Source organism: Opisthocomus hoazin, chromosome 8 (genome assembly GCF_030867145.1).
Source record: "Opisthocomus hoazin isolate bOpiHoa1 chromosome 8, bOpiHoa1.hap1, whole genome shotgun sequence".
Classification (NCBI taxonomy): Eukaryota; Metazoa; Chordata; class Aves; order Opisthocomiformes; family Opisthocomidae; genus Opisthocomus; species Opisthocomus hoazin.
The window spans coordinates 37112413-37256591 of NC_134421.1; positions in this window are offsets into that span (position 1 = coordinate 37112413).

Here is a 144179-nt window from a genome sequence, read left to right on the forward strand (position 1 = left end):
CAGCCACTGTTATGTGATGCAGACACAGTTTAATGACTAACATGAGTACCGGTGGCAGCATCAATACGGAACAAGACCACAAAAGCCATCTAAATTGGTCATAACTGGATTACTAGTTGTATGATGCACTGTGCTGTCATGGCTAGACTTCCTGTTAACTGCCTTTAGAGCAAAGCTGATCATGTGTAAACTATTTAGTGGTCACTACTAAAGTAACATACTTCTGTAGAAGAGGAGTGATGGGACGCAGTCATACTATGGACCGGTACAGATTTTTGTGCTAGCCCAGGATGGTGCAAGAACGTAGATGAACAATCCTGGGTGGTATGCTCCCTTTTTTTTCCTTTGTGAGAGACCCCTTTCTGGAAATTATCTCAGTGGCAGCTGTGGTTGTTGTGAATTCACCAGTCAGTGACTTTACTCTGGGTGATGTTGTATGCAGAAATCACCTCTATATTAGTGATGCTGGTGGCTACCTGAATGACAGCAGAGATGAGAACAGAGTAGGTGATGTACAGTTGCATTGCCTATTAAACACTAAGAAAAAACATCTGAGGAAGAGAAACAGGAGAGAGAATACAATGAGGAGGGAAGGTGGAACATGTAAGGGTCTGTATCACAGAAAACAATGTATTTTGGTTGAGTTGCTTGAGTATCTATATGGTAGTTTTACTTTGCAATCCATAAGTAGGTTCTGGTAAAAAAGATAATTCAAGTATGAGACAGCAGTAGAACAGAGGTGGGAACAGAGATCTTTTTGCATAAGAAATCTCGTAAAATCTTGCTCTGGACAAAAGGCCTATTAGCAAGGTTTTCCAGAAATCTTCAGATGTTTGGTGCTGTGTAGGAATCATGTGACATGCAATGGCTATTGCATGTTGACTTGATCACAGACCAATAGGCTCATCTGCAACAGCAGCTGAACATGCCAGTGAAATTGTGTGCTGCATAATGATGTGCCTGAAAGAGTTTGATTTGGGATGAGATGACGTTACTGGAGTGTGGTTGCCAGCATAGAATCATAGAATAGTTTGGGTTGGAAAGGACCGTTGAAGGAAAAAGAAAAGTATAGTTGTGGGTTGGTATTGCTGTAGTGTGCTGATATTACCCAAATAAGGAAAAAAGACAAAATATACAAACATCGGCTATCGTCCTTGTTAGCACATTCTGTGGCACGTATTTTGCCTGTGCCAGCGAGCAGCATCCCAGAAAACACTCAGCCATGGTCTGGGTTACTGCAGACCAGGTCTTCTTTCCAGTGGTTGTGTTCCTGGCTCAGATGTGGCCACTCTGTTTTGCAGAAGAATAAAGTTTCAGTGTGTGGATATGAGTCATGCTGGGCCAACTGGCCTCCAGACCAAATATTAGTCTCCCAAATCCTGCTCTTTATCACAATCCCTAACTGAATTTTTATGTTTTCACAGCCATGGAATGGATGAGAGAGTTGTACTCACACGCAAGACGTAATTTTTTCTGAGAATATACGTATTTATGAGAGTTAAAAATAGTTGCCTGCCACCTGGTGTGTATGCCTTTCTTTAACCTCTGTCAGTCAATGAATGGAGAGTTGACCACTGGGGAATTAATTTCCTTACTTGACATATATTTAATATAGCTCTACCGTGAACACTCAGAACCATCCTTCTACATGAAGTTTGGGCTTCTGAAAGGTGATTGAAAGGCAAAGGAAAAAAATCTTTGTTATACTTAGGGATGACCCTGAATCAAAATCTCAAATGCAAACACCTTTAAACTCTTCAAATTGATAACACGCATTCTTTTCGGAGAACATTTCTACAGAAGAGATCGTTTTATTCTTTGGAATGTTGCTTTAAAAAACACTTATCCTAAACTCACCTCAAATATTATAGCACGCTTGTTTTTGTTGAATAGTTGGCACACTATTTCAGAAAGTTCCTTGTCTGGTAATTAATGATTCTATTTAATAAAATAAATAAGAAAAAATTAAAGAAATCTCTTCTCCAGTAGTCATTTCTCCTGTCTGTGCTCTCATAGCTTATAGTAAGTGTTTACTGTTATAAAAACTGACAGTTAAATCCAGCACAAACCCAAGTGGCACTAACAAGCAAATTGTTTCCATTTCTGAAACCTCTTGTAGTAATTGCTACAGACTCCACAGGCATTCCCTAGGCAAGAGCAGTAATGATAATTTGGTAAGTTTCTTTTAAGTAGACTTCATTTACAATAGCTAGCAGATATTTCTGCCTTCAGGGCTGAGGAGAGGTTTATGGACTGCAGTAATAGCTTCTCACTTCTAATTTTTCAGAAGAGGTTGTTTTAGTAGTGAGCAAATAGCCCTATGTTTTGCAAATGTTATTTCTAAATCATTAACATTAATACGTATTTTTTTCAATCCTGATCCTTTGTGAGGCTCCCAAAATTACGCATGACAAAACCCTTGTAAAAATTTCCAGAGACTATTAATTAAATTTAACTTCTTCACTCTGAGGGTGACGGAGCACTGGAACAGGTTGCCCAGGGAGGTTGTGGAGTCTCCTTCTCTGGAGATATTCAAGACCCGCCTGGACAAGGTCCTGTGCAGCCTGCTGTAGGTGACCCTGCTTCGGCAGGGGGATTGGACTAGATGACCCACAGAGGTCCCTTCCAACCCCTACCATTCTGTGATTCTGTAAATTTCTTATTAGAAAATCAACAGGGACTGCTTTATTTCTCTCAGAGGGAGGGTGCTTGATGAAGTCCCACTTGTTGATGACAATGACCAGTTACTTTATTATTCAATGCCTAGACTGGAGCATCAAAAAGTCATATTTGGGGAGCAAGAGCAAGCTGTAAAAAGCAACATAGAGCAAAAGACAGTCTCTGCATTAAATAGTTTATAAATCAATGCTAGTACCAGTAAGCCATTAACTGACGCTTTTACTCTCCTTTTCTGTTTTGTTTTAAGAAATCAAGCATCTTTAACAGATTGGACTTCTTAAGGACCCTAGTTTAGGCAAGCATTAAAAAAGGATTGGTTGAGTTGACAAAGGATCTGAACATAAGGGGCAAATCTTATATATTAATATATAAGATTTGCCTATATGTGAATAAAGAAAATGTGAATTTGAAATCTGGCTTTTTATTTATATCTAAATCATTTTCAAAGTTAAAAAAAGATACATTGCGTATTACAATAACACAATACATTATATGCTTCTATGTTTTTTGGAAATCTGACTCTGGATCATCTTTCGCTTCTACAGGAGTCTTCATTGACACAGAAGATTAAATGCTTGCGGTAGTCATTTACCCATCCTTGCTGCAGTGTTGAGTGATTACTTAGAACCAGATACAAGCAAATGTGTCAAACCTTTTTTTATGAGGGCTAAGACCTTGAGCTGGATTTTGCTACACCCATGTGCTAATGTAGCAAATGACAAATATTTCTGTAGATAGTGTAATTTAATATGAAGAAGTAAAACTAAAGAAAAATGAGAACAGTAATATAAAACCTAGTACAGAATGTGATTTGTTTGTGTTATCAAAACTGTTACAGCATGAATTTTGACACTGATTTATAAGAACCAAACCATGTGTTGACAGTCTACAGTGAAAGAATTTTTAATAAAAACAGTGCAGAGAGAAATCTAAGTAAACAATTAAAAGACGTGTAGGTGGCTCACAAATGGGTGAAATGTTTAAATTAATAGCTGAATGTCATTTGCTCATTTCTTCTTTTCTCATGATGCATATACAGCAGAGACCACTTTCCAGCCTGTTGTGTTTACTTGTGTTCTATACTTAAATAAATAAACTCCATGGGTTCTCAGTTCAGTAGATATTCTGCAAGAACATTTTGGTCATTCCAGTTTTTTTACCAGCAGAACTGATTATTTCTTGAAATTGGAGCAAGTACAGCAGGGATGCCTACCTCCTGCAGAACTTTATGTAAAGCAAGTACTGGAAAAATAATCCTTTCAAGGAAAGTGCATAAAAACTGGCATTTCATATCTTCATGTTTGAACACCAGTATTTCTTGTTTTTGTTTTGTTACATTCTTGTTAGTTTAGTACATCAAGGGCACAAAGACTGGAATGACAACTGAAGAAATTATTAATGCCAAGAACACTATCAACCCATTTCTCAATAAAGCTTGTTCCTCATGTTCACTTAGGACTTAGAGGTAATTGAAGGCAACCTTTTAGCTTTTCAATTACGTAATACCTAACATTTTCAGAAACAATTCAGGAAGACTTAGACGCTTCTTATTAAATATTCAGATTTTAGAAAGGACCTTTTTTAAAACTACCTCCATCTTCTCTTTTTTAACTGAAGTAAGAAGAATGTAATGCAGAATTTTTGAAACAGATCACAGAGATTTATGCTGCTATAAACGTAGTAGAAGCAAGTATATTGTTTTAATACCTTTACTGCCTATCTATTTTTTTTTCAACCGTACTCTCTCATTCTCCCTTGTCATACTTGAATAAGATATCTAAATTGTAGCCTTTTATTCACAGTGACTCTACAGTGACTCCAGTTACTTCTCGGTAACTGGTGTAATTTCTGTGGGAGAATATCACAGAATAACTTAATTTTCTACTTTCCTTCTTGTACTTCAGTACCTCAGAGAATTACTCAATTGCTCTTCCTCTTGAGTGGAAATCCAGAAATGGACTGTTTGTGTTGCAGTCAAAATTATGCTTGGTAAAAACAGCAGTCTTCAAATTTAGCACAGTAGGATCAGCAGCACCTCATTTTCAGAAAAGTTTAGATATAATAATATAAAAAAGTTGCTGATATATTTAACAACTGAAAGAAAATCTCTGGCTGACTTGAAACTGAATTCTGAGAATAAAATGGCTCTGCTTTGTAAATAAACTGTAGAACTGAAAGTCTGTTGTTGATGATGACAGTATGATGTGAGAATATGTTTTCTACTTATTTCCTCTTAGTTCCCACATGTTTGTACACATGCAGGTCTACTGAAGTGAAAACAGTGTATCTTCTGACTGGCCTTTTTTTATTGGGAGTAGTCAGCAAGGATTTATGAAGGGGAAATCATGCTTGACCAACCTGATAGCCTTCTGCGTTGAGATGACTGGTGTGGTGAATGAGGGGAGAACAGTAGATGTTGTTTATCTTGACATTAGCAAGCCTTTAGACACTGACTCCAATAACATCCACACTGAGAAAATGATGAAGTATAGGCTGGAAATATGGACGGTGAGGTGGACTGAAAACTAGTTGAACTGACGGGCTCAGAAGGTTGTGATCAGTTGCATGAAGTCCAGCTGAAGAGTCATCAGTGATGATGATCGATACTTGGGTCAGTACCGTTTGACAGCTATGTTAATGACCCCAGTGATTTTGTGATCTTTGATGTGTTTGAGGTGTTCCTCCTGAAAAAATTGTTGTCTAAATTAAGAATATATTTTAGTGATCTTCTTTCCATACTGGGAAATTTATGTTTCTTATGTAAGCAGATGTTTTCAATCCAAGACATCACAATAGTTTGAAAATAAATTAAATCACCAATAATATCTATTTAAAATGTCCAAAATATATATCAACCTTTCAGAATTTGGCAGTCACAAGATGGAAAAGTTCAGTTAAGGTTATCAGTGCAATTTTAAATCCTGCAACTTTGTTCACCTCATTGCACATACATATTTTTAGATGATGTTTATGTTCCATCAGTGGGTGTTACATGTATTTGACAATAATAAAAAATGATATATGTACTTGGTCAGTAAGGTGCAATTCCAGCATTAGAAGTAAAATACACTCAAAGAAAGACTACTTTCAGCTTGTAACTTTCTACTGTTTTTACACACTCTTTTTCTCTTTATTTCTTTCATCTGTCCCACCCAGATTATTTTGGTCACCCTATTGTTAAAGAATCATCTTCTGGACTGGCTTCATATATTGATGGACTCTCAAGAAATTAGGGAGGAGAAGTAGGAACTCCAGAAGAAAATTTGGATTAGAATCAGTTTCAGATTTAGGCACATAAATGTAGGTGTTTACATGAGCAGTAGATGTATAAACTCTCATTACAGTCAATACAAAACTTGTTCACAGAACTCACGCATGTTATAATCACTGTAGCTGCTGGCCAATAATTTTTGTCCACTCCCTAGGTTTTACTAAGCATTTACTTGGATGCCCATTGCCTAGAATGTGAGCTTAAACAACAAGCTCAGCTAGACACAAAGGGTTGCCTGTACCTGCCTTGATCTTGAGCTGAATCCCGTCCATGGAGATGATACCTCAGAATATATGACTTTACATTAACAAAAATTAAAATATAATCAGGATTCAACTGTGGTGATCTCTGTTCCCTGAGATGGAATTATTAATAAGCTATTTGTTTTACTATTGATAATCTAACCAAAATAGAATTGTACGTTGAAGTTTGTAGGCAGATCGTGTTAATGTTCATCACTGTGAATATTAGCTGTGTCTCTTTCAATTCCTGACACAGAGAATTGGCATTCCTTGAGGACTGCTTTACTGCTGTTGATTTACTTACACTCTGTGAGGCCTCATTTTGGCGGTGGCACTTCATGCTTTGTTTGCTTGCCCTGCTCTTCATTCCTCTGTGCAGTCCTTTCCTCACTACCGTCAGTGAAATCTGATGTCTCCCTAAGTTACTATTTTTTTTTTAAAGTCTGGCAAATGACTTATTTATTCCTACTTTTTCACCATGGTTTATTATGTCTTTTTCTATATAGGTGTTAGACCATCAATACCTTTACCACATCTAGTCCCTGTATATCATGATGTTGTATTTTTACTTTGTTTCTTTGTTCTGTCTCAGGATGCACCCTTATGGTATTCACTGTTACTTCAAATTTTACCTATGTCAGAATCATCCACATTCCTGAGCACTATTCTGGATTTCCATTTATTCATCTCCAGTGTATTTCATTTCGCATTTTTGTCCAGGATGATTACCATGTGTTATCCCCAGTATTTTTTCTCAATGTATGTTGTATTAGAAGTTGTTTAGCACAGGGTCCTGAAAAAAAAATTTAAAAAAAATGCAAAACTGTTAGTTTAAAACCTTCTGTTGTTCATATGGACTTGCACACTGTGGGTGGCACTTGGGGGCTGGTTTGTTGGCACCTAAAAAAAGATCTGCCTTTCACAAATGAGAACACTGCTACAAGATAACACAGTGAAAGATTCAGTTGAAGATTGAGTACCTGTATTTTTATCACAAAACATCCGTATAATATCAGCAGCAGTCAAACTAGCTGGCTGGACTGACTTTATTCAGTTTCTCTCAGAGTTTAACTGTGATTCCTTGCCCCCATTAGGCTTCTGTGTTGGTAAAAGTAACGTACATTAATAAATCTGCAGTGAAAAATTTTTACCTTTAGTTTTTTAGTAGAGAAGACTATTCCTTGATGTTCAGTTGGGAGAGACTGGAATAATGACAGGGATGTCATCTGACTTTCAGAACCTGCAGCCTCTGACAGTCAAAAACGAGGGAATACCCACAGCCGGGTTTGTTAAACATCCTGAAAGGGGCAAAGCATCCCTGGAGCAAAGGCTGCTTTTCCACTCCATTCCTTATTCCCCAGACATACTGGTTTACTGGTGAAAGTATTCAGTCAGTGCTAGCAAAGGCTGAGTAGCAATTCTTTCAGTAGGAATTTTTTCAAGAGGGTTATGCCTCAAATTTTTTTTTCTCCCCTGTACCTTGGGAAGGTCAGAATGCCTCTGGAGATTACTAGTGGCCTTTTATTTCTAAAACAGCTTTGCAGCTCTACCTTATGAAGTCACTGTAGACACTGAAACATGGCCAAGTTTTCTAAATCTAGGCAAATTTTTTTTTCAAGTTAGTTTGCTTTCACTTCCACTTGCAACAAGTTACTGAAATTTCTTAACATTCATCTCCTCTAGACTGAGAGCTTAGACCATTAGATTATACGTTTTAAGGCTAATTCTAGTAAACAAATGGACCCCTGGGGTCCTTTTGGTGGTAAAGCATCCCTTGACCATACCAGGAACTCTTGCATGGCTAACGTGGGGAACAGCACTGACTGCACTGGGAGCTCCAGTTGCCTGGCCAAGGTGAGGGACAAGAACAAGAATAATCAGTCATCCCCTGACAGCCTTGGAACATATCCTACCTGGATTGTAACTCAGGTGGATTGGTACCAGCGTTACTGGAGTTTTGAGAATTCCAATAATTACCAACCCAAAATGAGTCCAGGATGGAAATTTACTGACCAAAGTCAATCATCTTGAGACCCTACAAACAGAGATACCAAGAAAGGCCCTTTGAGCTCTTTTGGACCACAGCAGGCTGTGCCCAGTATCTCACTCTGAGTTAGACTCCTCTCAGAACGCTTTGAACTCTGGAGTTTGAAGTTATCAACGCTGGTGGGACCTGGGCTGAACTACAGGCTTCCCTCACTCCTTGAGGCTTGACCCTAACCCGTTGAGGAAAATCATTTGAAAAGAGTATTTCACTTGACTCAAGGGGAATTTTAACAGGTACTTTTATCTATGTATATTAGCTGCCTTCATGTGTGTGTGTGTGTGAATCAATTCATATCATAATATCCTATTATTATAATTATTATTAAAAGTATTATTATTTTGACCTCTTCAAGGACCTATTTGGAGGAATCCCCTGGGTCAGGGCTCTACATGGTAGGGGGGTCCAAGAGAAATGGTAGCTATTTAAGTATCACTTCCTCCATGCTCAGGATCGGTGCATTCCCCTGAGTAAGAAATCTAGCAAAGGAGGCAGGAGACCCGCATGGATGAGCAGGGAGCTTCTAGCAGAGCTCAGATGTAAGAGAAAGGTCTATGGAATGTGGAAAGAAGGACAGGCCACTTGAGAGGAATACAGGAAAGTTGTCAGAGCATGCAGAGAAGCAATGAGGAAGGCTAAGGCCCACCTGGAATTAAATCTGGCAAGGGATGTAAAAGACAACAAGAAGAGCTTCTTCAAGTACGTCAGCAGTAAATGAATAACCAGGGAAAATGTGGGGCTGTTGCTGAATAAGGTGGCTGCCCTGGTGACAGATGATACAGAGAAGGTGGAGTTACTGAATGCCTTTTTTGCTTCAGTCTTTACTGCTAAGGGTGACAGAGCACTGGAATAGGCTGCCCAGAGGGGCTGTGGATTCTCCTTCTCTGGAGATATCCAAGACCCGCCTGGACAAGGTCCTGTGCAGCCTGCTGTAGGTGACCCTGCTTCGGCAGGAGGGTTGGACTAGAAGATCTCCAGAGGTCCCTTCCAACCCCTACCATTCTGTGATTCTCTGTGATTCTGTGATTATTGTGATTGTAGTGAGTTCTTTTTAATCACTTAATAAATGTTAAATTAAACAATGATTAATTACTGTTAAATTCCTGTGATTTTCTCTCTATCTCTCTCTAACTGTGAACAAACCTTAAATTGCTGCTAGACATCTCCTTTAGACATAAACCTTTGTGAGCTGAGGCGAAGTCTTGATCAGCCACACCTAGGCTCCTCTCTGAGAAGGAGTTTAGAAAGCAAGAGGGTCTGTTCCAAATCTTGTGACTCAATGGGAGGGTCTCCCTTACCCCTCATATCTTTTCTTTCTATCTCTGTTTAAATAATTTCATCTTATTCCTACCTCGATTTTGTATTTCATTCATTTGATAAGTAATAGAGTGAACCTTGCCAATGAACTTTTTAAAATCACATTTTATAAATTCTTATTAGATCATTTCTTTCAAATACATTTGATGGTGATTCTTTAAGCGACCCAATCACTCATTTGTGACACCAGCACCACCCATGGGGAGCAATCAGCCCTTGGGCCCCGTGGGAAACCCACTGAGGCAAGTCAGCCAAAGAAACTGCCTCCTCTGAATGCCTTGCAGACTAAAGGGGGTTGCTGTCTACAGGGTACAGGAACTGTTATTGGATGCAGGGGGGACAGGCTTTTGGGATTGTGTAAAATTCATTATCAGATGGTTTAAAGGGAATTTTGGGACTGTGTGACACCCATTGTGGGATATTTAGTGAATGAAAAAAAGGGAAAGAAAGGGACTCAGCTGTACTGGTGACGAACAAGTGTGGGGAAATAAAGGGGAAAGGGTAACAGAGGCCAGTTGAGTATAAATAGGGGCTGGCTGGTACACTTGTCTGCCTGAACCCAGTGCTTGATCACTGCAAGCAATCCTATATGACTAAATCCCAACTATCTCTTTTGTGGGTATATGTGGATGCTACAGAAATTCAACCTGGACTGGTTGGTAATAGACTAAGTGATCTGATTATCAGCAACTGGAGTGGAACCACAGTTCTCAGAGGCTTGAGGGTCCAAGCTTACAGCAAGTCAGGAAGACCTAGGTCTTGGAGACAGCTACTGGGTAGAAGGAGTGTCTAAGATAAGCATCTGGAGAGACCCTGTCCTGGTTTCAGCTAGGATAGAGTTAATTTTCCTCCCAGTACTGCTGTGTTTCAGATTAGTGGAGAAGAATGTTGATAACGCTGCTCTTTTTAGCTGTTACTGAGAAATCAAGGACTTTTTCCAGTTTTTCATATTCAGCTAATGAGCAAGTGTGCAGGAGCTGGGAGGGAGCAGGGACAGCTAGCCCAAGCTGGCAACTGAAATATTCCATACCATAAACATCATGCTCAGTTTATGAATGGAGGTTGTCTGGGGGGAAGGAACCTTTCAGCTTTCCTCATTTCCATGAGTTCAAAGCCTCTTTTGTCTGGGAGTTGGAATTTTTTCAGGAATTTAGTGAAATTTGTGTTTTCTGAGTTCTGTGATTATTATTCAGGCACTGACTGTGAATTGGTCACTAAGCAGTGAGAAAATTGTATTATATATAGCTTGTTTTGCATATTCATTATTATCATTATTATTATCATTATTATCAGTAGTATCATTAGCAGTGTCAGTATTTCCTTTGTTGTCTTATTAAACTGTCTCAGCCCACAAGTTTCCCCTTTTGTCTATTTTCTCCTCTCCATCCCACTGGGGGAGGAAGGGGAGGGGTAAGCAATCGGCTGTCTGGTGCACAGTTGCCAGCTGCTGTATTCAACTATGACAGACCCTTTGTGCCTGTACATTCCACCAGCAGATTTTGATCCTTATCAGCCAGAGAGGAGGATTGGGGCTGGGCTGTTCAAGCTGTTGGTGTTTGTGTGGGTGTTCTGTTTGTTTAGGTGGATGTCATAAAGACCCTGTTTTCTGTCTGTGTTGGCCCCACGTGTTTAAAGTGAGTGTGCATACGAACGGATGTTGGGTTTAGCCTTGACACTGCCTGGAGCTGGAGACACAATGCCATCGCAGCCCCACATCTACATGGCTGGGTTAGGTGCACTTTCTGGGTCCTACCGACTTCTGGGTTGGGCGATCTCTAATGCACAGACACTAACAAATTAGAGTGTGTCAGCCAAGTCTGATCTGCTTGCAATCCACTGCCCTGGGAAAGTAAAAAAGACTCACAATTCCCACTGAATGTAGTTTAAGCAAAAATGTTTCACCCACATTTCAATTTTTTAGTCCACAATTTTTTTTAAGATGGTCTCTACAATTACTTGAAATAAAGTATAATTTACTCTTGTTCGGCACAATTCTGGTAACGAGGTCAAATAGGAGTGTTCTCATGGTTTGTAACAAGATGGAAGGAGAAACACAGAAAACATGATTTTTTTTAAAGGTGCAAGTCACTTCTGACTAACCCGAAGTAGATATAAATCCCTTACATGTCTAGAGATTTATTGTTGTCTTTTATAAAATGTAAATAAAGTTTGGAGCATTCCTTCTTAGCTTTTTCTTTTTCTTTCTGTGTTGAGCTCATAGGGTCTGGAGGTCATGTTACCAATGTGTTTTTAAGCTGCACACAATTACCCTCAACCCTGTAAAGCATTGCACAGCAGGAGAGTATTTATGACCTGTCACAATGAAAGCCACTGTCTTATGCAGCCCAACAGGAGTCCAAGTATAATGCAGTGGTTATGAAGAATATGAAGGTACAATGTAGGGGTAACATATTTAAAAATCACATTACTATGCCTTTGAACATAACTTTTTCCAATCCATATTTTCCACTCAGAAGTTAAGCTGCATGTGTCCTCGGCAGGTTGCTGAAGTAGAAATTCTATTTATCTACTACCTATTATTTTCTTAGAAAAATTATCATCCTACATCCCACTATTTGGAGGGATTATTAACCTTAACTGCTGAGATTCAAGGGCACTTCACAGGGTATTGCACACTTAGTCCTCATGGTGTTCGACAATTTGTTTTAATTTTTTTTTCTTTTAAGAAAAACTTATCACATAGTTTTACATTAACTTCAAAATAGGTCTTCATGCAACAAAAGTTGTTCAGGTTATATATAAAATGAAATGGATATGTATTCACACCATGTGAAAATAAGAAAGCCATTAAAGTGATTCAGCAAATCAGAAATAGATCTTTTGCTCTATAGCATAACCCTTTCGCAATATGGCAAACAAATGTTGGTATGATAAATGCAGATTTTAGTGTCATTTAATGACTTTCTGAAAACACTTTTCCACCAGCAATATCACTTTCATTCCTCCAATAAGAAACATGAAAAATTGTAAAAATAAAGTGGAATATATTAAAGTGCGTTCTCAAATTCTTTTCCCTCATTTTGATATTATCTTGCTATGTCTTCCTCCTCCTTTTTGCAATCTTGCAGATTTTAATAAGTGATTCTTTGGTTCTACTTTATGGGTGTTTTATATGAAACTTCTTTCATGAAGCTCCTGTTTCCCTCCCTTTTTTTTCCCAGGAACCTAATGAACATCCATCCTTTGAAAATCTGTGATTTCAAAATTGTAAACTGCAAATTATCACATACGTTTAAAGTGTCAGAATGTGTAATTTTTTTCACATTTGTTCTGATATCATAGAAACTTTCTGTTATGAGTACTTCTTTATGCATCTGTCTGAAATCCATCATGCCCATGATTAGTGTCATGACTTTAGCATCAGAAAACATTGTATAATAACAGCTTATCCGAGCTGTTAATGGTTTACAACCAGTCAAGTAAATATCCTACTATGCTAAACACTCTCTTTAATTTACGAGGAGATAGAATATCTGTTAATGATTTTGTCTCCACAGAGTAACAACTTTGGATCAATGTCGGCTGTCACTTGATAAGTTATGTACATAAGGCAGCTGATCACAGAAATTTTCTACCTTTTCCCCTTAGTACTTGTATTTGTTCTTCACGATTAGTCATAGTCATTCAATGGCTGCATATGATGAAGTCAGCAAAACTAACCTTAGCAGGTTGTTAAACACTGGGCAAAATAAATAGCATTGGTTTAGTGCAGTATATAGAAGAAAGATGGAAAAGGCGTTGCTATTTTTAAATTAATTTTTTTATCACATTGTTAACTTGAGAGAGATACTCTTTCTCTTTTAAATTGCAATTACATATTTTTGTTAATACTTAATTGTGCTGATCTTTTCCTCTGATCACTACCTTGCTAAGAACCTTTTATCATCTTTTTTAGTTATACCTGACTTAATTTACCAATGTAGGATTCAGTGATGAACTTAGGTATTATGCTTAAAACTGCATTGCATGCTCAGTGACGAAACCCAGTATTTGTTCTGTTTCTGCAAAACTGATTGAGTAGCATTTTGCAGATCACTCTGGTCCATAACAAATAGCATTATTCTGCGACTCTTTAGGACACTGTGTGTCTGCTGCTGATCAGAGATGTCAAGAGTAAGAAAAACTATAGAAGAAGATAGCACAGACTTTGGGGCTCAAGTTTTGCAGCACTACAGTACCAAAACTAAGCTGCATCCTATCCTGTGGAGAGGGCTCTGGCACCCTTCCTCTGTCTGCAGAGGTCTGGGATATCATGGTTCTTTGTGCCGTGCTCTCAGTGAATGTTCAGAAGTAGTACTCCTAGCTATTGCTAAAGCTTTAGGTGGAGGGCTGGTTTCCTGCAAGCCTGACCAAGATGTGTCTCACTAGAAAAGCAGGCTGCAACACTGAAAACCCAGAGAAGTTTGAAAGGGGTGAAAAAAGGTGCACCCTGAAAATGGGTGCACTGTGAGAAGGTGTTTTTCTCTAAAACATTTCCCTGGTTGACAACACTTGCTTTCAAACATTTGAGTCAACTAACTGGCTTCTACGGCTCTGTAAAACCATTAGATATATAATAGCCATGCTGACTGAAGTGCTCATTTAATCAGCTCAGCTCTTAGTGGCCACACATGGTGTGCTGGGTGGCAGCTCACTTTTGTAGGAGACCAGGTATAACCATTGGTAGTTCAGTCTCTTCTGACTTTCACTTAATAAGTGAAACATGTGACTCCCTAATTAGGAAGGATCAGCATCCTAGACACCCATTCTGCGTACAGATCCACATGCATCCTTCAAGTTATCCGGCTGGTAATTTTAGGAAAATCTCCTAATGGTTGATCCAAGACAATCATAAGCACCACCCAGGTGCTTTCTTTCCATTCCTAGACATCAATGATCTATCTGCTGCTGAAAGTCTCCTACAGAGCTGTTCCTACTGTCCTGCCTTTTCCTGTGATTGTGACATCCCTTACTATATTCTGCAAAGATGCCAGCGGAGCTCAAAATGTCTCAGAATATCAAGATGTAAATTACTGCAGGTAACGTGACCTTAACAAACAGACACAAAACCTGTCTTATTTTAAGAATGATTTACAAATATAGGGCAGATGCTACACGCATATGTATAAAACAGATCCATTAAACTCAGTCGTGCATTTTCTCTTTGTAGAGAAAATAAAGAATGAGAAAGTGTGAGGTTTCTGTTGTGGTTATTGTTCCTAGAACCAAGGCAGCATTATAACACCACAGTGTGAAAATAATGCAGATAGTTCAGACTAAAATACTGCAAGTTTGGGTTTTGTTTGTTAGCTTGTTTGTTTGTGTATTTGTTTTCTTGAAGGAACAAAACAACAAACCAGCATCATGGACATCAGGATAAGGAGCTGAAGTTTGCACTGAGGCAACAGAGACTGCTGAATGGAAGAACCTTTTTAATGGGCTGTTGAACATTAGGAATTCTGGATTAGAGCATCACCAGTTAATTTTTCAACAAAAAAGCACACTAAATCTTCAACTATGTATAATACAGAAGAAATAAATCTGAGAAAACAAGATGGGAAGACATCTTTCTTCAAATTGGGGTGATAAAGAGCAGTTGATCTTCCACATTTATTCTTTCTCACAGTGCAAGACAGAACTCAGACTAATTGTGCAGGAAGTAAAATTAAAAGACAGGTAAAGAAAGGATTAAAAGCTAATAATTTTACACTTAATATTCAGTCAAGCGACAGAAATCCTTGTTAAGGGCTTACAGAGGGTCAAGAGCTTAGAAGGAGTCAAAAGAAATTAGATATTTTTATGAATACACTAGATTTGATAAAAAAAACATGAAGTAGGTGAACCTCGTGGCTTATACCAGAAGTTGAGCACAGATTTCAGGACATAATATTTTAAAACCTTTGCCATTGTGGGAGTTTTGTGCTCGTGTTGACTGCCTGGCTGAGGTAGGAGCACCTTTGCTCTGACTTGGTATGTCAAGTTTTGCACAAGCTTTACACTGCCACAATGCAGGGAGGATGAGCAGTCTCTGTGACCTGTGAAGGAGATACAAGTTGTGGTGTATTTTTGCACAGTTAAACAGAGCGGCACACACAGAACAGCTCTCTGAATATCAGGCAGCTGTCACCTGCTTCTGTGATTTCAACCAAAAATTAATCATTTGCCATTTGGATTAAAGCAGTATAGAGTTTACTGTTTTTTTTGTTTTGTTTTTTTTTTTTTTTTTTTACCATTCTACAACTACTACAGTTGCTTCAGGGGCTCCTAATAACCAAGCCTATAAAGCAACTTAAAATGAGTAGTGACACATTTCAGTTGTAAGTGAGTGACCCTGCTCTTGTTTGTTGACGGCATATAGTTCCTTATTATTTAGCATTGCTTATTATAGCTTTACTTCTAAAATTTTTCATTAAATTTAGATTCTTTTCTTTTGAATAATTTCATTTCTTGTAAAACTTTCCACTCTATAATTTTAAAGCAAATAGTACTGAAATCATTCAAACCCCTCATATGCTCATATAAGCCTCTTCGTAGCACCATGGAAAAGGTATGTGTTTCTGCAATATATTTGCTTTTGGAAATTACAGTGTTGCTACAAATACTGTGAGAAACCTTTAGAAAGCTTTTTGTAACTCTGATATTCTTTTTTCCTGGTTGAACATGAACAGATAACACTAGTACAAAAAATAAAGCTCTCAAATCAAATTTTTGTAGCACAGATTTGTACATGCTCTTTAAAATTTTATTTCCCACAATGGGCACTGAAGCTTTAAATATTAATGTGATTTTAATATTGCATAGAAAAAGACAGAAGGTTGAGACCTTCTTATATCTTAGTATAATTCCTACAAAGTAAGAAAAGGTTATGTATTATCAAGACTTGATTTAGCTAGTGGCATGTCAATGAAAAATAACAAATCTGAATGCAGTGCCATGAAGAATGTTGAGTTACTTTTTCATTATTCACTCCAATCTTATAACTTCAGTGGCATGCAAGGCATGGAATGCATTGTCAAAAATATATAGTTCAGAATACAGTACCATTAAACATTTTATCCTGTTGGCAATTGTGCTGCAAAAAGACTGAATGTTAAACTGAGCCCTGTACTTAAAAAAAAATGACATTGCACTGTGCTTCCCAGATCTGTTTCTACAGATACAAGTTGTCAACATTTTCTTTTAAACTGAAGCAAGCCTCTTTGTCTTTCTCTCTCTGTTGGTTTTTTTTTTTTTGTAAGTAGAAAGTCTTTACCTCTACAGAGACGGTGCTGAAGTCCCTAAAAAGTGAAAAGGAACTCTTCATTCTGACTGCTGGTGTGTGAATTTGACCTCTAGTTAGCAATTGTTTTCTTACAAGGTAAAGTTAGATGTTTTCTTAGGCTGACAGTAAGGAAAGTCTGAGTTACAAAATGCGATATTTAGATCATGCAAGGGAAATGTTATGTGGCATAATTAGTAGTTTTGGATTTCCTTATTTCCTCAGCTCTTATTAAATCAGAACTACTCTATTCTACACCAGTTTCTTACCATGTACCTCCTCTGCCTGTTTATCTTGTTTTGTGTGTGGCAGTTGGGGCATTTAATAAAGCTCTTGTCCTTCTTTGACTACCATCCCAGTATTTTCTCTGGATGGTCCCTCCTACCCTATTCTATACCACTGACAAATGTGGCATTATGGCCACCAGCACATTTTAGAAGATTGTTCAAAAGCCTTTTAAAGTCTACATTGTATCCAGTACAGGCAGAGAACAAGAGAATACTCACTGTTCACACAAGCAAATAACCAGACTCCTATAAATCTGTAGTCAAGATTTTTTGTAGGTTGAGTGCAAAAGAGAATTTTAAGGAGAGACTTGAAGGATAGTACTGAGATGACTTTACCTAAGTTTAAGGAGAACTTTTCCCAAGTGTGAGGGATAGTGTGGGAGAAAGGATTTTATCTGAAAATCTGGCAAATCAGTCTTGAAGAAGACAATGTAGAATGTCCAACCTTGATTCCTCTGCCCAGCCAAGCTTACATTACTATGAATGCGAAGTTATATAATTTTGCATAACTTTACAATATGAAGACATATGATCTTCCAACTTGTGTACTGAATAGAGTCCCTAACTTGCTTAACTGCTTATATAACCTAAAGTGTAGCCAGTCAGTGACTGTGGACAGGGGAAAATATAGAAATTTTGTTCAGTTGCGTAGTTGGTCACATACAAAATGTATGTATGTTATATGTATACTGGACAGATAAAAGTTGCCAGTGTGCATGGCCTGGGGAGTCTTGCCTGACCAACTGAGGATGCATCCACAAGGAAGCCTGCAGAAAGAATTCCTGTTAACGCCACTGAAATGGTGACTGCCATCTTGCCCAATAGTTTTCTGGCTGAGCTGTACCCGGTTCCAAGGATCCAAACACACTGCTGTAGTTGTTCATGTAATAAAGCTGCAACATGGTGGAACATGAAGTGAGAGGTCTTTTCTTTTAGTAGCTGGATGCTATATTTTGATAACTTTGAAAATAAAGGCTAGCATCTCAAAACCACAATTTCTTTTACTATTCTCATTTACCTAGTTTTGCTTCCCAACAGCTAGCTGTGATGTAACTTTCAATGAGTTTGAATTAGTCCACATTACAGATGAGGAAAAAGGTGATTATAGGTTCTTTTGGGTAGGATGCAGCTGACCAAATTTTCATAAAACTAAGGGTGACTTTATTGACAGCTTGCCTTGGTGGCAGATATACTTTGTGGTGGGCAACGATAGTCTAGGTGGCATATTCTATCTGCATTACTCTGTTAATAAAACATGTGTTGCTATTTCTGGGCTCAGGAGCTCTTGATTAGCACTCAATAAGTGAAAGACCATTTTGAAGGCTTGGGAGAGAACTTTACTTCAAAATTATTGTAAGGCTTTTTGCTTGTACAACCTTTTTGCCAGATCAGAAGTGTGCAAGGGAGATTATAGGAAGCTGACATTTGTATTGTTTATAGAGCGATGAAAACTAGTTATAAACAAATATCACTCCAGCCTCTGTGCATGCATCTATTGCCTGTGCACACATATTAGGTGCATGGGGCAAGGATTTCATTTCACTGCATCAGAAGCAATGAATTCCTACCTTGTCATTGCAATTTTTCACATGTTTTCAAGGTTCTCTGTTTTGAATATCCAAGTAAACTCCTCTATTCAACCTACTGCCACAGGCTGCAAAACACAGCAACAAACCTCAGCTGAGATTCACACCTAATGAAAACATAAAAGGTAAGAGTTAATAGCCACAGTCATTCAAATGGGTCCATTACCCATGGGCTTTGCATGTTTTGGAACAAGCTGAGACAATGATATGATGTTGCTTTTCCATCCTTTGTGGCCTACCTTGTTTGTAGTCACTGGGAAATTTTCCAGCAAAACATATTCTGGAGGAGAGTACAACTTCAGTAGCACTTTTGCACATCTCCAATACCTACTGAGCTTCTCCTAGCTAGTGAGCTGTTAAAAGATTCGTACATTTTCTGATCAGGGTTTAGACAACAGGCTAAATGACTTACTGTACCAGTGCACACAGAACAGCCAAGTACCAATATGTTTGGTATGATTGGAAGTGTGAAATTGAGTGCACTTGTCTATAAGCATGCCAATGATTTGAACAAATTAATTCAGTTTATGTTTGTGCCTATTCTGTATTTGGCATCTGTAGCACCTCTTGAAATTTTCTTTGACCGTCCTGCAGATGTATAAAAATAAATGTTATGGCTTTCTATATACAGATGTTCAAATGGAATTTCTTAAAGTAACATTTTCTGAGTATGTATAGGCTCACATGACTGCACATAGTGTTGCTTTTAACTAATTAGTTGGTATGCTTACCACAGAATGCCAAAGCTGTTCCAAGGATGGTCTAGCTGTTTACTAGCAAATAGTCCGTGCTAGTCTGTTCCTCATACCAGAGGCCGAGCAGGCCTACATTACAGCAGTAATCTCAGTGGATACATGCCCTTAGAAATGTGGAGCCATGTTTAACCAGCCAGGCAACAGAGAGAAGGGGTATCATGTCAAGTAGACAACTGTTAAAATGTGTTCTGAAAAGAAGCATAGCTTGAAAAGATAACTACAGAGCAGGGGATGTGCTTCATAAGCAGCTCAAACATGGCTCCTACCCTAGGATTAAGTAATGTAAAGGTGACAAGGACATGTTGGCTTGGCTATGGTAAGGTACTGGAATGTGTTTGCTAACATGATGAGGTTGTCCTAAGACTAAACTACACGTCTAGCAGGAGAAAGGTGCAGCCTTGTTTTTAGCCTTGAACTACTCCAGATAAGACAGGGCTTTCTGAAGTATATGCCAGTGCGTGCTGAATTTTTTACCCAGGAAATGATTTTAGCATTACAGGAACAGGAAGTATGGCAAAATCGTCCAGAGAATAGTCACTATTAATGAAGAATAGTACTGAATTAGTAGAACTGCTAAATTTAAAAAAAAAAAATTACACTCTCTTTGCAGGAATAAGGCTCTGTTAGTTTTCATCAGCACAGGATTAGGCTGGTGCTGAGAACTTTTTTTGAAAATGTTATCTGCAAGTTTTGTTCCATCTTGTATATTCAAATATTTAGCAGAGCATCTACCCACTGGTAGTATGAACATCTGGTAACAGCCACAAAACCTCTGTTGTTCACAATGCAGTTTGCTGTTGGCGTGGGTTACGGATCCGTTGTAACGATGTGACCCCAATATGAGTATGATCGTTCACCTTTATTAGTCAGCAAAAACAAGGTTTATATAGCAAAACTATTACAGCATCTGAATCCCCAATCCATATATAGGCAAAACTACTGCAACTTGTTGTGATTGGTGCAGAGCTGCATCTCGATGTGAAGACAGTACTGTGGCAGGAAACAACAACGTGGCAGGAAGGAAGTGACAGTGTGGCAGGAAACGGTGATGTTCCCCCTGCTCCAGTGTCCCGAGCTCGTCGCTCTGCCTTCCCAGCAGGGTTCCGTGTCAGCCGCTCCCAAGGCTCACTTCCGGATCGGAAGCTGGGTTGCTCAACGCACCAAGCTATGTCCCCTCTCGTCCAGCCAGGACTCCACAGTTTGCCTTATATTTACAGTGTTTTGTCAGGGGATACTATACTCCAAGCCAAAAAAAAAGAGCTAACTAAATAGTTCTTCAACATGTTGCTGATATCCATAAGGTAAAAAAAAAAAAAAACCAAAACAAACAGATAACAATTGTTTTTACAATATATTTAAATTGCTAATAAAATTACAGCAGTGATTAAACATAATGCCATGCTTAGGGGACTTGGGTATATATGGGTGTTAGCAGAAATGAAGTAGTTACCCTTTTACCCTTACACTGTTCAATTCAATACAGTGAAATTAGAGTTGTAGGAGGATAACAGGATTATTGTAGAGTCATCATTTCCTGCAGCATTTATCCTTTAAATTTGACCTTTGCAAGAGTTCATTACGCCAAATTTGATAGATAATGTTCATAGGAAAAAGTCCTCTGCAATACCTGAGAGCTGTTGAGCTGACTAAACAAACAACTGCGACAGTGCATGTATATGTTTAAAATAGGTTTGTATGTGTGTATATAGATATCTGTATGCATACAAATGCTGTGAGACCTGTCACAGTAACTTTTTTTAATTACCATTTGTGAATATCAATACAGATTTTGTTATGATGGATATTAGAGCAGTGTTTAAAAAAGATAGAAAGAAATTACAAGTATGACACCCCAATGTAAAGACATGTCACTAAATCTCCATAACAGTGGAAAAAAAAATTTTCATTTTTTAATTTCTATTGCTGGTCTCTATAACAGATGGTGTGAAAAGCATCAGAAACTAAGGAAGGCTGATGTGGTACCTTCAGGGAGATGGAAATACTATAGAAAAACAATGCTCTCAGTTTGATCATTCCCACCAAGGGAGCTGCTTCCAGGCCTTCAGTGAGTGCCAAGCTTGATCTCAACTTCAGAATTTGCTTCGGAACAACTGCAGAATATCCGTGATGCAAGTGCATTCCAGCAATTGTAATATACCCATTTTTAGAACCTAGAGGTCTGCATGAGTTACTGCATCAAAGTTGGGTTTAAAGCTCAAGTCAGCTCTGTCACGCCCATCCCAAGGCATCTCAGCTCTCTGCAGGAATAATGAATGTCATACATAGATGCTTATCATCCAGAATCCAGCTTCTGTAAACAAGCATATCACTGTCCACTTTATTCTAATCGAGCTACCCCCTGCTCACTTTAATGCTTAAATGTTTTAATCACCTGTTTTTTTTGTGAGATCTAACAGTCTACCTGGGATATCAACTTTTAGAGAGTTCAGTGACCTCTTCAGCTGAGTTGTTCTCTGCTGAGAACTGTAAAAACGATTTTTTTTAATCTAGTTTCTTATTCCCTGTCTTTCAGTTCTGAGGTTGAAATGACAGTGTCAAGCTGTAGCATAATCCAACAATATATTAAAGGATTGAGAGAAGGTTGTAAACCGAACAAAAAACTTCAAGCCTTAAAGGAGTTTACAAGTTCAGTGATCAAAATTCTTATTACTGTCTCCCTGCTATCCTCCCCTTCAAGTTAAGGACAAACTCCATGATGACTCTGTAAAATGGCAGTGCTGGAAACATCCTTAATGCACTGAAATGTTGGTGGATGCCTTGGAGTAGAGGCAGCAAATAGTCATTGATGTGTCTGAATGTTTTGGAAATAGTTTTGGTTTTGTTCCCTAATGTCACAATTAAAAAGAATATGACCAGTAAATTGAAGTGGCAGCATGCTGACTAGAGCTCCCTAAACAGAGAGAAGAGAGACGGGACATACTGAATGCATATTGAATTGGGGTATACAGCAGATAATCCTATGACTGATTCGGTTTCAACTTTTTTATTGTAATATTTGCTGGTGAGCTATAAAATTGATTAATGCTCATTCATTGTGAAAACTATTATCCTTTAACTTTTTTGCAGACGAGTAACTTTTATAAACCCACAATATACAGATTTATTATGTAATAAGTACAATGTAGCTCATAACTCATTTTAAAGATGTTTTGAAGATATAGAGGATGCCTGACTTTGATTTTTAGAATGTGATACTAATCTGTTTTAATGCTTTATATTTTCTTATCAGTACATATAGATTATATTACAAATGAAGGATCCCATATTAATTCCTGGAGACCAGGTGTTTCAGATTCATATTTGCCTGGATCAGGGTACCTCGTATGAAAATAAGCTTGTGAAACTTAGATCTCTGACAGTTTCATTCTTGTGTTAAAATCAAATGTCTTGCAAATTTCACATATTAAAATTAGTTGGGGTAAGACTAATTCTGATCAACATCTTTGCAGACTTGGTTACAAAATGTAGATTTAATCTCTTTCAGCAAACTTTAAAACTCTTTATGTTGGGACTTCTACTAAGATTCTTTTACTTTCATATTTCTGGTTTTTTTCTTGTTATAGAGTTAAATATGTAATTAAAATTGATTTTTATTAGAATTAAAAATGGCTGTAAAACTAAGATGACTGAAGATTACAGAATGACTGAGGGTGATGAATATTAATTATTATTTAAGATAATGGGGCTGTATCCTAGGCCTATATCTTACTTCAGTATTTAGTAGCTCCTCAGATTACACTAATATTTCTCATGAGGATGCTGTTCTGGGGAGAACACTGGTTGTGGAAAAGCATCCCTGATGGATTCTTAGAGGACTTTCTTACACAGTTCAAGCTTTTTCCTATTTCTTCTGTTACCTGAAAATCTATGTATATTTATTTCAGGTGAACGCAGCATAGTTTAAAAAAATAATAAGAAAATATGAATAAGTGTCCTGGTTTTGACTGGGATAGAATTAATGTTCCTCCCAGTAGCCGCTGTGTTTTGGATTTCGTACGAGAAGAATGTTGATAACACTGCTCTTTTTAGCTGTTACTAAGAAATCAAGGACTTTTTCCAGTTTTTCATATTCAGCTAATGAGCAAGTGTGCAGGAGCTGGGAGGGAGCATAGTCAGGCAGCTAATCCAGGCTGGTGAATGGAAATGTTCCATACCACAGACGTCATGCTCAGTTAATGAACGGGGGTTGGCCGGGGTGCAGAAATATTTTCTTTTCTGTGAGTTTGAATCCTAACATGTCTGGGAGTTTGAACTTTTCTAGGAATTCAGTCTTTTTCATGAATTTTGAATAATTTGCAAAATCCACAAGTTCTGAATTCCACAGTCGCAGCTCAGGGACTGGCTGCAAATTGGTGATGAGAAAAATGTACTGTGTGTAGTTTATTTTGCATATTAATTATTATTGTTAGTACTATTGGTCTTAGCATTTCTTTGTTGTCTTCTTAAACTGTCTTTGTTTCAACCCATGAGTTTTACTTTTTCTCCATTCTCCTCCCCATCCCACTGGAGAGAAAGGGGAGGGTTGAGTGACTGGCTGTCTGTTGCTTAGTTGCCAGCTGCCAGGTTAAATGACAACATTAAGTGTGGTTTAGTCACATTTTCATTTTCTCATATATGCAACATAATGGGAAAACTATTGTGACTTGAAGAATTGTTTCTTCATTACACCAGAATTTCAACAATTGTACTGATTCCTCACACATCATAACATTTTATGTCATAACAAGTACTAGCAGCCAAAAGTAATATTCACAGAGGTCTAGCTACTCTCTTGTGTAAGTGTTCCTAGGTCTTCATTTTCTTGCTGAGAATAATATTGCAGTCTGAACTTCTATGAGTTAACCTACAAATCAGTGACAGTACAAATCACTCAAAAACTGTTAGAGCTATCAAAACCAACAATACATTTATATAAAGTTATCATACATTTGAAAAGTCTATTTTTTTTCTACCTTGACAATAGTTTGGATTGAGTTTCTTCTCCTATACTTACTTGGTAAAACCCTTTTTCATTTGCAGTGTCTAACCATAATGGCAAAGGTGGCTGATCATGTATACTGGGCTGTATTAGCAAGAATGCAGCCAGCAGATTGAGGAATTCATTACTCCAAGTTTATTAGTCCCAAATATCAAAAAACCTGCACTGATAATACAGAATTTACCTGTATTTAACAAATTTTAGTGCAGTGAAAGGGGTCTAGGGAGCATATGTTGTAAGAACTAAAACAGGGCATCACTGTACTTATAATGAAGACAATCCCCAAGTTGATATGGACTAGAAATATTTTGGGTCTTTTTGGGAATACTCATCTACTGAAGCAAAATTGCAGAACGAGGAACTCAGGACTTTAGTTTACTTCTTAATGTCTTTCCTTCCAGATGACAACAATAGGAAACTTCTTTTTTGCTTTGAAATTCTAATTGTACATGTAGCTAAACAGTTATAGCTCTTTTTATGACTGAAGCTTTAAAAGGCCCATCAGATACAAGGAACTGGATTTTTTTGCTTTTTTGCAGTTTTTTCAGCTGTGTGGAGAGCTGCAATTCTATCTTCAATCTGTGATTCATCCACTTTGGTTTATGTAGGAATCACTTATTTCTCTACTGAAGTAGTTTTGAGTTTTGCCCATGTTGGAAAGAGGACTTTTTTTTTGCAGAAAGGGTAGATCAGAAAAGCACCGATATTCCTGTTCATAGAATCACTCTGGCCTCCATGAACTTATCGTTCTTGAATAATTAATTTCCTCAGGGCTGAAGTCTAGATTCTTTATATAGTCAAGGGCTATATAGATAGGCCCCCCGAAAACAATTCGTTCAGTATGTACATTACAGACACGTTGGGTGGGCTTTCAGGAGTTGTCTCTTCCTCCCCCTCTCCCTGACTGTAAGAAGGACCTGGACAGATGGTTTAGGTTAGCCACAGAAAGGCAGGTGAGCAGTAACATCTTCAGGTGCCTCCACTGCTTCTGAAAAGTGAGATGCTCCTGGAAAGTCTGGACCCACCATCAAAGTCAAGGAATGAGAAAATCTGCACCTATATTAAAGCCTTACCTGCACCTAAATTAAAGCCTTGAGCTAATCTTGTTGTATCTCAGCCAGATAACTATGAACTTGTAACAGCCTGGGCATACCAAACTTCCCTCTTTCCCAGCACACTCTGGCACCAAATGTTTATCAACGTGTGTGGCAATTACTATCACAGGAATACTTACGAAAAGTAAGTCTCTTGTTCTGTGGCTTAAAGGAGCAAGTAGATCAGTATCTTCTCCCAGCTCTGCTTTGTTTTCCCCCCTGCATGTTTTGTGTGGTATGTTTCTCAGGACCAAGTGGGTTCTTTTGCTTGAAGGAGTTCATGAGCTGCAATTTGTCCTTGTGGAGCTATAGCAAAGGCTCAGCATCTCCAGTCCTATTTAAGTTTTTACAGACAATATTGCTGTTTTGACATTATTGCTATCTTATTATTTCAGCCAAGCTTTTCCTTCTGACAAGTAGCAAAATAGGCCATTCGAAGCCACTAACTGTTTTAGAAGTAGTCTTAACATAGTACTTCCTTAAACAAGCGATAGTTCTTCACAGCTTCTTTTTTTTCCTTCCACCAAAATTATTTTCAAAACACAACTAGCTCAGATGATTGCCCCACATTCACAGCAATTTTCACTTAATTTGCTCGCAGTCATGGAAATTAGTGTAGCCCTAGGAGGACTTATTCAGCACCATTTATTAGGATTCTTGCCGTAGAATATCCTGCAGTCCTTCCAGTTTTGTAGTGTGAGGAGAGTGAGCATTCTTGGAGTTGCGGATGCTCCTAAGAATACTAATAGCAGAATCTTCTTTCTGCTGCTTTTCTTTTCCAAAATTTTTGAAAGCTATCCCTAATGTCTGTAAGGCACAGACGCTTGCAGTTTCTATTTTAGCTATGCTTGATGTTTTCCTAATGTGAAGTGTATTTATGCAGCAAGATGACTCCCAGACCTTTCCAAGTTCTTGTTGCAATTAAAAGGATATCCCTTTAGGTGAATGATGTGGCTCATGAAGCTAGATTCCTGCAGATAGGTACATTTCTGTTCGTGGACTGTCCTCAGACATGCTAGCATTTTTTATTCTTCAGTTCAGTGATAGAAAAACAACTATTTAGTAAGCCAGAGAAAGTAAGCCAGAAAATATAGACAGTTTTTTGCTGCTGCTTCTTCTTTTTTTTCTCTCTTTTTTTTCTCCTTCTTTTTTTTTTTTTTTCAGATCGCATGCCTTCTTTCTGCCTCTGAATCAGCAAGGAAATTTTTAGTTAGCTGATTTGCAGAGGAAGCTCTAATTTTTGTGGAAGAGGTGAAGCTTGAGTATTTAATCTTAAGACAAACAAGGGAGAAGACTGAAGGTCAAGAGCCTGGGAGAGCAAGCAAAATCATTTGTCTAAATCTCTCTCTTCAGTAAGATATTGAGAAGGAAGTTAAACATCCTTCTCGCTGTTATGCTTTGAGTGAATTTCTGTACTGAAATATCCAAAACATTCCTCAGCCTAAAGATTTTGTTAGTGAGGAAGCGATGGTCTTCGTGTGGGTAGTATCCCCATACGTATTTATCTGATTAGTTATTTTACTGGAACTCTTCATGGTCAGTTCTTAATCCATTCAGTAATCCTAGCAGTTCCATGTGGGACTCTTCAGGGTCCTGTTTCTTTGAAATTGCCTCACTTGAAGTTTGAATGTTTATAATAAAAGAGGGACACTTTTTACAGCACCTGCTGACAGCCAGACTGATTTGCGTTCCTAATGTCCTTAAATGCTTTGTAGAACTTAAGACTGTCTTTTCTTGGGGCTTGGACAGGGCGTGCAAAAATGCACTGCATTGCCAGGCTTTTTTATGGTTCGTGGGGAGAAAGAGATGCTTTTTCAGAGAAATTTGGAGTTGGAGCCTAGTTTTAGAAACTTTCAGTGACTCTGTGTATGTATCTTTCCCTCCACACTGAATAAAGAAGGACTCTGAGATAGTCTTGCCAGCTGAAACGGACTGTGGAGATACCCTCGTGAGGCTTGTAAATAACTTAGATGTTTTTAAATGCTTTAGGGAATGCCTTTTCCCTTTTATCTGTAATCTATCTATCAGATGATTATAATGAACTTATTTTAGGACTGCTGTGAATCAATGTGTGTGTTTTTAAGATGTATTGTTACTGTTTATATGAAATTGAAAGAATATAAAGCTGATTTCAGTGGTCCTTTAGGATTTCTGTATTTGCATGTGATTAAGACTTATAGTGAAAATTGTCTAAACAATTTAACTTTAATCAATATTTTCATTCCCGAGCTACAATGTAGGGCAACAAACTTTGAAATTGGTTTTTTTTACCATCTCAGTATTGTGTGAGGCTGCATAGGGTGCAAGAGATACAATGGATCTGGATTTTTTTTTTTTTATTTTGGTTTTTTTTCTTTTTAGAAAATACAGTTCCATGATTTAAAGCTTCAGAAGAAAATTGTACATAGAGAAACGTTTCTTGTTGCTCTTCTTTTAAGCAAAAGAATTCAGATAATGGTAAAATTCAACAGAGGCAGACTTCCAAAATGAAGGTGATCTGTCTGGAGTGGTATAAGTATGTGGAAATACCTGTCAGGATGAAACATATGTTGCCTCCTGAAATTCTCATGGTTTCACATGCTGCCATGAATTGTTGCTTACCATCCGTCACCTATTGCTGATAGGTCCAAAAATACTGTGCCCTTTTCTCCTGATGCCCCATCTACACGTCTCTCACAGAAAATTGCTTTTCTAATTTGAACACTAAAATAAGAAAATTAAATGCCTGAAATACAACTACTACTCCTCATTAGTGTACAATCAACTGAATTTTTAGCAAAAAGAATTTGATGTTAAGTTTGTTTACTGAAACTGGCAAAATAGTGAGACCAAAATTAAAAATTTAACAGCTGCTGAATTGCTTGCGATTTTGTCGTAAGAGACAACAGCCAGCTCTGAAAAGCTGAAGCAGAAATAACTCACATATAGTCGACTGAAAAGCTCTCACTGACATTTAGGAGCTTTAGAATAGGTTTACACTAATAACAATCAATGCTGATATGCTATGCATATCGAGAATTTAGCATCCAGTAAACTATATTAATTCAGCCTACCCAGCTTATACAGGTTTCCTGTAGTGTTTTTGAGTTATGCAAATGAGTGGTTAGGTCACTTAACGAATCACTGTCAAAGATATTTGCAAGAAATGATTTTAATAAGAATTTATAAAAGGTGATTTTACATAGTTAATTGGCAAGGTTCACTCTATTACTTGTCAAAAGAATGGAATAAAACACTGAAGTAGGATTGAGGTAGGATCACAGAATCACAGAATGGTAGGGGTTGGAAGGGACCTCTGTAGGTCATCTAGTCCAACCCTCCTGCCAAAGCAGGGTCACCTACAGCAGGCTGCACAGGACCGTGTCCAGGCGGGTCTTGAATATCTCCAGAGAAGGAGACTCCATAACCTCCCTGGGCAGCCTGTTCCAGTGCTCCGTCACCCTCAGAGTGAAGAAATTCTTCCTCATGTTCAGACAGAACTTCCTCTGCTTCAGTTTGTGCCCATTGCTCCTTGTCCTGTCGCTGGGCACTACTGAAAAGAGTTTGGCCCCATCCTCCTGACACCCATCCTTCAGATATTTGTAGGCATTTATTAGGTCCCCTCGCAGCCTTCTCCAGGCTGAACAAGCCCAGCTCCCTCAACCTCTCCTCGTAGGGGAGATGTTCCAGTCCCCTCATCATCCTCGTAGCCCTCCGCTGGACTCTCTCCAGTAGCTCTTCATCTTTCTTGAACTGGGGAGCCCAGAACTCGACAAAGTACTCCAGATGAGGCCTCACTAGGGCAGTGTAGAGGGGAAGGAGAACCTCCCTCGTCCTGCTGGCCACACTCCTCCTAATGCACCCCAGAATGCCATTGGCCTTCTTGGCAGCCAGGGCACACTGCTGGCTCATGCTTAATTTGTCGTCCACCAGGACGCCCAGGTCCCTCTCCACAGAGCTGCTCTCCAGCAGGTCCACCCCAAGCCTGTACTGATGCATGGGGTTGTTCCTCCCCAGGTGCAGGACCCTGCATTTGCCTTTGTTGAACCTCATCAGGTTCCTCTCTGCCCAACCTTCCAGTCTATCCAGGTCACGCTGAATGGCAGCACAGCCTTCTGGTGTATCTATCACTTCTCCCAGTTTTGTGTCATCAGCAAACTTGCTGAGGGTACACTCTAACTCTTCATCCAGGTCATTGATGAAGAAGTTAAACAAGGCTGGGCCCAGTACTGATTCCTGGGGGACACCACTAGTTACCAGCCTCCAACTAGACTCAGCGCCGCTGATGACAACCCTCTGAGTTCTGCCATTCAGCCAGTTCTCAATCCACTTCACCGACCACTCATCCAGCCCATACTTTCTGAAGTTCCCTAGGAGGATATAATGGGAGACTGTGTCGAAAGCCTTGCTGAAGTCGAGGTAGACAACATCCACGGCTCTCCTTTCATCTACCCAGCCAGTCATGTCATTGTAGAAAGCTATCAGATTGGTCAGGCATGATTTCCCCTTGGTGAATCCATGCTGACTACTGCTGATAACCTTCTTTTCCTCCACTTGCTTGTTGATGACCTCCAGGATAAGCTGCTCCATCACCTTTCCCGGGATGGAGGTGAAGCTGACCGGCCTGTAGTTCCCTAGGATCATCGCATAGGATGATTTATACAGAGACTGAAGAAAGACGTAAGGGGTAAGGGAGACCCTCCCGTTGAGTCACGAGGTTCGGAATGGACCCCCTTGCTTTCTAAACTCCTCCTCAGAGAAGAGCCTAGGTGTGGCTGGATCCAGAATTAGCCTCAGATCACAAAGGTTTATGTCTAAAGGATATGTCTAGCAGCAATTTAAGGTTTGTTCACAGTTAAAGAGAAAATCACAAGGATTTATTAGTAATTAATCATTGGTTAACTTAACATTTACAAAGTGATTAAAAAGTATTCACTACACAGATATTATGATTTGAATTGATTCACACATGCATGCAGACGATATGCGTAGATAAAGGTACCTGTTAAAATTCCCCTTGAGTTCAGTGAAATACTCAGTTCAAATGATCTTCCTCAATGGGGGAAGGTCGAGCCTGAAGGAGTGAGCTCAGCCCAGGTCCCATCAGCGACAGTAACTTCAAGCTTCAGAGTTCGAGGGCTCTGAGAGGAATCCCACTCAGAGGGAGATACTGGGCGTAGTCTGCTGCAGTCCAGAAGAACTCAAAGCGCTTCACTTGGTACTGCTGTTTATAGGGTCGCAAGATAATTGACTTTGGGCATCAGTAAATTTCCATCCTGGCTACATCTGTTTGAGCCAATCCTGGTGTCTTGACAGCAACCATAAAATTCCAGTACTTCCCAGAATGTACAGTTCTGATGTTTACCAGTCAGGTGTGATCGAGGCAGCAGTTCCTGGTGCAGTCAGGGGGTGCCTGATCAGCCCAGCTCACTGCTCTTGCAGTACAGGCAAGAACACAATGTCAGCTGCTTGTGAGATTGACAGGTGCCCCAATGAGATGGGGTGGGGGGAAGGCCATACCTCCACAGTTTATCAACAAAACCATGGTCAGCATGATGCAAACACTGAAATGCTCATATTAGAGATCGGAGAATATTCATTTGGGAAACAACTCATTTTCCTTTTCCAAAACTGGTTCTTCCATCTGGAAGAAGTATAAACTCCAGGTTCCATGGTTCCTTATGCATTATTTGCCTGTATAATTATTTGCCACGCCACGTTCCTGGCATGGGGCTAGCTATCTGTACTTGCATGTTATTATTTCCTACTTCTTCTGCTTAGACCATAAAAAGATCCTCAGTAAATATGGTTTCTTTCAAAGCATGAAGAATGTAAGCATTCCTTTCATTCAGGTTTTAAGCTTGCTCTTACTTCTCAGTGCCAATTCCATTAGCAATTTTAGTTCCACAGAAACAGCAGGTATATACCCAAGCTCACTCCCACTGTGCATCGGTTACCTTTCACTTTTTAATGGAGTCTGAGTTATTTTAACCTCAGTGAAGAAAAAAAATAATAACCAACTGTCTTTCTTATTTTTATAATAGTGTCTTAATTATGGTTTCTTTCATCATTAAAGTCTCAGTTGCAAACACGTCTGAAATATGTATTCCTACATAGGTTTATCTTGTTTAAGTATTAGAATGTAGTTGATCCACATGTTTACAGCATTTTTAAACTCTATTTATTATGGGTTTTGTAGTACAGGTAAACAAATACTAATAGCTTCAGTATTTTCACATCATAGTGGGCATTTACTTTTGTTTTGCAAGATTAGGCTTTGCAATTCCTTGCAATGCAAACTCTAGTGAGCTGAGTAACAGTAGACCTGCTGGACAACTGAACACTAGCTTAAAAAGGAAGAATAACAGTGATAAGAGGAGCAATAAAAATATTGCACACTTATGACTACTGCTTTTTTTTCTTTTCTGTTGTAAAGCATGTATCAGCTTTGTAGATCAAAAATAAAAAAAATGAAGTCTCAAACCAGCTGCAACTCCCTGTACTGAACTACTCAATCTATTACAAAAGCAAAGCTCACATTTATACTTTCCCTTACCCATCTTTGCAACGCCAGGTAGCAGCTATGATGGCGCATAGCAAGGGCATTCTAATAAAAATTCCTTCATTAAATGGAGGTACTTAACCATGACCTAACTCAGGGAAGCAGATTAGGTGATATCAATGAAAGAAGAGAGGAGAAAAAGGCTACCACACTTCCTTGCTTATGTATGCTCTGGTGCACAACAGGATCCTAGTCCAATGACCATTCAGAATGGCACTTTGTTGGGAAGTTCTGTTTCCCAACTAGATACTCGGCTTAGTGCCAGGGAAAGAAGGAAGTATCATCACTCTAGTGGGTCTAGTGAACTATCCACTGTGTACCACTATCAATAAGGACTGTTAAAGCTGTGAAATGCAGCAACTAATTCCAAGGCTGATGGTAAAAGGGGTGTGGAGCTCAGCCAGGCCTTGCAAGTGAGGCACATAATACAGAAGAATGGAGGAGTTCTTAGGAGCAAGATTGCACAAAGCTTTCTCAGTCTGTTCATTCTTGAACATTGTTCCCTGTTGTGTCACTCCAGAACAGACATGCTCAGAGGGTTATTTGTCATGCCAGAAGAAATCCCCTGCAAGCCTTGAAGAATTCACAAGAACTGCCCGATAATTTCCCTGCCAAGTAAAGAACATACAAAAGATATACTTTTGACAGTTGATTTTACATTTAGTGTTCCTGGCTTCTGTCATGTTAGCAAGCATGGGGTTGCAATACAGACAAAGACCGCAGAAGACTGAGAGCAGAGAGGACTTTCCTTATCAGATGTGACACTGAACTGTGTTTCATATTCACAAAACAGAAGGAATACAGTTGCAAGTTTAAGATATTCTCCACATCCTCTCTCAGTTGCATGGTACAGGTCATGCTGCCCTTCTAAAAGGCTAGGTAAGATTAAGCAGAGGGAAGAAGTTCTTGACTACAGGGAAAGGTTTTCATCCCTTTCTAAATCATATTTTTCTGATTTCTGTTACTTTGAATTGGGCTTAAAAAGATATGGGCATGTGTAAGAACTTGAGAGCACTTATTTTCAGAGATTACACCTCGGGATTTCTAGGTAAGGAAGTGCAGTAACATTAGATCTACTAACAAGCAGAATGCAAGGTCTTGTGGTCCAATTTTCTTGCACTGTGTATAATTTAGAATAATTTTTATGCTCTCTCTACTGTTGTATGGTGTGGTCCTTGATGATATCTGGATACCAACTTGGCTCCAGGCAGTGATGACAATAGAGTAAGATAGTGTTGACACAGTTTAAGAGGAAAAAGGAGAAAATTTGACTTCGTACTTTGTATTATGTATGTAGAATAATAGCATTACTTCAGAGAAAATGATCAGAATAAAGGATGAATTATGTTGACATTCTTATATTTTCTTACTACCTGTCATATGTGGTTTCATTGTCCTCATTTGTACACATTATTCTTATTAGTGGAATTTATTTAGGTTTTAAGAACATACACTACATTTTGTCCTGTGTATTCAAAAGTTAATTTGCGATGTTATGAAAAAAAAGGTAAAATTTCTTGGGTTGTCTTGCTAATACTTAATTTTCATATCCATGATCAAAAATAATCTCTTAATTAGTTGTGATTATAAAGTAAACAGTGACAATTTACTCCATAATAGGCATGAAAATTCATGAGTTTGTTTTTTTTTTATTTTTAAAATAAAGAGATGAAATTAATTGTGAAAAACTCCTAACCAAAGTAAAAATTTATTCTCTAGTGTGTCTTAGAGTGTCATTTTATATATTCTACATTATTCTTTTAAACTATGAAAAATTTCCACTGCCTAGTGGGAGATTTACAATCTGAATTAGATGTGAAACAATTATGATCAATCTCTTTTCGCATTTTTTAAACTCTGTAGTATTAGGAAAAAAGGGAATGTTTTTGTATGTATCTGTATATACTTGGAAGAGATGAAATGGGCAAGAATTACGTGGAGAAAACAATCATTTAAAGAATATGATGGTTTTGAGCTTTGAGTTGAAATCTTGGTGCCACCCTAGGCAAGCTGGCCTCTGAAAAGCATTTTCATTTAAGATTGTCCAGTTTCCCAGAAAGAGGATGAAAATATTGTGAAAACGAAGGCAATCTATTAAAGCGTAGTGCTCAAATATTGCAGTTGTGGGAGATCCCAGATGCACGAGGAGTAGTGTGTGTGTGTGTGTGTGTGTTTGTGTGTGTTCACAGTTGCTCTGATGCATACAAATCAGCGAAACCTGACCTCGCCAACAGTTTACTCTCACCTTTTATGCCCCCGTGGGAGACCCATTGTGTGGTAGCCCTGGGGCACAGAAGAAGGACGTTTTACAACTAGCATACTTTCAAAGCATCAGCAGTAGGGAACTTAGAACATATATTTCCAATTGGTAATTTGGAGTATATCTGTACAGCTGCATTGTTGAAGTAGCTTTGCTACTAACCGCTTAACAGTGTTTCATATTGAAAGTGAGACTGGTGAAAACAGGACTGTCTGTAGGTAAATATAATCTCATTGAAAAAGCTGTATCTGATTGTCACGTTATGCAGAAGGTCAAAGTTATGCAGTAATGAATGAAACACAATGCTGCTGGACTCCTTCCTTAGGGCTGTTTTAACAGATTAAACAATGTCTAGTAGAGTGCTGCTGAGCTGACGGAATGAGTGCTAGCCTGCTTTTGGCTCCTGGTGTCAGGCACTCTCCCAAATGATTTCTGGGCATGGTTTGGGACCTATGACATTCCAGGGACAACTCAGAACAGACAGTTGGTGATTAATCACTCTTTTTTGAAAGTTAAGAGTTTACTAGCAATGACAATGGCTCTTCAACAGCAGTGCTGGGACTGTTCCTGGGTGTGTTTATTTCTTTGATTTACATGCAGACCTTGGCTTTCGGTACTACAAGATGCCATTCAACAGATTTGTTCTTGTCTAGAAATTTATTGTATTTAGTCTAATATACAGAGATGGATTGTCCGTGAAAATTCTGAAGTTGAAATATGTCTCTAGAACTGCAGTTAAATGCCATCAATGATGCTAAAGTATCACACATTCTGAGCAACTATGTATAGCCAAAAGTAGGGAGGGGAAAAAAAAGAAATTATTCTTGCTAATGCCATGGATATAGTTTTAAATTTTTTCAGGAACCAGATGAAAATGCATTTCATATTCATATACACTTAACTTTACCAAGCTCATGCTGTAGTACTAGTCCACCTTATCTTTATAGTTTTAATAATACAGAGGTTGCATATGCAATTTTTGTGTAACTGGACTTTTTTTGTTTCAGTGGATAGCTGGCTAATTTATGTTAGATTTTCGTAGCTTGTTTAGCAAAGAAGAGCAGTTTGCTGTGATTCACCCACTGACACAGAAACAGATAGCTGCTTACTTCTCAAGTCCAATGGTAATCCATTTGGAGACATTTTGCCTTCTTTGTTAATATAACTAACATTGATTTTATTTTCTTTTTAAGCCACTAGCGTCACACAGAGGAATCAAGGCTGAATAGGAGCAGGATTAAGTAAGGGTTGATGTTTGCCTACAGTTTAGATGCACGCAGTAATATTTTTCTGAATCTCATTGTAGTTTTTGTAGAATGTTATTATAGTGAAACTGCTGGAGGTACAGGAAGAAAGTTGTTCAATTCACTCTCCTGCCTTTTGAGATTTATAATAAAATTTATATGAATTAATAACAACACACATGTTTTTCATATTATTTTACAATTACAATTTTACAATTACATCCTACAATTTTCCTATTATTTTAAAATTACAATTTTACAATTAGATCCTGTGAATTATAATGTGAAATATAGCCTGCTAATACCCAGCTCCTTCGAGTTCCTGGTCTCGTTTGTATAGTTCAACACTAATACTACAGCAGTAGGAGAACAAAAATAGCATTTTCCAGTATTTGTCAGGTTCAAAGCTCTGTCAGTTCTAGGAGGTACTAAGATATTGCTTTAAGTCTTGAACAGTAAAATAATACAGTCTGTTGAGTATCATATTTGTATGAATTTTTTAACCTTTTGTTTTCCAAGTAACGTTTAAAAACACCAGGATTAAAAAAATAAAAGGATTTTTTTTTTTTACAACTTTGTCCTTTGTTTTTCTCTTTGATAGACCTCTATTTTAAATGAATTTTTGTCTTTGCCTTGTGCAGCTCAATGGGCAGAAACAGCAAAAACTTGGGGAAAATAGCACAGTGAATGTGAGTTTGTTTTGCAGACTTTAGTGGGACAAAATTTGATTTTGATATATGAGCACCTAATCTGATATTTTAGTAGCAGCAGAAATATTCTCATTCATCACAGGAACAGGCACAGTTCCTGATGATTTCAATGGGACTCCTGGGTGCTTCATACCTCCCAAAATACTATCTCTCAGTATGGATAAGTGTTATCATCATCAGAGAGTCATTATTATTCAGCTTTCAGCAAATTCCAGCTATTCTTGCCATATTTTAATATTTTGTAAGAATTCAGATGTAATTCTTAGGTTTTTAAAAGGTCTGGGCTGTGTTGATTTTTCTTCTGAAGTGGCCCTTTTTATTTGACAGGTATAAGTGGGTCATAGCAGTAAGACAGAGATACAATGATTTGACTTTGACTTCATTTTTCTTAGCTGTCCCAATAATTGTATCTCCATAATGTACTGGGTAAGCCACAGTTACCGTTATCTATTTTGCTGCATCTATCCCACCTACACCAGTGTCAGCTGAACTCGGCAGAACATTTTCCTCATTTTATGTTACAGAGAGAAAACACATTTATCTCTGTTGATGCAGGTAAAATATCAAGAGATGCAGATAAAATATCAAGAGAACAGAATGTTTCCTATTAGATCATAATTTATGAATTAAATAGATGCAGACACTAATATACATTGTTAACCACTGTTTGCCATCTTCAATGGAACCTGTATAATTTTTATAAAAGAAAAACACGTAAACAGCATAATTATCACTCACAGAAATCCAGTACAACCTTAATGGGAAGACTGCACACATGACTTGAGAAGTCTATATATATGTGAAAAATACTACAGTAATCTTTGTTTTTTCAGAAATAGATCTATAAAATGAGAAGATGTAAGAAATGAAAGGAAAAACGAGAATGAGACTAGTGGTGGTCAGGTCTATTCTGTTTTCTCAGTTCTTGTAATGCACATCCTTTCCCTTTGCTAGGAGTAATATCTTCTGTTGTCTCGTTTCCTTTGGGGGTGCATATTTTTTACATTTCTTCAAACTCTTTCTACCAACATTAACTCTTAATCTAGCTTTTCACTGTAATAAATAAATAAATAAATAAATAAATGTACACATAATAAAACACTTTTTCTTTTAAAGATCCACCATTAAAAAAAAAATCCAGAAATAAAATGAATGCTTTAACTACTTACTGGTTACAAAGGTTTTTTTTTCCTCTAATTCTCACCTGGTATTTCCACAGGGAAATAAAACTCACAAGGAAGACAGGACATCTGCAAAATCAATTTATGTATTAATGTTGATGCTTTGGCATATCAATACCTTGCTCATTTAGTTCTGAATTCCATCTTCAAGTCTAAATCACTATCATAAAAACCCATTCCTGTACAATGCTGAATTCGTATCCATTTTCATTATTCATTTTTGTTCTTCAACTGTCTTTTATTACTACTGAATTCAGACATGGCCATTTAAGGCATGATGTTCATGAAGAAGAAAGTCCAAGAAATTACATATCTGATTCCAAAATGTCTGCTGTCTAATTACTTACATTCCAAAACTGTAGCCACTTTTACTTTGATGCAGCCCCTAGATGCCAGGAACTATTCAGCCTTGTCATGGCTAGAAAGGGTCCAAGATCTAACTCCAAATGCTATCACTATTGTGTTTATCTACAGCTTTGATTCTGCCAGGAACAAAATGGTGTATACATTGAGAACTAAATGTTTTAGCAGGGCAGCATACATGTAATCTCAAGATGATACTAATAAATTACTTGGCATATATAATATGCTGCCTCTTATGTGTTTGAATCAGTGATTTGAGGTTGAGTACTCAAAGATGAGGTGCTCCTTAGCTGAAAGTGTATGCCCACCTTGGGCTATTTGCACTTACAGAAGTCTTTTAATGGTCCAATGCATTTGCTAAACAGTTTATGAAATTATGGAAAATTATTACTGGGAAAGCATTGGATCCTCTAAATGCAATGTGGTTGCACTGTGACACAGTGGAGTTTGATTCCTTTTGCATAGATTTGCATCTGAGTGGGTGTGGAGGTTCATAAGCTAGGTCTACAGGGTCTTCTTAGTGCAGTACATCATAGAGACAATAGCTTAGATCTCCAAAGTGATATAACTATGATGCTGTAGTACTCTGCTGAGTTACTAAGTGATGTTAACTTGGCCTAGGTATTTTTGGTGTGAAGCTGGATTTTGATCAGTACTTTGAAGGTTGACTTCTAAGTGGCCATGTGCAGCGTAACCTAGACATTTCCTTGGTTACCCTTTTATATAGTGCATGCCAGACAATAGAAGTGCATTAAGTGCAATACAAGTGCACACAGGAGTGTTTCAGAATGGAAGTGATTCCTTTTTTCTGAATCTAGTCTAATAAATTATGTATATATGTATCATTTTATTCATCATCTTTACATGTGCTTTGTTGACTTCATTTTTATCATGCACATGGCCCAGCTACTGATTTGATGGAATGATGTTTTGTAGATAACAAGAGAATTATCATAGGAAGGAATTTAAGTCATCATTTAGAGTAGGGTGGCAATAAACTGAGTGGTAGCGCTGTCTGTTGAATGCTCCACCCCCCACCCCGGAAAGCTAAAAGGAAAAGAAGGGAGAGAGACTTACAAGTGAAATATTAACACAGCTTTACTAATAATGCTAACAATATTAATAATAAGAAAAATAAGAAAATAAACAAAACCGATACTGAGTTTCCTGGAGTTGCGTGCTGGGGGAACTGGCATCCTGCCAGAGTGAGATGCACGTGAGCATGGCATGGAATACCTACCTGGTCAATATCGGGTCACCTGTTCTGTCCGACCTTCCCTGCAAGTGCAACGCTTCACAACTCCTTATTTGCTCAGCCTAGAAGATCTATCAGTGACCTCGGTTGCTGTAGTAATAATTATAAACAGGGGCCTTTTTCTGCATTCCATTCCTACAGTTAGCTCAGTAAAACTATAAACATTAGATGTTATCAGCTGTGAAGTGGACACTGTCTGTAAAATATGCAGCCAACTTCAGAAAAATGTAGTTACTTAGAAGAACTTAGTTGTAAGGAAGATTAGCTAGAAGACAATTGGTTCTGTTTTAACTAAAACCAGGACAGTTTATTATTTGCGTTTCTGTTCTTCCCTGTTTAGTCCTCTCTTGCAAGCGATACAACTTAGATATTTTCTGGTTTACATTTTACCAGGTCTTTAGGACTAGTAAGTTCCACTGTCATAACACAAAGCTGACCTTACTTTTCTCAAATTGACCCTCTCCCAGCCTGTGTTTTTACTATGACAACTATAACCAGCAATTTGACCTTAAAGAAAATTTTTCTCCATCCTTTCCTCTTCTGTCAGCCTGGTACTTCATAGTTCTGTTGGATTGCCTTGTTTGGGTCATGGACTGACAGATTCAATGCAATCCAATACAACTGAACAGTAAATGTTGATCGTGGAATACCCAGCCAACATCTGAAGACTTCTGTAGTACTGGAAACTGAGTAAAACCAAGATTTTGATTTTGGATTTACATGTAGTCTTTTGATCTGGAACAAATTTCCTGTTTTTTCAAAGAAGACATGGACAAAACTCTTTGGTTTCAGCTGTTTATCTTGGGACGGGTGAGCCATACCCAAACATTTTAAATTCTCTAGAAAAGTGTGTGACAGATAAAATATGGCTAAATTATTAGGTCTTTCTTGTACCACTGTGGTACTTTGCACATTTAATATTCTATTCCTCACCTCCTTTATCAGTGAGTGAAATCAGTAAAGCATTTAAAGCTTCCTTCACCTGCTCCTCATGACTGCCCTGCAGCACTAAAAAGCAGATTCTGGCAAGGGGGCCTGTAGCTTTGGCAGGCTGCCAGCGCCTGGAAAAGCAAATCCTTTTTGAGGCTCAGCCTAGTGGAGTATGAATAAAGGAAGTGCATCATTCTGTCTGCTTACCTGACAGTTCATACAACCTTTAAGTCCAGCTCTTCAGCCCTCCCTATCTTCTTTATAAATAGGACAAGGATTCCAAATAGGCTCTAGCTCTCAAAGAGGCTCTTACTTACGCCTGGGGAATTAGCTTCTTCCTTTGACCAGGCCTTGCTGCCAGGTCACTACGGAAGTAACCCTCCCTTCTCAGCAGGGCTTGCTGCCAGGTCGTCATTTAAGCACTCAGAGGTCCCCAAGTGGTATCTACAATCATTTTCTGAACTCAGTCTTATTCTTTTTCTTCTTCTAAATTGGCACTTCTCAATCCTTGTTGAACAAACCTGGCTACCCTACAGTTTCTCAGAGAGCACATCCTGTCTGCTTGCTAATATTATTCACATTAGTATTTTGACATAGAGTTTGTGTGGCATAAACTGCACAAAATAAAGCCATACTGTACAGTCTGTGCTTTGCCACTGAATGCCTGAAAAGAGAAAGAAACTGACCATTTTTTAGCATTCTTAGCACCTTTTTTGTTCGCGAGTTACAAGTAGTGGGCATCACCCATCCAGGAGATATTCTAATTATGGTTACTACCCGTGGAAAGGTGTTGCTCGAAGGAGTGTGGAGACCCAAACGGAGGCCCCACGCAAGAACGCAGGTGTCCAGGTCTCTGGCTGCAGGGAGTGCCTGAGCCTGGTGCTCGTACCAGAGGACAGCAGAGACAACGGCTGTGTTCGGTGCGAGCAGGTGAATGATCTGCTCAGCCTGGTGGCAGAGCTGAAAGAGGAAGTGGAGAGGTTGAGGAGCATCCGGGAGTGTGAGAGGGAGATCGACTGGTGGAGCAGCACCCTGCCCTCCCTGAGGCAGAGGCAGCAGGAGGCGGCTCCACAGAAAGCAGAGAACCCCCTACCCTGTTGCCACCGAGCAGAAAGAGGGGACCTAAGAGATCGGGGGGAATGGAAACGGGTCCCTGCTCGGGGTGGCAAGCAAATCCCCTCCCGGCCTCCCTCACCTGCCCAGTTGCCCTTCAGCAACAGATAGGGGCTCTGGAATGTGAGGGACCGGCCACAGAGGATGTGGGTGAAGGTGAAGCTCCATCCAGGGGGTTGCCTGGGATGAGTTAGTCAGCCCCACGTATTACAACTGCCTCGGCTAAGAAAAAAAGAAGGGTCATTGTCATAGGTGATTCCCTTCTGAGGGGAAAAGAGGGCCCGATCTGCCGACCGGACCCATCCCACAGGGAAGTCTGCTGCCTCCCTGGGGCCCGGGTTAGGGATGTTGCAAAGAAACTCCCTGGTCTGGTGCAGCCTTCTGATTATTACCCCCTCTTGGTAGTGCAGGTTGGCGGGGACGAGATCGCAGAGAGAAGTCCCAAGGCCATCAAAAGGGACTTCAGGGCACTGGGGCGACTAGTTGAGGGATCAGGGACGCAGGTGGTGTTTTCCTCCATCCCATCGGTGGCAGGGAACAGCACTGAAAGGGGCAGGAAAACTCACCTGGTTAACAGGTGGCTCAGAGACTGGTGCCATCGGTCAAATTACGGCTTCTTTGATCACGGGGAGGTGTACACAGCACCGGGCCTGCTGGCGACAAGTGGAACTCAGCTATCTCAAAGGGGAAAAAGGATTCTTGGCCACAAGCTGGCGGGGCTCATTGAGAGGGCTTTAAACTAGGTTCGAAGGGGGAAGGGGACATTGTCCATATCACTAGGGACGAGCCCAGGCTTGGCGTGCCAGGGTCAGGGGTGAGATTGACAGCCCAGCTCGAGTGTCTATATCAATGCACGTAGCATGGGCAATAAACAGGAGGAGCTGGAAGCCATTATACAGCAGGATGGCTACGACTTGGTCGCCATCACAGAAGCGTGGTGGGACAACTCGCATGACTGGCATGCTGTCATGGATGTCTACAGACTCTTTAGGAAAGACAGGCCAACAAAGAGAGGTGGGGGAGTTTCTGTATATGTGAGGGAGCAACTGGAATGCATTGAGCTTGGCCTGGGGGCAAATGAGGAACGAGTTGAGAGCTTGTGGGTTAGAATTAAGGGACAGGCTCCCATGGGTGACATTACTGTGGGTGTGTACTACAGGCCACCTGACCAGGAGGAGGAGGTTGATGAGGCCTTCTACAGGCAGCTGAAAGCAGCCTCACAGTCACAAGCCCTGGTTCTCAGGGGGGACTTCAAGCACACTGACATCAGCTGGGAAGACATACAGCTAGGCAGGCACAATCCAGGAGGTTCCTACAGAGCATTGATAATAACTTTCTGATGCAAGTGGTTGAGGAACCAACAAGGAAAGGCACTCTGCTGGACTGGTGGAGGATGTGAAGGTTGGAGGCAGACTCGGCTGCAGTGACCATGAAATGATCGAGTTCAGGATCCTGCGTGGAGGAAGCAGGGTGATAAGCAGGATCAAAACCTTGGACCTCAGGAGGGCTGACTTTGCCCTCTTCAAGGAGCTACTGGGAAGAATCCCATGGGCCACGGCTCTCAAAGGCAGGGGGGTCCATGAGTGCTGGTCACTCTTTAAATGTCACTTCCTCCATGATCAGGAGCGGTGCATCCCCCTGAGAAAGAAATCGAGCAAAGGAGGCAGGCAGGAGACTTGCATGGTTAAACAAGGAGCTTCTAGCGGAGATCAGGTGGAAGAGAAAGGTCCATGGAATGTGGAAAGAGGGGCAGGCCACTTGGGAAGAGTACAGGAATGTTGTCAAGGCGTGCAGGGATGCGACAAGGAAGGCCAAGGCCCATCTGGAATTGAAGCTGGCAAGGGATGTCAAAAACAACAAGAAGAGCTTCTTCAACTACATCAGCAGCAAAAGGAAAGCTAGGGACAATGTGGGGTCACAGCTGAATGAGGCGGGTGTCCTGGTGACGGAGGATGCGGAAAAGGCAGAGATGCTGAATGCCTTCTTTGCTGCAGTCTTCAGTGCCAAGGCAGGCCCTCAGGAATCCCAGGCCCCGGAGGTAAGAGAAGAAGCCTACAAAGAGGATGACTTTCCCTTGGTCGAGGAGGACTCTGTGAGGGATCGCTTAAGCAATCTGGACATCCACAAATCCATGGGCCCCGATGGAATGCACCCACGAGTGCTGAGAGAGCTGGCGGATACCATTGCTGAGCCACTCTCCATCATCTCTGAGAGGTCCTGGAGGACATGAGAGGTGCCCGAGGACTGGAGAAAGGCCAATGTCACTCCAATCTTCAAAAAGGACGAGAAGGAGGACCCAGGGAACTACAGGCCGGTCAGCCTCACCTCCATCCCGGGAAAGGTGATGGAGCAGCTTATCCTGGAGGCCATCATCAAGCAAGTGGAAGAAAAGAATATTATCAGCAGTAGTCAGCATGGATTCACCAAGGGGAAATCATGCCTGACCAATCTAATAGCTTTCTACAATGACATGACTGGCTGGGTAGATGAAAGGAGAGCCGTGGATGTTGTCTACCTCGACTTCAGCAAGGCTTTCGACACATTCTCCCATTATATCCTCCTAGGGAAGCTCAGGAAGTGTGGACTGGATGAGTGGTCGGTGAAGTGGATTGAGAACTGGCTGAATGGCAGAACTCAGAGGGTTGTCGTCAGCGGCGCTGAGTCTAGTTGGAGGCTGGTAACTAGTGGTGTCCCCCAGGAATCAGTACTGGGCCCAGTCTGGATTAACTTCTTCATCAACGACCTGGATGAAGAGTTAGAATGTACCCTCAGCAAGTTTGCTGATGACACCAAACCGGGAGAAGTGGTAGATACACCGGAAGGCTGTGCTGCCATTCAGCGTGACCTGGACAGGCTGGAAAGTTTGGCAGAGAGGAACCTGATGAGGTTCAACAAAGGCAAATGCAGGGTCCTGCACCTGGGGAGGAACAACCCCATGCATCAGTACAGGCTTGGGGTGGACCTGCTGGAGAGCAGCTCTGTGGAGAGGGACAGAATCACAGAATCACAGAATAGTAGGGGTTGGAAGGGAGCTCTGTGGGTCATCTAGTCCAACCCTCCTGCTGAAGCAGGGGCACCTACAGCAGGCTGCACAGGACCATGTCCAGGCAGGTCTTGAATATCTCCAGAGAAGGAGACTCCATAACCTCCCTGGGCAGCCTGTTCCAGTGCTCCGTCACCCTCAGAGTGAAGAAGTTCTTCCTCATGTTCAGACGGAACTTCCTGTGCTTCAGTTTGTGCCCATTTCCCTTTGTCCTTTCACTGGACACCACTGAAAAGAGCTTGGCCCCATCCTCCTGACAACCACCCTTGTGATATTTATAAGCATTTATTAGGTCCCCTCGCAGCTTTCTCTTCTTCAGGCTGAACAAGCCCAGTTCCCTCAACCTCTCCTCGTAGGGGAGATGTTCCAGTCCCCTCATCATCCTTGTAGCCCTCCGCTGGACTCTCCCCAGTAGCTCTTCATCTTTCTTGAACTGGGGAGCCCAGAACTGGACACTGTACTCCAGATGAGGCCTCACCAGGGCAGTGTAGAGGGGAAGGAGAACCTCCCTCGTCCTGCTGGCCACACTCTTCTTGATGCACCCCAGCACGCCATTGGCTTTCTTGGCAGCCAGGGCACACTGCTGGCTCATGTTTAGCCTGTCGTCCACCAGCACTCCCAGGTCCCTCTCCGCTTAGCTACTCTCCAGCAGGTCCACCCCAAGCCTGTACTGATGCATGGGGTTGTTCCTTCCCAGGTGCAGGACCCTGCATTTGCCTTTGTTGAACCTCATCAGGTTCCTCTCTGCCCAACTTTCCAGCCTATCCGGGTCACGCTGAATGGCAGCACAGCCTTCCGGTGTATCTACCACTTCTCCCGGTTTGGTGTCATCAGCAAACTTGCTGAGGGTACATTCTAACTCTTCATCCAGGTCGTTGATGAAGAAGTTAATCCAGACTGGGCCCAGTACTGATTCCTGGGGGACACCACTAGTTACCAGCCTCCAACTAGACTCAGCGCCGCTGACGACAACCCTCTGAGTTCTGCCTTTCAGCCAGTTCTCAATCCACTTCACCGACCACTCATCCAGCCCACACTTCCTGAGCTTCCCTAGGAGGATATAATGGGAGAATGTGTCGAAAGCCTTGCTGAAGTCGAGGTAGACAACATCCACGGCTCTCCTTTCATCTACCCAGCCAGTCATGTCATTGTAGAAAGCTATTAGATTGGTCAGGCATGATTTCCCCTTGGTGAATCCATGCTGACTACTGCTGATAATCTTCTTTTCTTCCACTTGCTTGATGATGGCCTCCAGGATAAGCTACTCCATCACCTTTCCCGGGATGGAGGTGAGGCTGACCGGCCTGTAGTTCCCTGGGTCCTCCTTCTCGTCCTTTTTGAAGATTGGAGTGACATTGGCCTTTCTCCAGTCCTCGGGCACCTCTCATGTCCTCCAGGACCTCTCAAAGATGATGGAGAGTGGCTCAGCAATGATATCCGCCAGCTCTCTCAGCACTCGTGGGTGCATTCCATCGGGGCCCATGGATTTGTGGACGTCCAGATTGCTTAAGCGATCCCTCACAGAGTCCTCCTCGACCAAGGGAAAGTCATCCTCTCTGTAGGCTTCTTCTCTTACCTCCGGGGCCTGGGATTCCTGAGGGCCTGCCTTGGCACTGAAGACTGCAGCAAAGAAGGCATTCAGCATCTCTGCCTTCTCCGCATCCTCCGTCACCAGGACACCCGCCTCATTCAGCTGTGACCCCACATTGTCCCTAGCCTTCCTTTTGCTGCTGATGTAGTTGAAGAAGCCCTTCTTGTTGTTTTTGACATCCCTTGCCAGCTTCAATTCCAGATGGGCCTTGGCCTTCCTTGTCGCATCCCTGCACGCCTTGACAACATTCCTGTACTCTTCCCAAGTGGCCTGCCCCTCTTTCCACATTCCATGGACCTTTCTCTTCTGCCTGATCTCCGCTAGAAGCTCCTTGTTTAACCATGCAGGTCTCCTGCCTCCTTTGCTCGATTTCTTTCTCAGGGGGATGCATTGCTCCTGAGCACAGAGGAAGTGATGTTTAAACAGCGACCAGCACTCATGGACCCCCCTGCCTTTGAGAGCCGTGGCCCATGGGATTCTTCCCAGTAGCTCCTTGAAGAGGGCAAAGTCAGCCCTCCTGAGGTCCAAGGCGGGCGACAGGTTAAGCATGAGCCAGCAGTGTGCCCTGGCTGCCAAGAAGGCCAATGGCGTGCTGGGGTGCATTAGGAGGAGTGTGGCCAGCAGGACGAGGGAGGTTCTCCTTCCCCTCTACACTGCCGTAATGAGGCCCCATCTGGAGTACTCTGTCCAGTTCTGGGCTCCCCAGTTCAAGAAAAGTGAGGAGCTACTGGGGAGAGTCCAGTGGAGGGCTACAAGGATGATGAGGGGACTGGAGCATCTCTCCTATGAGGAAAGGCTGAAGGAGCTGGGCTTGTTCAGCCTGGAGAAGGCTGCGAGGAGACCTAATATATACTTACAAATATCTGAAGGGTGGTTGTCAGGAGGATGGCGCCAAGCTCTTTTCAGTAGTGCCCAGCCACAGGACAAGAGCACAAACTGAAGCAGAGGAAGTTCCGTCTGAACATGAGGAAGAACTTCCCTCAGAGGGTTACGAAGCACTGGAACAGGCTGCCCAGGGAGGTTATGGAGTCTTCTTCTCTGGAGATATCAAGACCTGCCTGGACAAAGTCCTGTGCAGCCTGCTGTAGTTGACCCTTCTTCGGCAGGAGTGTTGGACTAGATGACCCACAGAGGTCCCTTCCAACCCCTACCATTCTGTGATTCTGTGATTCTGTGATTCTGTATGTTAAAAAAAGAAGTATAACTGCTTAATCCATGAATATGGGATACTAGAAGTAGAACAAGTCACATTATCATAATTTGAATTACGTAAAAGTGCTGATGTCCCTCTTACATGTATCTCCTGTGCTTCCATCTACCCAGTACAGAAACTGTACCTGATCTGACCAGAGATGCTGCTGCAAGAATCCTTACAATGCAAACTTATAAAATCTCAGTCTGGACAGTGACTGAACATTCTGTTCAGGAGATTTGGTTCCCCATCTTGCTCTACACGAAAATCTCAATTCATTAGGGTATTTTTAGCCAATATTCTGTTCACGATTTCTTTGTAGACCAGCCTATCTATTTACCAGTAAGGGAGGTATTTCATGAGGAATAACAGTGCACACATTCTGTTATCCAAATTTACCCAGATCTGTTTTGCATTCATCTGAAATAAGGCTGGTTAGAGGGCCTTTTCCTTTCAGTGACACATGCCTGCTATGTTTTTCATAGTTTTTGGTCATTCAGTATGGAAGATCGCTTTTTAATTTTTAATTTTTAAAAAAAATCTTAATAGTAAAAAATATTCTTAATAATAAAAAATGTGGTTTCCAATAAAAAGTTACGATTAAGCAATAGAGTGCATTATGAACTTATGATGTATCCAGAGATGCCAGTGTAAATTTTTAATATTGACTCGTAGTCCTCTTGCAATATCCAGACTGTATATATTCATACAAAAGTTCCCCGTTGGACAGTTATTCAAAAGTTCTTCAGCTTTCCTGAAAAGACATTAAGGAGACATGGCAATCCCTGGTAGAAATTATTTTTTTCATTAAGAAGCCACCAACTTCATGTAGAAAAAGAGGTGGAACAGTGAATTAATTAGCAGCCCCATGTTTAATCTGAATAAATGGAAATGCCAGAATGATTGAAGAATGTATGCTGAAGACTGAAGAGTTCAACTGACACATGGAAACCGGATATTTGTGTTAGAAACCTGGGGCAGTTTCTTCTGTTTCTTTTCCCACTATTCCTATTCATAAAAAGCGGAAATGTGTCTGAGCTTTTAACTAGCTGAGTAATCACCAGCAGGTGGCTTGATTAGCCTGGGCTGGGTGGCTGGGTTCTGGGTGGCACATTAATTGGGGAGAAGGTAATTTGGAACAAGAGGTGATGAAGTGTGTCATGTAGAGTTGGGGAGAAGTGCCTCAAATGATCCCATTGTCTCAAGTATTGGGAAGAGCTGAGAAGGGTGATAGATGGAGGTGACATAGAAGATGATGTAGAGGCTGGGGAAAATGGAGAGTGGTCCTGTGGGATTTTGCATGGAGTGCGTGCAAGGGACTTTTGATATGTGACTTGATTCTCTAGAAATATCAACATTTTCTAAGTGAAGTGTACATAAGTCATAAGCACACATTGTACCTGCATATTTAATCTGATTAATTGGGGAAAGACTGTTTTCCATCTTGTGAAAATTTTGCAGATTTTTTTTTAATGTTTTGAATTAACATCTCCCCACAGGCAGGGTTATTCTTTTTGAGAAACAATAAGCTATAGTAAACCCCTACAAAAAATCAGACATCTGTTCATCTTCTTCTTTCATCCCCTCTAACCAATGGCTACTGATTGTTCTGGAACAAGTATTTCTCTCTCTCTATACATCCCTCACCCTCTCCCACTGCCTTTCCTTCATATATATGAATATCTTTTTTAAATAGAAATTTCATGTTGAACCTGAGATAATTTTTCTGATGAAAACTTTTAAAAAATGCAATGCTTCTTTACAAAAAGTTATGTATTTAGAAGACAGCAGTCAGATTTTTCAGCAGAAAAAAGTGTTTTGCAAAGAATGTTTAAAATTTCCTTAAGCAAATTAGAGGGATATCCTGACTGCTTGTTTCACTTGAAAGTTCAGGATTTCACAGTTATTCATATCTGTTGACAAAGTACATTCAGGAGGAAAGATGTTAGAGAGTTTCAGCCTTACAGTTTAAGTCAGAAAAGCATCTGGCAGAGCAAACACTTGTGCGCATTTAGGTTCAGCCTTGCCTATGTGTCCAGGCCCTGTGGGCTCTCAGAGCCCTGACTGTCCCCAACCCTGTGCCCTGGGATCTACCTTCACCCCAGCCATGTCCCAGGACCTGATTTCAGCTCCCTGCCCCAGTGATGCCACAGCTGCGCTGGTCCCACAGCCCTGCCCTGCCCAGCCATGGTCCCTGCTGAGCTGGGCCCACCCATGAGCCCATGCCCTGGCCTGGCATCTGCCCATCCCTGTCCCCACTACTCTGCCCAGCCATCACAGGGATGTGTTAGACCCCATTTCCTCTCATCAGGACTGATCCTGACCCCCACCCTCAGGGTACACCTCTAAATAGATATTCAACTCAATATCAGAGTTCGTAGCAGATCTGCATCTCCTACAAGCATTTGCCATTATAGGAATTGCTGTTTTTCCATCATCTAATTATTTTTTTTCTCTTGAAAGATTGGAACCCATATAACTTGAAGTTTGGTCAGATTGTGTAGAAGTAAATATATTAAAGAGAGCGTACTGTAATGGCTCTTCTAACTAAAATGCAGCATCTACTTGAAATTGGAAGTTATTCTCTTTTATTCAAGCTTGGAATTTGGGATTTTTATTGCTCAGGTTCACTGAGAGAATAGACTTCAACTTGTCTGTCTGAGCTGAATTTTGCAAGGATTTGTAAAATGTGCATGAAGGAACATGAATGTGAGATCTGAAGAACTAGTTGTTATGGTTGTTAGCAAATAGTTACTCTGTGTAATCAGACTTCCCTTGGTCAAATATTGAGAACTTCTTTAGGCAATGCGATTGTGGAGGAGGAGGGATCCTGCTTAAACTGTGTCCTCCCTCCTGACAGAGAGGAAATATAAAAAAATCTAAAACACATATATCTCCTTTACTGACCAGTGAGCTCCTGCACAAGCCTGTGTTCCATGCAACCAGGCTCTTACATCTCAGTCGTCTTCTACTTCTGATCTTTCTCAGCAAAGTTCTTACATTTTTTCTATCACTACCATAGGTAAACTCTACCTCCACCGTGCAGTTGTGTCTACACCTCCAGTAGAAGAAATATAGACATCTGCCTTCTCTTCAGCACGCATGTGAGCGCACGCAGGCGTACACACGCAGACACACATTATCTCTACAAACTCACAACATTTAGAATAGTCCCACAATATACATAATTCTTCTGAACCCTCAACTAATGTGTTTAAATATTTAGCCTTATGGGTGTATTTGTTGATTGGTATTTTTCTTAAAGCTGTTTGTCAGCTGGCAGCAAAGGACAGGGGAAGGAAGAATTCCAGTCAAAAAACACAGTCTCTGTCTTTCATTTGTGTTTTACTCAAAAAGCAGTCAAGACAAATGTTCTTTCCTGGTAAAAGTGAACTTCTAAGTAAACTCTTGAGATTTTATTTCTGTAGGGAGCTATTTACTGCAAAACCTGTTTTGTTAATAACAAGACAGTAGTCCTCTAAAAGTATCTATCATCTCAAATGCTACAGACATTTGTAAGAATACTTCTTTAAAAATGGCAGGAAGGAGTTTGTTAGATTGTGTCGCTTTAACAGCCAGCTAACATCACAAAAGGACTGTTTAAATGCACAGAAAGATACAAATTCCAGTGATGAGTAGCCCTCACAAGAAAAGATTCCATAATCTGGAGAAATACACGTGCTTTTTCGCCTCCTTCAGCTGGAGTGCTTGCCTGCCCAAATAGACTTTTGAAGTGAGGGCTATCAGTATGTTGAAGAGACAAAAGATTAGGTCATTTCATAATTTCCATACTCAGTTAAGCTCAATTTTAATGGGACTAATTCTGATATAATTGTCACTGAAAGGAGACAATCTGGCAAAGAGACGGAGGTGTCCAAACTATTTAAGAGTGAAGCCCAGAAGTTCTTTCACAAGCTTCACAGTGTCTTTCAGAGTATTCATCTGCTAATATTGTGAAAGCACCTCAGAAGATTAAATGTGCAAACTATCATGATTGCTGTTGTTTACTAGTTCCAAAGATGTACCTGCAGAGACTTGTTTTCTACGCACGAACATTAGCTTGAACTTGACTTGAATGTGGGAGTTTTTACAAATTATATGTTCAAATTCTCCCCGGTAGAAATAAAATTTCTTCTAAGAAACATTTTCCTAATTGTTAAGTTAATAAGCTACCATTCTGTATATACTATGTAAGCCCTAGACTTGGAAGACCATTATTAATATTGTGGAGTTCGTTTCCAAAAACTGAGTGCACCACCTGTTTGCTGTGCTGCAGTGCCTCAGTGTTCACCGGTTCAAGTCTGACAGGCACATTTGGTACTGTGAACTCTGTATCTATGGCAGATTTCTTTCAGACTTATAAAACAAGAGGAATGATGGACTTAGTCTTCATTTCATTACCACTTAAGTTCTTCATGTGGATGACAAAGTAAATCACTTGAATGAAATAGAATCAGCAGGAATGTATGATGTACAACACTCCCTTGCTATATAACACCTTTTACCAAACAGAGAATAAGGAAATCTTTTTGAAAACACTCTGAACTTAGCACTTTAATTTTAAAGTTTACAGTGCAAAATGACACAGAAAACATCTAGCGAAAATTATTCCAATTTATACACTTGTTACCTTCACTGAATTTGAACTATGGTGAATACAAGTTTAAGGAAAAATTGCTAACATTCATGTTTGTACATAGGAGGGCAGGCAAAAGTGGTTTGTGAACTGGTCGTCGTGGTGGAGTGAGTGGCTGTGGACTTTGGGAATGTCAGTCTGAACTAAACTGCAACATTTCTGGTATGCATTTTAATAAACATAAAAATAACAAGCAAATAGGATAGAAAAGTTACTCTGAGTCAACTGAATTCTTTCTGTGAAGAGAAAGTGCTACTTGGGAGCTGAACAGGCAAAAATTATGCTCTGTTCTTGTTTGGGAGTGCAATACAGAAGACCCAGAACAGAAGCAATGTACATTTAACATTACAAAATCTGGACAAAATGTACTGGAGAGAGGCAAAGTGTATGTAAAGGGAACCAGTGTAAGAATCATAATGTTAGGATATAAAAGCTGGTGAGAGGATGTTTTAGGGATCAATCTTCAGGAAAGCTCTCCAGACAAGTTTGCTCTAGACATTGTGGATTACCTGTATTTCATGCAAAAATTTCATGCTTGCTTTCTTGAGTTTTGTTCTTGGTTGTGACATAAACACTGCTTTCCTTTTGGAAGCAATCCTCCTGGTCCTCAGATGTATATGTGCTGCGTGAGGACATTTGATACTCTGGTATTAGACAGCATGCTTTCTCAGAACCTACCTAAAATCTTGAGGAGCTCAAGCCATGGATAATTGCTTAATGTGCTGGAGTCCTTGCTGGGAAGATGTTTTCCAGGTTTCCAGCTCTTGATATGGTGGATGGTTGTCTACCTCTGATAACTCAGTAAATGTTCTAATTGCCAGAACACATACCATGAAAGGTGGACATGCAGTACACAAAATCATGCCTCCAGGAGAGAAACAACAAGAAATGTGACTCTGTAGGCCTATAGTTAAGTGAGCTTGGTGTGAAGCTAGGTGGGATGCTACAAAGTCCTAAATTTCTTTTCCCCAAATCTTTATGTATTCAGTATCGAGCAGTGTTTGCCCATTAAAAAACTAATTTCCCCTCTCCTTCAAAATGTGGACAATGTTCCTTCCATATACCTGGGATGCTCTGTGCCTTTGGACTTCACATGTTCATGTTTTATTTTAAACGTGTGATTTTTTTTTTCCTGTCCTTTGACTGAAAAAATTATTTTCAGCAGAGCCCGTAATGCGGCACACCAAGTAGTCTGAAAAAACACTTCAAACCTACAGAAGCATTGGATTAACTTTAAAATGCAAGAATTTAATTAATTTCACATAAAAGAACAACCCAGTCATTACACTGCTGCATCTTTTCTTTATCTTGATAAGTGAGATTATGTATTATTCCTGACTCTTCAGTTCTGCAGGTTTTGTTTAGATAAAACATAGCTGCTAAGTCACAATGACTTCTAAGAAAGCATATGGATTTAGTAAATGTAGGCAGTGTTAAAAGACTAAGGATTAAGCAGTCTATCTCAGTAAAACATTAAATGTTGGGAGACTTACTCTGTTGGTAACTCCAGTCTCAATAAAAAACCTGATAATCCAAAAATTGTCCCCCCAAAATGATAATCTGTATTTCTGAGCTATTACTTCAGGTGGTCAGGAAAACGTCATTGCAGCAACTGTCTTAGGTCATTTTGCAAAGAAATTTTCCAGTTTGTGAATGTTGAAATGCTAATAAATAAGTAAATACAAGGGGCATCTGATGAAGAAATCTTTTGGGAGATTCTGCTGCATACTGTACAGGTGTTCATTTTGTGGAGCTTAGTATGACATTAAATACACGATCAGAGACACATATCTGAGTTTCTTGCCCAAGACCATGCCTGGGACCATGTCCTCAGACTTGTGTGGTGTCCTGCACAGAAATTCTGCACAGGAAATTCTGTGGAAAATATTGAATTTCTTGATTGTGGCATTCAACACAACTCGGAGAAGTGTGGGTCATTCTGTTGGTCTGAACGATTATGAAATTCTACTTTTGTATTTACCCTAGATACCTTGGGGAAAAAAAAGGCTATAAACAAACAGTTCACAGAATCACAGAATCACAGAATAGTAGGGGTTGGAAGGGACCTCTGTGGGTCATCTAGTCCAACCCCCCTGCCGAAGCAGGGTCACCTACAGCAGGCTGCACAGGACCGTGTCCAGGCGGGTCTTGAATATCTCCAGAGAAGGAGACTCCACAACCTCCCTGGGCAGCCTGTTCCAGTGCTCCATCACCCTCAGAGGGAAGAAGTTCTTCCTCATGTTCAGACGGAACTTCCTGTGCCTCAGTTTGTGCCCATTGCCCCTTGTCCTGTCACTGGGCACCACTGAAAAGAGTCTGGCCCCGTCCTCCTAACACCCACCCTTCAGATATTTGTAGGCATTTATAAGGTCCCCTTGCAGCCTTCTCTTCTTCAGGCTGAACAAGCCCAGTTCCCTCAACCTCTCCTCGTAGTGGAGATGCTCCAGTCCCCTCACCATCCTCATAGCCCTCCGCTGGACTCTCTCCAGTAGCTCTTCATCTTTCTTGAACTGGGGAGCCCAGAACTGGACACAGTACTCCAGATGAGGCCTCACCAGGGCAGTGTAGAGGGGAAGGAGAACCTCCCTCGTCCTGCTGGCCACACTCCTCCTAATGCACCCCAGGATCCCATTGGCTTTCTTGGCAGCCAGGGCACACTGCTGGCTCATGGTTAACCTGTCGTCCACCAGGACACCCAGGTCCCTCTCCATAGAGCTGCTCTCCAGCAGGTCCACCCCAAGCCTGTACTGGTGCATGAGGTTGTTCCTCCCCAGGTGCAGGACCCTGCATTTGCCTTTGTTGAACCTCATCAGGTTCCTCTCTGCCCAGCTTTCCAGCCTATCCAGGTCACGCTGAATGGCAGCACAGCCTTCCGGTGTATCTACCACACCTCCCAGTTTGGTGTCGTCAGCAAACTTGCTGAGGGTACATTCTAACTCTTCATCCAGGTCGTTGATGAAGAAGTTAAACGAGACTGGGCCCAGTACTGATTCCTGGGGGACACCACTTGTCACCAGCCTCCAACTAGACTCAGCGCCGCTGATGACAACCCTCTGAGTTCTGCCATTCAGCCAGTTCTCTATCCACTTCACCGACCACTCATCCAGCCCACACTTCCTGAGCTTCCCTAGGAGGATATAATGGGAGACTGTGTCGAAAGCCTTGCTGAAGTCAAGGTAGACAATATCCACGGCTCTCCCTTTGTCTACCCAGCCAGTCATGTCATCGTAGAAAGCTATCGGATTGGTCAGGCATGATTTCCCCTTGGTGAATCCATGCTGACTACTCCTGATAACCTTCTTTTCTTCCACTTGCTTGATGATGGCCTCCAGGATAAGCTGCTCCATCACCTTTCCCGGGATGGAGGTGAGGCTGACCGGCCTGTAGTTCCCTGGGTCCTCCTTCTTGCCCTTTTTGAAGATTGGAGTGACATTGGCCTTTCTCCAGTCCTCGGGCACCTCTCCTGTCCTCCAGGACCTCTCAAAGATGATGGAGAGTGGCTCAGTAATGACATCCGCCAGCTCCCTCAGCACTCGTGGGTGCATTCCATCGGGGCCCATGGATTTGTGGACATCCAGATCACTTAAGCGATCCCTCACAGAGTCCTCCTCGACCAAGGGAAAGTCGTCCTCTTTGTAGGCTTCTTCTCTTACCTCCGGGGCCTGGGATTCCTGAGGGCCAGTCTTAGCACTGAAGACTGAAGCAAAGAAGGCATTCAGTAGCTCTGCCTTCTCTGTATCCTCCGTCTCCAGGACACCCGCCTCATTCAGCAGCGGCCCCACGTTGTCCCTAGCCTTCCTTTTGCTGCTGATGTAGTTGAAGAAGCCCTTCTTGTTGTTTTTGACATCCCTTGCCAGCTTCAATTCCAGATGAGCCTTGGCCTTCCTCGTCTCATCCCTGCATGCTCTCACCACGTTTCTGTACTCTTCCCAAGTGGCCTGCCCCTCTTTCGACATTCCATGGACCTTTCTCTTCCACCTGATCTCCGCTAGAAGCTCCTTGTTTAACCATGCAGGTCTCCTGCCTCCTTTGCTCGATTTCTTTCTCAGGGGGATGCACCTCTCCTGATCATGGAGGAAGTGATGTTTAAACAGCGACCAGCACTCATGGACCCCCCTGCCTTCGAGAGCCCTGGCCCACGGGATTCCTCCCAGTAGCTCCTTGAAGAGGGCAAAGTCAGCCCTCCTGAGGTCCAGGGTTTTGATCCTGCTTATCGCCCTGCTTCCTCCACGCAGGATCCTGAACTCAACCATTTCATGGTCACTGCATGTTCCTGGATGGGCTGTTTTTTTGTGACCTTAAAAACACTCCAGAGAGACAACTACATCATCAAGAAGCTGAGCTAATTAGAGTAAAGTGAGATTGCTCTGGCAAACAGTGGAGGCTACGGATTTTAAGTAAGCTTCTTGCTGCAAGAGGTTCCAGGAGACAGGATCACTTTGTATTTATCCTTTCTGATCATGTATTTCTAAAAAATGAAAAAATAAAAATTGCAGGACAACACCAGCCGAGTCTCCTGGAATGACAGAAGAAAGTTGTATGGAAAAGGACTTCACAAAACAAATTTAGTTTAGTTTTAGTTTCGACAAACTACATCAAATGTGTGTGATATGTGCTGTTACAGGAATACATTGAGTTGCATTGGGTACCTTTCATTAGTTTTTATGAGACTGATTGTTCAACAGTGTTGAAAGCCATTTTATCATTAAGAAAATGAAAAATTTAGGAATAAACTTTTCTTATGCTGGGGTCAAAGTGTAGTTCAGTTTGAATATCTGGCAGAACTGACACTAGATACAGTCCTTAAAGAAGTGGCAGTGCATGAGGATCACTTATTCACACATATAGTGAAGTTATGCGTATATCCAGTGCTCTGGGCTAGTGCCATAGGGACACTTTGTCGATATTGTTACAGTAAATGTTGACAAGAAATGACAGATTTTCCTCTTGGGGCTCCCATAAGAAGCTGACGTGTAATCATTATTGAGACTTCATTTCTTTCCTTCTCTTAGCAGACAGGAACTTCGAGTTCAAAGCTGGAAAGGAATCTGAAGTCCATCTGAGAGCAGGAGGCCTGTGTGTAACTTTCAGAATGTTACTTGAATCTGTCTTCCACCTGGAAGATGGTGCTAATTGTCTTTGTTACATTCCAATGCATTTATCAGTGATTATGTGTCCCTTCTGCATTGTTATAACAGACAAATACATTCAAATGTAGGGGTTAGCCTCAGGGAAGATGATCCCAGGACTGAATTTTGTAGAGGCAGGGGGAATGAAGTTCTTAAACATGAACAGAGTAAGTGACTCACCAGAAGACTTGCCTGAGAAGAAAACTGACAGTATGACAAGTAAAAGAGGACTCATTTGGGTAGGCAAAAAGAGAAAGAAGGTGATGGTTGGACAGACAGGAAACTCTGCCAAAGAATAGTTTGGAGCAGGTGATCTATTAACTGGGAAGGACTGTGACAAGAGGGTGATGTCTCAGTGGGGAGTGGTTGCCATGGCATGGCACACTGGATATGCAGTTTCAGTGGGGGATTTATCATCTCTTCAGTAGTGAAAACTCAGGCTGTGACAAACTATGTGGAGGAATCCTAAAGGATGTAACAAAATCAGGATGACATGGTAAGAAGACATGATAGAAATGTGGGGAGTTGGATGTGTAATAGAGATTTAACATAAATATGCCAATATTTAAATGAAATATGGCAATATTTGGCTGCCAGGAAAAGTTTGACTGCATGGAATGGTTATCTACCATGTCTTTCCTTCATTAGTATGAATGATAAAGCTCTTGATTTCCATGAGGAGACAGGTGGTCAAAAGATTTTTCCCAGAAAACTTCTTCTCAAGTTGTATAACTTTCCTGAGCCCAGCACAGCCCCACAATTGCCCCCTGATCTCAGATCTGTAATCGCATTATGAAAATCTTTATTATTCCGACAGAACAACAGCTTTGTTTGCTTTCAATCATATGAGACAGTAGTTAGCATGGATGGCTAAAATAATATGCAAGGCAAGGAACATAGCTGCAGCAGGAGAGGAATAAGCTAGACACCAAGTTGGAGACAATTCATTTCTAGAATCTATGGTGTGTATTTCAACTCAGGACAGTTTGTCTGGGGTACAAAAAAGTTAAATATTACTTAAAAGCTACTTTAGATATTCTTTCTTTATGCCTACATTCTGAAGGCAAGGTAAATTTTCACATATCTGTGCAGATACTTAAAACTTCTTGCTCAGCAAATTCCTCTGAATGTGCTGTACCCTGAGTCGCAACCCAAACATCACCTGCTGGTCTTGGACCTTTGACCAAATCAATCAAACAAAGACTTTTGTAGTTGTTTTTAGTTCAGCAAGAAGTCTAAGAGGAGAAAGGGCAAAAATGGAAAGCATCCTGGCATCAAGAAAAAGCATGTGCTGTTCTCCTTTAATTTCTCCTGCAGCTGTTTATGTTTTTAAAGGTGATTCCATCTTTCAATAATTCTTTACTGTGTAGAAGCATTTACCGTGTAGAACTGCCCAGAGTCTTGCTCTGTGGCATTTGTTTGGTGGAATTAAATAAATCACAATCTGTCCAGGAACAAGCAACAGATAATTTAACATGCAGGCATAGACTAATGTGTGATAAAAATATTAACATTTCCTTTAGAAAAGAATCTGCAGTAATGAACATGCTTCTACTTTGAAAGACTATGAGGGGTTAAAAAGACATCTATACAGTGAGTGAAAGCCTTTGAACAAACACCCATAAGCTATTTCCATAACAAGAATGCCTCAGTGTGCTCCATATACATTTTTTTAATATTTCAAGAAAATCTCTAAAATCTCGGTTTAACCTCCCAGCTGGTGTTTATCCCAGCATTTGCTCTTCTAAAGATGAGCAAGTATCATGCTTGATACCTGCTCTCGCTTGAAAACTGCTCTCAAAAACTATCCATGGGTTATCGATACTTTTTTTTCTTGGAGAACTTTGCGGACATTCTGCCTGAAAAAAAAACTGTTTTCTTTTTAACACTTTTGATGCATCACACTGCTTTAGAAAAGTATTGTCAGGTGAAGTATGTGTCATGTGATGCAACAAAATATAATGCAAAAAGAGCTACCATAGAAGCTTTTCTTGAGAAGTATAATGTAAATTTGATTTCAAATAGCCAATCTTTTCCTCCTTTTGACAGATAGCCCCTGAGATTCAGGTATTTCTCAGCACGTTCAATTAAGTAGGGTTAACACTGCTCATCATTAGCCTTCCTCTGTGCTGAGTTTTCGTTGTGAGCTTGTAAAGACTATCATTAGAAGAACCTTTCAAAAGAGGTTACATTTTTGGAAACACTTAATATTCATTTCTAGGTGGATTATTACTGCTGTTGTATCATTATCCAGCATAAAAAATCATACATCAGGTGTACTTTGCATCCTCAAACTGTTTAACTAAGATTACGCCTGTTGGAGATACACTGTGCATAATATTCTGTAACGTGTAATACAATCCAAGAAGCAAAAGACACAGGAGCTGAAACAACATATAACTTTTTGTATCTTTCCTGATTTTTCAATTTCAGTACACAGATCTGCTTCCGATGAACTTAATCACAGAATTCAGTTTTTAAAATATCACCTGAAGTAATGCATTTTTTATCATGCATGGAAAGAAAACTAATTTTCTTCTCTTTTTTTGCAGACTTTATTATTTCCAGTTAGTAGACTGAAATGATTGCTTCTGTCTCCTGGGTCTAATAAAGCAATTTGGCTCTTTAATGGGCCTTGTTAGAGTTGAAGACCAATGTCTTTCTGGTACTTTTTTTTGCATTATTGGTGCACTACCTGCTGAGTCATCAGCACAGAAACCAGAGGTTAATTTCACTTCTACTAAATGAAGCAGATAATCAGCCATCAGAGGATGACTCCTGTGCTGTAAATAAGTGCTGACAAGCTGAGGGACAGCACTGCATGTCACTCAGCCTTCTTCACACCATCTGTCCACAAATTAAGACAAAGTAAGGATATTAATTTGTTACGTTTTGAAAGCTGTACTGACAAACCCACATGGACATTTTTAAATGGCAATGAATAACTGAAACATTTTACTAATATTCCATAGAGTCATGGGTTATAGTTTTGCAAACTTCTTTTCCAACAATGAATGTGTGGAAAGTGTTTTGGCCAGATGTACAGCTAACGACTGCCAAAGCAGGTCCATTCCAAAGTATTATGCCACGGAGCATTTTTTACTCAGGTTGGAATTGGTATAGCACAAGAACCTGATGGCGCAAGAATCTGTTGGATTTCCCAGAGATGTTATATGGAGAATAAACTTTCAGCTAATGGGAAAGATATTACATGGTTTCAGGAGCCAGAAACATTTATGGGGAAAAAAAAAAAAAAAGAGAACACCAAAATAATGTATGGTGGAAAATAATTCCTGGAAATAACTGAGGTGAGAGCATGCCTTATCTATTTCACTAAATCCATGCAGCATGAAGGCAAAGCAGTGGTTCAACTGATATTACACTAAATTACAGCAACTTGCTGTGGAAGTGTGAATGGATGTATGAGCAAGAGAATTAGTTTTACAGATGCTTTATAATTATTCATAAAATGATATATCTATTCATACACAACTCTTATTTTCAAATAAAATAAAGTTCAGAGGGTTCAAAGGTCAAGTATATACTAATGATTCAAGTACAAAAATATCACAGAGTTATTCTAATAATCTCTAAACTAAGCACTATGAAAACAGTGAATCAGGAGTTGGAGTTGAATTGAAAAGAAACGAAGGCACAAAGCATTTTTCATTTTGCTCTGGAACAGTGCCACACAATAACTACAAGGCTATGATTAATGAGTAATAATGCTTTCATATCCAGATTAGGCTAAACAGTTTTTTAAAGACAGCGTTTTTAATTTTCCTTCTTCATTACAAGACAGATAAATTTGGGCATCTAAACAGAATTTAACAAGAAATATTTTCATATAATGGTTTTATAGGATGACTTTGAGGTTTCAGATAACAGGTCCATAATGATCAGCATAATGGGAGCTTGGACATCTAGTTTACGTACTGACACCTGAATTTATATACCATAGTCTACATCTGAATCCTACCCTTTTACAGCTCTCTTAGAATGGAGTAATGCCCTTCAGTGATGTGTGTCTCTACATTTACCCTACAGGGATCAAAGGTAACAGGCTTAAATTAAGGAGCTAATTTATCATTTGCTAAACTTAGATGAGATAGGAACCACCTACAGCTCAGAGAAGTACTTTCCAAGCATTTTTAATTGATGGTGATCAGATTTGCATTACAACAACAGGAAAGCCTGTCACTAAGTTGTATCCTCAGTGAAAAAAACGTGTAGAGAGTGAATGAAGTTGTTAGACTAGAGTTTTGGACCAGGTTGTTATGGAAGTTTGAAACTTTTATACTATTAATTGCAATTGTCTATTAAATTTCATGCTTAAAATCCTCCAGTAGCTATGTGCAGTGGTAAGGTGTAAGAGGTGAACACTGTTAAACCTTGTAGGATTCTTAAGCATTATGAGATGAAATATTAATTAAACAATTACTAATTAAATGACAAAGTTTTGGCAAATTAATCCACAGCATTGTTGCACAGTAAACAATCAGAGTAGAAATTATTCAAATAATTAAAAAAATGCACTCATATTAAAATTTTAAAAATACATGCAACTAGAAAAAAGACATAATTTATAAAACTGTATACATCAAGCTAAATCTAATCTCTAATTAAGTGGAAATACGTAGCTTTACAAGAGCTAACTTACCCCACATTTGGCTACTGCCAGATTTCTGTGCTTTGCACTGAAGCATTTGATCCTGGTGACTTCTTGGAGCCTGGAGTCTGTTGTCATTTGGCAAAGTGATGAGTCATACACAAATGGCTTTTGATTTTAATCCAGGTCCAGGTGAGCTGAACCTCTGTAGTCATCTATTTAATGTGACCCTTGGTGACAGCCCCTTCTAGTACTGCATTCTTCCTCTTTATTCCGAATTTTTCTGTTGCTGCCTTCCATTTGATTGTCAGAGTTAAGATCCATCATAGCAGCTCAAAAGTCCATATTTTAGCGAATGTAAGTATTTAAGATTAAGCACAATTAAATGGTTGGGCATAAAAGCTTTGAATTTTCCTTTTGGTCACAAGGAGGTGGGGAAGAGAAGATGGTTGAAATAAAACATATTTGGAAGAGTTGATTAATTTAGTTTTAGTAATGTTTACCTGAACTGTGCTTATGCGTAGTTATTGTGTTGATAATATTGCTTAAAAAACAGGATATTCTTCCTTGGGAAAAATGTTGAAGTTAAATCAGGTATGTCTCTTTCAAAAATTCAGGATGCAGTTTTTGGGTGCAAAAGGTATGTTCAGAATATATTCACTTCTGAGCTTCCAAGGTGAGAATACATGAGAACTGGATGAAAAATGGTGGATGGAAAGCTGGACATGAGCCAGCAATGTGCACTCGCAGCCCAGAAAGCCAGCCATATCCTGGGCTGCATCAAAAGATGCATGGCCAGCAGGTCATGGGAAGGGATTCTGCCCCTCTAGTTCACTCTGGTGAGACCTCACCTGGAGTCCTGCACCCAGCTCTGGAGCCCTCAGGACAGGAGAGGCATGAAGCTGTTGGAGTGGGTCCAGAGGAGGGCCACAAAAGTGAGCCGAGGGCTGGAGCACCTCTGCTATGAGGAAAGACTGAGAGAGTTGGGGTTGTTCAGCCTGGAGAAGAGAAGGCGCTGGGGAGACCTTATAGAAGCCTTTAAATACTTAAAGGGGGCTTGTAAGAAAGATGGGAAAAAACATTTTAGCAGGGCTTGTTGCGATAGGACGAGGGCTAATGGTTTTAAACTAAAGGAGGGTAGACTTAGACTGGATATAAGGAAGATATTTTTTATGATGCAGGTGGTGAAACACTGGAACAGGTTGCTCGCAGAGGTGGTCGATGCCCCATCCCTGGAAAAATTCAAGTGCAGGTTGGACAGGCCTCTGAGCCTGCTTGTTGAAACGGGGTTGGAACTAGATGAGCTTTAGAGGTCCCTTCCAACTCAAACTATTCAATTATTCTACTCTATGATGCTATGACTTTATGATTTTATGAACTGGTTTTGTAAAGCTCTGTTCTTAGCATGATTAGCATATAAAAAAGAGAAAAAATGAATCAAACTGTGCTTCAAAATATCTGAGTTGAATTGCTTTTGAAGACTTGCAATTGCATGTAGTTTTAGTAGCTTAGCTGATGACAGGAAAGGAAAGATGTTCTCCTATCCTAGAAAGTTTGGCTGAAGAGTGTGGGGGAACCACGGTCATGTGGTGAGCCCTCCAGATACTCTGGGCCTGACTCTTGATAGCCTGCAATGGAGCAGGCATCAAGGTCACAATGAGGCCTGCATTAACTGCGATTAGCAAGACAGACAAGATCTTGAGGAGGAGTTTGGTGAGCGTGGCTGATAACGTCGCACGAATCAGAGACTGACAAGTACACGTGAAGGGCATGTGGACAGTGTATGCGTCCAATCACATTAGAACTATTGCGTGGCAAGGAACTATATAAACATGGGTTTGTAGGGCAATAAACTGTCTTTGTCTGATCATATTGATCGTATGATGAGTCCTTAATCCCGCCGCGACAGAAGAGTATGTTGAAATGAAAATGCTTGTTTTGCTTACCTTCTCTTGGATAACTCTCCCCAACAAGGACTCCAGAAAAGTTCTGAGGTAGTTTACCAATGGAAAGCAAAATACTCTTATATGTTAGTTCATGCAGTCAACATGTAGTAGTGCCAGCAACTTTGGTTCTGATTCCTTTTAAACAAAGGGAAAGAAGCAAAAGTGTTAGAAAGCACAATATGGATGGACTTTGCTAGTAGTGACCTATGGCATTGGATGTATTTCCTATTTGAAATACAGAAACTGAGTTAGATTCCTCAAAATTACTGCAAACTAGTTTATTTTGAAGAAAAGTAATTTATTTTTCAATACCTAGAGAATTTCTTCTAGTATGTTTCTCCTTAATTTTATATCATTGGTATTAGAGGAAGTACATTACCTTACTTAACCTCTCCGAAATGATTAGTTCCATTATTTATTAAACTGTACTTTCCCATAGTGTTTTTTAAATTGAGACTAGAAATAACATAAAAGTTCTAGGTAATTCTAATAAATTGTAACTGCTCATTTTTATGATGAACTGGTATTTGAGAAATATTTCAGTGTTACACAGCTGTGCCTTTTTCTAGTAAAAATTCTTTGGGACCTGCAAACCAAAATAGTTTAAGTTTCAAAGCTGTGTGGCATGGTCTATAAATGGGAGCTTCCTTAAAGTCCCTCAATATTGGCTTGAAAGAAAGAGAGTTTCATAATGAATTTTCTTCTTCTTTATTCTCACACTCTTAGCTCCATTTAATTTTACTTTTAAATCTGCTCATACTACACAGCAATGAGCTCTCTCCACAGAGTGCAGAAGAAACAGTCTGCATTAGCATGTAAACACGAAGGGCATTTCCAAAGTTTTCTTGTATTTTTTCTCTCTCTTCCCTTTTAGGTTCATGCTTACTGGGATTATCAAGATGAAACAGAAGAGATTTATGATAAATTAAAACTAAATTTGCATGCAAGCTGTGAGCTCATTACCATGGGCAAATAACCAGCCTCGTTCGCTTTGTGAAGTCTCTGTTATTATGACTTTCAGGAGTAGCTGCTTGGATGGCCCTTGGAGCATTGTGCATGCCACTTTTCATTCCGCATAAGATTTTGAGAAACATTAGAAGGAGCTGCTCATATGCTATTTGGAAAAGCCTGGTCAAAACCTGAGCTCTTATTTATTTATTTTCTGGATAACACATCTGTCTGCGTGTGCAGGATTGCTTTGCTCTTATTCCAAGAGGAGCTTACCTAGTATCAACATCCTGTTGTGACTGTGATCTGGCCATTACCTGTATTAAAGCTGAGCTAACAAGTGGAATTCCAGAAGAGGCAGAAGGGCCACAGGAGAGCACAGGATGGCATTTGCGAGGCTCAGTGCACTTCTTTTGGTTCAAGTAGCAACAAACCTGGCAGTCATTTAAGCACCCTGGACAAAAGGGCTTTGAACAAGTCCTTTCAATTGGTCTTTTTTGTTTTTTATGCTGGCTTAAGTGATTTCTCTCCTTAATGTGCTTACTCTGTGGTATGTATACTACCTCTCATTAATCAACAGCAATTTCATTTATCAAATGATTTTCAACAATCATTCTTTTGTACTAATTACACTTCTACTAACTGTTTTTCCTTGATTTATCATGTTTTTATTAATGAGCCAGTGATGTTACGTTCATTTTTCTTTGAGCTCTATTTGAAAAGTTTCGTTTCCTTTGCATGCTTTCCCTCTTTCTTTAAAAAAAAAAAAATCCCTTATCTGTAAGTATGAACCAAATAGCAATATTTTTAAATACTTTAATGCCAGAAGCACCTTTGATCCTGCTACAAACCATTGGCAAACTGGAGACTTACCACCAGTAACTCAATTGCTACAGGGAGACGCAGTTAGATACACAAACTACTGGGAGCTGAATTCTGCAGTGTCCTGAGCACCTCCTATGAAGTAAGAAACGGAGTCAGCTCTTGATCAGCAGTTTGTGGATCTCCACACAGAGAAATCCAAAGGAAAGCTGTGCCTCAAAGCACTTTCTCATTTGGCGCAATTCAAATATATGTAGTTTCTTACTAGGTGACTTTGGAAAGTAATTTTAAAATGCTTCATTAACAACTGTGGAAAGCAACATGACTATCAAACAAACACTCATCTTTGCAAAAGACTTGTTAGTTATTGTAAGGGAAAAGGTTTATTTCTGTTTGAAAAAAAAAGAATTCTTCCTTAGTCCCATTCCTATCACACCAAGGTGGAAATTTGTCCCAATTTTAAAGGCTTGGGAAAAGTTTATACTGCTACAGTTCAAGTGGTTTAAGGCCTTTTTCTGGCTGCGCTTGTATTTCAGTTTTCACGTGTTAGAAAGTTATGTTCTCCAGCCTTATCTGCTATGAAAATTATCTGTTACCTAACAAAAGCTGTAGGCAGTGAATAAAATTAAAGAAATGTTAAAAACAGTTCAAATGCAAATATAGGCAAGGTCATATCACGTTTTGCACTGCTTCAGGAACAATGTGTAATTCTAGCTCAGAATCGTATTCTGCACTCTACATCACGTGGACGTATGGTGATGATGTGCAGCACCACACAGAAACAGTGAAAACAAAACATATTCTGCTTGTCACAAAAGTGTGAGTCTTCAGGAGGCAATGCCAAATGATTTGTTTATCCATTTAGGATTTTTCATAAGTGCTGAGCTTTAAACTTTTTTGTGTAGTAGTCTTGGAAGAAAAGGACTTTTTTCCCCATGTTAGCATTAGTTATGTTCATAGATATTCAAAAAGCAAAAGTGATTCATCTCGTGGAAAATACGGAAGAAGATTATCCTAAAAAATGTTCCTATTGTCAGTGGGCTTTTAAAATCAGCTGATGTGTGTGGAAACGTGTACTCTTTCATGACCTGCTTTAGGACTGGGGATGCCATTCTTTCTCAGCTAAAGAGTAAACATCAGTTTTCATTCTGAAATGTCATTTAGGCCACATTCACAACACAATAGGTTTGCATTTATATGTAGTAATGGACATAATGAATAAAACACTACTTATTATGTTTTATACTTACTGTTTCATGCTATATGCAACATGAGGAGACAGGAGGGGCAGGGTTTAATTTGAGGTTAAGACAGCTAAATATAGATGTCTGTGTTATGTTAATACACTTTCTACTCAACAGCCAGTACAGTCAGTGGAGCATAGAGCTTTATTCATCTGGCTAGCCAGTAGATGACACCTTTTTACATTGAGTTTTATGACATTATTTAAGCTCTGCTGTCTGTATTGACTAGATCTCTAGCAACTACCATGGCAGTTGAAAACACTTAACTCACCTATAGACATGCAAATCTAAGTATCTTATTTAGCAACCTTTCCATCATCAGTATCTATGAAAGTTGTTGTTTCTACAGTACTTTCTTCTGTTGATTTCCATCTGCAGACCATTGTAAAGATGACAAATGTTATCCTCCATTCAGGAACAGGAAAGGACCAATAGAGAGATTGAGTAATTGGCTCAAGATCACTTATCTGTAACAGACTGCTATGAGGTTTTGTATGGGGTTTGATGTTCAGAGGGTCAAATAATCATATTTGCTAGCTATTCACAGCATTCACGGTCTAATGACTTACAGGCACTCAGACATTCACAGTTTCTGAAAGCAGCAGAGACAAATGAGGAAGCTCTCAAATTACTCAAAGCACATCAGCCTTTACTGTTCATTGGATGGACTCTGACTTTGTAACATTTTGTTTGTAACCTTATGTCTTCCACCATTTTGTCTTCATGCGTCTGCTTTATGGCATATTTATGTAAAACACTCCCTATAGTGCCAGCTTTCAGATTATTTTGACCATTAAGCCTGTTTCTCATGAGAATTACATCAGACTTTCAGTTTAAATTCAGAAAGCATTTAAACTTGTGTTCAATTAATCCCTCTTTAGGACATTTTTTGATTCTCATGTTTAATCAATATTTAAGTGCTGCACATGTGCATAAAGTTTTATTTGTGAGGTCCACAGCTGATAGCATAAATGGACTTTAAAGTTACTTGAGGAGCTGGTGGAGAGGAATCCAGAAGAATGAGAGAGGAAAAATAATAAAGAAAAGGGTAAAGAGCAAGAGAGATAGAAGGGGAAAATCTTTCCCTGGTGGCCAGTTGGGAAATGAAGTGGTCGGGTCCCCAGAATAACATCCTCCTCTCTCGCATGTCCTCTCCAGGGCAACAGTGCAGCAGGTGGTGATAACCATGATGATTTTTTCAGCCATGCTTTTTCCCTGGTAGTGTGTGGTTTGCCTCAGGACCTGGCCAAACTTCCTGTTTTTTTCCTGTTTATGATGCTTTTGGCACTGATGGGAGCATGCTTAATTAGGTGCAAGTCTTATCACAGAATAATAGAATCATAGTTTGGAAAAGACCTCTAAGATCATCAAGTCCAACCATCAGTGCCAAAACACCATGCGTACTAAACCATGTACTGAATTGCTATGTCTACACATTTTTTAAACACCTCCAGGGATGGTGACTCAACCACCTCCCTGGGCAGCCTATTCCAATGTCTGACCACTCTTTCAGTAAAGAAATTGTTCCTAATATCTAATCAAAACCTCCCCTGATGAAACCTAAAGCCATTGCCTCTTGTCCTATAAACTAGTTACATGGGAGAAGAGACCAACATCTGCCTCACTTCAACCTCATTTCAGGTAGTTGTAGAGAGCAAGAAGGTCCTCCCTCAGCCTCCTCTTCTCCACACTAAACAGCCCCAGATCTGTCAGCCACTCCTCCTAGGACTTGTTCTCTAGAACCCTCACCAGCCTCATTGCCCTTCTCTGGACATGCTCCAGCACCTCAATGTCTTTCTTGTAGTGAGGGGCCCAAAAGTGAACGCAGCACTCCAGGTGCGGCCTCACCAGGGCCGAGTACAGGGGCACGATCGCCTCCCTGCTGCTGCTGGTCACACTATTCCTCATACAAACCAGGATGTCATTGGCCACCTGGGCACACTGCTGTCTCATGTTCACTGGCTGTCGACCAACATTCCAAGAACTCTTTCCGCTGGGCAGCTTTCCAGCCACTCTTCCCCAAGCCTGCAGCGTTGCATGGGGTTGTTGTGACCCAGGTGCAGAAGTCTGCGTTTGGCCTTGTTGAAAGTCATACAGCTGGCCTCGGCCCATCTATCCAGTCTGTCCAGATCCCTCTGCACAGCCTTCCTACCCTTAAGCAGCTTGACACTCCCGCCCAACTTGGTGTCATCTGCAACCTTCCTGAGGGAGCACTCAATCCTCTCATCCAGATCATTGATGAAGATGTACAAGACCGGACCCAAAACTGAGCCCTGGGGATCACCACACCAATTTGTTGCTGAGTTTGGGCATGCAAGTGGTGGGATAATGCTTCTCAGCAATTTGTGACTTTTATCTGCAATGATATTCACAGTCCTGCATTCTAGCAGTATAAATTAAAAGCTCCAAAACAAGGGATAGGGAAAGGGGGTAGAGCAGGTGATTCTCATGCCAGGGGAAGTACCTTCCCATGAGAATCTGCCATAGCTACAACATTGCGGTTGGCAGGTGCTTCGCATGAGAATCTGCCATAGCTACAACATTGAGGTTGGCAGCTGCAAGGCTGTGAGAACAACAACATGAGAAAAACAGTGTGGGAATAAAGGGGAGAAAATACTGCCACATCAGTTTAGGTGAGAGGCTGCAGAGCTGGAAGTGAAAGTCAGACTACAGAATTGCAAATGGAGGGCCCTAAGCATTACAAAGGTTAAGAAACTTAAGGCACTGTGCAGTAGAAGTGTATGTCCTTAAAGACAAATACCCATTCAGGTGCACCCAGAAATGGGAATGTTTTTCCAAGCTGAGGTCTGTGTAAACTGCATTATAGAAGGGGCTCAATTTTAGTCAAGTAAACAGTGACCTACTTCATCACAAAGCGTCTTACACTACCTGTTGGTTTGATATCAACTGTTATCAGTGGACAAAAGGTGTCTGAGTGTGGTGTTAATACTCTGAGGTCTACCTAGATCTCTTCTCTACATTTTGATTTCTGTGAAGTGGAAGACCTTGGACAGGAAAAATCAAGTGGAAATCAGAATTTGCAGAGTTTTTCCACAAGTAACATGTAGGAATTCACTCAGCAGTCCTTCACACAGATGAAATATTACAGGTCTGGATAATCACTGCAATGTTTTTAGTTACCTGTCTATTTACGTGTGGTTTCATTTAGTATTTTATTTATTAGTATAAAAAGCATACTGCTTTTAATTTGACAATTCCAAAGTATTGTTGCTGATTTACTGGCAAATAATAACACATGAAGACAATAAAACAAAAAGTCAAAAACATTTATACTTTGTAACAGTAATTTGGAATTGCATCACCTTTCAACACAAACATTGTTACATTTTACCTATTAAATGTTATTCTGAATCTATTATGCTATCTTGAGCTATGCATGTCTGTGGCTTTTACTAGCTTCATCAATGTACAAGTTAGCAGACTATTTCTGAAAACATCTTTATTAGTGCAGACTCTTTTCCATTGAGCTGACTGGTCCACAGAAGTCAGCAGAATGTTTTGGAGATCTCCAGTTCCCAGTTTTGAGACAATATTCAGACAGAAGAAAAAAGTCTGATACTTGCAAATGTCAGTGATTACACTTTGAGAAGCAAGGATGGAAAGATTATTAAAGGTTTACAGAGAACTACATTTTGACAGGATATTACATTTTTGGTCATAGCATCTTGCAAAGCATAGCAGAGTTTTCAAAAGTATTTACTTTTGCTCTCAACCTGCCTTCAAATGCTGTCAGTTATTTTCCAAAGACTGCAGTTGACCTCTAACCTTGGAACTGTTGTACAATTCACCAAGTGTATAGTTCCTAGTCTTGGGATAGATTTGGAATCAAAGTCCATTTTTCTAAGGAGTATTAAACATTAATGTTACAGGTTTCTTTCCACAGAAATTTGAACTTACCATTTGTATTGACAGTAATGTATAGATGGTTGGATGGTTACCAGTCTGCTATATGGTACCCTGGATACGTCATTGAAGTAAATGTCCCAAATTTTTGTGTTAATCCAGGAGATATGTGTAACAGGAAGTGCATGACTCAGTAAAGTTGTATTAGCATCCCAAAACTTGTTTGATAAGGCATATTGAGACTACTGATGTTAAGCATACCATCCAGGTGCACTGAGATATCCTTTCAGAGGATGATAGAAACAACAGGGTTGAAGGGTGGAATTGCACTGCCCTGACTCAGGGACAGTAATTTAGGGATGTTGCTGAGGGTTTTTCTACTCCAATGCAGAGCTACTGACATTCTCAGAGTATGATTCATCTTATCTGAAGTGGAGGGTAAAGCACCTGTTGGTGCTTCTTGCTTTCCAATAAGTTAAACAAGGACAAGGGTGGATGTGTGAAGAGAGAGAAAAAGAGGTTGATTTGGGGACAAATATAAAGTTATAGATGCTCTTTGACATTTTAGATAGGTAACTCATGAGAGTGCTTCAAGAGACTGTTCATAAAACATACAGATGTCTAACAACACTTTCGAGACAACATGTTATCTGGGTAACCAGTTAGTCAGGGAGACTTTGTGAGTATCATGGGTGTTGCATTTACTCCATCCATAGCTGAATAGTAGGTAGTTTGCGTGATCCCTTGAAATTAGCTTTACTAAATTTAGACAGTCTACTGTGAGTTGTGCTTACCTCTGAATCATAAGTGTATGAATCATGATTGAGCTGTTTTAAAAACACTGTCAAATAAAAGCATCTTCCAGACTACCAGCCATCCAAATTGCTAGTTTTCATTTTACTGGCCATTTTGCACATCTACTTGGGATGAAATAAGAAAAGAAACACTAAGATAATGACATATCAAGTTTCATTAAAGTTTCCTTTTCTTGTTTCTTCCCGTCTCTCCACTATTATTTACTTTGTCTTTCTTCTAAATAAGGAATTTTTCTTTGCAGGAAGTTAGCAAGCAAAGCAGACATTAGCTCTGATGAATATTTCTACTTAACACCTGCTTTGTGGAAGTTCAGTGATACAAATGGGTTCATTTACTAAGGTAAGAATAACCTGATTTCAAAGATATTGCACATTTTCTGTCCTCGCAGACTTCATCAGACTGGTTTGCTAAGGAGAGGCTTATATGAACTTCTAAATGAAAGCAGAATATTTAGACGTAGTAAAATTTGAAACCAATGTCATCCGTTTGGCTTTCTGCTGCTTCATGTGAATCTCAAGTAAATATGACCCAATGCACACCCTTCCTGTTAAACCTGGCAAAGTTACAGCCAAAATAAATTGCATAGACAGAATGTTAGTGATTTTTTTTTTTTAGTTAACCATAACAGACTCCTCTAATAAATTGTCATCAATATTTTCTAAAGATTTTTATGTTATGAAGAAGAAAAACCCACATAGTGTGGAAAAATTACGAGTATTTTATTAAGGTTCTATTATTTCTGTTACATTCTGAATTTTTCATTTTGAAAGTTTTGCCTTGGATATAGATATCCTTTCTTTATAAAATGGCTAAAATGACCAGCTCCCACCATAGAACACAATTGTCTACACAATAACTAAAGATATGTAGACACATCTGGAGGATGGATGTTTCAAGATAAGTATACTTGACTTTGATAGTCAATAGTTTCAATAGACCTCATTGTCTGCATACTGAGAGTCAGCCTAATCTGACTAATACAAGTTCAGCCAGGTGCTACTCTTGATTTGCTATCAAACCAAGTAGATGCTCCTTCTGAGATTGCTAAGGATCTCTGATTAGGAGGTATAACATAACATGAATAGATACCATATGGATGTGTGCTCTCTCTCCATTGATTACTGGGCTATAGCAGAAGCTTAGGCTTGACCTTTGACCTTTGCATGGTGTCATGGTTTAAACCCAGATGACAACTAAGCCCACCCAGCTGCTCGCTCACTCCCCCTCTGTGGGATGGGAAGGAGAATCGGAAGGGTAAAAGTAAGAAAACTTGTGGGTTGAGATAAAGACAGTTTAAGAGGTAAAGCAAAAGCTGCAGGAAAGCAGGGCGCCATCATGCATAACAGCTCCTAGGGAAGACAAATGCTATAGCTCTGAACGTTCTCCCTTCCTCCTTCTTCCCTGCAGTTTTTATTGCTGAGCATGACATCATATAGTCAGTTGGGGTCAGCTGTCCCTGCTGTATCCTCTCCCAGTTTCTTGTGCGCCCCTAGCCTACCCACTGGTGGGATGGTCTGAGGAGCAGAAAAGGCCTTGATATTGTATAAGCACTGTTCAGCAATAACTAAAACATCCCTGTCTTAACAAGACTATTTTCCAACACACAGCTCCATACAAGCTACTATGAAGAAATTTAACTCCATCAGTCACAGTGAAAATCAGTGTAGATATTCAAGGTTAGGCGAGATGAACCTACACCTGTGGAGTCCTGGCTGGACGAGAGGGGACATAGTTTGGTGCCGTTGAGCAACCCAAGCTTTGTATCGGAGATAGGCCTTGAAAGTAGCGAACACGGAAGTAGAGTAGCGAACACGGAACGCTGGAGCAGGGGGACTGCCACGCTGCCGCTTCCTGCCTTAGCCAATTCCGGCCACGTCGCTATTTCATGCCTTATCATCGCTTCCGCATCGAGATGATGCTCTGCACCAATCGTAGCGAGTTGTAGCAATCTTGCCCATATATGGTTAAGGGTAACTAACCAATCAGAGGCTGTAACTGCTTTGCTGTATAAACCTTGTTTTGCTGACTAATGAAGGAGAACGACCATAGTCAAATTGGGGTCATGTCGTTACTTCCGATCTGTCTCCCACTCCAACAAATGGTAGCAGAGGATGGTTAATTTCCCTGCGGCAGGGGATGGTTCATCTTCCTGCAGAATCTCCGAGCCTGCGGTAAGCAGCTAGAGGAGGGGAGTGGGAAAGCAACAGCTGGGAGAGGTGCTGCCTGGGTGCATAGTTGCAGGGCAGACACAGTTTGGCCACCTCCCAGGGCAAAACGGGCCCGGTGCTGCCTAGGTGCATAGTCGCAGGGCAGACACAGTTTGAGGTGACTGCTCGCCTCACAGAGGGCCAGAGCCACAAGCATGGAAGTAGAGGCTGCGGCAACGTTGCTTGTCGGTATCCTCTCCAAGAGAGGGATAGAGACAATGGGAAAACAACTCATGAAGTTGATTAAGTTGGGGCAACGATGGGGTCACTTTGCGGATACCCAGTTACTGTTTTCTGTCTCGGAATGGCAAGAGTTGGGAGAGACAATGTGGGAAAGGATGATAATGGGAGAGGAAAAGGAAGAAAAGGAGATAAAGGCTGTCCGGGAACTTTGGCGAACAGTATTAGAGACTTTAAAAGCTATGAAAGTGGAGTGAGAGGTAGCGTGTGCGGCGACTCAAATGTTAGCTCCTGAGTCCGAAAAGAACAAAGTGCCTAAGCCCGGGACATTGGCACGTTTTTTTGGTCTGCCTGCCGTAAAAGGGACGACTGGGACTACCTGTAAATTGATTGCCGAGATTCGGGCGAGAGCGGAGGGTAATTCAGGCGCTGTTAATAGGGCAGAAGTCCTGCCGGAAGTTGCCGTTAGGGAGACTAAGCAGAGAAATGAGCCTCATCCGGAAGTACTGCAACCCCCAGGGAGAGGGGAGGAGTGGCTAGTACCGCCCACAGAGGGGGCAGGGGAAGAGGTACGACCTACAGCATCGGCCCCTCCTCTTTATCCTCCGTTGCCACCCGCCAGCAAGGCATCTTCACCCTCGACTCCCCCTAATGGCGAGCAAAATGAATTGCATGAAAAGGGAACACGTGATCTTCTGCAATCAGTCCTACAGCGCCTCCAAAAGATGGACTTACGGTTGCAGCATATGTCAACTGCTGCTAGCTCCCCCCAGCGAGAAGATGAGACTTCCTTCCCAAAATGTTTAGTCGGGCCTCTGGCATTGATCAGACCTAGCCGCCGGAGTGGTATTATAAGGGACGCTATCCTGGATGGACAGTGGAGTGCTGCTGCCAACATAGGAAGTACCTCGACGTTAGCCTGTCCTGTGGTACAGACTGACGGTCATGGCAAATGGGAACCACATGACTGGAAAATTTTACAGCAGGCCCGTAATACCATATCTCAATATGGAGTGAAATCTGAGGCCACTCGACAAATCGTCACCTGGATTTATTCCGCTGACTTGATGCGTCCACATGACTGTTGAAATTTAATGCGATTGTTGCTAACCCCTACTCAGTTCTTGGGGATCAGGGTGGACACAATGGGCAATAGATGAAGCGATGAAGCGATGCGGCATCCGAACCAGCAGGACCCTTATTATGGATTAACAGCAGAGATGCTTACTGGACAAGGAACGTACGCTAACCTGGACGTGCAATTAACCTTCCCTGCCAGTATACTTCAGTTGTCGACTCGTCTTGCCCTGGAAGCTTCCCTTGCATTGCCTGGTTTGTCTGCCCCATCCTTCAGGACCGTAGTGCAAGGAGCCACTGAAAGTTACAATAACTTCATTGACCGGCTGTGGGACGCGGTAATGAATCATACAGATTTAAACGATGGAAGCAAACAACAAATGCTTTGGCTACTGGCTTTTGACAATGCCAACAAAGTTACAAAGCAAATACTTGCCAGTCTGCCAAAAGGAGCAGGAGTTGAAGAGATGTTGTCCAGGGTAGAGAGAGCTGGCACACAAAAGCAACAAGAGACAGTTGCTGATGCCGTGCAAGGCGCGGTCAGAGAAGTTGTCTGGCCACTTGCAGCTGTGGTGCAACAAAACAGCGCTTGACAAGTGAGACAGCCATGCTGAGGTAGTTGCTATCAGTGTGGAGAAGCGGGACACATCCAGCGCAACTGCTATGGCGCTGTCTGGTGTGAAAAATGCCCAAAAAATACCCACGCCACAAAACCATGTTCGGGAAACGGGAGGAGGATTGCGGAGAGAGGCCGCGTGCAGAAAGAAATTAATCCTCCAACCAAAACGAGAGTTTTCTGCAACAACATCAAGCTGCAACCAGAAGCAGTTTGGGAATCGACTTGGAGACCACAACAGACGTCATCCTTAATGACACGACCGTACATGAGATTCCTAGCAGCGTGGTTGGGCCATTGGTTAATCTAAACGGCAAAGTAAAAGGACTTTAAGTGGGACGTTCGTCTGCAGGCGTCAAAGGATTATTTATCATTCCTAGAGTTATCGACGCAGACTATGCGGGGCGGATTCACATTAAGGTCCATACCCTTTGTCCTCCTCTATTTGTACCAAAAGGCAACCGAATAGCACAAATTGTAGTGATAAATAACCCACTTGACTATTCTCCAGCGAAAGCTCTCTGTGGAAATCAGAATTTTGATTCCACAAGCCCAACAGTATATTTCACTACGAAGATGGATCACCAACCTACCATGCATGTCGTGTTGAGTCAGAAGAACTCATCAGTACAAATCTACGCAATGCTAGACACCGGAGCTGACGTCACGATCATAAGCACGGTTGTCTGGCCAGAGGAGTGGCCAGTAGGTGCTCCCGCAACAGCTATCGCAGGTGTAGGGGGACACTCTACCCCCATGATGAGCAAATACCCTGTGAGAATAATTTTCCCTGAGGGGCAAGAGGCCAATTTGAAGGTTTATGTTATGCAACTGCTTGGAACTCTTGCAGCCCTAATTGGGCGTGATGTTTTGAGTCAGATTGGAGTCGTGCTGACTACTACTCCTTTTTTTATGGGCACTGGCGAGCAGTCGCCCAACCCACCGCTAACCTGGCTTTCCAACGAACCCGTGTGGGTTGACCAGTGGCCCATGACAGAAGAGCGACTGCAAATAACAAGACAATTAGTAGCAGAACAACTCACTGCAGGCCACATCAGGCCTTCAGTTAGCCCATGGAACACCCCCATTTTCGTCATTCCAAAAAAGAGCGGTAAATGGCGTCTTTTACATGATTTGCATAAAATCAGTGAGCAAATGCAACCCATGGGAGCTTTACAACCTGGAATGCCATCACCTGCCATGCTGCCGGCGGGTTGGCAAGTAATCATTGTTGATTTAAAAGACTGCTTCTTCACTATTCCTTTGCACCTGCAAGACACTCAGTGATTTGCCTTTTCAGTACTGGTTACCAACAAAGCAGCGCCCTCAGAGCGATATGAGTGGGTGGTTCTGCCACAGGGCATGAAAAACTCACCCACGCTATGTCAACTCTGTGTAGCTTGGGCATTAGCACCACTCAGGAAACAATGGCTGAACACAATCATTTATCATTATATGGATGACATCCTTTGCTGTCAACAGGAAGCATTCGACGACCATTCCTTGATGCAGCTGACTACTGTTTTAGCCAGCAAAGGCCTTGTTGTCGCTCCAGAAAAGGTTCAGCGATCTGCACCGTGGAAGTATCTTGGATGGCGCATTTCTGACGCCAAAATCCAACCACAAAAGGTGGAACTAGCAACGAACTTCTGCACGTTAACTGATGTACAGACTTTACTCGGAGATATTCAGTGGGTGTGCAACTGTGCTGGCATTTCCAATGCCGAGATTGTACCGTTGACGTCGCTGCTACGCGGTTCACACCCTAGCACTGAGATCACCCTATCAGAGACCCAGCAAACAGCTTTGCAACACATCGTACAGAAACTTCAAGCAGCCTGGACTGCTAGACGACCCCTAAACCTACCTGTCTTCTCGCTTATTTGCAACCATGAAGAGTTGCCTTATGCCCTTGTTTGCCAGTGGCAAAACAAGAAAGGGGAGACTCGCCCCTGTGTAGTGTAATCGAATAACCCTGATTCTGCCACTGACAAGCCTGCTAAGGGCGGTGATTCATTTTACATATTAGAATGGGTTTTCTTAAGTGTGCAGCTGAAAACTAGTATACAGACACGGTCAGAAGCCGTAGGGGAGCTAATCAGAAAAGGCAGGACGCGGCTAGTGGAAATGGCAGGACAGGAGGCAGAGGACATCAGTATACCTGTCAAGGCAGCAGACTTAGAATGGTGGTTGAGACATGCCCTACCCATACAGGAAACCCTGTTAGGCTATGGTGGGAGGATACATTCCCAACAACCGAAGGGGAAATTGTGGCAAGTCTTGAAGCGTAATCAGTGGCTTGAGAAGTCCAGAGGTCAGGAGAAACCGCTGGCCAAAGGTGTTACAGTGTATACAGATGCAGGCAAGAAGCTGCGTAAAGCAGTCTGTGTCTGGCAGGAAGGGGGCCAGTGGTGTCATCACATGATACAAGGACAGGATGAAGATTCGCTGCAAACCTTAGAACTGACTGCCGTGATCTGGGCCTTAACTGATTGGCTAAGTGAGCCTTTAAATGTAGTAACCGACTCCCTTTATGTGGCTGGAGTGGTGCCTCGAGTAGCAGATGCCTTGCTTAGGGAGACGGTTAACCCTAGATTAGGCAAATAGTTTATCCAGTTGCTGACTGTACTGTCTCAACGGGCCGTGCCTTGTTGTGTCATCCACGTACGTAGTCATCAGTGGGATCTGGGACTAGGACATGGTAATCAGATTGCTGACAATTTAGTTAGTCCCGCATGCCCTATGCCTCCAGTAGACAAGTTTCAGCAGGCCGGACAGAGTCATGAATATTTCCACCAGAATGCGAAGGGCCTGCGAAGACAATTTGGGCTGACAGAGAATGAAGCTCATTATATCGTACAGGCCTGTCCCAGGTGTGGAAACCAGGGTCCAGGAATAGGACAAGGAGTAAACCCAAAAGGTCTGCAGGCACTAGCGCTATGGCAAATGGATGTTACGCATATCCCAGAATTTGGGCAGTTGAAGTATGTGCATGTTACAATAGACATCTTTTCAAAAATTATATGGCCTACTGCTTTACCTGGGGAGAAGGCGCAACATGTTTGTAAGCACCTGCTTGTGTGTTTTGCAATACTGGGAGTGCCTGAAGAAATTAAGACTGATAACGGACCTGCATATGTCAGTCAAAAGCTAAGATCATTTTTATTGACGTGGGGAGTTAAGCACACCACAGGGATTGCACATTCTCCAACAGGGCAGGGACTCATAGAGCATACTCATCGTGTGCTGAAAGGCTATTTAGACAAGCAGTGAGGGATTGAAACAGAAGTGCAACCAAGGTTGCATCGAGCTCTTTTTACATTGAACTGTTTGTGCCTTATGGGTGATCGGGAAGCACCGCCGGTGGTTATACACCACCAGATCCTAAGGTTCAATAGCACGACGACTCTGCCACGGTTTAAAGTAATCTATAGGGACCCGACTACTGGAGAGTGGGCTGGACCAGTACCAGTAATCTTTAACGGTCGAGGATATATGTGTGTTTCCACAGATTGCGGTCCAGTCTGGGTGCCTAGCCAAGCCGTGAAGCCTGATTTGAGTCAACAAGGACAGTTAGCTGAGGAGCAACAAGCGGACTCTCGAGAACAGAACAATCACGTAGAAACAACCTGAACCAAAGAAAAGATATATGAGTAGTTACAGAGAAAATTTTGTCACTGATATCAATTTTGACATTTGTAAAACCTGTAAGTCTCGGATTTTGTGTACCTGTTACACTTGCCAAGGACAGTGGTGGTATCGAACATCGCTTGCAAAGCTTTGGTGTGATCACTGCCTTGTAGAAGAGCGTAGCGTAGCTCGCATTTTAGTTGTTACAGGACACGAGGCAGAAGGAAGTGATAATTATTTTTGTAACCGGACTGGATAAGATTAACAAACCAGAGAGCTAAGACTGTATTGGTAAGCGGTTTTAAATGTAGCTGAAGTAATCTAGTACCTGCTATTTGGACCATTCCTAAAGCAGAGTGGGAAAAGACGAAGGCGCGACGTTTACGTCTGTTTGGAAAGAAACGCCAAAAGAACAAGCGGTTACCCTGTTAGTCGCGCTTCTAAATTGTTGCCAAATAATTGCAGAAGAAGGAGTCCTTCACCGCATTGAGCCCAGACAAAACTCATGGGTTACTTGGGCGAACAAGACAGGTCAATCAGGGTTTTGCTTATTTCTTGCTTCTGCAACAGAACCTTTTCACACTTGCTTAGTAGGTGTACCTAGTTATAATGTTAATCATTTTGCTAACTACAGTATGGGTAGATGTGCGACGGAAACTCAGGTGAGTAATTGTAGTGCAAAGCTCATACAAGATCTAAACCATACATTACCCTGGGATCCCCAAGAGTTAACTTGCTAGGGTCAATGAGGATTGATAACACGACAAAAAACTGGACTCAAACGTGTTTTGTGTTTGCAGGACCTGCCTTTACTGGGACCAGTCATTTCCAATCCTTCCACTGGTCAGGGTGGACTAATGTCACTCCGACTGCATTCCATTGCGATTATCGGGGCCATTCTGGAACTGTCACCTTTTGCGAACAACACGAACAAAAGAAGCCCCCAAAGTTTAGGTGCCTGTGGAATGGAAACGAGAGGTGGTTTTCCCTTGTGAAATAATGATACGCCCAAGGCCCTGCCTCCTGATGTGTTTTTAATCTGTGGCGACAGAGCATGGCAAGGAATCCCTCTTAATGTCTATGGCGGCCCATGTTACTTAGGTCAATTGACATTGCTGGCTCCAGATCAACAGTGGTGGAAAAGTGTAGCGACTCGTCCTAAACGAGGCATTACAGGTCTTCCTCCTGACTGCGATGATCAAGTCACCCTTTCGAGTACCACACAGAGAGAGTTTATGTCACTATTAGTGCCTGGTGCCACCGCTGGCTCAGCATTAAACCAGATAGGGAAATTGGCATGCTGGGCAGAAAAGCAAGCCAATGTTACCACGAAGGTTTTGGAGTCTCTGTTAGAGGATCAGAATAGTCTATGACATGCAGTATTACAAAATAGAGCAGCAATTGATTTCCTACTATTGGCCCAAGGACATGGTTGTGAGGATTTCGAAGGCATGTGCTGTATGAACTTGTCCGATCATAGTGAGTCCATCCACAAGCAATTACAGTGGCTTAAACAACATGCTAACCAGATACAACAAAACCAGGGGTTTTTAGACGGATTGCTTACCTCACTTTTTGGTAATTTGCCCGCTTGTCTTACACGATTAATTGCAGAAGGTTTGCGCATATGTATCGTGTTAATTGTTGTCGGAATTACAATATGTATTTGTTTTAGCTGTCTTAAAAAGGCTCTTTCCAGGATGATCGACTATACCTGGCTTGCTCAAAAACAAGAAAGAGGAATTGTGGAGTCCCGGCTGGACGAGAGGCGACATAGTTTGGTGCCGTTGGGGGGCATAGTTTGGTGCCGTTGAGCAACCCAGGCTTTGTATCGGAGATAGGCCTTGAAAGTAGCGAACATGGAACACTGCTACAGAAGTAGAGCGGCGAACATGGAACGTTGGAGCAGGGGGACTGCCACGCTGCTGCTTCCTGCCTTAGCTGATCTGGCCACGTCGCTGTTTCATGCCTTATCATCACTTCTGCATCGAGATGACGCTCTGCACCAATTGTAGCAAGTTGTAGCAATCTTGCCCATATATGGTTAAGGGTAACTAACCAATCAGAGGCTGTAATTGTTTTGCTATATAAACCTTGTTTTGCTGACTAATAAAGGAGAACGACCATAGTCAAATTGGGGTCACGTCGTTACTTCGGATCCGTCTCCCACTCCAACATACACCTTAAGTTTTTGTTGAACCTAAGCCTGTGACTAAGTGCTTCATCCTACTGGAATCAACAGTAGCAAAGTTGAGAATGTTTCCCTCCTCTGCTCAGTTCACTTACAGTTACATGCAAATACACTTTAAGCACACATTTTTCCCCTTTCATAATAAAAATAAAGAAATTAGACTAAAATATACATTAAATTCAACATTGGTAAAACAAACAAACTTGCAAAATCAAAAGAGAAAAAAATGTATTTATTATATCTATTAACTACATTTAGGTAAACATACTGAAGCTTAAGTAGTAATGAAATGGGATTCATGGTAAATCGTGTTTTGCATTTGTTAGTGAGGTAAGGATGCAAGCAAACTAATTAGAAATTTAAGCATCTTCCTCTATTTATGTGAAAAACTGCACCTGTGTTTGCAGTGTGTATAAATTGCTGTGCATGTACTACTGTGAAAGAGCATTTAAACTATATTTTTCCATTTAATATATATGTTTTTACATTGAAAACCCGATTTTACTTTGAACACCAAAGACATTGTTTCTGACAACTTATTGAAATTTCATACATACAGTATGTAAATACTTTACATTGGCTGAGCTGGCAGAGTGGTTCTATTTAATTGGCAGAAAAGCAAATACTCTCTACAGACTATAAATTAATAAAATGAGGTTTCTAAAGAATGACATTATTGGCAGGTTGGTAAAGGGGTTAATAGAATTCCACAAGGGAGGTTCCCTCCTATCAGCTGAAGTAGATGCCTGTGGCAGGTAGTTGACTCTGTTACGAAGCTTTATCTTCTCTGTTTGTAAAGGGGACAATGTATTTCTCACTTTTCTCACTGCTAATTTGTGTATTATTTTAAACCAAAGGAAAACAAAACAGGTTACAAATAAGTTTGCAGTAAATACAAGAAATTGATAACAAAACATTAATGTCTTTATTCCTAAAGACAATTGAAATCATCTGGCTTCCATGAGTGAAAATCAATAAATTCCAAACACAATTATGATTTATGTGCCCACATTTCTGGATAGGTAATTGGAGAGGTACAATTATGGGGTTTTATTTTCTGAGCATTATTAACACATGATTTTAAAAGATCATCAATCAAATTTAGTAATCAGGTAAGTCTCTTGCCCAAAGTGATCAGTTTTGTCATGGCCTGTATCTATGTGTCCCAGCCTCCTTACCCTTGGGAATGGTTACCATGTATCTGGGTTTGGCCTACTTTCCCTTGAGCTCCCCTGGGATGTTCAGGCTGCATCTACCACCTCTGCTCCTGGCAGCTCCAGCATTTACCCCTGCCCCTTCTGGTACCCTGTCAAGGAAACAGCCCCCTACGACCCAGCTTCCCTAGCCTCCAGAGGTCAACTCTGGTGCCTTAAACCACTCCAGTAACTGAAGACCAGACCGTAAGTATCAGGAGTACTTTTGTTCTTGTTTAAAACGAGTCCTGTGTTTGAAGCAATTAATGTGATTTTGAAAGATGATTTTATATAATGGTCATCCTTTATTCAAGAAAAAATGTTAGATACGAAGAAATAATTCCCTCCCTCAGCATCTTCAACACTTCTGAGCTTACGTTAAGGTCTGTAAAATGCCTTCAGGAATATACCTTCAGATACCTTCGTCTGTTCTAGCTCTAGCAGTTATTTTTTCCTTGCTGATTCCACTCTAACTCCTGGTAATGAAAAGGCATTATTTTTACTTGCTTAATCTTGGAGAATAAAAAAATCTTGCTCTTCAGTGAGCAAATGTCTTTCTGGGGAAAGCAGTTCTACATTCTGTTGTCTATTTTCCTTTTATTGTAATTTTTTTTCTGTGGCTGCCTTGGTGGTTTGGAAATACCTTGACATTTTTGCATTTTGGCATTTCCTAGGTGGAAGCCATATTGATATTCCAAAATTACTTCCAGAAGGATGAAAGTGTGTTCAGGGTAGCAACTCTGAGTTCTTGTTGCACGTCCTAGAATATTGCAGGAGCTACATGACGCTAAACTTGTTAGCAAGCAATTCTCTGAGACTTCTGGGTACCTACAATGAAATGGAAGTCAGTAAAATCAAGAAGCATTCCCATTTTTTACGTTGCAAGTGCCCCAAACTGTCATATTTTGCTGTGGAATGGCTCCACAGTCATTGGGGGATTTTTATTGTTGTTTTTACTATTAGACTGTTCTCTTTCTTGTTCAAAAGCACGAATGATGCTTCTTGACATAAGGAATGTCTTTAGAACAAGGTTGGACTGGTTATGTTTTGGTAGATGGAGTCAAGGCACATTATTTTCCAGCTTTTGAGAACTACCACAGTAGGACTCAGATGATGTCATCCACTGTGAATTGTTGGAAGTCACTCTCTACACTTAGTTTAGGAGACAAAGAAAAAAATGTAATTTCACCCAACCTCGGACCTACTGCTTCATTTTATTTGTATAGCATCTAAGAGATTTCATCTTGTGATGACGTTTACATGTTGCAAAAGAGGCAGAAAAGCGCTGAGACAAGTAGACCTGGCGTTTCAAAACAATGCTAAACAACACACTGCTTAGTCAACAGCATGTATCTGTATATGTATATGTATATGTGTGTATGTGCACATTTCATGTGCTAGAGAAGACGATTTATTCGAAGGGATTAAATTTGAAAGTTTTTTCTTTTTTCCTACTAGCATAGGTGGTCTAATAAAATTTAGTATTTCTCCTTATGAACATTACTTTCCTTGCTGAAATATACCAGTAGACAATACACAGTATTAAATTATTGACCCACACATATAATACAATATAATATGTTATTGTATGTCGTTTACCATGACTTTAGGTTTCAAGGCAACATTCTGTCCATCCACTTTCCGTGTTGAACAAAATCTTGTCCCACCAAATTTCCCAGTCATATTCCACCTTTTTCTTGCACACAAATTATTTAGAGAAAACTTCAAATACCTTGAAAACCTTTATTAAAATGGAAGGATAATAGTCTATATAATCTCTCCATTTACTCTGCAAATTGCCCCAGTAAATGTTCAGCTCTGCACAGACTAAAGTACCACATAATGCAAATATGAAAAGTAGAATTTGAAATCTTAATGCTTCATCAAAGTTCTAATATTATTAGGTAGTGCTACTATAAATACTGAGAAAGAACAAGAGAAGAGTTGTTTTAGTTCATACCACAGGTCAAGAAAATAAAAGGTCTTGCTTTTGACATCTGATGCCATTTCTGATGATGAGGGATAAAATGAATGCCATTTGTATTCATATAATCTGCCCCTCTATCTTCCAAAATAATTATAATATGCAGCAGACGTTGATACACATGTTTTTCACTGCTTTCTTGCAGAATAATCTTACCGTATATTACATATATGTTTATGTTGAGCACCTTTCTTATTTCTTTTTATTTCTTCTTTGCTCTGGATCTCTTTTCTCTTGTATTTTTTTTAGATCTGGACTGACAATTTGAGAAGACCTTGGTGCCTGCTGTTTTCCTGAAGACAATCACTTCCACAACACCCGGTCCTGTATTCTTTCCAATCAACTTCACTATGTAGGTGGCACTGTCAGAAATGAGATGTGGGATGGAAGCACATCTCTCCTGGAGTACTTCTGTAATAAGTCAGTGCTTGTTGCCCCACAAACAGCAAATGATGTAAAGCAGTCTGTTGATAAGCCAGTGAAAGAGTATTTGAACAAATTGCTAAAGTTATTCATTCCTGAAAATGAAAACATCCAACACCTGTTCTTCTCTACTTAGAGCCTAATTTGAAGGACTTTCTAAGAGTTTTCATCTTGATTAATATAAGTTGAAGGAAACACAGTTTTTAAAAGACATGTTGGATACCTCTTACTCTATGCAAGCTGACTTCCCAGACTGTCAATATGTACCTTTACTGTTATTCAGAAAATAAAATACAACTTTGACATTTGTTTTATACTACACGGAGCGATATATTTTTTTCCAAACTTGTTGATCATTATAAAGCATAGATTTTGTATCGGTTGGTATCCTATGGGGCTTCTGTGGTAGCAAAACTTTTGAAGAGGTGGTGGTAAAATTTTGTATTACATGTAATTTTCACCTGTGCCTTAAATCTCCAGTCAGGCAATCTTTGTATCATGTGTTTTAATACTTACTGAATTGGGATAGAATAAAAAAAACCTATGTCAAAATCTTTAAAAACTTGTTTCTGAAATTTAATAAGCTCTGTGCAGGGAACATAAGATGAAGCCTTAGTTATTACTGAAGTCCATGTTTTAGCAGGGTACAGTTTGCAGTCACTGGCGGGGAAATCTTGCAGAGTTTCTTTACATCATGCACTTTCTAGCAAGATTTTGCTATCTCTTTTGAAAGGGATTTTCACTTCCCAGAAGAATTATTGTATGAAAATGTTATTTCTGAGTGTTTTATTTCATGCTGGGTATAGTATTCCTTCTTTACAGAAGGTCAGTAGTGCAGTGAGACTTAAAGCACCAAGCAAGACAAATATCTGTAGAATTACAGTACAGTTTATTTTAATTCCTTTCTTCTCAGAATGCACTTATCATTTGTTAGTTTTGTACTTGTAATCCTGACAAACATTTTACCACATCATGAATGTGTATATTTTTTAGCAGCTGAAAGGAGAGCACATTTTATCCCATACATTCCAAATTATGCTGGGATAGCTTAAGGCATTTCGATCTAAAGTCAGCATGCATAACCTGTCTCCATCTGTTGTGCTTTCTAATTCTGTCATCTGCTTTTCAATTAATTTAATTAAATTTTTTGGCTTCAGTCTTTCCATAAAGGAATACTTCTATTTGTTGTCACTTTTTTTGAACCTATTCACTTGTTGATTCAATATGTTGTCATTTATGTTTGCCTTTTGTTTTCTTATTGCATTCATTTTCCATAAAGGGTAATTTTTTTTCCAGCCTTTCCAAAGCTGAGGTATTGTAGCTATTCAGGTAACCTAATCAGATGCCATACCACTCACAGCCTCTGCAGAGGCAGTCAGAACAACTGGCACTCTGACTTCCTGGGGGTAAGCCAGCAAAAGGTGTCCTTTGTTATGATTTCATCTAAAATTTAATTGAGGTCTGTTCAGTAAAAACGGGAACTAGAGATGGCTATTCCACCGGACTAATGCCCTAATACCACAAGGGCACTAACTTCAAAAGTTACTTCCTAGGAAAATAGGAACAATGCTTTTCTAGTCCTTTGGTTTTTTTAAATGCCACATCTCATTCCGGAGATGTGATGGTCAGTGCAACTGAACTGTTGCAGGAGTTACAGCAAATGGGTTTGCAGACATTTGTTGAGAGCCTGCATACAGTTCTCAAGCCAATAATATTATTCTTTCAGTTTTCTAAATAGGAAATTCCCTCAACCACATTAATACGAAAAATGAAAAGCACATGCTATTTTGAAGTGTGAATAGGACTGCCTGGCATCACCACACTTTTGACCATACTCTTTCTTCCAAGAGTTTTAGCCAACATTCAGGACTGTAAAACAGCGTACTTTATGTATAGTGTCAAATTTAAGTGGCCTGGTCTAATTCATTCCTTCAACTCCCATTTTTTTGAGAAACATGATCTTGGGAATAACCAAAGGATTCTGTAAAATCTTCTGCCAAACCATGTAAAGTGTCAAATGCAGAGGTAACAGTATTTTTCCATCCAGATAGCAATTTCTGATATTGTAGTTAACACAACAACATACTGTCTGTGGAAATAACAGGGTGATGCGATACATCTTCAGCTCATTGTGAAACTGCTGTGACTGGCAAGCAGACACTACAGCTGAGTTTACCATGTACATCAGGAAGATGGATTCTCTGTTCCCTGTAAAAAAATACACAACTATCTCCTTGGTTTTCAAGACCAATTTCTGTTTTACCAATTTACTTCTTTTAAAAGTCTAAAATAATACTTCAAATTGTTACCAGACACCCACAATGATACTCTGTATGACATTACAGCTAGCAGCTGCATATTGTTAGCGATCTACTTGCTGTACTCCTCCTGGAAAAGAGCTTCCCTGGCAGATAGAGGCAGTGACTAAGGGTTTATTCTAACTTGTCTGAGATTTACTTTGTGAATGCATGCAGCTGCACACCCATTGTATCAGGCTAAGTGTAGTCTGTCAGAGCAGAGTAAAGAAGCAGCAAGGGGGTCTGTCTGTGCAAGCGTCAAAGAAATACATCTATTTAAAATGTGTAAGAAATAGGAAAATCTCCGTTTCATAGATCTGAAAGTGCCAGGTCTCAGACTGATTTCTTGCAGTAAGACCAAAGGTTTAACTCCCATTTGCTGTGTACACTGAAAATAATACAGGAAAATATTTTTGGTTGCTCTGAGATAATCTGAACCTGTATCTGGTAACAGTTCTGTGGGTCACATTTTCAAAGCAGTTCATGCACAGACTGAGGTAAACTGCTTCTGCCATAGAAGCCATAGCTGAAGCTTTAGCCATCATCTAGTTGCTATATAGTCTCTCTGTGGTGCGATATTATTGCTTTGGGTAACGTATTCTAGAAATATATGAGCCTCACAGTTGCATAAGCTTAATAGATAGATACCATCTGAATACAGAACATCTGATACTTTTACCACGAATTCTTTGAAGTGTGTTAGCCAGTGGCTAAGGCAATGTGCAAACCTGTTAGCGACATTCAGTGACAGTAGCAATTCTTTTTCCAAGAAGTGTTATATGTATCAACCTGAACACAGATATATCACTGTATCTCCCATAAAAGTGTGTGTGGAATTATTCAGAACAGCAGAAATTTCAATCTGTTGAACCTTCTACAAGACTTAATTAGCTTTTCATCTGGGAATTAAGGTTTGGGTATGGTGGTATTCATTACAGCTAGGCTGTCTCTAGAATTAGTTCATGTGCATTGCTTGATATTGTATAACCTGTTCCATCTTTCCAGACAAGAAATACAATTCATTAGAGAATAAGTCAGTGAAGTAAAATGTATGAATTGGGAGTTACTGCCCTGAATCTTGTTTTTTACAGGGTAGATTTCTAATGGTCCGATTAAATCTGAGGTATATTAGATAGGGAAGTCATTGTGGACTAGCTGCATCACATGCCTAAATCTGAGCAACTAAAACCTTTTATGAATGTCTTATGTCCTTCTTGATGTATATGAAAGACACAAAAATAAGGTAGGCATAGTTAAAGGGAAGTTCTTACAAAACTTTCTGAAGTATTCATTTCTCCAGATTTCTTGTCTGTATACCGTTCAATAAAGCTGACTAGAACAGGAGACTCTCATTTGGTGAAAAATGTCAAGGCCTTAGATCTTCTCTGTTCGTTTTGTGGAGCAAAATATCATTTCTTCCCTCCGAGACTGGATCCTTAAGCCTGAATGGGCCAACTTTGGTTAGGCCTTTGATCTTACTCTGTTAGAAATTCTCCTTGATATTTTTTTTTCAAAAACTCTGGTTGTGAAAGCGCTCCCAAACCAGGCTGGCATTTATGGTTACAATCAGAAATAGGATCCCTTCTTGTGTTCTTGGAATAGAAGTTGTTGTTCAAAGAGGTAGTCCAGATTTTTCACAGTGAAGAGTTGGTTTGGGTCTCTCATCCCTATGTAAATGGTTATTAGCACTTTTGTGGTGAAGTTTGTTATTTCTAAACAGAAATTCCATTCTTCCGGACCTTTTGGTAAAGTTGTCTTTAGATATCTGCTACAGGCTTTTTTCTCTGACAAACAGAATCTTTTCTTTTCAATGACTCATCTAAAAGTTCCTGACCAGCTCTTACAGTAGAGGAAATGTAATGTCCCTTCCCTGAAACTGGTTGGGAACTGACACTAGTATTCAGTCAAATGACTCATCAATCCCTTGGGCTGCTGGGACCTCCACGCTGCCAGAATTTCCCCATTGTGATTGATTTTCCTAGAACTCTCCCAGAAAGGGATTTTACATTTCAGAGAGGGTTCAGTGTAGAACATAACACAAACCCAACCTGAGAGACAAGTGCTTGGTATAGCGGACTTCTACCTTCTCTCCTCACTTATTGCTCTCCTGTTCCTTTCTTCATGGTCTGATGTGTGAGTGCTCTGTACATTAGCTAGAGACACTAAGCTGTATACTGAAAGGTGGTCAAGAGACGGGTTTCAAACAGGTTTCTATCCCTGCCAAGTCCACGTGTTTACACTAGCCATGAGCAGAACTAACACACAAGTAATTTGATACTTCTCTGGGAACTGTTTCTGTGAAGAAACAAATAAATTATTTTACAGTGATTCTAGATACTTGCCATTTTTTGTTATTAACAGAATGCAGCTGCACTGCACCTGTAGTAGCGGCAGTGAAGATATGGTGAAGCCATTCAAAAACTCATAGACAATTTAGAACTCTATATAAGTATCTCGGATGAAGCTGCTCATCTTCCACCAAAGGCAGGTTGTGTGATAATTGCTTTGCATTCTTTTTTTAACACAAAATGTTAGCAGCTAGTAAGATAAAGTGAGGTTGCGTATGAAAACATGAGTTTAAGGAATGCGACACCAGTTTCTGTGTTTTCTTAAAGATTTTACACTTAAAAATCAGTAGGAAAAGGAAAGTCATTTGACAGTAGAGTGGTGCAGATCTGTGTGATACTGTGAATCTGTGGCTGCGCCCTGCCAATTCCTTTTAAGTTTTGCTCAGTGCAGAAAACAGTCGCCTACATAGTGCATTCAAGGGGGTTACAAACAAACTGGCAAATTCAAGGAATGTACTATGGCCAGTTGAGGATAATCTTATACTCACACCCAGCCCTTATTTTATGATGTAGTTTAAAACCCTTCTACCCCACTACCCATCCACCTTTCCAATCATTTAATGAAACCATGGTATCGATTAATCAATTTAAAAAAGAGACAAAAATAAAATTAACGTTTGCCCAGCCTTTTCTTTACATATTTTAATGACTAGTATGGAGTTCATCAGTATGATTAGCAGATAAATGAAGGGCATGAGGTAGCATTTTCAAGACAGAATCACTTGTAAACCAGCAATGTCATTTCAGTTTGCAAAGCAGATGATCTAAGTATTCATACCAATGTAGCAGCAGCAGCCTGTCATGAGCTAACTGCATAAATATTTACTTACGGCCCTGGATCATTTACAGGGACCAGTTCATGTTCCAGGGCAGTCAAAGACTATTAAGTGAGTTCATAAACCTAAAGCAACAGTGAAGGATATTGGGTCAATGTAAGATTAGGCATTTATTGGCTGAAAATAACAGGGAATCTTCTCCTTTCTAATAGCTTTGTTATCAATAACTTTATTCATACTACCTGTGTTCTGGGAGATGTTCCCTACTTCCTTCTACTGGCTTGCAAAACTGTGTCCTGATGTCCTAGCTCTGACAACAGAACATTTGGCAGTGTGCCCAGCACACACAGGATGGGGCAGAAGCTTGTATCCAGATGGCAATAGAAAAAACGTGAGAAATATTCTCTAGTTGAGACAAGTTACATACTTTATGAGACTTTTAGAGCGGAATGCATATATTTACATACATGGTATATATCTAGGACTCCGATGGACTGCTGGTGCAGACAAACATGTCCCTTGGGCTGGCCAGAGCTTCAGGGTAGATAAAAAAGTACAGCCACATGTTCCTGTGCCCTGGAAAAATAAGAACTTTATCTTATTTTTTTTTTTTACTTTTTTTTCTATTTAAATTTTGTGCTCGTGTCTTTACAGTATGTGCAGTGGATAGAAAAAGCAACAATAAAAAGTTATATAAACATTTCAGACTTGTATTCTTTACAGATTTTTCTGGTCTTGCTTTTGAGATATGCAGTGATTAAACAGAAAGTACGTGTGTGTGTAAGTGTTATGTGTTCTGTCAGCATCTTCCACTTTAAAACCACCAGTTTTATGAGTTAAGTATTTATTGGTGTGCACTAAGAGTCAGTAGCACAAAAGAAAATAAAAAGATGTGTCCTACTCTCCACATGAACAAATGAAATGCAGCATAAACTAGCAAATACCTTCTCTGGCAATGACATTCACTGGTAGTAGTTAATACTCCCAACACTATACTTTCCCTTCTTTTAGCATCAGGTTTTTGCTTATGTTACACTCTGCTACATAGGAAAGCATGGTTCATAGATGCAGAGTACCAGCTACTCACCCCTATTGCTAGGTTTGCCTATTGCCAAAGCAGTTGCAGACGTTTCCAGATCCTGTACTGGCTGAAGAATGGTGTGAGGTGGTGGGAACTGTAGACAAATAGGTGATAAGGTCCCAGGCTGACATACTGCCAGTTCCAAAATGTGAGCTGGTACTTGTGCTGACATTTGAAGTTTCATCCTGAGACTGCAACTCATAAGTGTGTGCCTTTGCACCACAGTTAGGAGTGTCTTTATCAGACTGTCATCCCACATCTGGCTTGGAGGTCCTTCCACTCAGTGTTTTTTATTTTTTTATTTTTTTAGCTTACTTTCATTGTCCTCTCACGTAGACCATCAAGTCAGGTGGTGTGATGAGGCTTGAAATGCCTGGCAATAAAGTGAAAGGGAGAGCATTATATTTCTCTTGAGTGAAAAAATGAATCAGTACCTAATCCTTGACACAAAACCACAGTTTACTGGTTTTAGCATGTTTCTTTAGGTCTCTGTATTTTTATTTCTTAGATCAGTTTCTAGAAGAAAAAGATGAAGGCCATGAAAGAGAACAACTCAATACTTTACAGGAAGATCACTCTGCACTCTAGTTGAAAATATAATAAGTTGTCACAAAGTTATCATAATAGGCTTGTGTACATACAAGGGAGGGGTGGCTTGTGTACATGTGTGTGTGGGGGGTATCCTCCAGACTTTGTTACCAACACAAAGTCTCATTTGTTATTTTCAGGTTGACTAACTAACCACAGATGTAAGTGGCTTGAAGTCTTCAGAAATTTAAAGAAAGTTGGCATAGTCCTGTGGCTGGCTGCGTGCTGGGAGTGCACATTACACTGATTGAGAAGTTCTCAGCAGCCCTGGGTAGGCCTTGTGAAAAAATGAAGAGTTAAAATGGAAAAAGGTGTTATGGGTATAGACAAACAAACAGCATATAAAGGGCGAGGCTCAAATTACTGGGTAACAGAAAGCGACAGTTACAAAGAATTTCAGAAATATCAGTGAAGGATTGTCTGTTCTGGAAACCAATTTTAGCTGTCCCACCTTCACCTTGTAAAGTTTCATATCCATCCTTACCACCAGCTGAACTTGCCAGCACAGTCTGTTGAGTATATTTATGAGAGTCCTGATTCTTACACATCAATAAAACATTGAGAGAATCTTCACTCCATTTCATCCTTATTACTTTGTACCACTTGATATCTCTAGGCTTATATAATTACTACTATACTTACAATTCTCAAGTACTGTACAAACGAGTCTCAGTTTTACTAACATAGCTCCCATCCACACTCAGACTCTTGGTGACTACTTAAAAGTGCTCTATGACGTCTACAACAGACAACTTCAATGTAAATCGGGACTTGTATAGACACACATACAAACATACACAAGCAACTTTGCCCACCTTCAGAGCTGCCAGACCTAATGAGCTGTGACCACAGCTGTGTTAAGGCAATGATAATCTGAGCTAATGCATTCACCTGTGAGGCTGAGCTTGTTGGTTTGAACATGCCATCCTAATGTGACTACATGGTTTGGAGCTGGCTTTCAGCATGGATAGAATGAACTCAGTAGCCTATATGGAGAGATGTTCATGCATGCCGAGGGGAAAAATGTGTCAGGGCAATTTCGGTAGGGCCACATTCAATTGAAACATGCTAGTTCATTTGTTGGAGTTGAATGATTCACATTGGTTGTTTAAGGCTGAATACTACTTTTGAAGAAGAAAAAGTAGAAAAATTTGAATTGTTTTGAAAAATACCATTCTGACTGTTTTTAAGTGATGCATTCTGGATTTTTATTTTGCCATGAACTTTTATTTAGAATTTAAAAAATTATATGATGTACCACTAGAGAGACGATAATGATCAGCAGGATTACGTTGAAGGAAAGTTTCATAAAATAACTTTCCTATTTTAAGATTTACTAATATGGAATACATAATCCAAATAAGTGATGAGATCTCTATCACTTTTGAATCTTAAGGAAAGAGCTGGCAAACATCTGCTGTGAATTGTTTGGGTACAAATGAACCTGTTCGGAAAAGAATAATAGGCTGGAAGAAAAAGTCCAGGACCTACAATACTTGCACCAAGATGATGGGTTCTCACATATGAGATGCCATGCAGAATGAGATTTTTGATAAAATGTCCTTGAGATGCAATAGTTTCTGCATCCCACTAAATTTTGAACTTGGTGTAACGACGACTGTTCTTGCAACAGAAGCAAGGTTCTGCTGATCACCCCATGTCAAGTTTTCCCTCTTTCAGTCACACAAATTGCTGGCTAATGGCATAATTAAGCTGTTTCTGGGGGAAGGAACATACAATCTCATGAAACAGCTCAGGAAGACCCCTGATCTCTGGATAGATCCCTGGAACTCCTGAGATCCCTTCCTGCCTCACTCTTTCTGTTTCATCATTACAAGGCAGAAAGTACCAGAACATTTAGACCATCACAAAACCAACAGCAAGAAAGAATCCTTTTTTTTGTTTGTTTTTGGAACCACTTTGAATTATTTTTAATTCAGCTACATATGTGCTGAAGGCAGGACATAAAACCTCTAAATGCATTACAGTGTTGAATGCCTGTTCTATTCACAACTCTAAAAAGAACAAAGGTGAAGGCATAAATTTACATAGTATTGCCCAACTCTTTTGTCACCACTGGATAATTTTCACTAGCTTAAGTGCTTTTAGTCATCTGCACAGTGTGAATGGATTATCTCAAATGGGAGTTAAAGTGAGTGTAAAAAACCACTAATGTTTGTATTATTCCTCGATTTTACTGTGAAGCTTTAATCCCATATGTTCATGATTTTTCTTTTATCACCTGCATCTGTCTAACCACAAATATTTTCTTATGCTAGAGAAGAAATATTAATGGCCTTCTGGGAAGTTAGCCTTTTTTCAAAACATCATATAAAAGATAGGAACTTATTTTCATATTTAGCTATATAGTTAGTAGTTAGCTATGAATTAGAGCTGATGATCTTTCTCTTTGAATACATTTAAAGTTTCTGCTTGGTCTACATATTTAAAAATGATATCTCATTCGTCTAAGTGTCTAAATTAAGATTTGGATGGAAGCTGGATGGAAGTTTAGATGGGAGTTTCTGAAATGTTAAATTTTGATATATGTTTCTTATCTTTCCTGTAAAGTGTTATTTTCTATATTATCATTTTCCAATGGGATATGTTTTCTTTAACAGCCACATGACAAATGCTAAGAAGATTGTTCTCTGAAATCTGAACGGCACTATAACTAAAAGCATTGAGTTCTCCTTTGGTGTCATTGTATTCTGCTTGGTTTGTTCTACTCATGACTCTTTTCTCCCACTTTTCCCTGTATAAAACTCGGGCAAGGATAACCTAGGAGCTGAAAGAAGTGACTGATACAATATATTTGAGTAGAATGGGTGAATGGCTGGAAATTCAGACAGTGTAGTTTCAGATGGTCACCCTGGAGTTAAGGCTGTACCTTCTGAGAGAGCAAGGTCCTGGATTAGTGTCGCAATGTGTGTGTAGCTTAAATCGAATCTGCTTTGAACATACCAGACGTACAATTTATGTATCACAGACTCATAGAATCATTAAGGTTGGAAAAGACCTCCAAGATCATGAAGTCAAACTGTCAGCCCAACACCACAACACCTGCTAAATCATGTCCTGAAGTGCTATATCTACACGTTTTTGAACACCTTCAGGGATGGGGATTCCACCACTTCCCTGGGCAGCCTATTCCAATGTCAGACCACTCTTTCAGTAAAGAAAATGTTCCTAAAATCCAATCTAAACCTCCCCTGATGCAACTTGAGGCCATTTCCTCTCCTCCTATCACTAGTTAGTTGGGAGAAGAGACCAACATCTGCCTCACTACAACCTCATTTCAGGTAGTTGTACAGAGCAAGAAGGTCCTTTCTCAGCCTCCTCTTCTCCACACTTAACAGCCCCAGATCCCTCAGCCACTCCTCATAAGACTTGTTCTCTAGACCTCTCACCAGACTTGTTGCCCTTCTCTGGACACGGTCCAGCACCTCAATGTCTTTCTTGTAGTGAGGGGCCCAAAAGTGAACACAGTACTCCAGGTGTGGCCTCACCAGTGCCGAGTACAGAGGCATGATCACCTCCCTACTCCTGCTGCCCACATCACTTCTGATACAAGCCAGGATGCCATTGGCACTCTTGGCCACCTGGGCACACTGCTGGCTCATGTTCAGTCGGCTGTTGACCAACACCCCAATGTCCTTTTCCGCTGGGCAGCTTTCCAGCCACTCTTCCCCAAGCCTGCAGCATTGCATGGGGGCATGTTGTTGTGAATGAAGTGCAGAACCCTGCGTTTGGCCTTGTTGAACCTCATACTATTGGCCTCAGCCCATCTATCCAGTCTGTCCAGATCCCTCTGCAGAGCCTCCCTAACCTAGAGCAGATTGACACTCCCACCGAACTTAGTGTCCTCTGCAAACTTACTGAGGGAGCACTCAATCCCCTCATCCAGATGACTGATAAAGATATTAAACAAGACCGGACTCAAGACTGAGCCCTGGGGGACACCAGTCGTGACCGGCTGCCAGCTGGATTTAACTCCATTCACCACCACTCTCTGCGCTCAGCCTTTCAGCCAGTTCTTCATCCAGCGGAGAATACACACATCCAAACCATGAGCAGCTAGTTTCTCCAGGAGGATACTGTGGGGAACAGTGTCAAAGTCCTTAAGAAAATCCAGGTGGAAAACATCTATAGCCTTTCCCTCATCAACCAGGTGGGTCACCTGATCAGAGAAGGTTTGCTGATGACACCAAACTGGGAGGTGTGGTAGACACACTGGAAGGCTGCGCTGCCATTCAGCGTGACCTGGATAGGTTGGAAAGTTGGGCAGAAAGGAACCTGATGAGGTTCAACAAAGGCAAATGCAGGGTCCCGCACCTGGGGAGGAACAACCCCATGCATCAGTATAGGCTTGGGGTGGACCTGCTGGAGAGCAGGTCTCTGGAGAGGGACCTGGGTGTCCTGGTGGACGACAGGTTAACCATGAGCCAGCAGTGTGCCTTGGCTGCCAAGAAGGCCAATGGGATCCTGGGGTGCATCAAGAAGAGTGTGGCCAGCAGGACGAGGGATGTTCTCCTTCCCCTCTACACTGCCCTAGTGAGGCCTCATCTGGAGTACTCTGTTCAGTTCTGGGCTCCCCAGTTCAAGAAAGATGAAGAGCTACTGGAGAGAGTCCAGCGGAGGGCTACAAGGATGATGAGGGGACTGGAACATCTCCCCTACGAGGAGAGGCTGAGGGAGCTGGACTTCTTCAGCCTGAAGAAGAGAAAGCTGCGAGGGGACCTAACAAATGCTTATAAATATCTCAAGGGTGGGTGTCAGGAGGATGGGGCCAAGCTCTTTTCAGTGTTGCCCAGCAACAGGACAAGGGGCAATGGGCACAAACTGAAGCATAGGAAGTTCCGTCTGAACATGAGGAAGAACTTCTTCCCTCTGAGGGTGACGGAGCACTGGAACAGGCTGCCCAGGGAGGTTGTGGATTCTCCTTCTCTGGAGATATTCAAGACCCGCCTGGACAAGGTCCTGTGCAGCCTGCTGTAGGTGACCGTGCTTCGGCAGGAGGGTTGGACTAGATGACCCACAGAGGTCCCTTCCAACCCCTACTATTCTGTGATTCTGTGATTCTGTATGGTCAAGCAGGAGCTACCTGTCATGAACCCATGATGGATGGGCCTGATCCCCTGGTTGTCCTTCACATGCTCGGTGAGCGCAGTCAGAAGGAATCGCTCCATAATCTTGCCCAGCATCGAGGTCAGGCTGACAGGCTTGTAGTTCCTGGGATCCTCCTTCCGGCCCTTCTTGTAGATGGGCATTACATTGGCAATCCTCCATCCTTCTGGGACCTTCCCTGTTAACCAGGAATGCTGATAAATGACATAGAGTGGCTTGGCCAGCTCCTCGGCCAGCTCCTTCAGTACTCTCAGGTAGACCCTATGTGGCCACATAGACTTGTAAGTGTCCAGGTGGCATATCAGGTCATTAACTGCTTCTTCCTGGGTTATGGGAGGTTTGTTCCGCTCTCCTTCCCTATCTTCCAGCACTGAGGGCTGACTATCCTGGAGATAACAAGTCTGACTATTAAAGACTGAGGCAAAAAAGGCATTAAGTACCTCAGCCTTTCCTTCTTCCTTGGTGGCAATGTTCCGCCTCCCGCATCCAATAAGGGATGGAGATTCTCCTTGGCTCTCTTTTTGTTGTTGATGTATTTGTAAAATCATTTTTTATTGTCCCTTACAACAGTGGCCAGCCTAAGTTCTAGCTGCGCTTTTGCCATTCTAGTTTCCCCTCTGCATGAGCTAATGAGACTCCTGTACTCCTCTTGAGTCACCTGCCCTTTCTTCCGTAAGTGGTAGACCCTTTTTTTTTTCCTGAGTCCCAGCAAAATCTACCTGTTCAGCCAGGCTGGTCGGCTTCCCTGCTGGTTCATCTTGCTGGACAGCCTACTCCTGTGCCTTTAAGACTTCCTCCTTGAAGAATGTCCAGCCTGCCTGGACCTCTTTGCTCTTCAGGACCGTCTCCCAGGGGACCCTCTCAACCAGCATCCTGAATGGGCCAAAGTCTGCCCTCCGAAAGTCCATGGAGGTGGTTTTACTGGCCCCCTCTTTACTTTGCCACAAATCGAAAGCTCTACCATTTCACGGTCACAAAGCCCAAGACAGCCTCCGACCACCACATCTCCCACCAGTCCTTTTCTGTCAGTAAACAGCAGGTCTAGCGAGGCACCTCCCCTGGTAGGCTCACTTATCAGCTGCGTCAGGAAGTTGTCTTCCGTAGGAACCTCCCAGGAACCTCCTAGACTGTTTCCTCTCTGCTGTGTTGTATTTCCAGCAGATGTCCGGTAAGTGAAAGTCCCGCACGAGAGCAAGGGCTAGCAATTGTGAGACTTCTGCCAGCCGCTTGTAGAAAACTTCATCTGCCTCTTCATCCTGGTTGGGTGGTCTATAACAGGCCCGCAGCAGGATGTCTGCTTTGTTGGCTCTCCCTCTCATCTTTACCCATAAGCACTCAGCCTTATCTTCACAATCATTGAGCTCTATACAATCAAAACAGTCCCTAATATAAAGAGCCAAGTAAAAGGTACACTGCAGATGCCCAGAGAGTAGATTGGCCTGATATGTCTAGAGCGCACCTGGCTAGCACAGTGTGTGCTGCCGGTGCATATGCCTGTGTTTTTGCCTGACTTTTTCCAAAGAGAACACAAGAGTGAGAAGTGTAGGTGGTTGGGCATGCAGTGCAGGAATAGTAAGAGGCTGCTCAGCCCTTTAACATCTGGACCAGGGCTGCATCTCTCACAGCTTTAGTTCCAGCTATCTTACAAGTATAAAAAGGTATCCATCTTTATGAAAACATTACTGGATGCTGATGCAAGAAAGCATTAAAGCCCCCAAACAAACAAAGAAAAAAACAACACAAGGGTGATGTGAAATAGCTCATATTGCATTGCTTGCACATTTATTTCTGTTACTGGAAACTAAATATTAAGTGAGGAAGGGTACTGCAGGAAGAGATGGGAGAGTTAAAGCAGTTGGCTGTTAATACGGAGAATTCATTTCTGTCCTGCTGCTGTGAGAGAGTCCCTACAGGTGAGTTGCCTTTGCAAAGGCAGTCGCGAATTGGGTGTCTGGGCATCAGCTGTGTGCCCAACTTAACATCCACCACCTTGATTTACATAGTTGGTGAGCATTTGCAACAGCAACTAAAATCACTGAGAGCTAGGCTGTGTAAATGTTCTATACAGTGAGAAAAGAGATCCTAAATATCTCAAACGGGTTATACTAAGCTAGTGAAAACTTTTGCCTTTAATTTTTTTTCCCCTGCCTCTGTAAAAAGGGAATATTAATAATCACTTACCTTACAGGAGTAGTGTGCAGATAAATGGATTCATATCTGTGAAACAGAACTACTGCAGTAAGGACAGCTGTAAGAGGCTACGTAGGAACTCATAATTCTGTCTTCAGAACTGAGTTCAAGTAATGTGCTGGGCAAACCCATGGATTACAAGCTGAGCAATACTGGTAAAATTCTGAATAAAAGTCCATTGATGTAGTATCTTTCATATTGCCCACTGAATGAGATGTAGAGCATCTCTTGAAAATCTGGAAAGACTAGAGTTAAAATAAAAATTGTGTAATTGAGGAAACAACCAAAGCTTAAACCCAATTTAAACCTGGTATTTTCTATGCTGTATTCACTTGATTTAATAATAGTTCTCGTTTAGCAAGAATGCCTGTGAAACTAATAGCACTGTAGATATAGAAAATGACTAACAGCCAACATGTGTAAGAAAAAGTAATTAGTATCATGATTTGTGGGAATGAGTTTTGGAGACGCTTTTAAAAATATATCCAACAGAGGAAGACTTTGTAATGTAATGTTGTAGCTTTGATGAGGCAGGAGGAAAGAAGCATGGAAAATAGTCTAATTTAAGGAAAAAACAATGGAAACTTGTAAGCAAATGCTGGTAACAAGAAATGAATCTCATTTCAGCCTTTCACTTGTTTGAGCTCTTTCCTCTTGAAAAACTGTAAGCTATGCACATAATTAGACATTCGTGCTGCCACAATAAATCACTCTTCTGAACACACTGATGCACTCTGACACACTAAGCCCAAGCTGGCAGATCTGCTCTAAATAAGGATCTGCTGAGTAGCTGACATGAACTTCTGATGCATTTCAAATAGAGACAGTGAGAACCCTTTAACAAGCATCCTCTCTGTGTTTCAAAGACTCCCACAGAGTCTGAATATTACTGATTTCTCAGAACAGTCCTGTGCATATACTGTACATCAGTGGGACTATGTTTATCACAATATTTTGCTGATAAGCCTGGACTCCTGTTCTCCTAATTTTCTGGTATTTGTTTTTGTTTTCTGTAAATAGTTTGCAGCATGCATACGACGTTTCTACAAATGCAAATGCTTCTACACACACACACAGGGAATTCTTTGGCCCGATGACATTCAAAATGAATAAAATAAATACAGCTTTGAAAGAAAATCCAAAAAAGCTTAACAAATATTTGAAAGAAAAAACTGCAGTTAGAAATGTTGAGCATGATTACTTGCAACATAGTTACATGAAAATCAGTTCAAGTCTTACTCTGGAAACAGAGAAGTGATGTCTTTCAGGGGTCTGTACTGGGACAGGTGCTGTTTAACCTATTCATCAATGACTTAGACAGCTGTTGGGGTTGGTGTAGCTTGAGAGTTAGCATGACTAGGCTGCTTAAGCAAAACAGTTAGCATAACTGAACAGGCCGCTGGAAAGGACAGCTAAGAATAAGAATTGAGAAAGTGCTGACAGTGCACATGATGTGGGTTAGCAAAAACAAGATGTGTTCAAGGACGTGGAGGTGGCCTGTTGCTATAGGCGTTAGTGCATAGTTACCAATCATAAGGGAATGTGGGGCTCGTGAACAGCGAGTGATTTGTCTGTAGCCTATCCGAATAATCGTGATCGGATGTACAGATATGAAAAATGTATATAACCACGCAAGTGGAGCAATAAAGTGAATTGACTGTGCATTGCATCAATGTATGAGAGTCGTTCCTGTCCCTGCATGGATGCTGAAACTTAGCAGACAGCAAGATTGAGTGCACCCTCAGAAAGTTTGCAGTTGACGCCAAGCTGAGTGGTGCAGTTGACACACCAGAGGGAGGGGATGCCATCCAGAGGGACCTGGACAAACTCAAGAATTGGGCCTGGGTGAACCTCATGAGGTTCAACAAGGCCAAAGGCAAGGTCCTGAACCTGGGTCGGGGCAACTCCTGCTATCAATACAGGCTGGGGCATGAGGGGATGGAGAGCAGCCCTGCCGAGAAGGACTTGGAGGCACTGGTGGATGAAAAGCTTGGCATGAGCCAGCAATGTGCACTTGCAGCCCAGGAGACCACTCGTGTCCTGGGCTGCATCAAGAGAAGTGTAGTCAGCATGTTGAGGGAGGGAATTCTGCCCCTCTGCTCTCTCTGGTGAGACCCCACCTGGAGTCCTGCATTCAGCTCTGGAGCCCCCAGCACAAGAAGGACATGGAGCTGTTGGAGCGGGTCCAGAGGAGGGCCACAAAGAAAATCCAAGGGCTGGCACACCTTCCCTATGAGGAAAGGCTGAGAGAGGTGGGGCTGTTCAGCCTGGAGAAGAGAAGACTCCAGGGAAACCTTATAACAGCCTTTCAGTACTTACAGGGGCCTATAGCAAAGATGCGGAAAATGCTTTTAGCAGGATTTGTTGCGATAGGACAAGGAGCAATGGCTTTAAATTATGAAAGGGTAGATTTAGATTGGATATAAGGAAGAAATATTTTACAAGAAGGGTGGTGAATCACTGGAACGCATTACCCAGAGAAATAGTGGAGGCCCCATCCCTGAAAGCATTCAAGGCGAGGTTGGATGGTGTAGAAGACCACCACAAACTGGCTTTGTCTCGACATTGCCATTGTCATCTCTTCCTGGCCTCTGAAAAAATCTCCACAACGACCTTCAGGAAAGAGCTTGAGCACAGAGCAGTGCTCGGACTGACAAGAGTGGACTTGTCTAAGTGGACAGTACGTATGGCACGAACTGCAGGTACACGGACATGCTCTGCGCATGTGCAAATGCCCCTATAAGAAGGCAGCACATGCTCCACAGAGCTCTCTTGCTCTCCTCCTCGCTGCCCTGCTGCTGGTCTCCGCCCTCGCCGAGGCCTCCACACCTGCACAGAGACTGAGCCGACTGTACGTGGCTGGACATCGTTGCATCCGTGGTGGTGGTAACTGATCACCCCCCCCCTGCACTTCTTTTCCTCTCCCGCTGGGGTTTTTTTCTGACTTTATTCCTTTCTTTCTTTCTCGTCTCCTCCCACCGCTGCCATCCCCGCCCGACCTCCGATTCCTGACTCACCGAAATAAAGTTTACAAGGTTGCACGGCATCTGACTCCATTTGCGTCTTAATCTCATCTTCTGGGATCACACTGAAATCTCCCCGATATCGGATTGGGACAGATGGCTCTCTGAGCAACCTGGTCTAATTAATGATATCCCTGCTCATTGCTGGAGGGTTGGGCTAGATGACCTCTAAAGGTCCCTTCCAACCCAAAGCATTCTGTAAGTACTGAAAACCACTTTTTCATGGTAAAATAAAGATCTAGGTGAAACTCTTAATGACACCTTAAAAATTTAAGGTGTTGCTGGTGCCCAGGGTGTCAACTTTATTAAATGTATTTATGGGAGAAAAGGACCAGTAGAACAAAGGCAGCATGTGTCTTTGTGTTCATAGGCCTTTCCTTGATATTGTGTAGATGAACAACTAGAATAGTAATACCTTTGGCATACTCACAGCTATATTTGACTTTGCCAGAAGTGAGAAGGGAAGATGGAACATATTTGCCAACTTGGCATGTCATGTCATATAATCCAGTTGTACTGCTCACTGATACATTGAGCCTATAATCAACCAAGGTGTGTTGGCTGGTGCCAGGCAGGTATGGCTACCGGAATAGTGGGTGAAGGAGGAGATGATAAAATGCAGTCACTTTAATTTGGGGGAAAACCTTGCTATGTGGTGTTTTGTGGAATGACTCCAGATTTGTATGACGAAGTGTAATTTAGATCCGTTATTCTGACATTCCGTACACTATTGATGTTTAAGGATCACTGTCAGAAAGGATGGTGCATACTTTCTTTTTTATATGCTACACTGCTATTCCATCTCTCTGATCTAGAGACAAAGAACTACTGAACAGTTGTTCTAGCAACACCCTGCACCCTAATCCAGATTGTATTTTTTTTGTTCGTTTGTCAAATGATGTTCATCATGCTGTGTTTCTCAGGAGACTCTTTCCTTACAACAACCTCCAAACAGGCCTGTAGGTTTATAAATAAGGGTTCGTAGGAAACAGATATTAATGAGTTGGTCAAAGAACTAAATAGCGAAAAATTTTTATATGTAGATTCCAAAAAGGAACAGAAAAGCCTGTAGGAATTTTTGGAATGAGATTTCTTCTGAAGCCGAACACTGGTATTTCAGCTGTCACATACCTGGTGATTCAAGTCTCATTATATTTTTATTCATTTTTAATTAACACCATACCTAGACATCAAACTATATTTTGATCTAGTTTTTGAAATAATTTTCCAGAAGGTGTAAGTTTTCCTTATCAGCTCACTCCTGCCTTGAAGGAGAAGAGTGGTGAAATTCATTTAATAAAGAAGAAAACAAAGCTACTAACCCCCTTTTATCTTATAATCTACAGTCAGATCATGACTCTCGTCAGCACTGGCAAGAAGAAATGAGGCTGACGGTTGATTGATTGGAGAATGCTTTGGCAATTGGACAGTGTTCTGAGGCAATGTGGTAAGACCACTTTTGGTCTTAATAACTTTCTATTACACATAATCCTTCTGGCACAAGCAAAAAGAGGTTTGATTTCTTTTTGATGGATCTTGTCCACACCAGTTTCAAAACTCATTGCTTGAGAAACACCTGAAGTTATTTTATTGCTTCCACAAAAGCATTAAATTCTTTCAGGCAGAGAATCCTTCCATGTTTTACTGTTAATAAGAGAAGTCGCTTGCTAAAAAGTGTTTTTCTGCTGTTTGGACTTCTGAAAGACACTCAGATAATCTGTATTTTTTGGTGTCTGGGAAGTAAAAAAGTTGAAAATGCATAAGTGACCTGAGGTTATTTTGGCGATAGCTGCAAAAATTTCCAAGACTCTTCTGTTTTATATTAAGGATCCATCACAGCACACTGCTATTCTGTCTCCAGTAAGATGGCTTCCAATGAACCATCAGTTAAACTTTCATTTTTAACCTGCTAAAGGTCTGAATTCTCAGCTTTCACATCAACTCATCGATATCATTTTATTCCAAAAGAGAATTTTATCTTAGTTTCACTATTGTGAACTGGTGGATTGCTTAACTCTCTGTATGTGAAATCCATATGCATGTCAATGATACTTCTGTTGCATAGCCTTGTTGAAACCTTATTTATGCTTATGTAGAAAATCAGCAAGGAGTGAAAAAAGACCACAGAGAAGAGAAAGGACTGAATGCTGACAGACTGACAGGGAAAGGATGACAGAAAATTCATGTGGATAACCATTAGACACATTTGGATCACGTAAAGAAGCGTCTTCCCTGGAGGGTTGTCATGCAGGGTGAAAAAGGATGAGTGGCTTTCATTCTCAGTTTTGTGTCCAGTTTTGGGCTCCCCACTTCAAGAAAGATGAGGAGCTACTGGAGAGAGTCCAGTGGAGGGCTATGAGGATGGTGAGGGGACTGGAGCATCTCTCCTACGAAGAAAGGCTGAGGGAACTGGGCTTGTTCAGACTTAAGAAGAGAAGGCTGCAAGGGGACCTAATATATGCCTACAAATATCTCAAGGGTGGGTGTCAGGAGAATGGGGCCAAACTCTTTTCAGTGGTGCCCAGCAACAGGACAAGGGGCAACGGAGACAAACTGAAGCATAGGAAGTTCCATCTGAACATGAGGAAGAACTTCTTCCCTCTGAGGGTGACGGAGCACTGGAACAGGCTGCCCAGGGAGGCTGTGGATTCTCCTTCTCTGGAGATATTCAAGACCCGCCTGGACAAGGTCCTGTGCAGCCTGCTGTAGGTGACCGTGCTTCGGCAGGAGGGTTGGACTAGATGACCCACAGAGGTCCCTTCCAACCCCTACCATTCTGTGATTCCGTGATTCTCAGCTTAGGCTGGGACTACTCAGTTTAGGAGTGGAGATGCTGGGGAATCTCCTTTCCCAGTAACAAAGTGGGAGAGAAGCTGATGGGGACATGGGAATGAAGAGACAAATAAATACATTAAGCAGGAGGAGGTTATTAGTGGAAGACTGTGGAGCTGAACAGATATAGAAAGCATAGTAGCTAACACTGGAGGAGGGATACAACAGTGACACAAAGGATATTTGCATGGAAAAGGACCTGGGTGGAAACATATTTATGGGGATAAAGCTAAAAGAATGTGTTGAGATTATGTGTTAAGATTACTGGCAACTGGGGAGCAGCATGCAATCCTTAAAATGCATGCTTTGATGCAATCTCCTAATTTGCAAACACACATCAGTATTTCCACTCCCACATGGATTCTTTGAATGAATTGGGAAAAGATGTAAGACCCAGATTTGTACCTTTCATATGCTTTATCAGGTAACAGAGATGTTTTCTAGGCTTTTTCACTAGCTGATGGAGCAAATAAAGCATCTCTTAAAAATAGTTCGCGTCTTAGGTGGGCTAAATAACCCTCAGTAGATGCCTATTTCCACTGATAGTAGAAGGTACCTTATAGCCAGGAGGCTTCTAACTTGGCCTCAGTTATTACATATCTAAAGCTAGAAGAGATAAATTCTGGCCTGAATTAGGCTGTGATTTCCCTCTCATTTGTGAGTGAAGCTGAAAGAAAGAGATCATGAGAGGACAAAGGACATAGCCTGGGGGAGTAGATTAATTTATAGAGATGGCTACTTATTAATTCCACATATTTACAGCTGGACAAGTAGCTGCATGTCCTTCTGTCTACACAAGTAGCAGAAAGATCTTCTTACCTTACCTATTCTGCACAGGTACTGTGGTGTCACAATACAAGTTAGTGCTGTGAACAACCAGCTCTCATGAGTCTCAAGTGGGAGAGTCCATCATAATGGTATATTTCTGACAGCTGCAACGCAAGGTTTTTATGTTTTGTATGCATTGGTGGGTACTTACATACCTGGCTGCACACAGAGCTGAGCTTGATTGCAGACATTGTTCATGCCTGGAGCCAACTGGATGCAGAGCTTATGTAAACATACCCCAGCATCCATGAAACAACCTTAGTGAGAAAAGCATAAGTGTACCTGGGAGGAAAGCATATATTTTTACTTCTGTCTTGTGTGAGGTTACATGTAAGAGCTGAAATATTCTTTGGTGAAAAAAGAAGGAGAAAATAAATCTTTAATTTAATTATGTAATTGGAGATTTATTTTCACAAAAATATAAAATAAGCACTATGATTAAGTGCACATGGAAGAAGATTGTCAGACTTTACACAAGCAGTGCTAGTTGAAAGTCTGAACTTTCAAATACTTGTCTTAGTATCACGTGTACAATTTAGGAATTGTTTATAGTTTTAATAGAAGAACAGCAGGCGGCCAGCTGCATCCTGGGCAGCATCAAGAGAAGTGTGGTCAGCAGGTTGAGGGAGGGAATTCTGCCCCTCTGCTCTCTCTGGTGAGACCCCACCTGGAGTCCTGCATCCAGCTCTGGAGCCCTCAGGACAGGAAAGACAGGGACCTGTTGAAGTGGGTCCCCAGAGGAGGGCCACAAAAATATGATCCAGGGAATGGAACACCTTCCCTATGAGGAAAGGCTGAGAGAGCTGGGGTTGTTCAGCCTGGAGAAGAGAAGACTCCATGGAGGCCTTACAGCAACCTTCCAGTACCTGACAGGGACTTACAAGAAAGCTGGAGAGGGACTTTTTACAAGGGCATGTAGTGATAGGACGAGGGGTAATGGCTTTAAATTAAAAGAAGATAGATTGAGATTACATAGATAGAAGTAAAAATTTCTTTACTGTGAGGGTGGTGATGCAGTGGAACAGGTTGCCCAGAGAAGTTGTGTCTGCCCCCTCCCTGGAAATGTTCAAGGCCAGATTGGATGGAGCTTTGAGCAACCTGGTCTAGTGGAAGGTTTCCCTGCCCATGGCAGGTGGGTTGGAACTAGATGATATATAAGGTCCCTTCCAATCCAAACCTTTCTTTGATTCTATGATTCTATAATATGCAAATTATTCTAAACATACAGCTACATTTTAATTTTCCACCATGACAGCTATTGCTTGATTCCTCCACAGTATTCTCCATTTTATACAGGAGAAATTTTAAAGGGAGTAAATTCTTGTGCTCATTTCGTAATTATGATACCTAGAGCATAGCATTCTGATTAGGGGCAGCTGTTTAGTGAGAGGAACAATGGATACAGCCATCAGTAATGTGGCTGTTCTGAAAACTGAAATATTAAATCGTATTTTTTATTGTTCATTTTTTTAAATATCTGTTTGTTTCTCAATTTTCCTAGTGTTCCATTGATTTAATTACTTTGATTTATGCATGTTTTGATGTCTGATTAGAGCACAGTTTAAATACATTTGGTCCTCAAAAGTCCATTAAATGAGTCTTCAATTGATTAAATCAAATTTTATTGTACAAGCAACTGCCTTTGTAAATAAAAATAAATATGCAATCATTACACTTAATTACAACTGAGAAAGCAAGATAATATGGACCTATTAGCAGAAAAAAGGATTGATATGCCTAGAAAATACTCTTCAAGTTTTATATTCATATAGGGATAGAATTGAGCTTGATAGTAGGATTTGTCTTTATTCTGTGCAGGCAGTGACAATACAAGTAACAGCCTTAATTTAGTATAACTTGTGATGGTGCAGCAGGTGGGCTGCATAATGTGGCAGAACCTTCCATTCAGAATGCAACAGAGAAGAAAATGTATTCTAGAATTAGTATTTGTGGGCTTTAATTCAATTCCTGCTCAGCTGAAGATTTGGACTTTCAGTTTGCTACACAAATCCATACTCTTAATACCTATCCCTTTTTTAAGTAGCCAGATATTTGCAGTAATCTGCTTTTCAGTTTGCTCACCTGTTAAAAAAGGAGAAACCATCCACTAGCAAGGTTAATAATACAAAGACTGCAAGGCAGTTTAGATACTATGATAAGAAGAGATACATAAATATCACTGACTGAACTAAAGAATGCAAGGAAATAGTGTTGCTGAGGGATTCCATTTCTCTTCAGTAGCTGGAAGATCAACCAACATGTACATTTCATTGCTGCATTTCGCATGGTCCTTGGTCTAATTTAGAACAATGTACATGTGGACCAAGTGTTTCTCTACTGCTGTCTCCCAAGAGCTATCACAGCTATTGGGAGTTAGGCAGTCACCGCTAGGCAAAGTTGATCCAGTACTTGCTTCTGTGAGCGCACACTGCCCAGACACCGGACAAGTGTTTTGAATGACTTGTCAAGGTGCTATTTGCATAACAGAGGCATGAAACATTCCTCATGCAGTCTAATTCCAACTGACATTTGCATTCTAATCAATATGAATTTCATATTTAAAGTCTGATTATTCATTTACTCTGCTAACATCCATATGGCCTTTGAGCATTAGGTTTTATCTAGTATTTTGAATAATCATGTTGCATCTCTGACCTCTTGGTGTATCTGCAACTGTGGCAGTGTCCATAGCTCTGCTCCTGCTGACCTAAGCAGCTTCTTTTATGTTCTTAGCAAGAAATGATGACATATTATTTTCCCTCATGATAAGTATTAATCACTCTGTAGTAAAGTGGTTACCTTGTGTGAAGTTGCCTGCTGGCAGTCCTTGTGAGCAGTTTATCACTTTGGCTCCTACTTTGTTAAAAGCTGGGGCTTTCAAAAAGAAATTAATCTGCTTTTGATAATTACACATTTACATATTTGACTCTAAGACTGTATATTCTGCAGGGTAGGAGTGGAAGGCAGCAGCTGGTTCAGCACCCAATATTTTTTAGTCTCACTTTGCACTGTGCCTGATGCAATGAGCTTCAGTTCTGACCAGGGCTGACGGATGCTGGCACACAATACCAGCCATTGCTCTAAAACAGAAAGGCTGACAGAGTCAGCTTGTTTTCATCTAGACCTAGGTCTGACCATGCCAAAAGTTTGACATTATTCATCTCCAGAATTTGAGTTAGATCTTTTTCGTAGAATGTTTAGAACTTCAGGGTTCAAATACAAATATGAAATTATTAAATACTTGTGTGTGTAGACAGTAGATATGGCTCTAAGATACTAGGAGAGAAATGAATGTGAGTAGAATGTGCTGAAATTAACTAAAGCAAGAGGTATGTTCAATTTTACTGCAGCATTACATGTTAAAGTTGGCTGTTATAAGATCTTAAAAAAAATTATATTACTTTTTCCAGTAACGACTTCAGAGTTTAGAGATCAACTGGTATTTTGAATGAAACTGACTCTAACCACTCCAACACTGCAAAAATTAATCTAGAATCATGGAATCATAGAATAGTTTGGGTTGGAAGGAACCTTTAAAGGTCATCTAGTGCAACCCCCCTGCAGTGAGCAGGGGCATCTTCAACTAGACCAGGTTGCTCAGAGCCCCATCCAACCTCACCTTGAATGCTTTCAGGGATGGGGCATCTACCACCTCTGTGGACAACCTGTTCCAGTGTTTCACCACTCTCACAGCAAAAAATTTCTTCCTTATATCCAATGTAAATCTACCCTCTTGTAGTAAAACCACTACCCCTTGTCCTATCACAACAGGCCCTGCTAAAATGTTTGACCCCATCTTTCTTATAAGCCTCCTTTAAGTACTAAAAGACTGCTATAAAGTCTCCCCAGAGCCTTCTCTTCTCCAGACTGAACAGCCTCAACTCTCTCAGTCTTTCCTCGTAGGGGAGGTACGCCAGCGCTTGGATCATCTTTGTTGCCTTCCTCTGGACCTGCTCCAACAGCTCCATGTCCTTCTTGTGCTGGGGGCTCCAGAGCTGGATGCAGGACTCCAGGTGGGGTCTCACCAGAGTGGAGTAGAGGGGCAGAATTCCCTCCCTCAACCTGCTGACCACACTTCTCTTGATGCAGCCCAGGGTATGGTTGGCCTTCTGGGCTGCGAATGCACATTGTTGGCTCATGTCAGGCTTTTCATTCTGCGGTACCCCCAAGTCCTTCTCATCAAGGCTGCTCTCAATCTCTTCATCCCCCACTGTGTATTGATAGCAGGGGTTACCCCAACCCAGATGCAGCACCTTGCCCTTGGCCTTGTTGAATCTCGTGAGGTTTACACAGGCCCACTTCTTGAGCTTGTCCAGGTCACTCTGGATGGCATCCCCTCCCTCAAGCAAGTTGACCACACCACTCAGCTTGGTGTCATCTGCAAACTTTCTGAGGGTACAGTGGATCTGCTGTCTACGCCGTTGGTGAATGTATCATATAGTACCGGTCCCAAGACTGATCCCTCAGGGACAGCACTTGTCATTGATCTCCATCTGGACATTGAGCCATTGACCACTAGATACTGGCTGACCCTGGTAACATACAGTTCATTAAAATGACCAGAAATGTTTTCAAGAATCATCCCAAAACACAGGGTTAAAAATTATAAAGCCTTGGGGCTCTTGTCTGACTTGACCTAATGTGATGGATTCCCTTAATAGGAAAATCTTCCTTGTCACTACAAATCTTCGGTGATTGATACTGTGACTGATTCTGAAATTAAACATAAACATTTTAACTTTTCTTTTCATTGATATGACTCTTGTCACTCAGACAGAACACAGAAATCAGTAAGATTTTGTTTGAATAACAGATGTAATATGTAAAAAATAAAAGATTTCCGTTTAGTTTAGTTAATGACTTAAATACATTGTTTTCTGCTGCGATAAACTGTAAATCTACAAATCACTGTACTATGAACTATTTTTCTTGATTTAGGATCACCGTAATTTGTTTGCTATTGTAATTTACTTGCTGCAGGTATTATATTGAGTTGTGTACCCTATGTACTTGCAAAAAAAAAGCATAATTTAATTTAAGAATTGTTGTAAAAAGCAAAAAAGGTGCAGAGCAGCATAAATGTGTGCAATAAAATGTGGTAACCAATGGTAATCCAATTTCAGAATCAGGCAATTAATCACAATAGTTCACTTGGGTATCTACTGTTCTTTGTATGCATTATATGGGACTGATCATACCATCTACTCATCAGTAGTGATGACAGCAGAGTAAATGGATTTCAGTGGAAAGGCTCCTCTCTTTCTCTTTCTTCCCTCCTCCGTCATATTAAGCCACAGTTTTCATTAAAACTAGAAGGGCTTCCTATTCTGCTGGTATTTTCAGTTGAGGTTGCACTGTCCCCTACTTAGTTGTGTATTCATATTTTTTGCAGATGTGGAATTTCTTTTTCAGCCCACATCAGCTAAACTTTCTGGAGTTTGATGCCCCCTCCTCCAGAGGGTTGTGCTGGGATAGGGACACACTGACACCACACCCTGGGGGAAGAATGGGCTGCCAGGCGCAAGAAACAAAGCTGTAGTTGCTGCCACAGTCCCAGTACAATGATAATATTCCCTTATGTTTCCAGGAACAATATTAATTCTTAAACATCCACATTTCACTTCCTCTGAGTAATTGTTCTGAAGCACTTTTTTGAGGTGTTCTTTTTCATTTGAATAGTCACAGAAAATGGACAACCAAAGCAAAATCGGTTTTGTATTTTTCTCAGATGTGGCCTCTTGGGGTGATAGAAGATTTCCTAGAGAAGAAAAAAATCCCCAAACCAACGAGTGAGAGTACAGTTGGTACTCTTCATGTCAAAGTATACATTTACCACAGGAATGGCTACCTAACCCCTTTGAAAAACCCTACAACTGTTCTTACCTGGGTTTTCTAGCTCTTGGATCTTAGTTGTCCGACTGAAGATCCAAAAAGACTTGTCATTTACACAGTTAAAAAACTAAATAGCTGTAGACTTTGTGATTTTGATTTTATTTTATTTTTTTAAACCAGCTTTGGTGAAGTAGTCCACTAAGCTCCATTGGGGTATATGTGCTGATGCTTTGCTTTCCATGTTTCTGGTTCTATGTGGGTAGATAAGAAAAATTTTATTTTGTTGTATGTGCCTTTGCTTGCTGAGGGTAAAAGGGCAGTGACTGTATCTAGCCTAGGGTGTTCAGTTATTGAGTCTGAGAAATCTAAATGAAGGAATAAAATGCAAAGTTGTTTTTAATAGGCTCACTACCAAAACTCTAACCACAGCCACTGTGATTTCAGATTGAATAGTCAAGTGCCCCAAAAAGCCTAAGGGATGAGTGTGTGTCCTCGTACAAGAGAAGAGAATTTGACTGTGATCATTTAAAAAGACAATTATTTCTTTTTTTTTTTTTGGTTGTTTGGGCTGAAACCACAGAGCTCACGATGTTTTATTCTAATCCTGTACTGAGCTCAAGAATAGTAGTGGGAATTGAAATGTCTTTAAAGCAACTTTGCACAGACCTTGACATCAATCAGGCCACTTTCACAGCTACTTTAACTTATTCCCTGCATTCTAGGATGCATTTTACTCACATTTAACAGAGAAACACCATCATACCAACAGCTGCACTCTTACCCTGCTTCTATCTGACTTACAAATGATCTGAAAGAAAATTAAGGTCACTAACTTAGAATCATAGAATCACTTGGATTGGAAAGGACCTTTAGAGATCATCTAGTCCAAAGCCCCTGCAGTGAGCAGGGATGTCTTCAACTAGACCAGGCTGCTCAGAGCGCTGTCAAACATGGCCTTGAATGTTTCCAGGGATGGGGCCTCCACTACCTCTCTGGGCAATCTGTTCCAGTGTTTCAGCACCCTTATCGTAAAAAATATTTTCCTTATATCTAGTCTAAATCTACCCTCTCTTAGTTTAAAGCCATTGCTCCTTGTCCTATCACTACTACTTCTGTACATGCAGGTAAATGAGAAAATGGTATAGATCCCAGACTTTTGGTCAATACTTATTTTTATAACTATTGCACAAACACTGACATCAAATATAGTGATTTCTGTTATAGACTGATAACTTTTATTTGCATGTGCCAAACAGAAAATGTGAGAGAAGTTCACTGCTAATTAAAATGGATTTTATAGAGCATATATGGATAAAGATGACAGCCCATAATAAGAAACTGCAGACAGGCAGAAATGTGCCTGGCTTCTTGGATGGTGAAGAAGATTCGTATCTACTAACTGCACGTTACATAAGGTATTTCTAAGTCCACGTTGAAGAAAACAAACAGCACCCTGTAGAGGGAACTTTTAATTATCTCCATGATAGACAGTGATGGTTGTAGCCTGGTCTTGTCTGCCTCTCATTCTTTTCAGAAGGGAAAGAACTCCTAGATGAGCCCAGTAAGTCACATAGATATGCATATTTTCCTCCTGTATTTGGAGTTCAGTGATTCATTCACTGGAGACACTGTGTAGTCCTGATGTCATTCAGCAACACCTACATCTTCATGTGGTGGTTGTTTGGTTTTTTTTGGAGACTCCAGGAACATTGCAATGGTGGCCCTCTCTTTAGACATTTCTGAATGTGGAGCAGAATGAGTGAAGATGTGTGTTGAAGGCTCATCATTCCGCCTCAGCAAATACAGGAAGTAGATCTGGATGAACCTACTGTGTCAATATTCGAATACATTTTCGAATGTCAAAAACACATGCCATTTCTCAGGCTTTGTTCCTTTGGTGGGCTGTTTCTGAAGGTCCACTGGACACCCCAGGAAGACAAAGAGACAAAGTGACTGAAATACAAAGTTACTTTTTTACCAATGTCGTGTTAAAAAGTAAGGAATATGCTTGACATCCATTCCTTGTCTGAGATTTCTGTGAAGTTTCACTAGTGCTCAAAACACCTGAGGGCAAGGTCACATTTTGGACTTCTCGATAACACAGACTTTCAAGTGTCTGTTAAGATTAGTGATCACAGTTTTTACAGAAACATCTTTCATGCTGAGTAACTAAGAGTGTTTGCTTTAATTAAGCAACAGTACGTGGAGTGGAGAGAAAAGCGAAAGCTAAAATGAGCTGTGAACTGAAATGAAAAAGAGGTATTGGGAAGAATGAGATAAAGAGATCATATGTGAATTTCTACACCTTATTCTATCACAAGGAAGAAACAGTAGCCTAGCAGATATTACAGCATGAAAAATTGAGATTCAAGTGCCTGTCACAATGATAATTATCTGTATAAAACTCCAACAGGAAAAGCTAGGAAAAACCCATTCCACTGTGTTTCAGTTTTTCTAGGCAGAGTGGTAAAGAAATGGATGATCTAGAACAGGCGAGTATCAGAGCAACTAACCAGATATTCTTTTCTGGATCTGAAAACCCTTTGTTTAAAAGTGCATTCTCAGTGATCTTCTGTTGTCTATGCTGTCTGTGCTCCTGCTATCTATGATTTCAAAAGATATTTTGTTTTTGACTAGCTGACATTTTCGAACATAAACTTCTTCCAGTGAAGAGTAACTCCTTGTACTCTATCAAGCCAAACTCAAATGAAATCTGTTACAGGTTTAGATCTTCAGCATGTATGTTTTTTCTCTGTCTTTAGTTGCTGCAATACTGTCCCATTTGGGTTTGGTTTAGGCTTTACTTGTTTGTTTTTTTGTGTTTTTGTTTTGTTTTTTTTTAAATGTGTTCTGGTTATCCCTGAAAGCCTGTGTTGGAACCATGTCTGTGAGTCTCGAAGATGAGGTTAGAATTTGTGAAAAGTGTTCTCACAATTTCCCAAAGAAGGATAATGCTTACTGCACACCTTAGAATTTTGTTTCAGTAAAATCCCTAATTAGCAAAGCTTTTAACCTTGATTTTCATATCTGTTACTCTGCAAGAGTTATTACTCTGTAATATTAAACATTTCCATTTTGAAGTAAGGCAATCCTCAGTATAAAAGGCTGAGACTGGGTCAGGAACAGTAGGATGCTATAATTGCTTGCCACAAAATTAGATGATGCACTGCTGAGTTGAATATGAGGCAGAATATAAAACAGAGAATAGATAATTGGTCTTTTTCAAGTATTGGACAACAGGATGAAAATTTTAATACAGCAGTTTGGAGAAAAAGGAGAAATAAAATTAGTGCAGATAATGTGTTTGTGCACATATATGTGTGTTCACCTACATGGACAAATCTGTGCACACGTTCAGGCCTATGTTTTGTTCAAATGGCAAGGAACTATGACAATTTTCCTGGAGAGAAAGTGAGATAGGATAGTAGAATATTAGGATTCTCCCTTCCCCTCATACTTGTAAAAGCATCCACACTATATCTTTACATGAATGTGCAAAGGCATGTACATATTTCTTCTGTTTTCAGATCTATATGCATAGGTGTGCATGTGTATGTCAAAAAATCCACAAGTAAAAGAAATTCTCTCATCCATGTAGGTCTGTATACATACAGAATATGCCCTCCCAAAAAAAAGGTGCAGGAAGTAAAAGCTATTAGTCCTTGACAATCCCAATAGTTTTGCTTCTCAAGAGTTTCTTTTCTGATATCCTCCTACACAACAGAAAAAAGCCACGACTGAGGGCTCCCAGCCAAGCTTGCTTCAGGGTTATCAGTGCAGCAAAGCTTGACCTTGTTATGTATGAAATGTGTTTTAAATTAGAGCTTGCTCATAGCACTGCACAACCCATGTATCAATTAAAGTTCTTGTAAGTGGAAAGAAAAGGAAAGGGAAGGGAAGGAAAGGAAAGAAGAGAATAGGAAAAAAAATTCAAGAGAAGGTAATTTTCATTTAAATGCCATTAGTTATATTTTCTCTGGTTGTGTGTGGGTCCAGTCTGCACTGTGCTGTAATTATGACTGCATTCTTGACATTTTCCTCTGTCTTCACTAAGGGTCATTTGCCCCCTGCCAGCTGCCACAGGCCTGTGCTGAAGGAGTTGAAAACGAGTTATTTCTTGTTTGAAAGCCAAGGCCATGTAAGAACTGTCAGGAAGCTCATTATACTTGGTGTTGCTGGCAGGTTCCTCCAGTGCAAAACATTACCTCAAGTTATTTTCCATACTAGTCACCCTCAGATATGGTGAAAGAAGATGTAATACCCCTGCAATCTTTATTTAGTGCTGGTTAGAGTTGTTATTTGTACTGGTTCTTTGTTCAGGTCTAGCTGTTGATAAACGAATTACTCCTCGACTAGTAAATTGAAGCACTCTTCCGAGGTTTTCAGAGCAAGAAAACAAAGTGATAGATTGGTAGCCCTGAGAGTTTTATTCATAAATATTCCCTCCATTTCATTCAAGACTTTTTTTTTTTGTTTAATTTACTTAGACCTTTTTTTACATCTTTGGTGAAGCTTTTATACGGAAGGAAACCATGACGAAATAGTCCTTGTAAGGACTATTATTAGCCTTAGAAACAATATGAAAGAGAACAGCGTAAGAAAAGATTGATACTTCCCTTCTGCTGGGAAAAGAAAAGAATATTTAAAGACTCTTCCCTGAATGTTCATTTTTTTACCATCCAAAATATAAGAAGCATGCTTTCCCCCTCTTTTTTTCTAAGCTTTTTTTTTGTCAGAAACATTTACAGATTTGATAGGACCAGAGCAGCTCTCCAATTTTTCTTATTTAGAGGCAAAACCAGAGAAAGTTCTAGCAGTCAAGGCTATATATCGTAAAATACTCAGATAATAGGTTTTAGTAAATGCCTTTTTCTTTTTATATTCAGACCCGGATCAGCAGAAACTAAAATGCCTTTCCTCTCTGACAATGTCTGAGTTCACAAAGGAAATAAATTCTGTCACTATGAACCAATTCCTAAGTGGGATAAAAAATTCTTGACTGAAATTCAGCTACTTAAAATTCAGTTTACTAAAATGTTTTATGATCACAAAGCATAAAGCTTGACAGCTAGGCTGCTCAGAGGATAACTGCATTAATTTTTATTCTAATTTGGTTTTGGGGGAGTAGTTTAGAAAAGAAGATTCTTACCTTTTAGGCTTATTGTTCAAGAGGTTAGGTCATGATATTTATGAAATCCCTGTTTAAAACAAAAGAATTAATGGCAGAGATCAGTTGAGTTAATCTAAATATTATACAGTCCTATGGTCATTTATAGCTACTAATTGGCAACATGCTCTTCTGTTTTTCCTCTCTGAGTCCAGTCAGGATTGAAGATGAGTTCATTCTTTTCCGTGACATTTAAAAATATGATTTTAAAAAATCCCAGTGTAAGTCAAAATAAACACTTTCTTCTTCAAGAAGATTGCAATAAATGGAAAATGGGAAGTTATACCAAGAGCTTCACTACAAATTCCCAATCAGATTTGTAGTCCTTTTTCTGTAAGTCAGCGAGATACATCACAGTAAATTGATGCTTGTCTTCGCCGCTTTCACTGCTTTGCAGTTGACTTTGTGCTGCTGTCAGCAATGTACAAATCAGAGCAATAAAAATCAGGATGCCTTCCTCTTCTTCATTGTTTCTCTGTGTCTTCTTGTGTCATTTGGTTGTCAGCTCTCTTGTCTTAGCTCCTGTTATTTTCTTCTTTCCCATCATCTACACTGATGCCAAACAGTGTCTTTAATTCAATTATAAAGACTTACAACATCTAGCCATGCAGATCAAAACTTAGAAAGAGCTGATTGACCTTGCATCCTATTAGTTTCATGGGGATTAATAATATCCTTGTGTCAAATCCAGCCATTTGAAAGTATTGGTAAAAACCTTCCTGAGCTATGTCAGCTGATGATACAGGGAAGAAAGTGTAATGTTGCACATGTTTATTAAAGTTTCACAAGACAAGCTTAAAAAAAATGTGATTAAGCATACTTGGCCTAGAGGTACTGCTGTTTGAAAGTGTTGGGTGAAACAGTAGAATTGGAATATGTCAGAACTACTGTGAAAGTGTCCAGCTATTGATTTCCAAAAATTTATTGCGACAATGTGCACTTCTAGGGGGAAAGCAAGCAAGATGTTTTGGATATCTGTAAAAGTGAACCAATGCATGTCATACTCAGTGTTCTGACATATATTTCTGCAGTCTTCACCAAATTTACATGGAAGTTTGTCAGTGCCCTAGTAGGTTTTTTTCCCCATTCCCAATGACATTTTGATGGGACTGAATTTGGAGAACTCCTTACTCCCTTCTAATAAGGACTTAAATTTTAAATTTAAATGTAAATAAGATTTTATTTCAACATACAGAGCAATAGAAACTTCCATGTGACTATTTCATTCTGTATCTTCTTTGTCTCATCAATTTTATTTTCCTTGCTTACTACTTTTGTGAAAAACAGGTTGTGTCTCTGCTTCAGCTTGAAAACAAAGAACTGTATAATGGACCTGTTCTGTGAGACACCCAAGATGAGGCAAAAAAATAAGGGAGCTGAATGCGTTTTAGATATTTGTGGATTTTGCCTCAGTATATCTTCATTGCACATCATCAGTCCATCAGTTATGCATTTTCTTTTCCATCTTTAAAATTTCAGAAGATAAGGTAGATGCATATGAGAACTGAGTGAATTTAAAGAAGAATGCTCTAGAAAGCTTGCGGTCAGAAGTCAGGAGGTGTTGAAAGCATCCCATCTGTTCCCGTCCCCTTTTTTTCAGTTTTCTAATGTGACTAGTTTGTGTGCAAATGGGCAGAGCAGCTCAATCATGTAGTGGGAAACACAACAATAATCTCAGCATGATATTTTGGCTGCTTTAGAACATGTGACTGTGTGGGTCTGGTGTGTGGCATTGCTTTGCTCTCATTTAACACGGTAGCAGAACCGCACGCACTGTTAATACGTAATAGGACTGGGACACACAAATGAAGATCACTGGTATTTGAAAATGCAATCTCCCTTCTATTCTAGCTTTCGGTAAAAGCACGTAAAATACTGAAAACTTTTGACAGCACTGATAGTATGATCCATAGAGGTGTGACAAAACTGACATTACTTCAATGTAACTTAATGTAGTTTAACTAATTGTATTGAAGGAAATACTGATATTCATGTCATCAAGGTTGATGCTTAAATGCATCACCTAAACGAGGTTTTACTTCATTAAAAAATGGATAAAGACCTTGAAATAAATAAATAAATTGAAGTAACATGTTGAGAAATGAGGCTTTCAACATGAGTTTAACAATTAATTTGAGATTTTTCTTGGAGAATTTCAAGGTGGGAGTAATTATAGATGGTCATGTATATTGTATGTAAGAATTAACAAGATTCCAACATGGATTGCAAAAATCAGAATGCTTCCAGTCTGATTTGAAATCAAATATGTTCTTAGGTTTCATTGTAAAGCAAGCTTAAATTCATGAGCAAGACTTAAATACGGTTCATTTCCCAGTTTTCTGGGGACTCTGTTGCTATTAGATCTGGTTCATCCAACTACATTTCAGGCCTCTCAAACTTAGATCATCATGTCTTAAATTATTATTGTATTCTAAAGTAGGTGTTTAAGACACGTGGAAATACTTTCTCTGTTCCTGTCTCTCCTTACTGTCTAAAAGTGGGGTTCAGATTGCTAATTTTTATGTGAAAACTAACAATCTAAAAATTAGTTAAATGGGCCGACTCTGAACTCGGTGTATAACTCATAATTTCTTAATAAATCATCTCGAGTATTCTCACATAATTCTGTTTTTGACGTTCATGAATATTCTACTTAATTAAGTGTTCCTTTCTTGTAGTGGCACAGTCTGGTAAAGATATAAAATTAGACATTCTATTCAGCTACAATGGATAACTGAATACAGGTAAATTCACTCCACCTACTTAGAAACCGCATTTCGGATCTATGAATTTTCTTCTCAGGTTAATGATTAGGTGGGGGAGATTTAGCAATATTTTAGGCCTGACATTTGAGAGTATTGTGGAACTGGAACCAAACTGTAAGTTGCCTAGGCCAAAACGAAAGGCCTCTACCCAAAAGTTGACAGTAAGGGTTATATAGCATTGTAAAAGCAGCATGACATATTAATACTGACAAAGAGAAAAATGAAAAAGAATCTTAAATTTTCCTTAAATGCTAATGTGTATGTTTAAGTACTGCAAGGTAAAACTGACAGTTGCTGTCAGCAGTCCTGCAAAGAGAGAGCACACAGGCCCCTTTAGCCCAGGCAGTCTGAACAGAAACTGTTTGCAGCCTGAATTGGAGCTGAAATGGTAAAAAGGCTTAGCAGAGCTACCACACCTCAGCTGCTGTGATGCCCCACCGCTGCCTGAGCTGTGCGGCAAAGGAGCACTTCCACAGGCTGAGCAGCAAGTGTGCTGCTTCCTGTGCTTATTCCCTTAGTTTCTTGGGAGTGTGGAGAGAGGTTGTGCCATGCTCTGGTTTGGTTTGGGTGATGAGGGGACCTGTCCTGCAGTCTGCAGACAAGGGGGCTCACTAGGTGTGAGTCAAAGTAGTGGCATAGTTATAAATAAAAGCTTATGGACCAGTCACTCAGCTTATTCTAGTGTCCACATAAGAAGCAGAATTTCTTCCAAGTATTGTTACACTAAAGATGATGGCATGGGTTGCCTGTGGGGTCCACTGCATTACATACCTTGACTGTAGATACTAAGTAAAGGTTACTTGCTTCAATGGAAAACAAAACAAGGGAAATAGAGACAGACTGAAAGAAAAGGGAAATTGAAAACTTTCCATAGTGGCCAACTGGACAGAGGAGTGACAGAGTGCACTCTGATGAGTGTCCTCTCCAGTGCAGCGGTAGGTCACCAGCCATAGTTTTTCCTTACTACTATTTGTTTTCACAGGGGCTGGCCAGGATCACTCCTGGAGAATCTGTTCCTGTTCCTGTTCCTTTCATGTTCCTGCTCCTGTTCCTGTTCCTGGTGCTGCTGGTGCTGGTTGGAGCGTGCTTTGGTCACGACTATTTTCTGCTATGTTGTTCACTAGGCCTCCTTTTCCTGTAGTGTAAACTAGAAACAACAAAACTAGAAGTATAAAAAGGATGGATAGAAGGGTTAAGTCTCATGTCAGAAGCAATCACTTCCCATGAGAAGCCCACTGTAATGTCTGGGTATTCAAAGCTGCAAGCCCATGAGAACAATGCCACAGGAACCATACGAAGATGCTGGAACGGCAGCTGCAGAGTCCAAAGTCCATGGGTGAAATGTTTCACAGTGAAATAGAAGACAGCATTACTAGCTAAAAGCTGTATGTCATACAGTAGTTCCACAGTGACATTAAAAAAAATGGGCTAAACAAGAATTGTCAATATGAAATTAAACTGTAAAATGATCAGTTGCGTTTGTTCAAAATAATAGAACAGAAAAAGGACAGTCTATCTGACAAGTTTAACTTTTGCTCAGAAGGTGAAATAAGAAATCAGCTGTCTGCCCCAGAAAAAAATAAGTATTTTGTGAAAATTATATAAATATTTGGAAATATTCTTAACCAATCTGATATATAAAAATAATTATGAAAACAATGTAAATTCTTGTAGCAAAAGATAGATACAGTGTTGAAAAATCAATATTTCCAAGTTGCATTATGTTATCATAACCATCATTAAGAAATTGCAAAAGAATCAAATATTTTAAAAATACTGCCTTATTTAAGACAAAATTTTGCTGTCAGGTTTGCTGTTATGCTTATCTTGAAGCACCGACTTCAGAGAAGTTCGTTGTAAGCCGAAGTCTTCATACTTGGGGAGATTTTACCATATGCATCAGTATGCTCCAGTAGAGCAGTGTATAGAGACATGCTGCTTCCTCAGCCTATGGGTCCTCATGGCTATGACATTTTAGAAAGCTGAGTTCCAAAACAGGCCATGGTTTGGCCAAATAGGGAGCTCTCGGTTTCGGTTATTGGGTTTCTATTGTTGATTTGGCAATATTTTTGCATTTTACTCAGGAGACATACACAAAATCCACGCAGCTTGTCAACATGGTGTGAGGACACAACAAATAAAAGTAAGAAATGTGTAAATCTGAAGTGGATGGAAAATTTAACAGTGTGTAATTGCTGTGTGCCACAAGGCATGACCTGGCAGCGTACTATGTCTGATAACCAGGCACTGGGCTAAGCATTTTTGTCAGCATCAGCTCCTCCACACGTGTATCTGGATATGGCTTGGATATTGTCATCTTATTGAGAGAAAATATGCTATTGATAGGATCCTGGACGTTATATGTTTACAAGTTTTTTACGTACCAAAGAGATAAAATGTATTGCAAATGCTTTTCAAAGTCACAAAGGAAATATTTACTGGTTCCTTTGTTTTGAGGAAAATGCAGATATTTTTCACATATTGCTTCAATGGATGAAAAAATCTTTTCTTCTGCATTTTGGGAAAAAAATTACAATCTTAATTTAGAAACAGACTATAGCATTCACAGATAGTGAACGAAAGTGTAATTTTAAAGTTAGATAATGGACAACTATTAACCACATGCTTGTAAAATGAGGATCAACAATCTACACCCACAACCAGATACATGTCAGTTTGTGATAACAGTAAATATGTTGTGTTTAGCATCTTGCTGATCTCTGAGAAATTTGGCACAATACTATTTTCTGGACAGCTCCATTTGTTGGAAGTAGGAAAGCTTGCAATAATTCAGCTTTGAAAATTACCTTAGATACTACATGCATAAGACAGCAAACAGTTTTGATAATATGGATGGTTTGTAAGGCTTTATTAGCAATTCTTTTGGGGGGGTTAATAGCAAAACAGAGATTAATAGATATATGTGACATCTGAAATGGTAATTCTGTAACTTTCTCCCTTTCAAAGAAAAGGGAAAACAGTGTAGGACTTAATGTGTATGCTGTGGAGAAAGATTTGTCTACAATGTGCGAGGTCCTGCACATGGATTGGGGCAATCCCAAGCACAAATACAGGCTGAGCAGAGAATGCATAGAGAGCAGCCCTGAGGAGGACTTGGAGCTGGTAGTTGATGAGAAGCTCGGCATGACCCAGCAATGTGCGCTCGCAGCCCAGAAGGCCAACAATATAATGGCCTGCATCAAAAGAATTGTGGTCAGGGGGTCGAGGGAGGTGATTCTGCCCCTATACTTTGCTCTGGTGAGACCCCACCTGGAGTTCTGTGTCCAGATCTGGAGCCCTCAGCACAGGAAAGACATGGACCTGTTGAAGCGGGTCCCCAGAGGAGGGCCACAAAAATTATCTGAGGGATGGAACACCTCTGCTATGAGGAGAGGCTGAGAGAGCTGGGGTTTTCAGCCTGGAGAAGAGAAGGCTCCAGGGAGACCTCACAGCAGCCTTTCAGTACCTGATGGGGGCCTACAAGAAAGCTGGAGAGGGACTTTTTACAAGGGCATGTAGTGATAGGACAAGGGGTAAAGGCTGTAAACTGAAAGAGGGCAGGTATAGACCACATAAAAGAAAGAAATTCTTTACTATGAGGGTGGTAAAGCACTGGATCAGGTTGCGCAGAGAAGCTGTGGCTACCCTCTTCCTGGAAGTGTTCAAGGCCAGGTTGGATGGAGCTCTGAGCAACCTGGTCTAGTGGAAGATGTCCCTGCTCATGGCAGGGGGGTTGGAACCAGATGATCTTTAAGGTCCCTTCCAACCCAAACCATTCTATGATTCTATGGTTCTATGTGTTTGGTTTTTGTTTGTTCCATGGAAACCTGGAGCCCGGAAGAGCCTTTATTATCACCACGTATTATGCAACTTTGTCATGAAGTGCTACATACACGCACACAACTGAAATCATGCCGTCAAGTCCAGTGTTTTGTGGCTGAACTGGAGTATGTCTCTTTGGAAAGGTATACATACCTGTGTTAAAAACTCAGACAGAACAGCTCTGGATACTGCTTGCTCTTTGTCATGCATGTTCTTTACTTCCATTTGAATTTTACTTCACAGAATTTAGCAGACTATGCACCTGAATTTCCTCGAGTGGGGGAAATGATGTGGAAATGAGGTGGAAATGAATGTCTTGTCTCCCTCTCTTTCACAGCCTCTACTCCCCTTGCCGTCCCCCTGACTTTTTCTGCCATAGCTGTTCTTTTTCATATCAAATATAGAAGAAAAAAAAATATTGTTTTGTCATTTCATAGACATTCCCCAGCTATTGCATTGGCAGACTTTTACAAATGTAGTGTTATGCAAGGATCTTATGCAAGGCTCTTCTATCACACGAATGGCTCTTTCCACACGCCCGCTAGCAATGAAACACATCCTACACATGTCCATAGCATAATATGTAACTGATTCACTTTCGGACTAGAAGTAACAAGCACAACTGGTTGGTATCCGGCTGTAAGAATACACTCTACTCTAGCATAGCGTTATAGCTCCTCACTCATCATGTGATCTGGTACACCAGATATGCACATGTCCCAGTGGTCCTATGCATGAGAAGAAGGAGAACTTGAGAGATGTATGTTACTTTCCAGAAGAAGCTGATTAGAAAGAAAAAAAAAAAAGCACAGATATCTCACTGGTGCAATGAAGGTAAAAATACCAACCACATTCTGGGATGTAAGAAGGAGAAACGTTGGATGGGTATGTACAGAAATAAAAAGCAAAAACTTCTAGAGCTTTTCTCCTGAGGGGAAATACAGGCTTCACAGAGTTTACAAATGGTCTGAACATAAAAGCTTTATTAACTTAACAAAAACAACAACTGTTTTAAAACATGTCCTTTTTTCCCCCAGATTTTATTAGAAGAAACACTTTAATAGTTCCCCCAGGTAACTGATAGTCATTGCTCAACATAAGTAAATTATGAGTTTTGGATGCTATCAGTTGTAGAGCGTTGTATGTGATAAACTAATTTCTGTTTCTTACAATGAAAATCTTTGTTATTTCTGTGTAAGTACTTTTTTATTCCAAAATCCTTTTCTTTTTCTGTTGCATACATGAGTTACAACCCATAAAATACACATTCTGTTAGCACGGTATTCAAGCCAGCAGTCTGACAGGACATTCCTGGTGTTATTTCTGTATGGGATTCAGTTCCGTTCTTGTTATATTGACTTTTTCACCTGCATGTCTTTGAATGGTCAGTAGCTTTACCAAAGGATTAAGACATGGGGCGACAGTGGATGCGTTGTTCAGTGCCGCTCCCTGAACCATTTAGTTCTCACCTTTGCCTTTAGGCTGTTATAAATTAAGACTCTTTCTTCTATGAAGTCTGCCTCACATTCAAATGAATGTAAGAGCAGTATTCAAGAAGCTGCTTGCTCATGTAATTGGCCTTTGCACAAGCCTTGGCCCTCTTTTTCTGAACAAAAAATCAAAGAGCTGATTGAGCTTCTGCTTTAAGCATGGCAAGGTTCCTCCACCCAGCTTCCAGGCTGAGCTGCAGAGCAGAATCCCAGTTCTGCACAGAAACTTCCATGTGGAAGGAGATATGGCCTCCTTTCCTAAGACACTGGTGACTTTTGGTGCCTTGGATGAGTCAGAATGAAGAGCCAGTCACTGATAGTATTAAGTTAGAGTGATCTATGCAATAACATATTTTTATAGGTAAGATATGCATTCAAATATATGTACATATGTAGTTTCTCTTCTATAATCTTATTATTTTATGATCTTAAACAGTTTGGCGTATAGAACAACACTAAAATCAGAAGTCAGAAAGATCTTTGAAGTGACTTGTTTGTTCTGTTATATAGCGTGTGCTAAAAAGCAGTTCTTTTTCTTCTTCTGAACAATTATGACAGTAGATGCTGTTAAGGCTCTGGACCAAATCTGAAATTCTGTTAAATCTGTGTAGCTTTATCAAATTCAATACCATTACTTTGCTTCCCATACACTAAGGATGTATCATTTTCCAGAACAAATTTCATCGGTCTGATTTGTTACATGTCCAAAGGAGGTCATAGAACAGGAAAATATTTTTAAGCTACTGTGATCTTTAGATAAAAGACACTTCCATAAGTTATAAAAATTATTATTATGATGATGATAATTACAGTGTATGTTTTGTTTTAAATTTACCAATTTAATTGTAGTTTTGTTTTCTTAGTGTGTTTTTTATTCCACAAATGCTAGCTTCTTCCAAATTCACAATCCTTTCCATGGCTACAAACTATTAAAAACAGAGAGTGGTATAGTTTCAGAGTAACATGTAGGAGGTATTAGCACAAATCCTGTTATACATGAACAGATTTTAGCACATACCTCCCTTGCAGTCCTTTGAAAATGTATTCCTTCATATAAAAATACCTGCGTGTATGGTAATCAAGAGAACAGGCTTCCTCTGTTCTGTTAGAAGAGCATTGCATTCTTTGAAGTGCCTGAAGTAATTCAAATTAACCCTTTCTGTAACAAATAAGGGAGAAGTCTGTGATTATTCAAAACTTCTCCAGACAATTATTCAAAAGTCCACACACTTTAGGGTGGGTTTTTTCCAGCATGATCCACTAATCCAACAAATATTAGAGAAGCAACATTAAAACTAACAAAGAAAATACAGCAAACCAACAAAAACTGAATCACAGCATAGCAAAACATAAAGCGACATCCATATAGATGAGGAAACAGACCCTTTTAATGATTTCACCAGGAATTTCTGGGTTTTATTTTTATAAACTTAAAATTTGTACAAAAAGTGATCTTTTAATGATGTATTTTCAACACATGATGAGAATGTATAAATGCATGAGCACAATAATTGCGAACTTTATCCCCCAATTTGTCATTCTATCGTAGGCAGAACCCTCTCTTCCAAAGATCAACAGAAGATACTGCAGAAACAAAGATTTTTCTCTTCCTTAGGGTTAAAGATGGTACAATAGCCCTCTGGGACAGACAGTTCTACCTAACATGTCTAGCTTTCCTCCAAAGCATGAAACTTCTGGAAATTATTGCATTTAATAGTGAATAGCCTCCATAATGCTCTCAATACCTGCATATTTCTATCATCCACTTTGTGTTCTTTTGATCTTTTTCCAAAATATTATGTGGTACCCATAAATTCTGTCTGTACATAAATATTATTTATATCATATTTTATATGTATTAGCTATAAAATTATTTATTTTTTAATCTATTTTGCATACGATATCTTTCAGTTTTATGAAATCTTGTATCTTGCATTCTGAGAAATGGGAAGTCAGAAAAGCTAACTTATTTTTTCCTGTACTATTTCATAATAGGTTGGAAAAGACCTTTAAGATCATCAAGTCCAGTTACTTTATATAATTTTACAAGAATTTTTCTTTCTCAGATGGACCCAGAGCCAGTATGAGACTTTGAACAGGCCACTTTCATTGGCACTTATGGTAGAAAGAAGTAGAGTTTAGATTCGCACATCAAAAAGAAACTCTCTAGTCAATCCTCTCAAAGTACTCCCACTTCATAAAACACTTCTTTTGTTCCAAAAAACCCAAACATCCATGCAGGTTGGACATATCCTTCCTGAATAGCAGGACACCTGCGTGCTGCATGCTCCAGCTGTGTGTCTAAGAAGCAGGTGCCTGTCTTTCATGTAACAGTGTTGGTTATCGCGCTCCTCATGTAGCACGAGGAAGCAACTGCCTTTTGTTTGACTGGATCTCTAGACAGAGTGTAGCTATAATCACTGCAATTCCAAACTGATATAGGTAGGACAAGGTAGGACCTCATAGTTGTTTTGGGAAAGACAGAATTTTTATACCTGTACACAGCTCTTTCTCTTTCTGGCTTAAGAAACTTTGGTAAAGCACAAGATCATGGATATGGGGCAAAAATGGAGGAAGACTGCCACCAGCAGAAGCTCAGCTACTGTCCAAATCTGACATCATTGTTTTGTCTGTGAGGGATAGCAAAACGTCTTTCCAAGCAGGTAGGGACATATGGATGCTTCTAATTGGGCATGCCTGAGAGAAAAAAAGGACTTGTGCACTGGAAAACAAATGTTCAGAGGGGTGGCAGCATCTTTACAATCTCGTGCGTATTATTTATGGTGAAATGAAATAAAAATATTTTCTGTTTCTTAGAAAATGATATATGACATGTAAGAAGAAATCAATTTTTGTTACAGTACATGTAGTATCCAAGCATTTTCTGGTTTACTGCATCTTTTAGCAGCTTTTATTCATACAGTGGAGTATTGTACATCCCAGGGTGGGATTAAGTAGAAATTGAACAGCTAGTCTAAGCTGGTTTTAGGACTAGTTTAGGAACCTGTTGGAAGACGTCTGAAAGAAAGATCCTATGTCATTTGTTTTTCTTTTTTACATCACTTTAAAAAAAGCTATAGTCAGGTGAGATGAATCTAACCCCAGAAGGTTTATGATATGCTCAGCTGTAAGCATGTGAAGAAGTGGATGCCTGTTCGTTAGAGCACTTAAGGCCCTTGAGCAAGAGCTTAAGTACATACCTAACTACCTTGCTCAGTAGAAAAGGGATTTATGCTTGTACTTGCAATCTTTATAAGGATTATTCTGAGGACTTTTGTAGCAATATAATCAGATTGCATAAAAATTCATCAGGAAATGCATGAAGATTTAATAGATTGCCTTTTTAACTAAGCAATAGAGTGCTACAGAACAGATATAATTTTCTATTAATATATTTCAGCTGATGCAACACTAAGTGACAATAATATTTCACTTTCATGCTTTTGTGGTAAAGCAAGACACTGTGGTTTATTCCATTTCTCTCCTCCCTCCCTCTTCCCTGTAAAAAGCTTGCAGGCTCATCAAATTCAGGTATGCAAACAGACAAAAGCGGTCCTCCTGGCTACCTAATTCTAATTCAAGCTGCTCTGCACAGCTCCGCTACTAGAAGGCCACGTTCTGCCAGAATGAATGCCTTTTCTGCATATTTATTAGCTAGCTTGGTGCCTGGAAATGTTTTGTCCTGTACTGTATAATAATTTTTATATGCCCTTCTTGAAAAGAAACTGCTGTTCAGCTGCATCACAGGCCTTGCTGTTGTCCATCCTACCATATCATCTAGGTCAGGCACACCTGATGACTGTGCATAGAATTGTGCAGAATATCCTAGTCTTTTATGGGATGAATCTGATGTAATTTAGCAGAACAATACCTTACTACAGAAATGGAAAATTAACTTCCAGGTGTTTCTGTAGCAGGAGAACAATTAAATGTATTTGACTATTATTAAAAACAGAAAAAGAAAAGAGAAAGAAAACATTCTTTATTAAAACCTACACCTTACTTTAATGATTTCTAGAAGAACATTTCTGGCTTTCAACTCTACTTAATACTGTAGGAGATTTCTATTATGAATGCACAAAGCCAGTTCATATAGAAAACTACGGAAGTAACCAATACATAAGTACTGTTTCAGCATAGGAATAATTCTGGATTATTACCTCCTTAGTAGTACTTGGGGAATAATTTACATCAAATAGTACACTGAACAACTTTGGCCTCCTCAGCTTCTGAAATGGCAGTGAGCTGACTGGGATTCCCTCTGGTTTATTCAGTATTTATATTTACACAATTTGTGCGTGTATGTGGTTAGTTGTAATTTATTATTTTCATTTGCTGTATCAAAATAATGGAAGGGGAAAACTACTCTTTCTTTGCTAATATGCCATACCTGAAAGACAAACATTGCTTTACCTGGTGCACTGCTTCTTTTGTGTTTCTCTTGGGACTCTGCAATAGCAGCAGCTTTGAAGTGTGTTTAGAAAGCTAATGCCTGACCTCAAGTAGTCACAAATATCCACATTGACTAGTTCTTTCATCCGTTCCTCTGCTTCAATTCTTGCACCTTGATGAATAAGATATAAGATTATATTTGCCAGCTGTTAGTCTGATCGTGTTGTTAGGACGCATTATTCATCTTATGCAAAGTACCGTAGCCGGCCACATGTTATGAACAGCTTCAGAAATATATTAATAATTATTGAAAATGTAATCTGCAAATCATTAATTCGATCATTAAATTTCCTCTGAGGCAGAGTTCTGGAAAATACTTTAGCAATATCCTCTTCTTCTGTGAAGCTATCCCATCCTGTTTGAAGTAAGTGTCTCTGTCATGTTCCTTATGGATATGTGCCTCGACTGAAACCTTTTCTGAGCTTTTCCTTATATTTTGTAAGAAGTGAGCTCAGACTGCAATGTTTTCATCAGTGAACATACTAATAGGAAACATATAGTTTCAAATAGTTTATTGGAATTTAATATCTTTGAAATTCTGGCTTCAGTGTATGGGAACGTTTAAAAGTTTTTGAGCTCACGTGTAGGAGGGAGCCAGATACTCAGATATACCTGCACACACAGAAGCAGAGTGTGCTTTTGCACCCTTGGAAGATTTGGTGGCTAAGCTGTTGATTGTCACAGTACATGGGTGGAGGTTCCTCTCTGTGACACTACAAAAAAGGAGGACAGTGAGGATGATCCAGGTACTTAAGATAAAATTTGGAAGTCTGTCCAACTATGTGTCAGTACAAGCAAATCATAGAATCATAGAATCATAGAAAGTTTTGGGTTGGAAGGGACCCCTAGAGGTCATCTCTTCCCACGCCCCTGCAGCGAGCAGGGACACCACTAACTAGATGAGGTTGCTCAGAGCCCTGTCCAACCTGGTCTTGAATGTTTCCAGGGATGGGGCCTCCACTACCTCTCTGGGCAACCCGTTCCAGTGTTTCACCACCCTCATTGTAAAGAATTTCTTCCTTATATCTAGCCTAAACCTACCCTGTTTTAGTTTAAAACCATTATCCCTCATCCTATCACTGTTGTCTCTACTAAACAGATTGTCCCCATCTTTCCTATAGGCTCCCTTTAAGTACTGAAATGCTGCAATCAGGTCTCCCTGCAGCCTTCTCTTCTCCAGGCTGAACAAGCCCAACTCTCTCAGCCTGTCCTCATAGGAGAGGTGCTCCAGCCCTCGGATCATTTTTGTAGCCCTCCTTTGGACCCGCTCCAACAGTTCCATGTCCTTCTTGTGCTGAGGGCTCCAGAGCTGAATGCAGTACTCCAGGTGAGGTCTCACCAGAGCAGAGTAGAGGGGCAGAATCACCTCTCTCGACCTGCTGGCCATGCATCTCTTGATGCAGCCCAGGACATGGTTGGCCCTCTGGGCTGCCAGCGCACATTGCCGGCTCATGTCCAGCCTTTCATCTATCAGTACCCCCAAGTCCCTCTCAGCAGAGCTGCTCTCAATCCTTTCATCCCCCAGCCTGTATTGGTACTGGGGATTACCCCGACCCAGGTGTAGGACCTTGCACTTGGCCTTGTTGAACCTCATGATGTTCACACAGGCCCACCTCTCCAGCTTGTCCAGGTCCCTCTGGATGGCATCCCGTCCTTCTGGTGTCTCAACCGTACCACTCAGCTTGGTGTCGTCTGCAGACTCACTGAGGGTGCACTCGATGTCGCTGTCCATGTCATTGATAAATATATTGAACAGCACCGGTCCCAGTACGGACCCCTGAGGCACTCCACTCGTCACTGGTCTCCATCTGGACATTGAGCCGTTGACCACTACCCTTTGACTGCGACCATCCAACCAATTCCTTATCCACCGAATGCTCCACCCATCAAATCCATGGCTCTCCAATTTAGAGAGAAGGATGTTGTGGGGGACCGTGTCAAAGGCTTTACAAAAATCCAGATAGATGACATCCATTGGTTTTCCCTTGTCCACCCTTGTTGTTACACCATCATAGAAAGCCACTAGGTTGGTCAGGCAGGACTTGCCCTTGGTGAAGCCATGCTGGCTGTCTCTATTCACCTCCCTGGCCTCCATGTGCCTTAGCATATCTTCTAGGAGGATCTGTTCCATAAGGTGGAATATTTTGAATGTGAGCACAGAAGGGCATGTATGCATACCTGAGGTAAATTTTTTAACTCCTTTTTAATAGATTAAATGTAAAAGTCAAAGTCCTTTGTCCAAGTGTATCCATCCAGAAGTCATGTATTTATTGAAAATTATTCACAGAGGCTCCTTTTATATTTGATAAAGAAAACAACTTCTAGAGGGTGATTCATGTCATTTCTCTTAAACATTTCTTTTTTGTTCCTTCAGAGGGCATTAGTACTAACTTGGTATTGCTGGCTGAAGTTAGGTGGAACCAGTTCCACTCACTGATTATTATTTTCCACATCACCATCTGTATTATCCCTAACTTCTTTCTTCTTGCAGCAGTTTTTTGTGGGGACTGGATGATTAGTCTACATGGATCCTCCCAATGCAACATTGTTATCACAACCGTAATTGACATAGATTTTTTTCATATGGCTTTAGCAGGCACTATTAAAATATCTCTGTGAACCTGTTGATTGGAAAACATATCACAGTTTTTCTTAAGAGATTTAAGACACACATTTTAATGTTCCAGTGTTTCTGGAAGTTCTGATGATGCCATATGGAATTCTGGATGTATGCAGGATTGAGCCCTCTATTTGCTAAGCAGAAAACATTTTCAATACCAGAGAGAGATTTCTACCATGTTCCTCTTATATGGAGTTATCTACGGATTGTCATAAGGTAACAGAAAAATGGAAAATCATCACAATGATGAATTTATAAGGTCCAAATTCTTACAGAGATCATCAATTATTTCTGTTTTAAAATCTAAAAGGAAACACCACAGAACAGGCTGTATATTGGAATAGCAATGACGAAGTTGCTCTACATGACATTTCATTTCTGGATGGCAGCAAAGATCAATGTACTTTCTTACATCTGCTGAATTAATATTCTTTGCTACCAGGCAATAAAATACTGTTACAACTTCCTGTTCTACATTGCAAGCCTCTCAGCATAAGAAAGTAATAATGCATGAGTTTCAATGAAGAAGAGTCTTTTAGATTAATATCAATTTATAAAATAATTTGATATTATGATGTACCTGGTTGGTCTGCATTACTGTTTCAGGAAATATTTTTATTGCTAAAAAGCTCAAATGCCAGTAAATACCAAATGCTGTGCTGTAGTGTTTTTTTCCCTCAGTGGGTTGTGTGTACAAATGAGGGGCTATTCATAGTTATTTTATAAACTCATTTGAAATCTCTTAGAACAAAGGACAGACTTTTATTTTTTTGACAAAAGTTTTCTTGGAGAAAGAGAAAGATGCTGCACTTCAGCATTTTGCAAAACAGCTCCTCTTTTGCAAGATAATTCACTTAAGAAGTTGCAAATCCTCTTTTGGAAATGTTCTACATGATGGACTTCTTATTCTTTTTCATTATAATTCATTTTAATTTAGATACACATTTTATTATTCACAAGTTGTTAGCTGAAATAGGTTTTTCTAAATTTTTAAACAAAATTCTCTGTATTTAAAATATTTTTCTCTAGTAAAACTTATTTTTTTAAAAAAGCTTTTATCTTCCTGATTATAAAAAGAATATAGCTCTGGATCTTCACTGTTTTATATTTTTTTTGTGACTTGATTTTCAGAGCTCCTGATGATCACAATTAAACTAAGCTGTATGAATTTAAAGCTCTTTATGAGACATAACATTAAAAGGGATTTGCTTGCTAGTGTATTTGCAGGCTTAAACCATATTCTGTAGAAATTTGGACGTGCTAAACAAGGTGGCCACGCAAAAGGGTGTGTTGCAAGCTATAAAACACTAACAATAATCTAAGCTTGTTATCTAATTGTTGGTTATTTTTTGTGATGATCTAGGGAGTACTCCTGTATTTAAATACAGTAGGAGATAAAGTTACAGAACAACTACTGTGGTTGTAAATGAGCATCTTCCTGCACAACCACATTGTTTGAACTCCTCCTCCAGTCACATTTAAGCAGCCTGAATTGCCAGAGCTTGGAGAGAAATAGCTACTCAGCATCAGCTCCCCCGCCTCCTGTAACAGAGGATTTGACTGTTAGATTTTTTTACCACTTGTGTTAGACAGGTAGCAGGGCAGTGGGTAAAGAAAATGAGACCTGGAAAAGGGCCTTGAGGTGTGAATGGAGTCTGTGAGAATTCAAAGGGGAGAAAACAAGCTTCAGAAATGATAGAAAGAAGGAATTTTCCCAGCCATCCATGGGAATGGCTGTGGGATAGTTTGCTGCTATGCAAGCAGCCACTGAAAATTGCTGGGCTGAGAGTAAAGCCACAGTGAAGGAACCGCTCCTTCAAAGACAGGGTGGATGGGGAATACATTTGTTTCTGAACTTTTGTCACCCAGAAAACCAGAGTCTTCTCTGTTTAAGGAATTAATTCATTCTAGCATAGTATTTCATGACCTAAGGAGACTTTCATTTGGAGGCAGTGGCCATCTTTAATGTCTTCCAGTATTTTATCTTTTGGTAGCACATATTCAAGAAAATGTGCAGGTAGTCAAACTTACACAGCTCTGGCAAACAGAAGGTCTTTTCACACCTCCCTTACTCAATGCAGAAGCTCAAGGGCTGGTAAGACTCACACTTCTTCCCAGTGCCTCCCTTTTCTTCTCAGATTGGAAAGGGAACGTGTACAAGATGGAGACATTAGACTCACAGCTTACTTCTTCCCCTTCTCCTGGTCTACAATTACTTTGAGCTGTTTACAAAGTTACCATTTGTTCCTAAGTAAACAAGTTAGCTTTAGAAAGGATATTGTTGTATGGTTTTGCTGTTCTGACAGGATAATCATCAGCATGCTGTATTTTCTTTTTCACAGTTGAAATCTGGAAATTCCTCCCATATATTTTAATAAGATTTACATCCAGGCTTCTGATGATACCAAATTCTGTATGTTTTGACATGTGCAGATTATGGCAGTGTTTAGCTGGTTAATGAATTTTCCAGTGTTGAGGGGCAGATAGCCAGATTGCTGAGTTCTTGTCTGTTAGCAGTGCTTACACAATATGAAGCAATATAATCTAATGGGATGTGACCTGAAAATACAGCTTCCTAATATTACATCAGAAAAGTAAAAAAGCAGCAAGTACTTGGAAGGCAGTGAAGGGTTTCTGTCCTGTTAAAACTCACTGAATAACCTTACCCAGTGCAGTTAATGCCTCAGATGCATTGAATTACCCTGAGCACAATATTTTTTTCAAAATCACTTTTCTATGAAGTTATTTAAAATGGCATCAAAGCCCTGTACTATAAAGGTATCAATTTAGATTATTTCAAAAATAGTAAAGTTTGATTTAGATGTTAATTGAAAGTTTAGTTCTTTCCCCTCCTCTCACTGATACCAAATTATTTCACATTAAAAAGACTTTTTATAAAGACGTATAAAAAGTGAAGTAAGAGCTAAAGGACATATATATCCAGGATTTCAAAAACATCTTTTAGCACGAAAAACAAGGGAGCAAGCAACAAGCTACTTCCACCAATATGGTTATCTACAGTTATCTGTGGTTATCTACTCGGTTGGTCCCATAACGCATCCTGCTCATCCACAGCCCAAAGCCATGCTGCAGGGGATGGCTGTTAAAGCCAAACAGGTGGGGCAAGAAGCTTTTCATATTCATCATTCTCTTGGACTGCTACTGTCCCACGGCATCCGTTTGGAAAACACTGGTCTAGAAGATTGGTTCACATCACTTTTGCCCTTCTCAGAGTGACTTCAGTCATTTTCTTTCCACACTGAAAAATCTCTATCTCCCGGCTTCTTTGCCTTCCAGAACTGGTATACTCATGAGCCTGGATGGGAGCCAGGGTGTCTCCAAATTGCTTTCTGTAAATTTGGTGTAATAAAAGAAAAATATATTCTAAAATCTGTCTATGCCTGCCTTTACAACTTACCGTCACTGTCAACTTCATTTTAAAGGCTTGCAGAGCTGATAGGCTTCTGGAACTGTGCTGTGGTGCACTTTTCTTTCCCCACTTAGCTATGCAAAATTGGTTCTATTAAAGGAGTTTTAAAGAACTTTTTTTTTTCCAAGGAAGAAAGATTTAATAGCTGCATTAATAGGTCACTCTCATAAAGGTGAGAATATAATGCAAAGAATAAGCACATTGTGGATAGAATCAACATGCAGGCGAAGGTGTTAACCATGGATAGGAATAGGAAAAAGTTTAATGTGAAGCAGAATGAAAAGGCCAAAGGGAGTTTTGTACCATGATCAATAAATTAGCAAGCTATATTATATAAAAAAAATCTAGATTACTTACTTAGACTAGATACCTAACTTTGAGATGTCTCCTGTTGCAATGAATCACAAGTTCAGTAGCTGTAAAAATCACAATTTTTAGGATATAAACATTCGTGAATATTTTTTCTTGTTTCCTAGTGAAGATAAAAAAAATGACTGATTGGTCTTGTTATACTGCTGCACAGGTTAACCATTGTTTCATATAAGTTCCAGAAAAAGAATTTCTTCTCTAGATGAGATTAATATATAATAAGCTGTAGTTGGAAGTACACTAAGGTAAAAACCAGATGAGTTCACTGACTTTCTGTAATGTCCACACAGAAATAACATTTCTATAATCTTTCTTCCTGATTTTTTTTTTTGGTATAAAAACTGTGTAGTATCTATCTTTCTCTACCAATTATCCAGTTCTGATCACTTCTGAGGTAGGATTCTGAACACAACAGAGCTACAATTTCATCTTTGCAGTCACTTTGCTCTAGCTTGTATTGATATGTTTGCATTTATACCAGCTCTTGTACAAGGCATTGTGTGTTGAAGGTATCTGACAGCAGTGCCCTGCAACTGCACAGTCTCACAGCATCCTGATGACTATACTAAGTTTAAACTGGGCATCTACACTACAATAGACCCCAACAGGCTCCAGAGTTGGGGGGAGCCTGTTGGGCACATGCAAAGGCTGGGTGGCTGTCTAGACAGTCTGTAGGCTGCCTGTAAGAAAGCTTGTGAAACTGAGATGGGTGCTTCCGCTTTGCAAGAATACTCTTGGACTCTGGACTTGGCTTCAGCAAGATGAAAAAGCAAATGTAATGGTTATGTCAAAAGACTCAGAAAAGAAGAACTTAAATTGCTGAACTTTGCAACTGGGGGAGAAGCCAGGATGCTATACTTCACTTTCAAGCAAAAAAGCAACATAGCAAGCTTTTAATTAAAATGGAAGCAAACGCAAAAACTTCTCATCGGTAATTCCCCCCCTCTGTCTCTTTGTACTTAGCTTCTGTCTTGATGCTTATTCTTAACTTGAAGAGAAAATGATATCTTTGCCTTCAGAGGGTTGTTTGCAGCTCGTTCGACCACAGCAATCTGTGAAATTCCAGCAGCAAGACAGAAGGACAAATTAAAACACATTCGTTGTGATTTATCACAGACATGTACAGGATATATTGTTTTCCTGGTATAATTCCACAATTTTGTTGCAGTCACATCTGTTGTAAATTCAGTCCCTTATAGTTGTCTATTTATTAAGTCATGCAGGCTCTTTCGAACATCATTGCAATAAAATGTAACCAGGAAAGCATCTTCATCTGTGTCAGAGGAGGCTAAGGGGAATAAACTCTCTCCAGTATCTCTGGTACTTGCTTTGGTGGGACACTGCCACTTCATTCATTTGAAGATTAAAGTGCTGAAAAACAGAGCAATCTAAAAATCCAAGCCCATTTTTTTTTCATTATTCTTATGTATTTTGTTCTATAGGATAATTAAAGAGGTGCTTCTATGATCACTGATTACCTTTCTGTGTCTGTTCTCCCAGCAGCCTAAGTACAATCAAAGTACTTTGGACAGTCTTGGCACTGTCTATATTGAAACATATCACATTCATTTTTAGGAATCTGTTGAATTCGTAGGGACATTACTTACATTCCCAACTTCAGACTCTCTTATTCGAATTGAAATTTAATACCTTATAGAACAAGTCTTCAAATCCTTGCAGGTGGTCACCTCATCTGCCTCTCAGATATAGAAAAATCATACCTGGTTTAAACAAATCATCTATACTCCATTTACAATGCACAGATGTTACTCCCAGAGGGAAATTTATTCTTAAGTGGCAACAGAGAGCACCTAAATAACTGGAAGTCTACATTTGACCACTTAAAGGAAGGAATTTAACTGTTTTTTCTAACTTCCAGCAAACTCCCAATTGCTGATTCCTGATTCCTTTCTTTGAGATTGAAGAATCTTCCTGGAACATGTTGAATATTATCTGTGTTACAATATTTGCAGTATTCACAGTGAATGAGCCATGTTTACTGATCTAATACGGCAAGAACAAAAATGACAAATTCTTCTCAGTAGGGGTATGCCTGGACTCGGGCGACAAGCAAACATTTAGAGCTGACTGTTCCTATCTCTAGTGCTACGCTGATGTGGAGAGACATGTTCCTAATACCTTTTTTATGTCTAATGAACTGAAAAGACTGTAGGGATGTTGGATGCTTCTCAGTGACCTGCAAGAAGATGGGAGAGATAGTCCATATTCTTTATTCATAGATACGACTAATACAGAGAGTTAAAGCTACATGCTATCTAACCTCTGAATGGGATACTACGTGGTGATACTACCTGCAGCTGCTTTCTTCGTTGAAGAAAACAATGCTTGCTCCATTACAATGACAATTTTTTAAAGGAATAAGTATGTCTCTGCCTGCCTTCCTCAACTCCCTGTTGGTGAATTTCAAGCAAGGATCTTCAGAAAGTGTAAGTTTTTTTAAGAATAAGTGCCTGTGAAAGGGAGAAAGTTTTTAGTGATCAGCTGCTTAATGGCAAATCTCTGCAGTGACTGCAAAATCAGCCCAGCTTTGTAGTTTCTGCTTACTGGAGCTTCCATATCTTTTTGTGCAAGGCCACAGATCTGTTTCCTACTGTGTGTCCCCATTCACTTTAACTTACTACCTCCTTTTTTTTCTAGGATCCTTAGCACACTTACTATATGCATGTAAATTTGTGCCTGCGTTTCCTTCTGGAGTAAATCCCTAGCTTCTTATGAGATTAAATTGTTAAGTTCTTGCTGATGTGAGAATCACAATTTAGCACACCGTATCCTTTATTTATCCCTCTGAAAGCTCAGCCTTCGGCAGTTGTTTGCCTATAGTCCCAGATTCATTTCTAATAAAGCTGCAATAAGGGAAAAATAGTTCTCTAAGGAAGACTCCCACTATAGTGACTTTCTGTTCATCAAATATTATTTATTACTTCTTTTAACGAGAAATAGGTCAGGAGTAAACTTGTTGTTAGGACTAGATCATGTAGGTTTATACTTAGGTGCAAATCCATATTAATACAAAAGGTCCAAAAGGAAAACAGGAATGCATCCAAGGTAGTGCTTGTGATCTATTTCTGTAGCATTCAGTCTTAATTACTATATCCAAACGTAATCTTATTTATGAAGTTAAAAAAAAGACAACGTGATGGTTTTGAAATTGCACATCAGTTTTGCGTCTCGTATACACGGACAGCAGCACAACATTGTTTAGCTCCACTTGCAATATCTGCAATTACAAGTACAAAAACTCAGCTGTCAAACAAATTAAACTAAGCCTTACTGCATAAAGCATGTTATTTAATCTCTACAATCTGTTTGCCACCCATTGCGATACAACTACATTAATGCATTAAATTAAGTGATTTTGTTTTACAGCTTGCGTAAAAATCAATACAGCAAGTAAGCGAATATTAATGAAGCTAAGCCCTAATTAAAGAGCAATGAGACACTGGTGGCTGCTTTATCTTGATATTTCAAAGTTATTTTTTTAAATTATTATCTGAGGTCAGACACTTTTTCATAATCAACCAGAATATGCAGCTATTCACATTATTAAAATGCTACACCTCTTATTAACAGCCTGGGTTAAGTGTGTCTGCAGTAGGAACACAAAGTTTTGCAGTCTTTTAATAAGCCTGTTAAAGATTATCTAACAAATACTGTTTCTTCCTATCTTATGTTTTCTCAAACTGTGTAGCACACAACATGTATTTGAACAGAATTTGAGCAATAAATTACTGGTGCAATCACCGGTCACTTGTTACTGCTTGTAAATTTTGCGTGAATGCAGAGATAAAAAGAGTTTAAAAAATTTCACCATGTAAGTTTTAAGTTATGTATTTTTCTTGTTTCAGAGGACAAGTTAAATGATCTTGTCACTTCTTAAATATCCTACTGCTCAAAATGTGTTAGTTAAGGAATCTAAATGTCTCAGGAGTTTGCTTCTCTTGTCTCCAAGGTAGAAGTGTTCTTTCGACCCTGTTTAAACAAAAATGCCTAAGTGTGTGATAAATTTTTAATAGTCTGCTGATATGACTGAAACCATTCTGTTGATATTAAATGCATACCTATTTTGCTAAATTGTTCATATACTTCCTACCCTCCTAGAGATTTCTACCTCTTGAACTAAGATCTAAAAAGTGCTTTAGCTCTGTACAAAACTAGTAAAGTCAAATTAAGACAGCATGGCATGTGGTATCCCCTATGCTGTAGATACATTCTTCATTGGGTTGCACAAACTATAGGAGTTATGATGAATGGTGCAGTTTGTCAGTCTTCAGGACTCTCAAGAGAAGACAACATAAACTAGTTATGCTATTCATATTTACAGATATTTCTCTGCATCTTCAGAGGTAGAAACATGAGGGAGAGTATAAATGAAACCGGGACTCTAATTTTTGTGAACCTGAGTACTGGTACAGCCCAGAAATAGTGATTCTTTGCTACTGTCCTAGAAATGCCTTAATTTCTGTTTATTCTACATATCCTAAACTTGAGACTGAAGTCAGTTACGTAGCAAAAAATATTACTTCACTTCTAATCCATTTTGGCAGTGCCACTGCCACCAGGTTTACCATCATCTTCTCATGCTTTTACAAGCTCAGTGCCTCCTTCTTACAAGACTGCCAAAGGTCAAATTAAGTTTTGGAGGCAATCTTTATGAAGTCAGTCAAAGTACGTTAGGACTCTTGTCCACTCTATTACTCTAGATATCTATGCACTTCATCTCCATGTGTTTTTCCACACACCAGTTTCCTTAAGTATCTTTTAAGGCACCGAGAGCTGAAGAAACTCTGACATTTAGTTTTCTGAGCAAAAGGGGAGTTTGAGGATAGATATTTACCGACAAAGGTGAATCAGAAGAGCACAGCTCTTCCTTTTCCATGATTTTAAAAAGTAGATTAATGTTTTCTTCAGGAAAAAAACCCATCTCTTTAGTAATGTGAAGGCTACAGAACATAAATCAATAGTTTTACTGGTATCCCTATTCTTTTTCAAGTTACAATAGCAAATAGTTATTTGTACACAAAAACGCCCTCTAGTCTCTCTTGATTTACAGGGATAAACTGACGTACCATACATCTTCCAGAGTAAACTGCAGTCTTTCCTCAGGTTATCATTTTCTTTTCTCCTCTGAGAACTGAAGTTTCCTTTAATCTACATTTTTCTCTGTTCAATCACATTTCCCTTACACGTTAGTTCTAGTTCTGCCTATGTATGTATTCTAGAGATGAGCTGAATACAAAAAGAATTAGTATTATAATATGTCTTCAGTTAGCAAAATCCAGACAACTAAAGTTCTGAAGCCAGTCCCCTTCTGAATTTCATACTTATTTTTGTTAATTGATGACTCAAATCTTTGTAAAGTCTTGATGAAATCATCACGTTAATCACAAACATCTCAAATGGGATCAAAATTTCTCCCGTGGTGAAAATGTAAAAAAGTATTATACTGATTTATTTCATCTACCACAAACTAGATTATAGAAAAGTTGACATCTGTATTGAATATGTCTATCTTTTATTACCCTTTTTGTCAAATCATATGTAAGGCAACCACATATTATCTTACCTGTGATGAAAAACGTAATTATAATATATAGATATAAAAGGGAGAGAGAAAGTTATCATAACTTGAATTTTTTGTCGTACCTTAGTGCTAGATTCCTGAATTTTTGATGCAATCTTTATTTATCTGATAGTGGAGACAGAGGAATAGACAAAAAAGAATGAGAAGAGGGAGAAAAAAAAGGAGGGAGAGAGAAGAGAGAAAGATAGAGAGAAAGTGCAATAAGGTAAGAAAAGAGAGAATGAAGGAAAGAAGGAAAGGAAGAAAGGAAGGAAAGAAGGAAAGGAAGAAAGGAATGAAAGAAGGAAAGGAAGGAAGGAAGGAAGGAAGGAAGGAAGGAAGAAAGAAAGAAGAAAGAAAGAAAGAAAGAAAGAAAGAAAAGAAAGAAAGAAAGAAAGAAAGAAAGAAAGAAAGAAAGAAAGAAAGAAAGAAAGAAAGAAAGAAAGAAAGAAAATGAAAGAAAGAAAGAAAGAAAGGAAGGAAGGAAGGAAGGAAGGAAGGAAGGAAGAAGAAAGAAAGAAGAAAGAAAGAAAGAAAGAAAGAAAGAAAGAAAGAAAGAAAGAAAGAAAGAAAGAAAGAAAGAAAGAAAAGAAAGAAAGAAAGAAAGAAAGAAAGAAAGAAAGAAAGAAAAGAAAGAAAGAAAGAAAGAAAGAAAGAAAAGAAAGAAAGAAGGAAAGAGAGAATGTTGAGTGATGTTTGCAGTATTGCACAGAAAAAATTCTTGAAGTTCAATGTTTTTGTAACAGTTTTGCCTCTGAAGCTTTGATTACACTTTTATTGTGTAATAGGAGCAGAGGAGAAGTGTGACCAGTCATCCCCCGAAGGAGGAAAGGAGCAGCAGAGAAACTGCGTGATGAAACTGACGGCAACCCTCATTCCCTGTTGCCCTCTGCCACTGCAAGGGAGAAGCCAGAGAATTTTGGAGTAAAGCAGAGCCTGGGAAGAAGGGAGGGGTGGGGGGGAATGTGTCTGAAGATTTAGTTTTTATTTTTCATTACCCCTACTCTGATTGGTAATAAAATTCAACTAATTTCCTCAAGTCGAGTCTGTTTTGCCTGTGACAGTAACTAGTGAGTGATCTCTCTGTGTTCTTATCTTGACCCACAAGCCTTTTCACCACATTTTGTCTCTCCCGACCAGCTGAGGAAGGGGGAATAATAGATTGGCTTTAGTGGGCACCTGGCATCTAGCCAGGGTTAATCCATCACTTTTATGAACTCTGGGAAGACAATAGCATGGCATATCTATTTGTTACTAGTTCAAGAAACCTAACCAAAAGAAATGAAGATCAGTTCTGGGATCTGGCCACTGCAGTTGGTATCAGGCCATGAGAAAGTCAGGTCACTTCAGAGCGAAATTCTCCCTCCCCAGCTCCCCTTAGTGTGCAGAAGACCCAGTCGGCAGCCCCACATCCAGTTGCAGGGTAGGGGTTCCCTTTCGGCTCCCTTGGCTGCCCCTGGCAAAGGATGAAGCAAACTGCCCTTGAGAGCATGGTTCAGAGAGTGCAGATTAGGAGCTGGGACGGCACCCTGCCTGCTGAGGAGTCTTGGCAACTCGTCTGCGAGCCGGAGACAAGGTTGTCTTTGCTGCTTCTCAGACACCATGGGGATACTCTCTGCCTCTCTTGGGGGTGGATGCAGGTAGCTAATCTTCCCTGAAAGCCTTTTTTTCTCTATGCATCAGAAACAGAAAGTCCCTGGGATGCAGAAGAGGGGTAGCCTTCATCAACTTCTCTTTTGTTTTGGAACTGAGATTTTAAAACAAATCCAGTCCTCAGGTTTGAGGATCACTTAGTAAGTTTGCCTTTCTGGCTCTCACGTAGGTTTTCTTCAATATTTCCATGGCTTATAGGAAGGGGAAAGAGGCTGTCATTTAAAAATAAATTAGTTTTTGAAACAGAAGTGCAAACAGAGAATGCTGTAAGCAATGAGTGTATGACAGTGTACGTAGAAGAATGACAAACTTTAATTGGCTGTCTATTACAGGATCTCTGATTTTTCACCTCAGTTTTCGTAATGTTAGATACGCCTGGAAGCTTTTGTCCCCTCTTTCACACTGTAATATAGAATTGTCTGACAAGGACTGATAGCCTCTATAAAATGCCCTAAGCCTCTGTTTAATATTTCTAATAACAAATAATTTTATCTGAAATAAAAGGAGTTGTCAAAGTATAATGAGCATTTCCCACACACTTTAATTGCATTGCACCGGGAAGTCAGTATTCTATATATTGCATTAATTACAGAACATTTCCTTCCACCATGCCACTGTGTTTTAGTAAAATATTTCAGAAGACTTCTTTTTTTGTTTGTTTTGTAGGGGGAGGGTAAATCATTATCTCAGACAGCAAGTAATCTATGACATTTCCATGATGATATCTGTTTGTTCCAAATTACTATGAAAACACATCAAATTTATTTCGTAAGATGGGATTTAAACAGTAGCTAATGTTTAATTGTTAAGCTACTTTTTGGAATAGCCCATTTCTTATACTCCCTGTGGTTTTTCTGAACCACTCTGGAGTCTAAGTGTTAATCTTTTATCTACAAAATGACTGAAAAAGAAAATATGACATAATATAGGCTAGTAAAAATGAGCTGTCTTGCCTTATGCCTCGTTATTCTCTTTCTAAACTAATTCCAGTACGAAATAAGAAGTGAATGCTGACAGATGCAGAGAGACACAGTACCCTCCCTATCTATGGAGTGTTGCTTTGTTTCACTTAGGAAAGGGAGAGCCCTGTGCAGCAGCAGCCCTGTCGTTGTCATTAGGGTCATCACACTGACTCTGTATCACTGAAGTGGCTATGAGTTCTAGTCTGCTGCCATCTAGGTAATTACCAGCACTGCACAGTCACCACTAACAAATAACGCTAAACATGGCAGAAGCCATAAGGTCAAGAAAGCAAAATAAAAAATCTAGTTATTAATTCAAGGAGAACCCTTTTTTTTTTGCTATCTGAACAGTTGCAACATTGTTCCTCAGCAGGTTTTTTCATCTAGAATGAAATGTCATCAATGCTGAAGAGAAAAACAAAAATAATTACTATTGGACTATTCTGTAGTTGTGTGTGAGGTAAGTTGTCGAGCTG